We start from the raw sequence: 141,277 nt of genomic DNA on the forward strand, positions 1-141,277 counted from the left end.
AAGTTGCCAATTCCTTGTAAATCTACTGCAAACCTGTGAAGATATTTAAGATGGGACATAAGTTCACACAGCAGCTCAAATAAACCCCGCAGTAAACACACAATGAATTGATCACATAAAATAGAACACTCGAACCATAAAAACAATGGATCAAAAGGATTTCAAATGCATGCCATTGAGACGATAAACAACAATTGATGATGCAAATCATGCCATTGAGATAATAAGCAATGATTGATGATGCCAACATAAAAATCATAATGTGATGAAATAGCTTTTAATTGGATCTCCCATTTTCTAACCAAGGATAATATCCATTTGTCCACTGATCAACAGTTGGGGGTGGGGATCTACCTAACAACTAGAGAGGCTCTTTCCATGAAGTAAACTTGATCACTGCAGAATCTCGCTCTCTTTGCAATGCCATACAAAGTTTCAGGTTTATAAAGTGGGGAAGGAATGGGATCTTTCACTAATAAAATCATTGTACAACATTTGCTACAAATTTCATTGTTGCGGACCAGCCACCTTTAGTCTCTGTTTTGCTATCTACAAAACCAGTACTACAGTCATTTTTCCATAGATCAAGCTTCAGTGTCTGCATTCTCATTACATTCAATGTCATCCATAACACCATCACCACCACCATCATCATCAGTATCTTTCTCAGTTGAAACATGAGCATTGTCTTTGCCACCATTGTTCTCAATATCACTGCCATCATTCTCACCTTTATTACGTTCTTCAATTTGATCACCCTCACTTCCACCATCATCGTTGCCTCCTTCACCTTCACTAACTTCCTGTATAATTCTACCATCCTCACATTCACCATCGTTCTCTTTCTCCATATTTCCATTATCCTCATTCTCGCTGTCTTCATCACTGCCTTCTGCCAACACGGCTATCTCAGCCTGTATTAGAGCTTTGACATGTGCCTTATTGCTGAAAACTTCAAGCCCAAATTTTTTACCTGCAAAGAGAATATTAGATTTTTTCCATGTTTAAGGTATGGTTTTTAACAGAGGATCAACTTATCAAGGTGGAATAACATACCAAGCTGCTTCAGAATGTCAGAAAATGTCACCTACAAGGCCATCAAAGCCTCCGTTAGGACATAAACAGCATTGAAAACATACAAAGCTCTAGAAAGACTGCTTATAATTCATACCTTAGTAAAGTCTGCATTCTTCAGAAGTTCCCGTATCACCACTTGCAATTCCTCATCACTGGGTTCAGCCTCCACATTTGGTACCTTACCTGATGGAAGGAGATTATATCATCAATTAGATCATTACATTTTCAAACTATCAAATAGGGAAATATGGGAAATACCCCATTATTCACTATCTGCCAAGAAAAGGCTCATAAAGCTAAATAATAAACAACAGTTCGCCATGATTGGCTTTTGAAGTCGCATCCCTTTTTTTGGATGCAACTTTCATTGTACCTTCATCATCATTTGGGTGCTTTAACTTCCTTGTAGAGCTCTTAGCAGAATTCCTTCTCTTTTTGGAACCTTTAGATTCAATATCATAATCATCATCCTCACTGTTATCTTCAGACTCGACATCTGCTTCTATATTATCCTTGTTATCAGTACTACTATCAGCATCCACTTCTTCATCCGAACTATTATTATCACTTTCTGCTTTAGAGTCCTTCTTTTGTCTCTGTACACAATCATTTTTCCCACAACAATATGAATACATACTTTGATCAAAGTAAGTCCTCTTGGATAATGGGAAGATAAAGACGTACTTTTTGTGGAGTTTTTCGTGATGTTTTCTTCTTTTCTTTTGCAAGCTTTCTCTTAATCTTCTTCATCTTGGAGTCCTAAGAGATAAGCCAATTCAATAAGTCAAAAACAGCTCCTTTATATCTTCAGACTGTTTCTTATTAGAAAAATATAGGTTAAGCAAACCTTGACTTTCTCTTCGATAAGCTTGTCAGTTGTCTGGTGAGGAGACTCTAAAAAATCTAGCAGTTTGACAACCGCATCCTCCTGAGAAATCAAACAACGGTGTCATAAACTGTTCATATGGAAAAGTGAAGACAATTTACAAAGCACCTCACCTTCTTGCTTGACTTGGAAATATTCATATCTAAAAGTTCACTCATTTGTATAAGGTTTTCTTTCACACACTTCTCTAGCTTTTCCTTGACCTTCGCCTTCTCCTTTTCCTAAATAACATTATCAAAGGGGTGTATCTTCTGATTAGGAGAATAAACCCAAAGTTATATGATGGAATTTGCAATACTAAACCCTCTACATACCTCATTTGCACACCACACATAGCCAGAAAATTGCAGAATGTTGCCTTTCGCAACATGAGACTGCAAAAAAAAGTGAGCTGTGACCACAGTGTAGACATATAAAAACTAAAATTCACAATGTACATGACTGAGAGATAAGCAATTGATCACATCATATAATGATAGCAGTTACAAAATCTATGTTTATAATCACTTAATTTAAGAATGATATCCAGCTGCAGTATGCAATTTCCCTATATGAAAACACAACAGAAGCACATTGCACTATCATACCTTCAGACATCACACTATTATAAGATTTATAAGATCCCACTAACAAAATGTATGTTATGATTGATGAGCAAGTATATTAAGTGTGAATAACTACTACTTGTCACGCTAGAAAGTTGGTAAAAGCAATTGCATCTCCAACACAGAGATTTCAATGCTTTTGTAACAAAAATTCTAGATGTGAATAACTACTGCTTATCAGGCAATAAAGTTGATAAAACCAACTGCACCCCTAAAACAATGATTTTGATGTTTCTGTAACAAAAATTCCAACTATTACATGTCAGGCAAGAAAATTGGTAAAACCAATTGCATCCCTAATACAGAGATTCAATGCTTTTGTAACAAATATTCTAGCTCCTTTCACATCTCAGTTCAGAATCAATCAGTGAATCATGCGAAAAAAATAGTATACCTTCGCGGGTTTTGCAAACAGAACCCTGTGAAGTAACTGCACGACTTCATCGCTTCCCTTCCGCTTCGAAAGTTTATACACCACTGCGAGATGGCAAGAAACTCTTGTAGTGTGCACAAGGATAGAAACTATACTTAAAAAGTAGAGAAGTAATGCCACAAATCTCATATATTAATAAAAAGATGGGCATTCTCACAACAATTGAAGGGATTCATAGGTGTGTTCTTACAGCAATAACATCTTACCATTAGGGATATCCTTAAGGGGTGTACCAGAACCCTGCAGAAAACATGGGAAAATGTGGAATTTTAGCCGAAATAAAATGAATCCTACAGCTCTCCATCTTCTCTATATACCTCAAATTAATAGGAATACATTATGCATCGTGTAACTTTGATGAAGTGACCTATATTACATACTGAAATGAAACCTACATATACCTTTGAGAGATAGAATACCATCACATAATTAGGATCCATGTCTTTAATAAATAACCTATTACATACTGAAGTGAAACCTACATATACCTTTGAGAGATAAATGTTCCGCGCATACCTTCTCTATCTTAAATTCTTTGACTTCCTTCTCTGCAGAAGCAACAAAACGGTCAACGGATCTGCGCTCTCTGGAAGGCCTGTCGAGTGTGGGGGTGGACGGCTCTTTCCGTTGCCGTTTCCTCCCGTTCCTAGAAGCCATTTCGGTTGCCCCTTCATCGAGACCCATCTCCATCTCCATCGCCTGTATCACAACGCCGTTCTCTTCCATATTTCCTCGCACCCCTACACGGAGCTCCTTCTTAAAGTAGCGCGCCGGCAATTGAACAGAAATTCGTAGCAGGAGGGAACAAAAAAAGAAAAAAGAAAAAAAAAGAGCGGGGGAGGTCAGGAGAGAGGAAGATTTCTTTTCCTTTTTCTTTTTCTTCTGCGTTTTCTTTCTTCCGTCTGCGTAATCTCGTTCTTCTGTCGAAATTCTCTGCGTTATCTGCTTCTTCTTCTTCTTTGTATTCTTTCTGCTTTCTGCTGTCGGCGTTGCTCGCTCGCTCGCTCTGCCCTGTCTTCTTCTTCCTCTCTCTCTCTCTGTGTTTTCCCTCTCTTTTTGTTTCGCTCTCTCTGAAAACAAAAATGCTTCCTTCCCTCCGTATGTCTATCTACATATACGTACAATATATGTATACATATAATATACGTAGACGTACGAACGTACGTATTATGTATATGTATTCATATGCATACGTACAATAGGGTTAGGGTATGCATGTGTTTACATGTGTTGAGCTGACAACCTCGATTGGATCCGGATGAGCAAAATAAGCCAGAGCCGGATTGGTAACCGGAACGGAGAACCGGATAGGTATCAAGATCGGTACCCGGAACTAGAAGCCTGATCGGAGAGACAGATCAGATTGTAACCAGTATACCCTAAGAGGCGTACAATGCGCCTAATACGAAGGCATATCCCTCGAAGTTAGTGTCATTCGCTCATATGAGCATTGAAGTACTTGTCTATATTTCTGTCAGTCCTTTTATGGACTTGTATAAAAAGTGTTTTGTAGGACATTTGTATTTAAAGAGTGTAACTATTTTGAATAGAGTTTATGTTATTATGCTCTTTCTGTCTCTCCCGTGTACTCTGTATTCTTAAGCTCCCATTAAACCTTCATTCTTGTTTTACTGTTGTTATCTGGTTGAGCCAGTTTATCTTAGCTTCCGCATATTAACTTTTACATGGTATCAGAGCGCGAGGGTTGAGAATCCTCTATTGCCAATGAGTGACACTCACAAACAAACCCTAAAACCCAATAAAGAACAAGAAGGAAGATATGGAGAGAAGCACGACGAGCTCGCTTCCAACAAAAAAGCTCGATCGGAGCAACTATGCGTCTTGGTCGTATAAAATGTACCAGTACTTGTTGGGGCATGGATACTAGAGCTACGTGGAAGGAGCAAATGAAGGAGCGCCGGATTCAACACACAAGGACTTCCCGGCATGGGAGCAAGGAGTGAGCAAAGTGTTGTATTGTCTCACGTGTTGTGTGCATGACCAGATGCTTGGCTACATTAGGGATGCAAAAACGTCAAAAGAGGCCTGGGAAAATCTCTAGAATAATTTCGTCACAAGTACCATAGCTCAAAAGTTATAGCTCCGACAAGAGTTGAATAGTATATGGCAACAGGACATGTCGGTCACTTACTACACCAACATGATAGGGAGATCTGCAACGCACTCAGTTCCATCAATGTGACAGTGGACGAAGGCGAGATGGTCCATATTTGCCTTGGTGGTCTAGCACAACGGTACGAACCAATCCGAACGGCAATTTGCACCTGGGAGAAACCATTGTCCTTCTTTGACCTACAATCTAAGAAAACCACGTGAGTGGGTCGAGGACCACTCAATCAAACAACTAAATGTTGTAGACCAATCAAACAACTAAATGTTGTAGACGGAGGTGGATCAGCCCCATGGGCGTGGAGGACGAGGTGGGTCAGCACGCAATAGTGGCGATCGGTAGGAGCAAAACCGAAGACACGAAGATAGTGCCAACAACAATTCCTGTCATGATGACACTAACATACAATTTGGGTTTACAAGGAATCGAACCCACAACCTTGTTATATTTGTGTCGAGTTCTTAACCATTGTAATGATATATTTATATGTAAAGAATTTATAAACTATATAGAATATCATAAAGTATTCTAGAGTACTCTATGTTCTAGAATGTTCAAGAATATTCGAGAGTGCTCTATTATCTAGAACATTCTAGAATATTCTAGCATAATCTTTATTCTAAGATTTTCTATGCTTCTTGCCATGATATAACCAAGTGTTGAACACATGTAGAGCACGAAATCCTAAGTGAAATACATCCATTCAGTAATTGCCACCATGAAGCCTTAATCGTTGTCCTCCCATGTGTTAAACCCTTGTTCTCTACGAAATATTGAACAATAGATATCCATGGTTGTGAGTTTGAACACATGTCTTGTAATAATGAAAATCTACGAGCCATCATATGCTTGGATAAGTTCAATATTCCAGTTCCCCCAAGCGCTTAAGGGTTGCCAGATGATTCCACACAACCCAAGTGCTTCCCATCTTATCCCTCTTCTTCCACAACAAATATCGAAGAGGTTGCAAAATAGAATGCAAAGCCTTCTTTGTCCATGGCAACAATGGCAAGTAATATAATATCATGGGTTCCATAATACATTGCACAACCTTTAAGCGTACATGAAATGGCCAAGATTGTGACTTCCAATACATGAACTTATCCCTCAACTTATTAGACATCCATTCAATCAATTGACCATTTGTAACATTCGTTCCTAATGGATAACCCAAGTGTCGAAAAATAGAGCCTTTCTTCACCACGGATCCTTGCCATCCTAAACATTCCAAATCCCTTTTAGTACATGATATGAGACTAGACTTCCTCCAATTAATATGTAATCCGGAAGCCAATGCAAATTGGTTCCATACAATTATTGATGAGTGTTTCGAGCATAAGCCATGGTCATTTGCACATTCAACACATTATGCAATATATTCCTATTTGCAATAAAACCATATTGGGCGGGATGTATCAACTTTGGCAAATACTTTTGTAATCTATTTGCCAAGACCTTTGTAAATATCTTATACAACCCCCCCATCAAAGAAATAGGTCTCCATTGATGAAATGACTCAGGAGATGCCATCTTTGGAACTAATTTAATTAGACCAACCTTCCAAGCTTGAGGCATACGACTAGAATCCCAAGAATGTTGAAACATCAAAGTTAAGGGCCCCTTTAAAATGTTCGAATACCGCTTAAAAACTTCATTTGTGAAGTCATCCCAACCAGGGCTCTTACCACTAGGACGATGCATTAAAACTTTGTCCACCTCATCCTCAGTGAAATCCGAATCCAATTCATGACTAATGAGGTCATGCACAATACATCCAACCACATCATAAAACTCATGACGTGCTCTACTCACCTCATTTGTCATTAACAATTGTGGGCTAGCAATCAACTCCTTAAAGAAATGAACACATATGTCAATTATTGTAGTAGGATCCTCTATCCATTAATCCCCTTTATTCACATGTACCACATTAAATCGAGCATAAGTAGGATGTAACGCTTGGAAAAACAAATGAGATTGACATTGATTATCTATGAGCCCATCCCTCAGTTGTCGCATCTTCACATAACGATAACTTTGGCATTGCAACTGAGAAATAATAACATGCAATTGACTTTGGATATCCAAAAGCTCCTCATCTAATGGTGCATGTATCAATAATGCATTACACCTGGAGAGAACTTGTGAGAATTTTCGAAGAAGACCTCTTATTCGTTGAGCATTAGTTACTCCATACATACGATGAATGATCTTAATGTTTCGTAACGTGATATCCCATGCTTTAACTCCTTTAAGATTCACTTTTTGTGAAAAATTTACCAAAATTTGCTCCATGAGAGAATCAAAGTGAGGTTGAAGCAAAAGAGAAGAGTTAAAGTGTAATGGAGGCTTTCCAAGTAAGGATTTATACATGTCAATTGCATGATTACAAATCTCCAAACAAATAGGAAAGTGATATGAAGTTCCTACATCTTGTAGAACTTTCATACAAAGTGATGTTGTTAAAAAAGAATCATTGTGCATCACATGCATTCTATCTAACCGACTCCATGTTTGTCTATGTTGAGCGGATTGGAAAGTAAAACTTGGATCATTCCCATGCAACCATGTCCAAACATCCAACTTCAAAACCTCCATAGCCAATGAATCCCAAGCAAGTTGCTCAGGATCATCCATGATTAAATGTTCAGACGTAGATTGAGATGCATCAACACACATGTTAAAATCACCCATAAGTAATCCTGGACGACCCACACATAGGGTGTGAAGGAGTGAGCCCCATAATGCAATATGTTGAGTGGCTTGGTTAGGAGCATAAATCCTAACCACCCACACAACCTCGCCAAAAAAGTGATTTCTAGAACCAAAGCCGACCATATGGAACATTATGCACCACTTGAGGATAATATTTATCCCGCATGATTAATACCACACATAAATAATGATTATTAATATGTCCTGGATAGAATGATGAATATCCACGTAAATGAATTGTGGATCCTGCTAACTAATGACACTTATGCTCAACTGCATATAATACATCCCATTCTTTACTTAACAAAGTTTCCCATAATATATACTTCTTATGAGGAGAACATGTCCCTCTCACATTCCATGTTACCACTTTCATTCAATCAACAATGTTATGGGTGCACTTGCTCCTTTAGAGCAACCGATGTCATGAAACTAGTCAAAGCATGCTCCAAAGCTGCATATGGATTTTCATGCACTACATCCTTAGGGTTGTCTATCAAAATCTTTTGTTTAGGTTCTCTCATTTGATGAAAACCTCGAGAATTCGATGAATTTACAACCCGTCCCAATGAATCAAATTGAAGATGAAGGGGCCATCCCTTATCCCTAAATTGTCTTTGCCAAGGAACTTTTCGAGGAGCCTCCCTAGTTCCTGAATTTCCTTTCCAAGTAGTATCACGAGTAGTGGGCCAATTATTACGTTTCATATTCATTGATTTCCCCTTTGACTTGCCCTTAACCTGATGCCAATCCTTTTCAACAACAACATCACTACTAGTTCTATCCAACGGTTTTTCCCCCTTATCTATAACCACCAAACTTTGTTTTTCCATATCCATAGATTGAGTTCCCTTATTCTTAGGGTCCAAACCTTGAACTGAACCCTCTTTATAACCTGCTCTAGATGATGTTCCTTTATTCATAACAACCACAGTATCTGACCCACCAACATCTCTCCCAACTCCTTCCTTACCATTCCCTTCATTAGGAACCTCTATAGTTGAAGGACAACTATGATGGCATTCTACCATAAAGTGACCCCATTCACCACATCCAAAACAAAGACCTGCAAATGTCTCCCACTTCAATTTTAAACAAAGTCTTTTCATACCAAGTGTGTTCATACGCACCCATCTTGGCCTCTTACGACTTGTATCCCATAACACACAAAATTTGCACTTATTTGTAGCATTTGCATGTGGAGATACCAACACTTTACCCATTTGACTCATCAACTTTGGTAAAAGTGGCCATAAAAAAGCATGCTTACAATGGCATTCTTGTTTTAACAAAGCATGATAGTCCACAGTGGGGGATCACTGCATTACATGCACCAACCGTTTATCAAAAAACGTAGGAACTTTAGCCAACAATGCACTTCGATGTTCCGGTGAACGAAAGACTACATCATAAAATCCTCGTGGTCTTGCATATATATTTTGAACACAATTTGGTGACACAATTGTGTTCAACCATTGTTTAATCCAATTAATGTATGGGAGTTTCTCGGTAAAAACTAATATAACCGCACGATCATAGAATACATCAAAAGATTGCAACACTGCCTTAGCATCAACTTCTACATCATGCACATCTTCATCAATGCATTCTTTTGCTTCATTTTCATTTTCTTCCACAATATCAGACAACAAGGTATTAGCAATTCCCCATAATTTATCCCAATTACAATGATCCTTGTCAACCTCATCTACATGTATTACTTTCGCATATGTCAATTTTTTCTCATTAATTTCTTCAATACGCTTAAACCTCTTAGAGCTTCCAATGTCTTCCCTTTCACAATTACATTCAATCATCACATTACTCTTTTTTGGATCAATTGTTTCCATATCGATGTCCCCCACAATTTGTGAGGAATTCATGTTTATATCTATTATTCTTGAGGTGATATCGATCCGAGATAAAAACAATTTTCCATGAACAAGAGATACAACCAGAACTCACTCGATTGAAGAGGTCGAAGATGATGAAGGCAATAGAAGATCTGCAATGTGTGTTAAGTATGTGGATGCCGAAACCACAAGATTCCTTATTTCTATCGTTGTTTCTTGTACAGACCACCAAATTTAACTTGCTATACCTCGTTACGAAGCTCTAATCGAGGGCTTTCTAACGCTGCCGATAGAGAGCGTAGCAACAAAAACAAATTCGGTTCTTCTTCTTCCCCTCTCCACTCTTGCTTTCTCTCTCTCTCTCTCTCTCTCACTCTCTCTCACACACACACTCACTCACTCACTCACTCACTCACTCACTGCAGTCCACTGAGTGAAATGTGAAAGAAAGCTAGGGTTTCTCTGTTCTGCTGCCTAGGGTTTGGCAAGGTAAGTCTCTTCTGTCTCTGTAACCTCTCCTCTTTTCCTGTCTATCCCTTTCCTTTTTTTTAGGGTTTGTATCTACACGCAGGTTGTTCTTTTGAGCTGTCTTATTCTCGGAACATAGAAGAAGAAGAAGGATTTCTTCTGCTCTGTTCTGTCCTCCGTGCAAATAATAAAGATATGAGTTCATATGGTGGGGGTCAGACTCAGTTTAGGTATACTCAGACACCATCAAAGGTGTTGCATCTTCGTAATTTGCCATGGGAATGCAGTGAAGAAGAACTCATCGAGCTTTGCAAGCCTTTTGGTCGAATCATCAACACTAAATGCTGCGTGGGAACCAATCGCAATCAAGCCTTTGTGGAATTCGTATGTACATATCAGTATTTGTTTGTGTGTATTCATTATTGACTTCCTCTTGGGTTATTTCATGTTTAGTCATCAAGCCTTTTGGAGTTCAATTCTATATTTGTACCACTTGTATATATATATATATATATGTTGAATTGTGGAATTAAATGTGTACATCCTCATGTATATGTAAATATAGGCACACACACACACCCAGTGTTTTTGCAATGCAACTTGTTTACAATGTGTAAATGTAGATACATACACACACCCAGTGTTTTTGCAATTAATCTTGTTACAACCTGAATTGTGTAATAAGTGTGTGCATCCTCGTGTATATGTTTAAATATAGATACATACACACACCAATGTAAATTGGCAATGCAACTTGTTTACAATGTATTGTTAATTGATGCTTGCATATAACCTCAAAATTGGACCTTTTTGTCCACTCTTTTCTTCTGGTTTCAAGCAATTGATTCGTTTGGAGTTCTTCTTAATATGAATGATTGCTTCGTTTTGTTGTCACATGCATTTGCTTTGATTATGCCAATGGCTTCTAAGCATCAATTGGTTCTAGTCATGTTGCTGCAGAGAAGCTTAAGGTTTTAAAGTGTTTCACGCATAGATTGGTTTTATATTATATTTTTGGATTATTTAAGGTTGAATGGCATATCGTTTTCTTTATGATTTATGTATTTCTGCCAAATAATGTGTTGTATTTCTGTGTCCAGTGTGATCAAAATCAAGCCATAGCGATGGTTTCTTATTATGCATCATCATCGGAGCCAGCCCAGGTACGAGGAAAGACTGTCTATATTCAGTACTCGAACAGGCAAGAAATTGTGAACAATAAGAGCATGGGGGACATTGCGAGTAATGTTCTTTTGGTCACTATTGAGGGTGTAGAGGCTGGTGATGTCAGCATTGATGTCTTGCACTTGGTGAGTTTCAGATTTTATAACTTTTTGTCCTGGTCTTATCCATCAATCTATTAATCAAATCAAAACAGGGCAATTTGAGCCCAGAAGACCAACAATGCAGATTTGTTTAGAGCTGTGTAATATATGATCGCCTGGAAGTGGTAAATTGTTTGCAAGCCCACCCATCCTCATCCATGGCATATATATTAAAAATGAGAAGGCTTGGAATTTTTTTTTGATCTGGATTGTGTTGTGAATTTCAGCTTTATGCACAAAAATGATGTTATACTTGAGAATATGGATCAACAGATTCATTCTAAAGGCGAGATTGGCAGACTACTACTATGTGGGAGAAAGCGCACATGTGTTTGTTTCATCCCCCCTTTCTTAACCATACTCTTCCATTGATAAGCTTGAGGGCTGAGATTGTTGTTTATTAATGTCAATATTCACTACACTTAAATATAAGACTATAGATTATCTAGCTAAGTGTGTTTCTTTTTTAGTTTTGGCTGGTTTTAACCCCTTTCGTTCATGTCCACATTTTGTGTCACATGCGTATACTCCATGCATGTTTATTTAAACCTAACCTTTTTTAGTAAAACCAAGTTTCCAAACCCTCAGTTTTTCTTCTTCAGGTCTTTTCAGCATTTGGCTTCGTACACAAAATCGCAACTTTTGAGAAGACTGCAGGATTTCAGGTGGCATTTTCTTCATGCATTTGGTGTGTTATGGTGCCAGTCTATGTAAAGTAATCAGGTTAAATATTCTTCATTAACAAGTAGAGAGATTAGAGACCAACACTCAACCCCAACAAGAAAACCATAAGATGAAGTAAAAGTAATCATAATACTCCACACGTAGACCTATTGAACATAGATGCATCTTTTTCTGCACCTAGGAGTGTCTTGCACTGTGCTTTTGGTTGGTTAAGGATGTGCACATATGTATCTCAAGTAAATGTTAATATTAGAATGGATATGACGGTTTGATTTCTGATATTAATGTATTGTGCAGGCGCTTGTTCAATTTTCTGATGCAGATACAGCTTCAGGGGCAAGGTCAGCGTTGGATGGCAGAAGTATACCGAGGTAACTACAATCCGATGCTTATTATGTTAACTAGCTATATTTGAATGGGCAATTAAGTAAATATTGTGTATCTGGTTTCAGGTATTTATTACCAGATCATGTTGGGTCTTGCAGCCTTCGAATTTCGTTCTCTGCACATACTGATCTAAATGTAAAATTCCAAAGCCACAGAAGCAGGTATGGGATTGCAATGCTATAGTATTATGTGTATCCCAATGCTCAATTTACCTTCATGTTATAATTATTGAAATTTAATCTATGCAGAGATTACACAAATCCCCTTTTACCCTTGACACCTTCAGCTATAGATGGAAGCCAGGTAGTGATTGAGAAGTTAGTTTGCTATTGGTTGTAATTACAATAATTATCATTCATTTATATTTCCATTTCAGAGTCATACTGATTGTAGGTATGAATATTTTGGGTAGCCCATATGATGGCATTTGTGGCATTACAATGAATGCAATAGATGTGCATAGTACATTGTAATATATTGAGTGGCTCATATTATGGCATGCATAGCATTAGTAAGTAATGCAATATATTATGCATAAATAGATCTGAAATCATGATGATGATTTTCTACTTAAATCTGAAGCATGCAAATTTCCTGATGAATTGATATCATGTTTTCTTCTTCCTTCTATTGAATGTTATGTTATTGTTTGGCTTCTGTAGTTTGTTGTAGGGCCAGATGGAAAGAAGAAAGAGGCAGAAAGTAATGTGCTTCTTGCATCTATAGAGAACATGCAATATGATGTGACAATCGAAGTATTGCAAACGGTTGGTTGAGAGATATGGTTTGGTTTCCTTTTTATCATGCACTCAACTTGGTACATTTTTTTTTCTAACAACTGTGGTAGCAGATTTTCGCTGCATTTGGAACTGTGCAGAAAATTGCAATGTTCGAGAAGAATGCTGGGCTGCAAGCTTTGGTTCAATATGATGGTAGGTTTCAGACCCTGTGTTTCTTGTTGGTTATGAAGCTTTTGATGTATTTTGACATAGCATAATGTATTCTGTGGTGCCCTGGAAAGATATTGCGACTGCAGTTGCAGCAAAAGAAGCATTAGAAGGCCATTGCATATATGAAGGTGGCTACTGCAAGCTCCATATATCATACTCACGCCATACAGATCTAAATGTGAAGGTGACTGTTTTTTTTTCATTTCTGATACTTTCACCACGATGGTCATAAATATTTTAACACCTTATCTAGCTCTGAATAGAATAGGTGTTAAAATAGGCAAAATATAAATTTGAAGCAGGCACAGTAGTTTTGTCCATTTTAGCACTTAGTTATTGCGTTTCAGGTTTTGTTGAAATCCTCTTTAATTCGTGGGCTTTTTTTTATTCTCCAGGGAAATACCGACAGGAGTAGAGATTACACACTACCAAGTGTACCATCTCTCCTTGGGCAGCAACCATATACAAGCACTGGTGTCAATCAATCCTATGAGAATGTTCCTCTGTATGAACCACCTGAAAGATTATCAGGTCATTAGAGAGCTAAAAAGGGTATACTCGCCTCAGCCTCAAGCAATACCTTGCCTTGCCAATATTTTTGTGGGTCGGAATCATAATTTTTTAGTCTAGAGAATGAATATGTGTGTTTTTTACGAAGAGGCAAGCGTTAGCTTTGTATCTATCCATCTGCAAACAGACTGGAGAAATTCCAAGTGTTCTATGAAAATAAGGAAAATTATATCTTAAGAGTTTCATTCAAATGCAGTGGATGTGTATCTCTATGATTTTTAGTGTTTTTCACAGATGTCTGAATAATGTCGGCTTGTTGCAATGGGTGATAAAAAAAGGTGTTACAGGAGAGATTCGTCTCTGCCCGTGGCAGAGGGTGTAGATACCTATGACTCGGTATATTTTGTGAAGGCGACAAACACCTATGCTCAAGTAAATAGAATGCATGTGTCCCTAAGACAGATAGTGGTTTAACTAAACAATGTTGGAGTTAATTATGGTTGAATCATGAAGTCACTGGTTTTATACATGGATGTGAGTGCATTATGTAAAAGAAATTGAATAATTGAATGAACTTTTTCACATCCCATGCTGTATAGCCCTCAACTGTGGGCATGAATATATGTAGGTGTACACTTGGGATACAAATTGAAGATAGAAATGAACAATTCAAATTACTCTGAAATATGTAGGTTCTTGATACAAGCATGGCATGAAATACAAGGTGCAAACTCTTAATGAAATTTGGTTCCTTTGGCCTGTTTCCAATATGAAATTGTCTACTAGATTCCTTATTCTAGAATGTGTGTTAGATCATGAGAGAGAGAGAGAGAGAGAAGAAAGAAGAAATATATATTAACGTCTTTTAAGAGGCCAAAATGGCCTATAAGACCAAACAAGAGATTACATCTTAAGTGTTGTCTTGTCTTTGAGAACAACAAATCAAATTAAAATAAGTATTACTCTGGAAATATAAGAGTATATAAGATAAACAATAAATAGACAAGGGAATTTGGTTTTTTGCACATGTGAGATTTTTAAGTTAGATATATTGCAATTTTTGCCTTCGAAAGATCTCTAGCATAGGTCGATCCAAAATGGAGAGGTCTTTGAAGCGAGAGAAGCACTTGCGATGGTGGGAGATAATGGCCTTTATCTTTCGATGACAAGGGTGTTGAGGAGGCCGTCCATGGGGTTGGGGCCTACTTGCATGACAAATTGCTATTGCCCGATCAATTGTAATCCCTTTGTTATGTTCTGGTTGGGAGCCCATTCGTGTATCCCTTGATTGACTTGTAGCATTAGCAGGAGTAATGGGGCTAAAGAAAGTTGTGATTGTTCTTTGTGGATGAGCTTGTGTGGCTGTATTCTTCAACAACTTTTCCTGATGTCTCTTTCAGCTCTAGCAAGAAAAGTCCTAGGCACCGTTGGTCCTCATATATCCATTACCTTACGTAGCGGGCCAAAGCCTTGTTTAAAGAGGCAATGGTATCTGCCTCCAATTTCATAAAAGACACTACAGTGACAAACATAGTAGTTCTTCGGATTCCACTCCTTGATGACACAATTGGCAGATTCTTTCGTCTAGAGGTATTCGTGTGTATAGATATTTGCCCGACTCAATCTATAACTGATGTGACGAAGTTCGCAACTGCCCTATCACACACACGGCGCAACGCATAGGATAGATGGTATGTCCATATAGAAGGTGGCTTGATGATGAATCCATCCTCCAATGTGTGTAGAAGTGGTCTTATAGCGGGCCATCTTCGTAGCAAGCGATATTATTGGGGCTGATCCATGTTATATATTGTTTCCCAAAATATGAAACATGGCAAAAGGGCAGTTTGTTGGTATTGTAATGTATTGTATTATTGTTATGAGGAAAGAAAGAGAATGGGTATGGATGTATGCATTCGCGAATGTTTTCAATCATTCTCGTAAGAAAAGCACCCTCGAAGAATGATAAATACCATACTTTTGGATTAACTATTTATTATGTGGTAAATAAGCCTAAAAATGGAGAAAAAAAAACAAGAAAAAACATTTAAAAAATGGGAAAAAAAAACACAAGAATGTTTCTAACGTATGAAAACGAATGTTATGCTAGACGAACACGAATTTTAGAGAGAGAGAGAGAGACCATTGGAGCTTTTTATATGACCACCCCTACCTCTGTGTAATTTAAAAAAGAGAGAGAGAGACAGAGCAGCAGCACCATAGCCGATCTGGCTCTCAGCCCCTGCTTCGCAAACCTTATTGCGACCTGCACTCAAAGTATAAGTAGACGAAGGAGAAAAAGAACACAAGCCTGCTACTGATGGACAGCCGGGCAATCAATGTAACTCGGATACTGACGGGAGAGAGAACCATGCTTAACACAGGGGCCTCCATTCCATTGCTAGGTATGGGAACAAGCAAAAGAAGCTCTGATTCTTCTGCAACTTACCAAGACAAGAAAGAAGCCATCCTCACAGCCATCAAGGCGAGTCATTTCATTCACTCGCTCATTCTCTTTCTTCATCATCATCTCACTCCATCACCCGCCATCACCATGACAGCATGACCATCATCATCATCATTGCTCACCATCACCATCACCAGAACTATCCATGTGAACGCTTGGGTTTTCATTCATTTATTTATTTTGTTTGTTAATTTTGTAAAAACAGGTTGGTTACAGACACTTTGATTGTGCCCCAGTTTATGAGAGCGAGGAGTTTGTTGGGGCAGCTGTGCAGGAGGCAATCTGTTCAGGACTAGTGGAGAGAGAGGAGCTGTTTATCACCACTAAGCTTCACTTCACCGACTCATGGCCTGAGGGAGTCCTTCCAGCCATCCACACATCCCTAAGGTATATATATATATATATATATAGATATGAAGTTTAGTTCATTCGCAGAAAGTTCTAGAGCTGATGTCAAGGAATGCATATATAAGTATATAATTCAGTGGGTGTTTCTTGCAAGTATGTATATATGTATATTTGTATATGTACACATTTTTAATGGAAATCCTCTGCCAGATTTCTCGCGATTCTTAATGCCAAGAATTCTTGTCCGAACAGAAATTGGATTCGATTCCTCATCAATCAAAAGAAATTGATTGAGTAGATATATTAAATCATTCCTCATTTGTGAGTAAATTTGTAGGATGTGGAACTTGCTTCATTGTGTATTTATATATAGGTATGAATTTACGTAAGCTTGGTTTTGCTTGGTTTTGTTGACCATGACTTTAGCACATTCACGTTGATTGGTCATATTTTTGCAGGAAGTTGAAATTAGATTATGTAGACCTTTACCTGATCCATTTTCCAGCTAGACTGAAGAAAGGAGACGCTCGCCTTCTAACGGCTGAGGAAGTATTACCTCTTGATCTCCAGGGAACGTGGACAGCCCTGGAAGGCTGTGTGGAGCAAGGCCTTACCAAGGCCATCGGTGTCTGCAACTTCTCATCGAAGAAGATTGCAGATTTGCTCACCATTGCTAAGATACCACCAGCTGTAAACCAGGTAAACCAAGCACGATGAAATAATTTTTTTAATTCATCTTTAGTTTTCTATGTTTGTATTACGGGAAGAAACTCTGAAAATACCCTGATTTATCTGGTCCTTACTAATGGAGAGCACTTAGGAGTTTGCGAAACTCTCCACAACACCTCTATGTAGTAGTAAAGTTTGTATTACAGAGGGTATTCTGGTAAACAGTGGAAATTTTATGAGTATTCTAGTAAATTCCCAGAGAGTTCATTCTATTTTGGTACTTTCTCCTTCTCCTAGTTCTGTTAGAGAACCACCATTTTGAGCATTATACCAGTTTTTCATTTTTGTATAGCATCTTATCACCAGTCACCGTTATTTCTCCTTTGGTCTCATTGTTTCTGAGTAATTGAAAACGGTATTCAGATCATTTGAAGAAATCCCATTGATTTGGGGAATGGACTGATGCCCTTTTTAACAGATCCCGTCTATAAATTCATGGAAATGGGTCTGCGAGGACATATTTTAGGTGTGCTATGCAATAATGTGATAGTTCCTAAACAAAATTTGGTGCATTTTTACATGTATTCATTTCTCAAATTGTGGTGTTATTGTGTTAAAATCAGGTGGAAATGCATACAAAATGGCAACAAAAAAGATTGAGGGAGGTCTGCAAAAAAGCTAATGTTCAGATTACTGCATTTTCTCCATTAGGGTCCCCTCTGAGGCGCAATGGCTCTATTTTGGTATTGGAAGATCCAATCATCACAGACATAGCAACCAAATATGGCAAGACTACAGCTCAGGTACCCATGATTCTCTGTAATTTTTCAATGGCGCGAAATGTACCTCTTTTCCTGGTATTCATTTTGTGTGTTCAACTGACCCTGCCTGCTGGCCTTGTTTGTTAGAAAGGGAAATCTGGAGTTAAATCCGGAGATGAACTTAATTAGGGGTGAGGGGAAACTATGAGTATATATATATATATATATATATATATATATATATGTAGATGCAGCATTTATAACATATATACACACACGGTGGATCAGAGTGACAGTGGATTAAATAGAGATAATCTAGACCTTATCATCTCAGTGCAATTCGTGAAAGCTATGATGATATAGTAAGAGGGGGTGACGACTTGAGTATCATACTAAAGATAACACTTAGAAGGTTGAGCTCATATGTGTATGCCTTATTCGCACACCGAGACTTGGTGCTTCAAAGTATGAATATCCCTTCTTAGGAAGGAGGCAGGGTCCTAGCTCTCTCTATTGACAAATAGATAGTTTGGCACCTCTTCTATGAGGTTTTCTATCTTAATCCTCCCTACGTGGGCCCACATTTCTGTGGTCACATACAAATCTTCTATCTTGATCCAAATATAAGACAAAGAAAAACATAGTATTCAAAAGGGAAATCAACTGCAAGTTACAAATCTTCTATGTACTGAGAAGCCATTGTGGAAATCAACTGCAAGTTGTGATGGTTGTGATTGGGTTTCCAATGAGGGTTGGAAACATGGTTGTAACAAACAAAAACATAGTTCTATTAATTCATTAGAGGCACATTAGCTGATTAATCGATTCAATAGTGATACATCTCTTCGATTAATTGATGCATTAATGGATATTGTGCTATTAGTCGTTCCATTAAGGTCACATTACATAATTGATCAATGCCTATTTCATAGTTACCATCCAAATGCTGATATTTACTTACAGAGAAGACTTCTTAAATTGACTCTTGACATTAATCAAGAAAAAAGTGTGGCATTTTGGCCCATACAACAATAAACAGTTAGTAGTATATTGGCTAATGCATAAAACAGTCAGTGGCATTTCTGGCAAAGCAGCGAAAAGACTGGCATTTTGAACAATTTTCTTTAAATATACAAATAAAATACACATGTGCACACTCCACAACTTTATATTGCAAGTGTTCCATGTTCTATTTCTTACATTAAGAGCACTGCCAATATAAAGTTGCATAAAGTGTATGTGTGTATATATATTACATACATTCACTCTCTGTCTCTGTCTCTCACTGCCTGTCTGTCTGTCTGTCTCTTCATGGGCCAATTTTGGTCTTAGAAAACATTAATCTCTCTCTCTCTTTCTCCCTCTCTCTCTGCAACTTTATATTGCAAGTGCTCCATATTATATTTGTTCCATTAACTTTGAAAAGTTGCATGAAATTAGGTATTTTAATAATTCATTTATGTTTCTCAGATTGTGTTAAGATGGGCGTTAGATAAAGGAGTGTGTGTCATCCCGAAGAGTTACAATGAAGAAAGGATGATCGAGAACATGCAAGTGTTTGGTTGGAGCCTTACCAAGAAAGATCATGAGAGGATTGAACAAATTGAGCAAAAGAAGAACATGAGTGCTAGTTTCTTTTGCACTACAAATGGCCCATTCAAGACGGTTGAAGAGTTTTGGGATGGAGAGATCTAGACAGAGGCCTCAAACTCACTGATGTAATGAGGATTTTGTCTTTGAGTCATGATAAACGCTTGCAAATTCTTGGTCTCAAACAGCACAATAATTTGAGACATTCATATTTCACATTTTCGGTGTGACCTTTGATTGAGAAAATTGTCAAATTTGCAAGTAAGAGACCTTTGTGTTTCCTTCTAAATGTAAATAAGAGACATTTGTCAAAGAAAGTAACCTTCTGGACAAACAGATCCAAGAAAGGAATTCTTTGTTGATCTGAAGGCCATTCCTAGCATATAAAAGGAATTTGGAACTTGTCCAAAGGGTTTAGTTGCCCTTATAATGATGCATGACAACATAATTGGGTTGCATCATACTTAATTATTTTGAAGGAACCTTTCTGTAATTATCAATAATATAAAATATACCAAAGGCACAATGAAAATGTTCCTGATCTTTTTTTATCAGAATATGGTACTTCTTTCTGGTTATATCTAAAGAGCACAAAAAGAGATACAACGTATATTAAGAGACGTTGTTATATCTACTATCTAACAAATTAGAATAGCACTTATTTTTCCAATATATTAGGTGTCCATGTCAAGATATTCTTGAGGAATGGAAGAACGCACTCTATAGAATTTGTAGGAATCTTTTGATTTAAATGTATAGCAACTCCTAATTGCTTACTCTTCCATTTACATAACAATTTTCTTATAGCATAATTACTACACAAAACTCAGTCCATTTTTATTGGTTTGCATATATTAATAACCATTCTCAAAATTGCCTGACTTTCGAGTTTCTCCAACAAAAACATAATAGCAAAGTACAGTTTGTTGGGATCGAACAAGAACAATGCTCAACACGAGTATGAAGTCTTGTTAATCAAGTTACCGTAACATGGTTCTTGTTTGATAGACATTTATTTGTCAATTTACTGTAGTATATAGAGAAGATAATACGATTATGTTGTAAATTCATCAAATAGCTTGGTTTATGTACAAATTTAACATATAAAGAGAATTAAATTTACGTCTTGCCATAATGAGATGCGTGGGATAGATGCACTAATATTTACAGCTAGAAAAAAGAAATAACTTGAATATCAGGATGAGATGAATTGCATATGATTTACCACGTTTTTTTTCTGACATGGTAACATGCAAAATGTTCGCAAGGGTAAGTTAGTCGAAATCTTCAATCAATTGGTTTTTTATCTGTTGTGAGTGATGGTGGAAACGAACGACGAGACAACTGATGTTATCAGCACTTCCCCTATTGAATGCCGTCTCTGTCAAGCTCTTGGCTGCATCCATGGCATCTGAAATAGATTCTACTATTGACACAGCATCCTGAATCACATACATTAATATATATATACACGTCATATAAATAACAAACAGATAAATAATAATAATATATGCATACAAAATATAAATACAAATATGAACAGAAATAGAAATTATTACATAAAAGAACACATCTTTAGCCGATTAGGCTGGATAGTTTATCTAAGGGTTTATTGATATATAACAGGTTTAATCAATCCTACTTGCATTTTCCTTTCATATTTTTAGTCTTCCTACACTCTCTAACATATGCATTTCCCCTTTCTTGGGAAGAAAACAAGTTTTTTTCTACATGCGCAAATGAATGAAATACTAACCTCATTTGTAACAACATCCCAAACACCATCACTAGCAATGACCAGAAATTCAACCTGCTCGGTTATTTGTCGTTCCTGGCAACACACAATGGAAACTCTAAAAATCCACACGTGCAGAATTACTGCCTCTTTACGTCACTTAAATTTTCATAACATTCCCAAGAGCTACTGAATGATGCTACTTAACTTCAGCATATCAAAAGCCTAAATACTACTAGAATATAAGTTTGGGCCAAGATTCTAACTCAGATTGTCATAATAGGTTTACCAAATATTTTTAAACAGGATGAGAGACATGTTTATAATGGCTAATTATTAACTTTATATTCTTTGAGGTGAATGATATCACAATGAGCAAGCTAGATTGAAAAGTGATAGATCACCTGAATCTCAGGGTCAGCTACAACAAACTGCTTTAATAATCTATCACCAAAGGCTCTTGACAATGCAAGTACGCCACCCACTCGCCAAGTACCTAGAGTAAGATATAAGACATCAACCTGCACGTAAAATCATATTGTAGAAATGAAACTGCAGAAGGTCCATACGCTAACCTCCCCATAATATTATGCCTCCAGCATCTTCAATACGCTTGCGCTCATCTCGCCTGTCTGGCTTGTGGTCATTTGACAGAGGGACCGCTGCAACAGTAGTGCAGGATGTTGTAGTATACTTAAATTGCTTCTGATAGTTATATATGATAACAAAACAGATGAAATACCAACCAAATTTAAATAATGATCGTTTCAGCTACTTCAATATTCAAGATCCACATATACACACACAAATGCTAGAGACATCAATTAACAATACTACTTTTCTTTCAAGACGATCACAATATAAACAGGTTTTAACACGATAATGTCAAACTTAGGAATCTCACTGATAAGCTGGTTGAGGAATGGAAACATGACAAACACAATGAGAGGGAAGCTGACAGGGGAAATGAGGGAGGAGAGCAGAGCATGTCGTGACAGGAGCTAAGCCACCAATCCATGGGCGTACTTTTGACTGTGTCTCTAAAATACAGTTCAATGTAGATACTGAACATGAGGAAGAAATTATGGAAATTATGGAAAAGAAAAAGATTAATATTTCTTGTTAAATTCAGGTTGGAATATGTTCCACTGCTTGTGCAGGCCCCTGTCAATTCCCTTGAGTTTCGGACTTGCTACTGTACTCTCCAGGCGGACTCTTTAACGCTCTTATGGATTGAGTTCAATTCTTCACATATGTTCTACTTATTTATTGAAGATTTAGTATCAGGCTCTTCCATTGAGATTTCCATGCCATTCCATGCATACATGGGCAAAAGTTCCTAAATGTGTAGTTTCACATGTACATCCTACCCCTATACCTCAAAATACAGGCACTTGTATCCCCATCCTGCAAACCAAATACAGGAAAACCAATGATGTGTCACAAACTTCCAAACACTAGACATTGAGCAGAGGTTTATCCTCTGGTACAATCAACATGTATCTGTATATGTACATACATATACATGAGTTGTGCAAATGTATCTATGCCCACCTGCTCCACCCAGTGATATTACAGCTCTAGAGTCTCCAACATTAGCTACAAGTAGACGATCTCCTACAATGATTGCTGTTGAAGCAGTTGAACCAGCATCATGACTCTGAGTTGTAGAGGCTTGCAAATACTCCAAGTCTGTCTTCTTAAAAGTCTCCTCTGTCAATACAAAGTTTAACATCAATAATTACATAAAAATGCAAATTTAACAATGTCAAGACAAAAATGAATAAAAGATGATCAAACCTATTGCAATGTGGGTGTCAGTAACAAACTTGGGATGCTTGATTAAGTTTTCAAAGAGTTTATGCTTCACATATTTTGCTGCATCTGCTCCAGCATGACCTGGTTACCAAAATAGAATTCTTTGCCACATCCTTAATTAAGACAGGTAAAAACACATGCATATGAATAGTTATTTACCATCAAACACACCAAACAATCCAATCACTTGGCCATCAACTTCCGAAATCTTGGCATAGACGAAATCCTCCATTGAATTTCTTAAGCCTTTCAGACTGGAGTATCCAAAGCTAACTTTCCCGTCATTACTAGAGCACACAAACCCCACAAACAGAGATACATGAGTAGGAGAAATATAGCCACTAGTGACCTGGTATTCCAGATATTATACATGATTTTTGTAGTTCCTAAACAAGATGAAAAAATTTACCTTTGTACTGCAGAAAGCTATATAGAAGGATAAAAGAGGATATTACTGGTAATGAGACGGTACCTAAAACCACCACCATGACTGTCAAATGTTTCTTGCATGATCCTTTTATGCATTTCTTCTGTAATATTCCAGTTTATTATGTTAAGTACAATTTCAGTGAATTGAATCTCTCCCTTACATTCATCATGTCAATAAAAAATATCTGACAGCTTGCTCTGACAATATGATTTGGATAACTAAAACTGGACTACCTATGCATTTTCATTATTCCTAAACCTGAAACTCATAATGCCCACATTCTCTATATACATGGTTCGAGAAATACTTTATATTTTGCACACAGAACAGCAGGTGAGCTTATGTTAGGAATGCATCTGCATGACTCCAATAATTTACAGGGATGGGGAAATAAATTATTAGGTTGCAACAGGACAATGGATATCAACCAGGAAAGTGGATGATTTGCTATGGATGATAGTTTTATAAAAAAATTATTATATGATATTGGGATAAATATATATTATGCCTTTCTATGTACAAGAAAATTATGGTTTCATAATCATTTACAAGGAAAAAAAATAATGATATCATTTACCTCAGAAGCATGGACATGCATCTTTGAGAGTTGTACACCTTCTAAGATGTTGTTTGTTAACAGCAAGACAATGAACCATACAAATATATGCTTACAGCATACAAAACTAAAGATTTTAAATATATTAACCTTCATGTACGTGTGTATAATGTTTTAGATATCTAAGAAGCTCTAATATCATAAGACAGATTGTAGTAAATGCAAAGAAGAAAAAACATAGAGTGAACCTCAACTATAGTCTAGGGGTCAAACATATGTAAAAGAACAAGATATAAGCTTGTGTGGAGGCTGACAAGTATCTCCACTAGGTATTATGGCAGTAATAAAATTTGGTTTACCTTCATTATCATTACAGAAATAACTATTAAATTAATTTACAAAAACTCTGAAATATACAACAACTTGTTCATATGTTTGCTTCCATTAAGTCAACGAAGATGTGGCAGATACAATAGGGCATTATCAAGATAATTGTGCATCCTTCCATGGTTTTATATACCAACTACAATCCGTTGAAATATTTTGTTTTCTAATCATGGTCCTCCCATATTTTGACATTTCATGTCCATTTGATTCTTACCAAGATTCAAGAGAAAATACATTTTGGGATAGGATTTCATGTTGTGTGCAAAAGCTTTGTGGCCAGGCCGCTGACCATATAGGGCATGTGGTAAACAGAAATTGCCTACCATAGGTTTCTAAATAATCCCAACAATAATTAAATAATTAGCTATAAATATAAAGTGTTGTTTTCACCTTAGGCAAGTAAACCTGTTCAAGACATCTACCAAAATACCAATGTCATAGTAATCACATGTCTATTCTGTTACTCTCTACATCATAATTCAAATAGCCAGATGGTGGGATATCTTGATTGATTTCTTGAATATTAGGTTATGATCTAGGCTCATAGGGCATGGGCATTGGGATTTTTTTTTTCAACAATCTTGAGCTTTAGAAAATTCTCCATTGTCTTTAAGCAATGTGCCACAATATGGACTTCGAAGAACTGATGTTAGAAAAAATGGCGAACTCAAAGATTTGTTTTCAAAATGCTGCAAACGAAAAGCCCTTCACAAAGATATTTATAAATATTATGGATATTTTTGAGAATCAGAAAAAAAACAATTCAGGGTCCTTCTCCAAATGTGAAACTTCATAATGAATTGCAAAGCTTCATGAGGGACACTACCTTGGTGGATTCAAAGTCTAAGAAGTCCATATATGTACACACAATACACATACATATATCAACACACAAACACACACATATATACATGCATACACATACATCTACACATATAAATACATGAATACGCATGCATCCATACAGGCATAAATACATGCATACACATTTTTGCATATAAATATCCAATATGCATAAGGAGATAGCAAAGTACAGATCTTATATGAAAAGAAAAGGAAATCTTTATTGAGAGACAGAAAGACAGACAGAGTTCAGTGAGTAACCCGGAGAGAACCTGAGAAGATTAAGGCCGCCCTCTCTTCCTGAATCTACCAAACCACAAAATCTCTTTCCTTCAAGGAGGTCGTTGAAAGACAAGCTCCCTCTCTCTCTCTCTCTTTCTCTCTATCTCTCTCTCTCTCTCTCCCTCTCTCAAAAGAGCTTCATAAAATGGGTCGTCGTAACTTTGATTTCAATCTTTTTTTCTGAGTGTTTGTTTGGTTGCTGAAAGGATGATGATTGACTCCCATTTCACCCATCACCATCACCATCACCATCACCATCATGACCCCCAACTCCATTCCAATCCCTAGCTATGGCTATGGTAGGGTAGGATTGGGGGCACAGGTTCGATTCACACTCACCGCATCACAATACAAATGCTCGCCTACACCATTTACCGACTCGACAATGGACGACAGACATACCCATTCTATATCGTGGGGGACACACCACTTGCCTCATGCCCTCCTTCCTACCTACCTCTCCAGCCGATACGGGCATCCTCAGAGGGGGTCATTTATGTACTTGACCGCCACCCCTGCCACGTACCACGCGAAGAAACGCTCGTGAGAGCCTCGAGGGGGGGACCCCGGATCTCTACTCGAATGTCACGGAATGCACGGGGACTCGTAAATTAGGTAATATTGTATGTACGCCACGAATATTGATTGAGTTATACTAAATCTGGCATCGATGGGCCAATAGCTTAACGTTTGTCTCATGTTATGCATAGTCGATAACGCATAATAAGAACATGCCTTTGGTGCTTGTTGTTGGTTGTTGGACACTTGACTTGTGATTACGGCCGACAAGGCTAATTTTGTAAATAAACTATAAAGAGTGCATCAATACTTACATCACTTATGGTAGTATATCAATACACTTACATTAGAAAGGGAACAACAATGACTAAGAAGTGAATGTATGTGCTAGCGCGCGCAAACACACTTGACTATACTTCAAATTATATTTTTACAAACCATATTAAAAAACCTCTTAAAGGGAAGAGAGAAACATAAGTAAGATAACAAGTTGATACCATTAAAAATTGTTGCATTCTTTATCCTACCTATAAGTGACCTCGTCTTGCAATGCGTGACTAGTCAGATGGTTTCAGCTTGATGGGAGTGTCTCACTCGGATTCGTAGACAATGTCATTTCTATCTCCACTGTTTGTTCCTACTATGAATGTATATACATACCTTCATATTTCATTGTTATTCAAGAGTCATTAATGCATTAAGTGTGGTGCCCTAGAGCATCCATTAATATGTTAATGTTGGCATTATAGTGTTGTTTTCTCGAGTAAGTAAGAGTCTTGAGTTAATCGCCTGTGATAGACAATAACAATAGGAATTAGAAAATATAATACCAACATATGATGTTAAATATAATATGTAAAATATGATAGTTCACAATTGGGAGGAAGTAACATATGTGTGAATTTTTTTGTAGAGGTATTACAATTACTATGAGATATCCCTTTAATTCTTGGTGACTATGTAACTTTATGGCATCAACCTTAATGGTGACTTTATAATATATATTATGGTGATACAAATGTGACATGCCATGACTGAATGCCTTACATGAATTGTGGCAGATGTCATGATGGTAACATGATGGCAATCAACTTGATTACCATGAAAATGGTGGGTCTGGTGTTTCACAAATTAATGAAAAAAATACAGAGATACAAAATGAAAGAGAGAAAGATGAACAAATATATCGGTGACCAACAATTTATTGTGAATGATTATGGAAAATTCGAGGAATGCACATACAGTTACTTTGACTAGAGCAGAGCATGAATCAAGGTGATTGAAACAAGGATTAGGTAGAGGCCTCTGTTGCAACTCATGTGCTCCTTATAGAGTGAGGTCTAACCCTAGAATATATCCTAAGGTTGCTTTATATCATAGGTTGTTTGTTCCAATGTCTAATCCATCTACCATATGCAATGCACCTCCCTTTCCATTGCCCACATATGTGAGGGTTGTTGGTGCTTGTTCCCAACCCCAGATTGTCCCTCCCATGCATTTTATTCACATCAATTGCAACATCCATCTCCGTCTTTGGTATAAAGAACTTTCCTCTTTCATCTTTGCGTGAACACATCGTGGAGCCTTTAGTCTTCCCATGGGTGATGTTTATTCTCGAGGATTCAATTGCAATTGCTTAATATGCAATTCTTTTTAGGGATAAAATCTCATTACACGTTTTATATTTTCGTGTAAGAACTATCGTATTTGTTAATGCTTGATTTTGTCCCACACCACTTGGCTAGCTAATAGTGTCTAGGAATCTCTCATTAATCTTTCCACATTTATATTGTTTCGTTTAAATCAAAATTACCTTAATATTGTTGTCCATGTTTATATTCTCCTTCAACAACTAATGCACTAGGGTGACAATGCCCTTCCAAAGTTTAGAGACAAGGTAAGGTCCATATATTGTTGGGCATTGGTGGATAGAAAGACCTTTGTGCGTCTCAAATGTCCTAAAGCCTCTAAGATTCAATATGATCCATATGGAAAGGCACCAAAATGGAAATGAAAATCGACAATTTGTGTGTGATCCGTGCACCTCACGTAAGAAACCTCTATATATCGATGAAGTTATTCCTTCCCTTGATGTTGTTTGCAGAATCTGAACAGACGTATTCCCTCTTGGTGGAGAACCGCGCTAGGGTAGTTGTCAAATACCCTCGAGCCTCACACTCGCTTAACGATTACATGTGATTAATGCTTATGTCTCTCTCACACTCACTCTCTTAGACAAGTAAAAATCAAGAATATTTTATTAAACCCTTTTCCTAAGAGGTCTAGCATCAACAAGGAAGAGAGATTAGTGTTGATCTACTTAACACTATCAGTAATCTCTCTTAAGCTTATGATTACAAGAAAGAAGAAAGGAAGCTTCGAGCTCTAATCACTTAAGAGAACTTACAAAATGAGGAACCCTTACAAAGACATCCTTGTGTGGTTTATGTAGGTTTTACATAGTGGGTGTGACCATTTCACACTTGGCTGCCCATTGGCTTATCTTTCCTTTGTTGGTTCTTACTACATCCCCTTCATGTGTTCATTTAGTTGCTCGGTAACCTTGTTGATGCGCTATTCTTCATGACCAAGACTTGATGCCTTCCAATTGCTTAACAAACAACTCAAACAAGGTATCCTCTCTCCACACACTATAACATAAGTTAACAGAATGGACTCCCTCATCAACACAAACAACATGTGAAGCAACTTCCATATTATCACAAAAGAACCCCCCAAATTCTTCTAAGTTGAGTTTTGATTTTTTGCTTCTTTTTGTACACCTATTTGTGAGCATTTGCATTGTCACACCAAGGAAGTGTAAATGCAACAAAAAAACACAATTGATGAGACCCTACATACATTTTGAGATTGAGCACATGGCAAATGTATATCGATCCATATGAATGCCGATAGCAATCGTTGCAAGATTCATCATCACCATTAAGTGTTGCCGTCTATCTTGTGGGCATTGTCTTTTAAAGGAAAACCCTATTATTTTCACTCTTTATATATCACGAAAACATGACAATGTCAATGTCGCAAAAGTTTATTTCTTATAGACATCCAATTGCATACCATCAAAACGTTTTTTTTATTACTCTAATGATCACAACATCGAGCCCCCCATTGTTTGAGACTGGGGCCCATAACCTTAAGGGCAAAAGCACAAGCTTTACATCTACACAAAGCTTTACATCAGCTCTCGTTCTCTCGTGTACCCGAAAAGGCTGGACAAAGAGGCGTTCTAAAGGGCATCCTCCCTGTCCGTCTTGCTCTCCGTCTCTTCCTCTCGCTCTCATGCATTCCATGATCATCTTTGCTCAATTTTCTTCTTACATTCTTATAATGTCGCCAATGATGAAAACTCCCTATACACATGCGGTCCTTCTATTATGTTTATGTTATGGCCGCTCTCTCAGCGCTCGGGTCAGGGCTTTTTGTCCGGCCGCCGGGTGCATGCAGACCAAACATTATGTCTGTCCGTACACGCAGATATGGCCAAGTGGATCCTACAATTTCTTCCTCTTCCTCTTCTTGCTTGGTATTGCTTATGACTGTAGTATGTACAAATATGAATGGACTGAGATCTAGAAATTGATCCAATCGAGATACTACCCCCCCTTCCATCCCTCCCCACCAACATCACTCACTCTTCTGGTAAACAAAAGGTAAGCCACCGCCAAACCCTGAACCAGATTGGAATCCTATTTAATGCTTCTCTGCCAGTTCATCATTGCTCTGCTTTGATTTGAGTTTTCTAGGGCCAAGAAATGTATGTTAATTCTTTACACATGCAAATAATATGTATTTTGCAATTACTTCATATCATTGCATGTCTATAACAACATTATGTCAGCATTCACTGTAGACTTGCCGAAAGATACTAAATGTTTCTTTGGGCAGCTTAGTCATATTTTCCGTAATCTGTAATTGGATCACATGGATTCAATACTGGGTTGAAAATGCTGAATAAAATACGTTCACACAGAAAAAAAAATGGAGATCCTTTGGCAATTTTGTGTTTCTTATTTCTTGAACTATTTTAAGGTCCAAAGTTTTGAAATGCTCTTTGGTATCAGGTCCCACAAATCCAGTTTAGCAAGAAAATGTGATTGCTTTGAATGAAATCTATTCACACTGAATAAATTTTAGTTTTTTCTCATGGATTTGTTAGGCCCACCCTGGAGTGGGTTTGTTTTCTTTCAACGAACATTTTGACTATCTTTGAATGATCATCAAAGGTTGTTTAGAAGTTCTTTTAGTTTATTTAATTGAATGAAATTTTGGGGATTGTGGACTATCTGGATAGCATGATTTAGTTTTATTCCTCTAGCTACTTTTTAATAAAAATTTCTCAGATGGGTGACATTTTGGGCATTGTGGCCTTTATCTTGATATCTCAAATCAGTCCCATATAAATAAAATTTGAATTGAATTCATGTTCTTCAAATGATTAATGAATGGATTTGTAAGGCTTGTTAGGAAAAAAAAATCTGACTTTTTGGCTTTTGCGGTATAAATAATATCTCTCAAAGGCCATGTGATCAAGATGTTTTCAACCAATCATGTCTGAATGAGTTCATGTTTTTTAGACAATCTCATACACTCTGAATGATCTCTTTTATGATTTTCTACAGTTATATGACCTTACAGTAGACAATCTTCAAATTACCTTTGACAGCTTTTTGAGCACCATATTGTTCACCAGGTACTGTGTAGAGTAATAATCTGTGTGGATTTTCGCACCATATTGAGGTTTCCCACCATGCCAAACTGTGAAGAAGAAACAAAACCCATCTGGAATGTACAATCCACATATGATTTAGTGCTTTAAACAGATTTTACTGGTGACAAAGAAGAAACAAAACTCAGCTGTAATGTACAGTCCACTTATGAATTAGTGCTTCAAACAGATTTTAATGGTGAAAAGAAGAAACGAAACCCTTCTGTTATGTACAATCTGCATATAATTAGTGCTTCAAACAGATTTTAGTGTTTTCATGTTTACACAAACAGTTGTGAATATTGGAAGATTTTGCATGACATGAAAATTATATGCAAATTCAACTCTAGTTTCAAGACCTATCATATTCATATGATTTTGAAGGTGCTATTTAAAGATCTGATCAGATGTAATACACGTGTTAGTTACCATGTTTATCTTCAATGTTTTTTTAATCAAATATGATGGAACATTTGTCCAAGATATCTTCATTGACTTGAACAAATATTCATGATTAGGGCTAATTAATTTGATGAAGAAAACTGGTTCATAATTACATGCACAATATTATTTTTAACGATCATTTGATCAAGGAACTGAGAAAGGGTGACATTAGAGTACATGACATTAGATGTAGGAGAATTGACAAAAGTAAATGCTTGGTTGTGGGCGGAGAGAGAGGAGAAAGAAAGATATATTAACGGCCAAAATTGGCCCATGAGACAATTGGTGTACAACAAAATGGGGTATTTATCCAATCATCAAAACTAAAAAAATAAAATAAAAATAGAACTTAAGCTAAAAGAGTTCTAGTATTGTACAAAACATGGTATGGTGTAACACATTCGATAAAGGAAATGACTTTGCACTAATCCTAATTTCATTTCCACCCAAGCCTCTCGAAAAGAAGTGGGAGGTCAAAAGGGTTTCGGTGTGGGTGTGACTCGTGGTGTTGGTGTAGAGAGTGCCCCAGCCATGGCTTCTAGGTGGAATAGCTCACGTTCCCTTATTTTCTTAATTGCTTCTACACCACGTCAAGTTGCTTTGAAACCCGACATCCGAGGGCGTTTGGTTCTTCTTTGGTTTTTTGCTTCATCAAGGAAGAGGCCAAGTGGTGCAGGTGTTTCGACATTCGTTGTCTCCCCCTGTCCTTGAAAAACTTCATTTGTTACATGTTGGTGAATATTAGAAACATTATTGTCAACATTTTGTAGTTTATTCTCTTTGTGTTGTTTTAGCTCTAGGATATATCTGCCTAATTTCTTTATATCTAGAGTATCTAATAGTTTGGGGAGGGTGGGAGAGGAACCGAGTATGTCTTAGTATTTTGCCCTTATCTTGGCGTAAGTTGGACACTTGCATGTAAAGTGGTACTCATCCTCTATCTCTATGTGCATAGTCTACATATCCTTTCCTCCCTAGGGACTCCATTAGTACGATCATTGTCAATCTCAAGTTGGTGAGATGATATTCTAAGTTGTCCAATGGCAACCCTTAGTGCATTTGGTAAGAATGCATCTAGATATTTTTGCCGTGTAATAAAACGTAACTTAGAGAAGTGCATGAAGTGTTCCTTATAGTACAACATTTTAGATGGGAGTGGCTCTAGTGGGGTGATCCATTTATACCGAGTGTAAATTTGCCATATTTCTTGGCGTATTACTTTATTACTTTATTATCAATCACGTGGTTGTACCTAAGGGGAGGTAGGTTATTAATGTCTAGACCGTTCGCAAGAAGCCAACTCACCATCATGCCATACTATGAGCTAGTATAGCCGGACTCATACAGTGATCGAGAGGCCTCAAAGGCTTGATGAGATATCCTATCATGTGGTTGGCTATGTATCCCATGAATAAAGACTACAAGTTGAAAAAGTACCTCTACTAACATCAGGGGTAAAGTGAACCCCGCTCTAATAATGTCATGTGGTATTGTCGATTTGCTTCGGAGTTGGCGTGATAACATCATCACCAATGGTCTATCTAATTGCGTCCACATGAAAGATGGTAGCCCTGGAGCCCAAACTACTGATGCATACATGAGGGAGGGGGTCACTAATAAGTCAAAGAGCCACCCCTTAGTCTGTGGCTCTTGAAAGTATGCTTGGTGGCATTGTCTCTCTAGGAGTTAGAGGGATGCATGTCCTCTCGTAAGTCTATCCTTCGTTGCTTGTGTCATCGAAAATTTACCTGAGCGGGCACTGAAAGTGACTCCGAGATAGACATATGATCCAACTACCTACATAGAGAGAGATTAACATCTTTTAGGAGGCCAAAATGGGCTATAAGTCCAAACATGCGGTCACATCTTAAGTGTTGTCTCGTCTTTGAGAACAACAAGTTAAAATAAAATAAATATTACCAAGTAAATATAAAAGTAAATAAGATAAAAAGAGACTAAAGAATCCGGCTTTTAGCTCAAGTTAGATATATTATAGCTCTTGTCTTTGAATGATCTCTAGCATATTTCAATCCAGAATGGAGAGGTCTCTGAAGCGAAGGAAGCACTTGCATTGGCGGGAGATAATGACCTTTATCTGTCGATGACAAGGGTGGTGAGGTCATGGTCTGTGGAGCTGGGGCCTACGTGCACAACAATTGCTATTGCCCTATCTATTGTAACCCCTTCGTTTTGTCCTGGTCAGGAGCCCATTTGTGTAGCCCTAGATTGATTTGTATAAATAGATAGATTTTATTATTGTCTTCGGAGATCGACTATGATCTATGAGACCAAAAAGATTACATTTCACATAATACATGTGAAAGTGAGTAATGACTCTCGATTTTCAAGAACTTTACCAATGAATGTTGCAATTGAGAGTCACATTGTAAATAAATTTGTGCAAGGATTGGTCTTGGTTGAAGATGTGTGGAAAGCATGGTCGAATATGATCAAAGGTAGATCATTGTATCAAAGTGTGATACTTAGATTCTTGAACTTTTTTAGGGCAAAGTATGCATATTTGACCACTTTCATCACTTGTGCCCCAACGCCCTGTCTCACATTGCAATGCATGTGAGCTAAGTCACATGGAAGCAATGGTTTGAATGCCTGACAACGAGATGGGCTCTAACATGTATTGATGTGTACGGTTTCCTTGTTCGGTGAAGAATATGGTTTTGTAGTTAGGTGCAACATGTGTAGTATAATGTGTGAAGCGTAAAATACGTTAATTTTATTTATGGCAATGCAAGAAGAATGTATGATAGTTCAAAGATCTGCATGGTTCAAAATGTTTTTGTGCTGTCCCGTTTTCTCAAATTCTAAATGTTTTGTTCTTATTTAAGAGCATCACAGAAATATAAGTAGCTAATATTTATGATTGCAGGGATCTTCTGTATTTTCTGAAACTTACATTGTTTTCAGATAGACCACGGCACGATGCCAGGGGAGATGGGAGAGTTGCCCAACTTGGCTCTGATTGGAGCTGGCTTATTTGTTCGGGGTCAGTATATTCCAAGGCTGCGTCAGGCTGTACACTTACTAACCTTAAAGATCATTTGGAGCCGAACTGAGGTTATCATATAAAAAGTTCATATCATTGTTTTATTATTAATTTTTATTGTCTTGAACTTTAGACTTACAATTTGACGTAAAGATTGATTATGTGATTGGTATCAATGCCTAATTGACTGTTCCAATTACCAAATGAGCTGTAGACATGTCCAGTTTCCATTGCTGAACAACAATTTAATGTTTGGCAACCACACAATAGAAAAATTTTGCCATTTTACAGGGAAGACAGTCTAAAACAATGTATAAGTTGAAGATATTTAATTCAATATATCGATTCACTTATCCAGAGGGGTGAATATGCAGTATTGAAAAGAGAAAATGCATTGTATGTTTTTTGAATCCAATGAGTCATTTTGCCTACTATGGACATTAACACTTCATTAAGATTCTTACATTATATTTTTATTTACCTATTTATCCATTTATGTATTGTGTGTATGCATGTTCTGTGTTCTCTTTGTTGAATCTAACTCAATATATCACAAAAAATATGTAATTCAAGGTGTTTTTGCAGTTCAGTCTGCCATCAGAATATGTGATTCTGATGAACTCTTTACATACGATTAATATAAATCTGCCTTTTTGTGAAAAAAGAACAACTGTGATGTACAATACATACATGAATATTCATGTTCTCTGCAAACACTTATTAAAAATTCAAAACATTTAATATATCTCGAGTCTTATATGGAGGAGCAACAACATGTTCCTTCTGAAATTGATTTGCTTTTACTCAAAGGAGAATTGTTTTGAAAGGTAATCTTAGAACTGCCACACATGTGGATGTAAATATCTGCATAATTTCCATGTGAAGTCTATGAAGGAATTTGAATGGAATTATTTAGTGGCAATGGTCAGTTTTCTCTTTTGTCTTTGCTCAACTGGATGTGTTTGTATGAACTTTCTATCACATGAACAATTTGCAAGAATCAGGAACCTTTGAAAAATTTACAAAGAAAAGATGATAAGATATGGTAGACATGACCTTTCATTTAAGTATTATCTTTTCATTCTCCTATGTCAAGTGTGAGTTATCTTATATTGATGTAGCAAGCTGCAAAATCAGCTGTAGAGCTTGTGAAGGACTTCGCACCAAGTGCCGAAGCCAAGTGGGGTGTTGATGGTTTGAATGATATCTTTGAGGATAAGTCAATACATGGTGTTGCTGTAGTGGTTGCTGCACAAGCACAGGTTATTTTCTATGTAACTGCTGGTCAATGTCTTTTACCATATTCTTCCGCTTCCAATAGTTGCTGATAAGATTATGTATTTAACCTATTCAACAATGGTTCATATATTTGTATATACATACTCATTTCCATGATCCTTGTAGCTTTATTAAAGATCATGCTTTGTCCCTAGGTTGAAATCACACTACAGGCGTTGAGATCAGGAAAACATGTTTTACAAGGTAAAGTTTCTGAAATCCATTACATACTTCCCTAAAGGTATTTAAGATTTGCTTTTCATTGTGAATCACTAAACAATGATGTACTTTACTTGGCACATGTGTGTTCATGTTCATGCTTTTGCACCTGAAGAAAAGCCAGCAAGTTCAAGTAAGTCATTTCCATTTCAGTGAGGTTTTTTTCATACAATGTAATTGTTATCGTGCTTTGATTATCACACAAACAGAAAGCATGTATGTTATTCTCAAAAATAACACAATGCTAATACATTGGTATCCCATAGGATGGAAAATCTTCAAAATACCCCAAACAGGTGCTAGTATATATGGATACTAGCACAATGTAATTGTCATCATGCTTTAATTATCATACAAACAGAAAGCATTTATGTTATTCTCAAAAATAATACAATGCTAATACATTGGTATCCTGTAGGATGGAAAATCTTCAAAATGCCCCAAACAAGTGTTAATGGCAACATTGTAAAACCCATACTGTGTCCAAGGGAGTGCGAGACAATGTCCATAGGAAAACAGATTGATAACACTAAAAACAAATACTGTGTCCAAGGGAAAATCATTATATTGATAATAGATCTACCAAGCAGATCACAGGGATAGCCTAGGGAAATCACAAAATAGGCCTACCAACATAACACAAAACCAAGGGTAGATGCATGTATACTATGAGCACAGGAAATGTACAACTTTGTTTGCTTGACATACCATTTGCTTATTTCGCCATAAGAACCATCTGTATCTATTTCACATGATATTCATGCTACGTGTATATATTTGTTATCTGGCAATTGGGTGGCCTATGTATGACACAACTTATCTTTTTCATAGTTACATATTATTGAGTTGCTATTGCTAGAAAAAGATTGATGAAACCATGTACATGGTGTTTGCAATGCATCTTGTCAACAGGTCAAGTAAAATCTTAGTGATGGTAGTGATAGTTTGATTAGGAGCCATTCCCATTCTTTCTCATGCCACAATAATTATTGTGCAACTGCAAGGGAAGATGGATGTTTTCAGAAATGGGTTTGAAGTTTCTCAAAATTGAGTAATTTTAGTACACAAACACAAAGGATTCCAATATTACAATCACTAGTGTTTTCTATACATCTTTTTAATGCATGAGTAATACAGTCAGAACTGGTAAAGGGTTTTGGATGAAATTGAGATGTGAATGAAAGAGTCATAAAACCATTAACAGTTTTTATTTTTATCTTCATTCACACCCCTTTTTTCTGCAAAATCCAGGTGTTTCAGAAGCATTGGAAGCTCTATCACTGTACAACGCTCTTCATTCCACCAATGTATCTGCTCCCATATGGGCCGTTGCTGAGAATTATCGATTTGAACCTGGGCTCACTGAGGTTATAGAGTTCTCAATGTATCAGATTCAATACATGAAGGAGGTTTCATTATGAATGTTATGTTCGCAGGCAGCTAGGTTTGTAAAAGAAGAGATTGGAAAGATGGTGATGGTTGAGATGATTGCTGAAGCACCCATGAATAGTGCAAATCCCTACTTTTCCACTGCATGGAGACAATCCTTCTCCGTATGTATAATCAAATCCATTATTTACTTATTTGCGCCAGTCTAAAATTATAACATAAGCATACAAACACCAATTAAACAAGCACAATGTTATGCGTCAATGATCTAGAAGGGTTAATTATGGAACTGAAGCAAAACCCAATTTTCCTTCAGCAATTATTTTGATACTGATTCACATGGATGTTAGTGATCTCAAGATGTTCCCAGTTAGCAAGACTAAGGGCTTTTATCACATCATTTTAATCCATAGGTATGAAGACAGTGGTGAAGATGCCCATCACCGCTGGCCAAAATTTTTATCATGAAATCCTCATCATAAAGAAGTTTGAAAACATCAGTTTTTAATGGAAATTCTAAATCCTAGAACTTACATGACAATTCAGGGGGGTTTTACATTGGATATGGGGGTTCATTTTGTTGCAGCATTACGAATGGTATGCTATCCTCAACCCCTTGTTTTCTAAAGTGATTACAAGTTAATCATCAATTTTTATTCAACATACTTTGTTTGAATGGATTAAAACAAAAATAAAAAGTACGTCTGTATCTAACAGGTGACAGGAACTGAAGTCAGTTCAGTTTCAGCATTAGCACGGCATGCTGATACATCATTGCCACCACCCGATAACATCTCGGCTTTATTGTAATAACTTGAGCAAAAAAAATGAATTTTTCATTTTAATTTCGTTTCTGTCTAGTAGGAAAACAATATTATTAAGTTTATGAGATATGAACTGTATAGGAAATTTGCCAACAATTGTATCGGAGTTTTTGTCATATCTGTGTCAGCAACCTCTAGAAAGGTAAAGTATCATGAACACTCATTGTTGTCAGGTATTTGATTCTATGTGAAGGAAAGAATAAACTTTTTTCCTTAATTTTGCATAAAACATGTGGTAGATGACGTGGCGAGTAGTAGGATCAAAAGGAACGGTAGAAGCTGAACGTAGTAGTCAAGGGGGTCAACATGGATATTTGGTAAAAATGTAATTTAATCATTAGAGAAGGATTGTAATGTATAATCCATGCTATATATAAAATTGCCTGTGTTTATTTTGTTTGTTGAATTATTTATTACAGGTAACATTCTATCCATCAGGTGGGAATTCCTGTTCGTCTTTTTATGCTTTTTCGGGTTTTCAAGAAGACTTGGAAAGCTTCGCTAAAGACATGTCAACATCAATATCTAAGGTGACAAGAAATCCTTGCAAAAAAGGAAGCATCTGCTAATATTTCAGTATGAATGTTTTGAAGTAATTATGGTAGAGAAAATGACAAAAAATTAATTATGAGGAAACTTTTTAGGCCCCATATTAGGTAAAGAAAGGGATACTCTAATTTTGAGTTTCTTACTTTCATACTGTTGATTGATTTGTTTTCTTGACTCCCATATATGACTTCCATTGAATTTGTCATTCGTTATCTCCTTATTTTACATGTAAAGCACGTCTCACTCACCGTGTTATATAAAATCAATTCTAGTCTTATCACATGTATAGAAAATTGTGTCTCTTTGTTATATATGGAATCAATTCAAGTCTATCATATGTCCAGGGATTGTTTACCTTAGTATATACATAATGGATTGAAGATCATGTCACATTGTTATTCAAGTAACCAATGAATTCTTATTATGTAGGGACTGGACGCAAATAAGGCAGATGTACGAAGTTCTCCGGTTGAGGGAGCTCGTGATGTTGCTGTGATTGAAGCTATATTAAAATCAAGCTCCAAGGATGGAGAGTGGATGACCGTGGACCCCATCCTTTTATAGTATTCTCTAATTCTTCTAGGATAACCATGCCATTGATATAAGGTTGTGAACACTTTTTGGAATTTATCCATTGGTTATTTTACATAACTTTGTTGAAATTGATTCTCTTTGTATTTTGTGCTTTGGATAAGTCTTATTATCAATCCATTGTGTACTTCAATGTTGACAATTTCAGATCACAGTGATTACTGGGAGAAGAGGTGTTCATCTGGATTAATGGATCAAAGTATTAAAATACAATGTTTCAATTGTCATGATCTTATAGACATGAATATATGTCATTTGGGATACATAGTATAAGTATTAAAGTATAATGTTTCAATTCTCATCATTTTATAGACATGAACATGTCATTTGGGAGACATTGAACATTATAGGCCTAATTATAATTTTCATAAGGTTGGTCCTTGTGTTTCTTCTCCTTGGCCCTTGGTTTCCTTTATGTTTGTTTTCCTGTTTTCCAGGCGAAGTCTAGTCTGATCTTATGACTTTCTAGGCATTGCATTAGATTTTACTAGCCTATGTTGGGTCTATCTTTTGCATTTAGAATGGGTATATACTACTTTGCTGATTATTTTTTGATGTATTTGAGATCTCCTCTAGAAGCAAGCCTGTTATATAAAAAAACATTGGATTTGCAATAAATGTGATTCTATACATTGAATGTTCCATGTGTCTAAAATTTCTACATGCAAAACATGATCCAACAAAATTTCCCTACATTGAACTTAAATGGATGTTTTAGAACATTTGGATACTATGCACACTCTTGAAGGGTTGGAATTTATGTGTGGCATGATATGCATGAACAAGTTATTACCATAGCAAAGTTTGATACTTCTGAAAAATGTCATAAATGTTGATTGCATTATAATGAAGATTTCAAGAGTTGAACATAAATTTGATGTTAGAATAATTGTGGAGTATTTTCTTTTTAAGACAGTTTTAAATAATTTGGAGTGCCTTAGCAGTATATGTTCAATCATGACTTTATTTCATGACAAACAATGTCTAATGTTCACAACTATACTTTCATTATTCATATTCTATAATTGACAGGGGGAGACAATGGCCTATGATAGCCAATGACTAATTTGGCAGCTCAAAATAGAAAGATGGTGTTGGTTCATGGGATACTAATCTTCCTTGTAATTTCAAGAATGTGCAAATTCTTTGTGGCTCTTCTTGAAATCACAAAGCAAATGGTATTCCTATTGAGATGCTTGTTATGTGTGCTACACATGGAGTTGAATCTTCAGAAGAGAGAGCTAGCTTCACACATTGTGCATAATGTGGTAGCAACTCACTCTTCAGAGCATCTAAAAAAAGTATCCTGTATAAATTTCCAAACACTCTACTTCAATCTTTGAAGTTCTCACACTAGGTTTCCCACAAGTGGAAAAAACAGATGCTGAATTTTACAAAGTAGGATTTATGCAATGTACCTATTCTGATTTAATCAAAACTTCCATGCTCCTAATCTATCTCTAATCCCACATTCTAGTACCTTAAGCATAAATATCCACTAAAAAGGGTTATAAGATTTTAGTTTTGGCATTTCCATAATTTTCATTTCAACTATACATTAATTTCGTCAGCCCTGCATTTCTGTAGCTTCATCAAATCTTTTTTGTGTTTTTGTTCCAGTGATACAATGAAATAACCCATATTATCAACAATCATTCGTAAACATTTGTGAAAAATCTCTTTACCTTTTCAGATTGGCCCAATGCCCATCAAGAAAGCAGGCATGCAAGCAAATCATAGAATGTACATTCACAAAAGATTTGATCCATGAAGTTATGACCATACACAAGAATGGCTTCATATAGCCACATATACAATCACTACTCCATTCATATACCAAGTGGCAGAAACAAAATGAATAAACAGTGAAACAACGGGCTTCTAGAAAGATCCACTACTAACTCAAAAACTGTTTTCTCATTGATGTCAATTTGGTAGACAAGCTTTTCCTCTTTTCCTCAGACGATAGAAGGCTCGACTGCCATTGGCTTCTCCATCAAGCTAACAGTTGTTGCAAGACCTGGTTTTGAGTCTACAATATGTGATGATGATAGATCACTCAATGGCTTTCCACTAAGCCGATATTCTGTTTCTGGTCTTCTACAAACTTTCCTTAAAGGAACTATTTCCTGGTCACACAACCAAAAACAATTAGAATCATTTTGTAGAAATCTTGAGACACAGAAGCATTTGTGAAAATCCAATATTTGTCAATAAGACTCAAATGTGAGTATAAGTATCAAATAATAACTTCATAGGAGCAGACGGATATATGTTCTCATATAGTCAGCACTATGCATCTTCAAACTTTAATTTGTGCATCTTGGTCTTCTATATTGCAAATATAGCATGAACAAAACAGAAATAGTGCACATAATTTGAAAACCCGAAACAAAAATAGAATAAGCTGTTGTGTAGCACATAGTCTCACCACAAACCAAAATTAATTCTGACAAATTTTCTGCAAATTTCACTTAAGGTGAAACTAGTGGCTACCTCTACTCCATCATGGTCATATTGGACTAGAAACCGACATCGGCATCCTCTAGCATCATGCCTTCGTCTCTCAACCTCCTTGATGCGAGCATCATAATAGAGAGCTTGTTCAGAACCTTCCTAAATTTTGACAAAAAAAACTAGTTTATATACATGAATTGATTCAGAAGTAAGACACCATAATTATCAAAAACACATCAACAGTACCTGGAAACAAAGAATAAGGTCACCAGGAATCACAGCTACACATTCTGTTGCTTCACATGGCAATGACCGCAGCCGAACACCAGTCCTCACATTGACCCATTCATCCTCCTCTTCCCCAAATCCAGCAAAACGCACTCTTACTTCCTGCAACTACAAGCTCATCACACTTCAACTATACACACACACATAATCAGTGTAACTGCTGTATCAAGAGCACAGAACTGTTGCCTATAACTTTGTTAATGAGAACTTTGTATCCCTGACATTAACCAAACTGACAAAAAATTTAACTGCAAAATCTACATTAGGACCAAGTGTATTCTGAGATGAACATAAAATTCAACGATGGTTGGACCAAACCATGTGTTCTCAAATGACATAAATGAAAAGATAATACTTAAGGGACTTTACTATCACAGACCGGATCACCAGTATCGAGTTTTCTGTGGCCTGAAAAAGAATCAACATCATACCTGCAAAGGAAAAAAAGAAGCGTATGGCGAGCTTGATATTCATTTTATTATGATCAGATGAATTTGAAACTCTTCATTTCATGCAGCCACAGGAGCAGAGGTAATGAACATGAATGTGACAAGAGGGATCTGTTTCCTAAAGAGTCCAGGGATCTTGTGGATGGTATTTCCCACACAAATACCAACAAACAAATATCACACACTTTGCAGTCAAATACACCAGCAAAGCTCTATTAAACTGACATGGTTAACACCACCTTGTTGCTTCAGTAAATAACCATGCGGCAAATAATCAACTTTCCTTTTCTCACAAAAATGAACTTATTGTAACTGTAAATTTAAGTCCAACAGAAAATTGAGATAATCAGTGTCATAGGAAACTGTTATTGCAGACAATTTTTGAAGTACTAGTAATACTATATTGGACATGTCTAGACTCATAGCCTATAGGAACTGCTCTTGGAGACAGAATTAGTTTTGTAGTATTGTCCTAAAATATGGAATTAAGACAATGATACAAAAGACGAGGCAATTTGTATAAGAACTTTTTAAATGTTAGAGAATTCATAGGCAATTGAAGGACCCATCAATGTTCTATTTGTAGGACACATAAATGTTCTTTTGTATCAATTTTCCATAAGTAGAATGGAAATAGTAAACAAGTTAGCACATTACTACTTAGAACATGCAGTTAGCTTTAGACATTCTTCATTTGAGATCTTACAATTAAATGAACTACACATAGGAACTACATCAATATTACCATGCAGCATCTCGAGCTGATTTTGCTTCAAATTCCATTTTCTGCTGCTCGGTACCCTTCCCAATAGGACCTAGGATATAAATAAAACTCTGCTCAAGTAAAAAGTAGGAATGCTATAATCACACCATCAAACGCTATAATCACACCATCAAATGCAAACTCACCTGAAGGCACTGCTGCTGAAGTGGCCGCAGTCCGCTTTGCAGCACCAGACATATCAAGCGGTGTTGGTTGTGCAGTTGTCACTGGTCTCTCTGAATGTTTCACACCTTTCTTCACAGCATGTCGCCGATTTTGAAACCAATTCCATACCTGCCAAACAAGAAGAAATTCCTATTTCTGTATCTTTATAGACATATATACATGTGGAGATGAAAATATAAAAACTCCTTTTCTGTCATCCCTCATTTATGCCACCTCTTCATTGAACCCAAGCAAAGATTCAGTAATCCATGTCTCTTCCTTAAGTAACGTCTATATCTCCTTCACTTTTGCCTGTTTCACATTCTAGAGGCCTTTCTCACTTTCGTTTCCCTTTGCGAGATGTTAGACAACTGTCTTGAATAGTTACCTTCTTTAATGTTTAGAGTTTTGGTTCACATTCATCCATCAAGTGGCAAGCCCGTGTTAAATGTCTATGGTGTATATCAGAATAAAATGAAATAGGTGATAATTTCAATCTCTTTATCCAGATTCCCTAATATGACAGCAAAATCATGAAACGGAATACAACACATGGTTGATTTATCATTCCATCAAGTATAACATTGTTACATATAAAATCAATGTCGCTATGTTGCAAGTTTGCCACTGTCAAGGTTTCATTTCGATAAATATATACAAAATGGGTTCCAGGTTCACAAAATATAAATATCTTTTGCTTTTCCAAATTTCAACTTTTCAATAAAAACTGCACAGTAAAAAGGGGAGATCTACATGAACATCCATCACACAGACTTAAGATACCTGCTTATATTGAACAGTGCTCTTCCCTGCTCGATCAGCACTAGCACTGTAAACAAGAATCACACAAAACAAAGTAAACTTCAACTCAGTTCAGAAGACAAAAAAGTTTCTTGAAACAAGGTAAAAAACATACCTAAACGTATCAGCAAGCGCTATCATAGATTCACGGGAGGGTGCAGCACCCTTAGCATCCTCAAGTGCTTTCTCCATGATGGCCACCTACATGGAGCATCTCTCTCTCCCTCCCTCTCTCTCTCTCCCTTTCTCTCTCGCCCTCTCTCTCTCACGCCACAAGACAGCACATCGTGACAAAGTAAATCAAGACAAAGTACATCGTGAGGATCAGGAGAGATCGGAGTAATCTTCCGACAAGATATCCATGAGTACGAGTAGCTGAACAGAATACAGATGAGGATCCAATATAAGGCTCCTGTAGACATGAATCTTATTAAGATATCCCTTGTCAGATATCAAGATATGCTGATGCGAACGACAAGTGGCAGAGAAACTGCATCATCCTACAACCTCCAATCTGACGTATTCCATGTGACTATAGTCTAGTTGAGCATTTACCACAGGAGATTTCAATTCCAAGTTCCAAAATAGATAAAGTGATACCTATTACTCAGGAGACCCAGAGATGATGCACTTGATATGTTTAGTGAGCTGTGGAATTAGCAAGCTCAAACAAAGCCAGACCAAGCAACGCGCTTAGAACATCTTGTAGAACTAGCTGTAGGAAGTGGCATGATAGGAGGATCATGGTAATTGTAGGTGACAAGTGGTTAAACAATAATGGCCTCAACATCCAAACCATATCGCCCTAGCAATACCCTAAATTTCTTCAAGATTATGAAAGCAAAAAAATACCAAGGCAAGATCTCTGGCAAACTCTATTATTAAAAGACTTTGATCGCAACAAAAGGGTTTCTCCCCACAAAGATGACCTACTACAAGCATCAAATAGTGAGCTTCTCAAAGGAAGCTCAAAGGATGGATTCATACATAGACCATGGCACATGGATGTGCACATGCCCAATAGTGCCCTACATGAGTATTTGATCTACATGACTTCAATGTATTAGAAACAGATACGTGTGTCACTTTCAAAGGCCTCACGCACCAGGACACCATAAATGAATTTCAGGAACTCCTACAGGATTGTACTAGCTTTGCAGACTTCAAATGAAGACAGAACCATTCCTGTAAACAGTAACCATGCTAGTTGGTTGTCTACTCAAACGCATAAACCAACCTAATTGACGGTAAAAAAAAGGATTTTGGCATCTTGCTTTTACAATTTTAGTTAAATAATTGAGAAATCCCCCACCTAAATGGTCCGATCATATCCTTTTAAGTGACTGTTCCATCAATTCTCTCTCTCCCTCCCTCCCCTCCCATATAGCCACTCTTTATGACCCCCCCTCCCCCATCAACGGCATTGACGCACCACCATTATCAACGACGACTGTCTCTCTGTCTCTCACATACATCTAGCAAGGAACACTAGAAAATGAAATTGTCAGCAGTACCTCAGGTCCAAGAAAACGGAAAACAGGGCCGCCATTTGCAGGAGGTCGTCCCATCTTCTGTAGCAGAAGAAGAAGAAGCAAAGACAGAGCGCGAACGAACGAAAGAAGCAAAGACAGGAAGAAGAATACGAAAACGAAAGGAATTTATAGATTGATAGATAAATTAGGGCTATTTATATAAATAGCCCTTTCTCTTCTCCATATTACAAAAACAGAACTCATGCAATTTTTATGATCTCCATTTCACCGAAGAAGAATTTGTTCGGCCTTCTTACATACTAACCAAATTATGACTGATTCAGTCACATACATCTCTTTAACCCCGTCTGAATAAACCTTTTCCCTTGAAGTTGATTAACAAAAACCATATTTTAATTTCGTGAAGTTAATCGTGTTAACTTCATGAATGCGCGACTAAGAGCATCAACAACTACGTCCATTGACGCTTTCCAGATAACCAACGGACAAATCGAACTCGTAACCCTATATGACCAACATGATCATGTTGATCGCAAGAATGGTTAAAATGCTCGTGGTTTGTTGTGACAAACAAAAAGATTTCTATAATAATAACATCTCCAAGTTTTGAGTGCATGAAACATTCCAAGATTTCTATAATAATAAGTAGATTGAATAAGAATTGGTCAGCTTTTTTTATAAAAGAAATTTTGATGCTTTAAGGGGTGGAGGTGGAGTCATTAGGCTCACGACCTCGGAATTTGATATCAACCAAAAACAATGGAAAGGCTTCCAACGCAACAAAGTGAGTTATGGATGTGAATGTGGATTACAATGATAAACAAACTATTGATTCGATGTATTATTGAAAATTTTGTTAGTAGTTTTTACAATAAATCGTTCATAGCTTATTGATAAAAACTACAACTATAGTTGTTAAGTCTTGGGTTCAAGCAATGTTCGGTGGTACCAATATGATACGACTAAACCCCATTCATTAACATCTCTCTCTAAACATGTAAACATTTGGAGTTGAACTAGATGGACAAACATTGAGATTCATTATCACATTTGAGATGCAATAAACTTGTTGCCAATGTCATTATGTATTTGAATAGCATGCATTCTTAGACCTCATTAGTCTCAACTAAGATGAATATCTCTAATCAAGGGTCTTCACTTTCCAACAATTTGGGAATTAGTTCAAGTTGACATTGATAGCCTCAACACCCTACATTCGTCAAATACATTTAAAGCAAGGGAAGGTGTAATTCTATTAAAAAGATATCGAAAGGTTAAGTACCTTGCATATGATATTATGAAACACCCTTAAAGAGCCTAGCTACATAGGGTCCTTGCCATTGCCAAGGGATTTATCAAACACTAGTATAGCATCCTCACAACCTAGTTCAACATACAAAGAACATATCACTATAGTCACTAAATGTTATTGTAGTAACCTTGAAAAAGCCTTAAAGAGTGGTAACGGATGCATACTAGGCCACAAGACATTTCATGCCAACCCAACATAACATTGCATCAACGATGTCGTTCAGAATAATCACCCTCTCAATGAAGTGAAGAGTGAAACTACAACATCTTTGAGCTTCTCAATACCTTGAATTGATATTCTGAAACTGGATTGAAGAAAAAATACAAATAATAGAAACTAATACTTCTTTAGTTTGACAAAATAGACAAACAGCCCAATAAACCTGTCAAACTAGAACGCCAATAACTAAGAAAACAGATCAGATGAACATACATGAACAAGTGAGACAGCACCCACAACCCTCTGGTGACACAACACGATCCCCACACAACTGAAAAACAAATCAAATTCTGAAACAGTTGCTATTCAACACTAACCAGACTCAGAATGAGTCATTCAGCACAAAAATTTGAAAAACAAATCAAATTTCTGAAAATGTTTATCATTCAACACTAGCAAGACAGAATGACAGTTATTCACGCACGAAAAGAAAACTGAAAAACATATCAAATTTCTGAAAATGTTTATCATTCAACACTAACAAGACAGAATGACAGTTATTCACCTCAAAAATGAAAATGAAGAACATATCAAATATCAGAAAAAGTTTACCATTCGACACTAACAAGAACAGCATGACAGTCAGTCAGCTGAATAAAATATGCGACTTCCAATTTAAACAATCAAAAGAATATGCAGAAGCTGCAGAAGACTTTAGGAGAGTAAGATCATCAGAGCCAATTTAAAATTCTGGAGCAGAGGAAAATAACAGATTTTGTTGGTATGCGTTCGCACAATACTAGATTAACGCAAAACATTAAACAATAATTAGAACGCAAATGAACAGGTTTTCAGCCAGAAGAGTAAACATATTGATCTAAACATAGAGAAGGCATGTGGAACCTACTAGAAACCAAACCCTAGGACAGGGATAATATATTTAATTCAACAGTGAATAAAACTACGCAACCAAATTGAACAAACTACTCACAATAACATCTTATTAAGTGAAACAAACACATTGAACTGTTAAGGAGAGCAGGATTAGTAAAAACACTCTTCAATAAACTTTGGTGGATGTGTTTAATTTTCATGTCAATAAATTGCAGGTTCCATGCAATTCCTGTTTATTCTCTTACACAATTTGTAGCTTCAACTCTTCTACATATATCAAATAAGTCATCATGGTACCACCAGAAAACAGTTGAAGCAACCTGGATAAACAAGGCCGCACAAAGAGCTTTGTTCATTGATACAGGCAGATTAACCGACGCTTGAATGTTTTAAACAGAGATCCTAACACCTGCACAATTTACCATATTACGCCAACACTGGCATTCTCCCCCAATGCCATAACATTTACTATGTTCCAAATGATCCCCCTGTTGCCTCCAAACCACCAAAAGGATACGGTGTTTCTTCCAAAACAAAGCATGACATTATACCTATCGATATTCCAGTACCACCATCTGGCATATCCAATTGGAATATTAACTTTCTCAGAAAGCATTTGCCCGTCTATATCCACCTTGCGTATAGACATCTCTAGGAACAGGTGTGAGAGACTCAGTCAGACGAGAAAAAGGCACATCTCTAGGAGACGACTTGTATTTTCCAGGTGACTCTAACCCAAGGCTAGGTCCAGGAGGCCGTGGCATCGGTGACCTCTGAATGGGGCGTCCTGATGATGAGGTATTAATAGTACTGGTTGTAGTGCTGGTACCAGAAAATGATGCTGACCGAGAGAATACTTGTGCAAGCTCTGCAGCAGACGGTATTCCAACACGTACAGACCCTCCTCCGTCTACTCCAATTAGGCTACTTTGAGGCCCAATTTGTGGGCTAGAGATATCACTGGATCTCCTCCAGCTCTCTTGCTTATTTATATCTGCCCTTTCAGGCTCCCTTTTCTCTTGAGAATAACGAGAATCAGATCCTCTCCTGTCATCCCTTCTATCCACATCTATACGATCTTTCCTACCACGGTTCTCATTGCGTTCCAAGCGGCCACTATCATTTCTGCCCAATTGCTTCACATTCCCAAGCTCAGTTTGTTCTGATCGAATTCCTTCATACTTCTCCTCAAATTTATCTTGTTTTTCGCCATTATATTCAGTTCCACCACTTCGATTCTGTTCTGTGCGAGGTCCACTGCTGACAATGATAATTTAGGCACATCTTCCATAACTAACTGATAGCTTTTCTTAATAATTTAAATCATTTCTTACCTCATTGATAATACTGGACTGAGAATAGGATCCACACCCACAATCACAGACTCATCAACACCTCGCTCCTTCAAAACCTGCAAGAAACATAGCATATCATATATACAAAGAGCAAAGTTTACTGTAGCAGGCTGTAAAACTAAAACACATAAGAGAGAATTTGTACCAGCTCTCTAGGTCGAGCACCCCCAAAAACAGACATCCTATTTAGAAACAAACATACATACTTTAGATAGTGTCTCAAATCAAAACATAAGAATGTTTGTTAGTGTCATAAAGCTACAGATACCAAGCTCTGAATCATCACGTCTCAATACAGGCCCACATATTAGTTAAAGGTTATACTACTGGCAAACAGTTTTAAGAAATGTGCAAGCAAACAAAAATGATACAACTAAAATGAAATTCTTGCACTTAACATACCTTTCCTTCACAGAGCCACTAGCTGGCATAACATAGACAGGCTGGGAACGAGGTTTCAAGCTAAGTTTTGGTCTCTGAACACCTACAGCGGGTTGATCAGATTTTGCGCCTCCACCCTCAGGTAAAGCAGTAGTTGAAGACATGCTTGGAGGTGATATTCCAAAAGATTGAACTAACTCGGTGTCTTCATATACCTTTTCCTGCTGGAAGAAAATATAGGTTATGTACAGAGCCAACTTTTTTCAATAAAAAAACTCTAAAATACCCTTGCTTTTTTCTTTATTTCCTGAAATGTTTCAACGTTTTTATTAATTGCACAAACGCCCTTCCTCAAGACCAGAAAGAGAGAAAATGAGATGAATCATCATATCATTGCTTGAAAGGGAGTGGAGCAAGGGTATTCAGGATAATAACAGAAAGGCAAACAAATTAAAGAAACACTCAGTGGTATTTCAAAGTTTTTCAACAGAACAAATGTTGGTATGCCAAACCTGTTGAGGTTCTTCATTAAAATCCACCTCAAGAGGCTTTGTTCGTGGCAATAGTTTCAATTTGGGCCTTTCAGGTGCTGAATTCTTCGATTCAAGTTCCAAAGTCATACTTGCAGACCCACTGGATATGCTCATCACAGTACAGCCATTTTCTTCAGGAGATTGTACCTTTACAGCCTGACCTTGCTCATGATCAGAAAAAACTGGTGCTCTACTCCTATCATTGCCTTGACTTGTCTTTGACACATCAGAAATTTCATGAGACAAATGCTCTCTACCTTTGATATTCATAGACGAACCCTTCAAACTCTCTTGTTTGTTGTAGATCTGGTGGGTACCTTCAGAATGGGAACTGATACCAAAGCTGTTGCCAATACCACTGCCATCCCTAATATTAAAACCTCGTCTCTCATAATCAAATGCAACATCTCTGTTTACATTCATGACCCTTGTATCCTCGTACTCTCTTCTTGGGGAAGGCTCCGGCCTCATTCTTCCAGAAGTCATCTGCGAACTACTCCTTGACTCAGCATACAGAGCAGGTTCATTACCAATAACTCGTGCAGAATCTCGATGCCCTCTCGTATCCCCCAGTTCATTGTAAGAAGTGCCCTCAATCCCTACGTACATAGCACTCTCTCTTTGAGCACCGTAACCCTTTCGACTGCTCTCATCATACACGGAACTATGATCAATGTATTTTACAGATCCGGGAATGATGCCCCTCCCATCCACAGACCTGTCCATATCAAACCTTGAATCTCGAGATGGAGGTATATCAATGCCCCTTCCAGATTCAAGATAAGCAGATCGAGAGAGTTCGTTCCTTGTGGTTTCATTATAAACTGCTTGATCACCAGCTGAATATCTTTCTCCATCAAATTGTGTTTGACCATAATCACTTAATGAATGGAGCTCATTTGAAGGACTAAGAATACGGGAATTCCACCTACCAGAGGACACCTTCTCTAATGCACTCGTTTGTGTACTAATTCTCGATCCAGGCGTCAGAACTCTCCCATCTCCACTGGATTCATTATATGCAGGTGGAGAAAATCTGTTGGATTCAACATTCCTAGCAGTCCAAACATTTTGTACACCTGTGCCAGAGCTCAACGATTGTTCCTGGCCACCATATGTAGAAGGAGATTGAGTTCTTTTCTGAACCTCCTCAAATTGTGTCCTTGGAGGAGCTACAGGTGCCGAATTGATGCCTTCATTCGGATATCTATCAGCTTTTTGATCTGCTATGTACTTTGATGATGTGTAGCTTGATCTATTTTCCAAATTGAACCTTTCAGAAGGCCTCTCAAATGGAAGTTGTTTGTGTTCATACATCATATCTTCAAAGGAGTCTACACCTTGACCTCGACGGTTGTGTCCTTCTACTGGCTTCCGTTCATCCTCATCATAATTTCTTCCAATGTTTGCAGGATTAGGAAAGTAAGAGACTCTTTCATCGACAGACCGACTAAAATTCCCAGATGTCTGTCTTGAAAATCCAGCTCTCTCACCACCATACCCTCTATGCCAACCACCTGATCCAGGTCTATCATTTTTCCTCTCAACAACCCTGAAAAACATGAACTCCACTATAAGATATGCCATACTTGTTTTACTTCTAGGTTTCCAGCAATAATCAGGTTTAGAACTTTTTTTAAGTCATGTACAGTTACATAGTCGCATTGCATGGCAAAGTTTCCTTCAGAATGTAGAGAACAAAAGTCTTACATTCCAGGAGCAGAAGGAAGAGGTAAATCTGACGGTATGGAGCCACCATGAAAATCTCTCAAGGTCATCGTAGAGGTCTTCTTCTTCGACATGATGATCTTGACTATGAAACAAATAATTGTCAGAAAACAGTCAGGAAGGCAAACCAGCAAATATATTACAAATTGTTCTACACGGAGTCAGAGTACGTTGTTGAAAAGTAGCTACGTATCCTTGGCAAAGCAGAAATGATGTTGAGCTTCACGCCTGCAATAGTGACTTTAGGTTACATTCCAGAGCTAAAACAACTTACTTCGAATGTACATAAAATCAGTATTGGATTTAGCATAGGTTTAACTAACATATTGCAATGAGCAGAGTGTTCAAGAAAAAACATAGGAATTGCAACTACTGGGGCAGAATGCACCATTTGTAGGGAAATGAGAAGTCAAGAAGGTCAAACTGGAAGAAAGAGTAATAATGCATTATAAGCTTCAAAAAAATGCGCAAAACTGGTGACGGTGAAGCCCAGAAGTGAAATAAGAAAGTCAAAATACTGTACAATTTCACGACATGTAAAAATGATACACGAGGGCAGTAAATACAAGGACGTTGTAATGCTACTCATGATATATGCAATAAATCATATGCAAAATTTGCATACATAATAAGCACAAAACTGAAACAAAGAGATGCAAAGGCGCTTCAACAAATGAGCAATAAGCATACAAAAATATCAAAATGCTCATACACTTGTACGAATGTACAAAACATGCAAATTTATGTGCGGTCAATATATGCAAAGTGTTTCATAAAACCAATGTTCAATAGACATACAAATGACACATGGGATTAGAGCAACACAAGCACATAGCTGAAATAAAGGATTAAAAAAACTTCACTAAGTTCAAAAAGAGTGCACTATGCAGTGCGATTAGTACTCAATAAAAACATATAACTGAAAAAACTAATAATAAGTGAAAATGGTTTATGAGAAACATACAGCGAACGTAAACAAAACAAAGAGCGTTCCAAGGATCAATTTTTCAAAGAAATGATTATTTGTGATTCATTGTGCAAAACTAATCATTTTTATCAAAATAAATGACAATCAAATATGTAAACAGTGGGAGAATACGAAGAACCACAAGATGAAGCTGCATCTAGTGCATTCGACAACAGTGAGATAGACGTCATACCTGATATGAATCGCACCGTATCAAAATAAGAATGAAAACAAGGAAGCACGAGAATTAAAAACGCTGAAGGTCTATTGATTCCACGTAGAATTCCTGGTCAAATAGAAAAAACAGCCGCAAAAAATAAAACGTTAGATTTTGGAATGAAAAGTAAAAGAAAATCAAGTCCGATTTCAACAGTAGATGCAGGAAAAAAAGGCAAGATTCCGACAGTACACGACGAAGAAAACAGTTGAATCAATAGAAAGGAAAATGTTAGATTTAACCGGTAAAAGCAGACAAGAAAAACGCTCCCGGTTAGATAGCTACGTATTTCGAGGACAAGAGAGGAAAACGATAGAAAGGGGAAAGCTTACACCAGGAGTTGCAGGCAGGTTACAGTCGGGGGTAAGATTCTGAAGATGTTGAAGAAGTTGGAGAGGGATGTGGGGGAGAGAGTTCTCGTGGCGATGGCGATGGCGATGGCGATGGCGATATCGATCTTTAAACCCTCAAAAACTCGAGGAGGTCGTGACAGGAGCGGGAAAGAGAGAGAGAGAGAGTTCTCGAGGAGATGGCGATGGCGATGGCGATGGCGATCTTCAAACCCTAAAAACTCGAAGAGGTCGTGACAGGATGGGGCGGGAGACAGAGAGAGAGAGAGAGAGAGAGAGAGAGATCCCTAAAAGAGAAGAGAATCGTAGGGCAATCAAAACAATTAGAAACAATTACAGAAGTAGGCCCCCACGTTTTTACAATCTCCACACTTGTCCCCCCCCCCCAAATTAGGCCAATTTTGGCCTTAGAAGACATTAATATATCTTTCTTTCTTTCTCTAATCAAAGTATGTATGTATGTATGTATGTATGCATAGCTTATGTTGGCTGCCTCGAGACATCTCTCCGCCCACAAAACCCTAACCTATAAAAACTTGGCACACTTGTTTCTTTTTCTTTTTCTTTTTCTTTTTCCAAAAACCACTACTTCGCATTAGTTAGCAAATAGAATACAACAAAGTTTGTCCAAGACTTGGCACACTTGTTGCTTACTTACACCCCCACCCCTCGAAAGAGCGTGCGCGCATGAGTGTACATTTTTTAACTGCAAGGCCCGTATGCTTCTGGGTTTCTCTCCTTTTTTTCTTTCTTTCTTCTTGAAAATGGGGCCTTAACACACCCGAAACCGAATGCTTGCCATATCGAAGCTCGTATTTTACCCTGTCCCGGGGACATGCCTTGGTGCTTTCGAAGGGCTCCCCACTCATGGTTAGACATTGTCGTCCCCAAAAACTCTTTTCTCTGACTATTGTAGTAGATTAACCTTCCTGGTCTCATGCATGCAAGTGACATGTTGAGGCTTAATTTTCAGGTGATTAGGTTCCCATACTCTGACCAAGCATCGATAAGCATTCTTTGAATGCCTGATCCAACATTTTTTCCTCTTAACTATTGTAGTAGATTAAGCTTCCTAGTGTCACACATGCAACTAACATGTCAAGGGTTAAAATTCACGTGATTAGGTTCCCATACTTTGACCAAGCATTGATAGGCATGCTTTGAAAGCCTCATCCGACATGCTTTTTCAAAACTTATGCATGTAAAAAAAAGCACGCTCTAGTAATTTCCTCGGTAATATATCAACGTTGTAGCCCGATATTTTTATCAAGTTTATTTTATATGGATGTCTTTATCATTGGGGGGAGGGTGCCACTAATATCATGCACATTCTCCATACCTTGCACAATACATAGATTAATTAATCCTTTTCTCTCATAAACATCGAAATGACATTGATGTGGTCCAAATGAGAATCAACATGTTGAGGTGTTTATATCCCACATACGAGGACATGTTGCGTCAATCGTTGATTGTGCCAATTGAAATACGCTCTTCTTTGTGTGTTGGCTAGATTGTGTAAGGCATTAATTGTTCTATTTAAAACATTGATCACGTCAACTAAAGCACTGATTGTGTAAATAGAAACGACGTTGATTATGCTCACCACAACATTGATTGCGATATTCAAGGCATTGATTATACATTCATTAGGTTGATCGTGGTTGTAAGGTGTTGATCGTGCTACTTATAATCTCGATCATTGTAAAAACACAAATATATATCTCCTAGTTCTATCAAGGGCATTAAAGGGTTAGAGAATGACACGAAAGGAGAAGAAGCTCTCTATGTCTATTTAAGTTGTCCTTAACTTGACATTGCAACAAAAACTCTAAATAAAACTTGAAGATTGTCCTAAAATCTAACATGTGATGATGGTAGCCATACACACATGAACAAATAATTGAATCTAATATACTTCTTTAGAAGTATTATACCTTTCTTGAACAATCTATTTGGTCTACTCTATGTCAAATTGTATACTCGTACAAATGTATTTGTTATGGTGTAAAATAACGTATAATGAATATATCAAGCTAAACACGACAATGTCTCGTGTTCTTATAACATTAAAAACAAACGACAAGATTGACATGTTCACCTTGTTTTCACAACTTTTGTGTAACTCCTTTGATTTAGGTTTTAGACATAACTCTTCAATTGAGGGTTGTCAAAATAATATATCATTTCTTTAAGAGCAATCACTGGTAAGCTAGATTGATGGTTGGACTTATAAGAAGATCAATGCCATTACAAAACTTCTTTTTACCATCGTCACTTAAGGCAAAAATATATTCCATATTTTAGGTGTTTCATTTCTTGAAGACCTTCCAACATGTTTCTAGATTTACTTAATAATTGAATTTGATAGCAAGTGGTCCATATGATTTGGGAGTTTCATCATACAACTACATAGTATAACCGAGTTCGCATAAGTTTTGAGATAGAGCGAACATAACTCCAAAGTAGTAGGCTTTGTTAAAACTCATCAACTCATAGGTCAATCCTTATAAAAAGCAATGTGAATATGAACAAAGGTTTGAGTGAAGTATTAAGAATAAAGATTAGTTTGTTACACAAGCTCGCAACTTTCATGCGCTTTTGAAAAGATTGGACTAGCGATAGTTAAACTTTTTGCAATAAAATGTCGTTGAGGAATAATAAATGTAAAGAGTATAACAAATACTATTATTCGAGGTATTAATCACACGAGAGACAAAATACCAAGTAACTTTATGGTTTCTTTGAATAGGTCGCATGTGGACTTTAGAAGTTTAGAGGTTAAGGTTCTTTGTGCAATGTGTTATTGATTCATAAGGAGTCATTACTGTTACGTGCTTGCATGTATATATATGTACTTTGTGTATCAGTGTTCCATAAATATTGCTGCAATGATTTCAAAGTTCAAATAACTAGTAGTCTTATAAAAAACACGAGGAAAAAATTATGGTTGGTACATTATGGCATGCTATCTACACATACAAATGGTATACCTTTATGATGTCATGACAAAAGATTGCAAAAATCGTTGCATATAATGTATACACTTTCTAAAGGTACCAAACTCCCATTCAACGTAGCTAAGACCAAAGTCATAGTGGTTTGTACTTTAGGATAAATAATTCAACAAGCAATGGCGTACCTTGGAGAGCATGTTATTGAATTTCAAATTCCTTGGATTTTAAAGTATAATCCATAAAATTAGACCATGTGAAAAACCAACAATTGGGTATTTCATGCTACTACATGATTAACATATATAATTTAAGGTGTGAAATGTGGACTTCCACATCTTTCCCAAGCTATGATACCTTGGTGCTGCAAAAAGATCTCATCCAAGAATAGCCAAGTCATGCACCATGAAACAAGTGTAATGTGCCCCATCTTCCAAACATTTCGTTCACCATATAATGTGTCTTCAAAACTTAATGGATTGGGAAAAGAGTGATGGTAGTTCAAGTGACCAAGAGAGAAATGAGCATGATAGAGTTAGAGTTAGAGATGGTAGTTTGAAAGGGAGAAATAGTGTTGTGAGATCATGAAAGAGTTAGTTATGCTTTGAAACTCGTGAGACCTTATTCTATGCAAGTCCTGAATCTGCCCAACACTAACGAGGAGAGCTTTAGACATAATCAAACCCATCCCCATCAAATAAACGGATATTAGTTGTTTGCTAAAATAATTTAATGCTTTTACATTTCATAATATTTCTATTAAAAGCAGAAACCTCTTAAAATTGACTAAAGAAAACATTTTGTCATAAACCAGAAATCCTATCATAATATCCATTTCTCAATTATACAAGGTAATAATATTACATTATTCCCATGTAACAATTCTATACAGGTCCTCTGAATAGATGGAAAGGGTAAGAAAGAGCTTAACATGTTAAAGAGTATGACTTTGGTGTTTCTATACAGTAAATCTATGATTTGTGAATGTGTATATTGCCTCTGATTCAAGAGGAAGAATCCAATGGTAACCAGAATAGCCATCTGCAGCCATATCCACAAATTATCATATCTATATTTGGGGTTATCCACGGTCTCAATGAGTAGGCATGCTTACTACTCACTAAAAATTTAATGTTCAATGAACTTTGAATCCCATAGATGAACGTGATGAAGAAATCCACTGGACTCATATCACCTCTTTGCACTTAAACCAAACAGCCTGTGCGGTTTGGAGGCCAATACCGTAACACAGATCTTCCTAATATGTTCTTCACAGGTAAAGGTCCCCTAATATGGTAGCAAACATAAACCCATTAGTTCCAAGCATTATCAAATTACCATATAATTAACAAGAACTATTATCACATTACCATATATGAGAATCATTGCTGTTGTTGCGGTTGTCACCCATGACAAACACACAACCTTTTGGAACGAGCTGCAACAGAAAAATATAGTTTAATCTTCTAATCAAGCCAAACCAATTCATGGGGTTGTTTTTTGGGGGAAAAAACATTATATTCCCACTTTTTGCATATTTTCACCATACCTTTCAGTTTTTAAAAAATAACCAAAATGAAAATATCACTCTGTTTTATAATATTACTGAAATATTCTGCAGTTTTGAATAGGCTTAATCCACACTTAGATGTATGTAGAAATCTAATCGTTTCATCGACACTAATTAGTTAACAATTAATAGCCAGATTATTAAATTTACCCCTAGTTAGGGATTAATACGATGATTGTCATGAATTGATAAATTTACTAAAAAAATTAGCTGCTTCAGGCACTAGCACTATAAGCCATAGGTTTAACCACCAAGTGAGAGAACCAATAAACTCATAGAACACCACAAACAAGGTATCTATAACAAAGCATTTGTTCAAGATCTATTTGACACAGTCCCCATTTTTCAGTTTCCCTTCCATTGCCTCCTTACCTTTCACAGTCCCTATTCCCTTTCCTTGTTTACGTTCCCTCTCATGGTAACTATGAATTACCATTTTTCGTCTTGTCCCCCCGGTGACTAAGCAACATAAATCTGTTCTATTTAAGTGCCTGAGATGTAGAAAGAACACACAATAGCACTCATTTTATAACTTGCTGGCTCTGCAATGAACTGTTCTTCCCTCACAATACCGTTTACAACCAGCTTCCCGTTCTTTACCTGAAAGACAAAAAAACACAAAAACATACAGGTACAATCAAAACTAAATAATCCTAAGACATTGCAGCATTTCACAATTAGGGAAAAAAGCTCATGTGAAAATTACTAAATGCTACATGGGTCATTCACAAACTTGTTGGCAATCTCAGATGGCTATGACTACATTTTTACAGACCAAATAGATTCTCGGATTAAATATTAAGAACATGATTATAGCACAACCAATAGATAAGGCCTTCCAATACTAACACAAACCAAGAATCCATAAAATTGGAACATGTCTTCATACCATCGTTAGCTCCTAAAAGTATTACTCTGTAGTATCTTTGAAATAAATATGTGTTGAGATGAGATATTTAACTTCCACTTCCTACAGGTATTATTTTAATGTCCTCTTGATTATCTCTATGGGACAAATATGGTATTATTGGACAGTTCACAAGGACTGAAGGATAATTCATGGAAACAGACATTATGGGAAGTATAACAAGCTATATCCTCCTTAAAATGATTTGCCTTGGACGTATGTGAAAGATTTGAACATCAAAACAAGAATATTTTGAAAAAATCAGAGATATTGTGGCCAAGACATCTAATGGGAAGTTGAAGGTTCAAATATCCAATTACATAATTCTCTTCACCCAAATAATGTATAAGGCAGCTGTAGATCACTTGTAGAGAATACTTCACATTCTGGCAGGTAGCTAACTCCTGCCTAGATATGAAGCAGAAATTAATATTATCAAATAAGGAGATCAAAATAAAGATAGAAGATTCCTATCATCATTAGGCAACGCAGCTGTTGCATAAATAAACTGTTTGTGTTTCAAACAACAGTAAAAGCAGACACTTACAAAACCTTAAACTGGAATTTTGCCATGAATAAGATTCTGACATTACCTCTACATAGTCATTGGCCATAGCAACAATTCGTTTCACAAAAACAGCTTCAAATCTACCTCCATCTTTCTGCAATCAATTACATATTCCAGTTTGTGCAAATCATCCATTACACACACTTACATAGGCCTTACATCTCCTCATTAAAATGCATGAAAACGAGAACTAAAACACACCTATCTATCTTATTTATAAAAGGGAAGCCAGTTGTGCTCAGGAAGACATGACAAAGTATGCTACCTGTAACACTGGAACTTTGAAAATCACAATGTCATTCACATGAGGCTGTTTGAAATAATAAGACACCTGTTTAAGCACACGATTTTTTTGTCAGTTAGGCAAGATCCTATCAGACAATTATGTTCCCTAACAATTTGACAACTTTCACCTTTTCAGCAATGATGCGATCACCGACTTCTAAGGTGGGATACATAGAACGTGTAGAAATGAGCCGGGGCTCGGCAACAAACCATCTAAACATAAGGGATACCAGGGAAACTGAAAATGGAGGTTTTTCCTGCCCATGAGGAGCCTTGAAAGTGGAATGTTCCTTGACCAATTCTAGCAGGTCATTTCTATCCTTATCTAATTCTTGCCATTTAATGTTTCTCTCTTTATGCTGTATACCGTTTCTCTTCTCAGGAAATCCTTGCCAATTATCATTTCTCTCCTTATACAATCCTTGCAAAATATCATCCCTTTTCATGTGTAATACTTGCATATTGTGTCTATCTTTATGCGACTCTTGCATTTTATCTCTATTCTTAGGCAAACCTTGCAAGATATTACATTTATCCTTATGCAAGCCTTGCATATCACCTCTCCTGTTTGCCAATCCTGGCTTGTCATCTATCTCCTTCAGCATATAAATTCTCTTCTTAGCCAATCCTTGTATATCGTCTCTCTTCTTTGGCACCGGTGCAAAATGCGTGTCATGAACATCGCCATCCATGAGGTGATCTCCAAGGAACGTATCAGCATGAGATACAGATAAGACCTGAGGGCTACTCATGATGTCTTCATCAGACAATCTACTAGTCTTCTCAAAAGCATTGAAAGCAGAACCAAAGAATTCATTGCAAGGGAGCCATCTCATACCTTGAAACAGAGAAATGTTAAAAAATCCGCACATGCCATGATGCATATGGCTTCCAAATCCACCTCCACAGTAAGAACCTCCATAGAACCTCCGACCAGAAGAGTACAAAGAAGGACATTGTCTCTGTTGTTGATAGAACTGCCATACCTGATGATGATGGTTGTGGAAGAAATAGGGTCCTCTGCTCTGAAAAAGAAGCGGTCTTGTAGCAGAGAAGAAACTCGTCTGATTCGAGTGAGGGGAGGATGAAGAGGTGTTTTTGGGTTCCTTTTTCTGAGACTTCATCATCATCGTGATCTTCTTCTTCTTCTTCTTCTTTTTGTGCATGCTCTTCATCGTGAGGGGTTGCCATGGTGGGAGTGTTCTGTTCGTGAGGGTGGGAGGATCAATGGATCCTCGAAGCTCTGGGGCGAGGATCCGACGAATGCAGAAGCTGTGGAAAGCACAGGAGAGGTAGGAGGAAGCCATCGCTGGAGAGAGAGAGAGAGAGAGAGAGAGAGAGAGAATCTCTGGCTCTCTGTCTCTGTGCGAAATCCTAAAACCCTCACAAAAACCTGACACCATCAAGAATTTTGATTGTTGTGAAATGGGGCATCATTATTATGTTTCCATTTTGCTTTTGCTTTTGATTTTGCCTTGAATGAGGGAGATGTGAGGGGGTATGTATTTGTAATTTCCAGAAAACGGAGGAGGGCATTTAGGTGAATAAATTTTTTGCTCTGTTTCTCCCCCCTTTTTTCTGCATATACATAATTTGTTAAAACATGATAATGATGATGATGATGATGTCCTTTGGCTACCTGCTATAGCAAATTGGCTATGGCTATGGCTATGGCGATGGCTGTGCCGTCTTCAATGACATTGACTGTCGCTTCTTCCCTCAAGGTCTCTCTTCCTCTTCCTCTTTCCCCTCCTCCGCCTTTTCCTCATCTTCTCCACGTTAAGCGTACATACCCTCTTCTCAGCACTCGCAGAGCGTCTTTTCCTCTCACAGAGGCCAAGATTTATCGAGAGTCCAAGCATTATTTGGTGGTAAGTAAACCTTACTCTACTACCTCTCTCTGCCATTCGTGTGTGTAAGAATTTCTCTCTCTCTCTCTCTCTCTCTGTGCCCCCGCCCCCCCCCCGCCCAATAATCGTTATTTTTAATTTTCAAGCGGTAATTCAAGCATTGTCTGGTGGCAATGAAACCCTAATTTCTTGTGCACGGCTTGCTTATTGATTATCAAGAATCAAAACTTTGTTTTGGTAGTAATGAACCTATTGAAACCCTAATTTTCTTCAGTGCAGCTGTTCACCTGTTCTTACCCGCCCCTTCTTTTAATATTTGTTACTGAAGAATCAAAGCATTGTATGGTGATAATGAACTGTCAAAAAAATCCATAATATTCTTATATGTAGGATTGTTTTTGCTTCAGTTTGCAGAACAAAGTTTCTTTTGATTTGTTTCTGTTTGCAGAACAAAGTTTCACGGACTGAACTTGAGAAGCTCTTGGACTCTAGCCGAACCAAGTCGGTCATCGTGGATTTCTTCGCGACATGGTGTGGACCTTGCATTATCCTTGCACAAGAACTTGAAAAGGTAAATTATGCTGTCTACTTCCACACAAAATTAGGCTCTACTAAAACCAAACTTAAGAAATTCTAAATTTCAATGGTATACAATGTAATGACCTCCCCCCTTCCACTATGGAAGCATCTTTAACCCAGGTCCCTCTGAGAAAAACATAACATTTCGTACCTACAATGTCATAAGCCGTGCCCACCTCAATGGAGGTACTTAAGCTTTGATATTGCAGCTCCTCTTGTCGGTTCTCCATTGGTTCTTCTTGCTTTTGTGTTACTACTTGCCAGTCCAGTCCTCCACTTCTCCCCGTTTGATTCCCATGGCTTCTTCTTAATGTGGCCTTTTCTTGCTGTTGTGTATGATGCCGTGATGCGCCACCTTGTGTGTTTTTGAGCAGGTTATTGTCTCTACCTTCAGCCTTTTTCATGGTATTGTTTACTGGTAAAGGTGCACTGTCCCCCGGATATGGTTGCTGAGGAGTTCTGAGACTTGCAAACAGGAAATTTTAGGACCATTGTTTGTTGAAGCTCCTAACCATTATCCTGGTGTGGTGCTGGTCTTCTTTTTCTCTATGCATTCCGAGAGTGGAATGCCCTGTTACATGGACTCTCTCCCACCATGGACAAAGTAGATCACTGATTTAGCATTCCTTTAATCAATGTAATTACATGTCTCTATTGCAAAGTTATGATTCAAGATTATCCTTATCAGGATATGCTCAGCGCTGTATTCCTCCATTTGAGTCCTCAATGTGCTTGATGTGCCTTGAATGCCCACTCTGCCTGCATATTTCTCCGGCTCGATCTCCCCATCCGAATATATGGGAATAAGGAATGCTTATTAAGTGGCCTGCCCTATGGCCAGATTTGTCAGTTCTGACTAAGTGCCCATTGGATTATGGCCACCTTTCTTGCTCAGGTTCGATGAGGTCGATTCTTGCAGTTAAACACCTGGCACACAGGATAAACAAGGGAAGATAGGTTAGAACTTGAGATTAGATTTAGGGATGATACAGAGATCTTCTTGAGTGCTAAACTCTGATGCCTCAATTGTTTTGTTATATAAACTATTGCTAGTTGACAGCAATGGAATACTTGAAGGCAAAAACATCTGTGTAGGCAGAATCATTCGCAACAGTTAATGTTAACAGCTTAAGATAACGAAAAGGTCTCGTTTTTAGATTTTCTGATAATCTTTTCGGCCTCTCTGTTCTCCAAATTTATCGAGTCACTTTCTTGCAAAGTGCTTCCCGTTTTTGCCATCTTCCAATCAGCCAACTTCTCATTGATCTTTTTGGGAATCTCTAAAAGCTATCAGATAAGCTGTTTTTTCTGATTAACTTCTAGATTTTAACACATCTACCCAATTTCATGAATATTAAGATTTATACTGATACATGCTTATAAACGCGTCGGTCCAACATGTGGAACATTTTAGGGCTGAAATGTTTCAGTGGTGATATCATTCTGTTGACGTTGGTGGAAAGTGCTCTGAAAGCTCCATACGTTGGTTTCAATTGTGAACATTGACCTAAACGAGCATTTTGGCATTAACTCTGTTTTAAGGGCGTGAGTGTAGCTAATTAAATTCTCTGTTGGTTATCAATAAAGAAATAACGAAAGATGAACCCATCTTTGAGGGCCAAAATGTGTCAATTCCTTGCTGGTAGCAACATAGCTTCCAGAATGTAAAAGTAAGTCTTAAATGAGTCTAAAGACTCTGCTGGGAGATGAAATTTTACCTAAGCAGTTTGATTGGTGTTTTACTGGGCCACTTTCAGAAGCCATTGCAATGGAGTTGAATTTGAAATTACAGAAGGAAGGAGATCATACAGAATATATGTATCTCAAAGTTGATTGTTATTGGTATCTGGTTGGATGACTTTTTGTTTTGCTAGTTTCATTTAATTCCACTGGTTTTCGAGTTTCCTGAAGCACAAAATAAATTTTCTGCACACTGCATCTGCCCACTACTTGTAAAAGAATTTATATGAAATTGGGTATGATATGAAAAATATTCTCAGGTGAAATGGATATTCTGTGCTAGACTTTGAATTTTGTTTTGACATTTGTCCTTTTTTATGTAAAGATTTAGTGATTCATTTTTATATGAGAATTTACTGAAAAAAAGGCTCAAAGAAGGATTACAAAATACAACTATCTATACTCATGTCAGTGATGCAAAGCATATTTTTTGTAGCTTTTATTCCATAATGGTAGCAACTCATTTTCTCCTATGCATTTATGTAGTTAGCAGTTGAGTTCGGGCATGAAGTGGAATTTGTGAAGATTGATACGGATGAAGAGTACGAACTTGCCCAAAAGATGGAGGTTATATTACCACTACTTCCTTGACCCAGTGAGTGTTTGAGTTATGTTTTCCATGTTTATGGCTCTGAATATATCGTCTTTATTGGCAGGTCCGTGGTTTGCCTACTGTTATTTTTGTGAGCAAAGATGTAGAGAAGAATGCTATTCGTACTGAGGGCGTTTTTCCGAGAGATATTTATCGGGATATTATAAAAGATCATCTCTTGTAACTTCACATCTTGTTTAGGTCACGGATCTTCAAATCACTGTCACAAAATGCATATTTGAGAGTAATACACTTAACGACTCGTTATTCATGGATGTCTTATATGTAAAATTCTATATGCATAACCATAATATCTAACGTAGTGCAGATGTTTTTACAGAGGAGATCACAGGATTGTACAGAGGCTCAAGGTTATAGATGAACCTTTAACTGCAATATGCACCTAGGCTTTAGTGTTTAGATAAATGTTATTTTATCCATGGATGTGTAAATCTACTTTTTTATATTCAGGAGTTTATACTGTTTCTTACTTTAATGAATAGTTCCATTTGGTGACAAGTAACCTAAAAGCTAAGATGGGTGATTTATTATTATATCTTGCATTTGATTGTTGGTTAACTTTATCGTATATTGTTTCCTAATCTTGTCGGTAATGTATAATCAAAATAAGATACTCTTTGAACTTTTATTTTGCAAGGCTTAAAAGGGAGACCACTTATGATTTAGAAACATTGTTATGTTGGTAAGTGGTTGAGGTGAGCTTTGTTGTTTAAGGCTGTGCAATAGAATGATTTGTGAAAATTGAGAAAGCTGTAATTGCGAATTTGTGGCTGATCAGCATTAAAAGCATGAAAAGTGGTTTGAGAGTACTTCCTCTTCTTTTGCGTTGAGTTGTCTATTGCCAATTATGTCCACAATATGTTTATAATACATATTGGACATTTGGATTAGGCATGTTGATTGGGTTCAATTACAATCGACAAAAAGTGTAGTAAGAGATGTCATGCATGTCAATCTCTTTGAAGGGATTACTTCGTGCATGAGATTGGAGATTAGACGGATGTTTGAGAAGATTGTGTCCCATTGATAATGGAGGTCTTTCAAAAACTAGTATTGTTCAAGTATATCGTGTCTTAAACTCTTGCCTACATGGATGTTAGAGATGAGTTGCACAAGTTGATACTAATAATGGGAAAGTGATATACTCGCCATTATGTTAAGTCCAAAGTAGAAATTTGTGCAAGCATCAAGAGTATCTTACGTGAGTGCATCTAAGAAAAAGGATACCAATGTGTGATCAATGAACTCAACATCGCATCACATTTGAGATTACATACTTTTGTCGGAGATTGTGCAACTCAAGATTTACAAGGGGCAATCATGGAGTGCAACACAGAAAGGCCCCAAAATGGGAGGCTTGAGCTTTAAATTTACGTTTGAGAGGTTAGGTGCCTTTTCATGGGTGTCACGATGGTCGGGTTTGATCGAGTGTGCACAAAAATTGGAGATGGCTAGTGTACATATGCGAGTGGTTTGTGTCTCTTGGTGATGTACTAGGAAGGCGGTCTTGGTGTTTAGTATCTATACACACATTACATGTGTGGGTGTGAACCAAAAAGAAACAACAAAGTAGTAGTAAGAAGACAAGAAGACAGATGGATTGGGGTTTTTTCAAGATTGGAAGTACTCTTGGCTGTTAAAAGGTATTCCGATGTTAAGACATACCAGTTTTTTGAGGTGGATGAAACAAAACAACTGTCTCAATCGGGGGAAATGGTGATCGATTATCCCTATGCTATTGAACACAAGATAAGGATCATAGGATATGCCGACCGTAAATGGTATATTGATCCAATGATAGAGGAAATAAGACCACATTGGAAGTTGTGGGTATTAGCTAAAACCCCGTTATTGAGATTAGATTGGGACCCAATTGATTATTAGTGGACATATCCTTACACGGGTAACAGGTTCAATTTCTTCCAATATTCTGTACAGTTGGGAAGACATGTACTTTCGGACACACATGAGGTGTTGCCGACTACATCTCAATATTGGAATCAACAAGGTATTACTCCTCAATTCCTTGCAAAATTATGGGATATCTTATGGGCAAGAAAACAACCATAGAAAATATTGCATGTACACCGGGCCTTGTCGGTTGGCACATGGTTGCATAGGATGGGAGTATCTTTTGGTTGTACTTGATGTCATTTACAAATGGAAACTCAAAAACATTGTTTATGGGAATGCATTTAGTCTCAACCGATATGGAAACATCTCCTTAGAATTTTTGCTAGTTATTTTCCCCCATTGGTTTTCACTTGCGGCATGGTGGTTTGGACATCTCTTGTCAGTGATGCGTTCCATTATGACACAGAATCTATGGACCATGGGTTTTTCACTAAATATGGAAGTGTTCATACATTACCATTGCTATCATTACAGTTTTTAGGAGTACGAAAGGAAATCCAACAAGTATGGGAGATACTGAGTAGTACCATTGTATATCACATCGGGAAGATTCGGTGCGCTCTCGTTTTCCATCAACTTAAAACACCACCAACTGTGAAGTGGTTTCAAATATTTGGTTAGACATAGTTCATACTTTGAAGGGTCAATGGGATGGTATAGTTGGAGATTCTGAGGCTAAAATTGCTCAATGACATGAGTTTCTTATTATCTGGACAACTACTCCATTCATGACATTCAATTACGGCAATCCTTATTGCCCCCCCCCCCCCCCCCCCCCCCCCCCATCACATAGAGGTTTAAAATCTTGTAAAATGTTTTATACTAATGAGAGGATATCATTTAAAAAAAGAAGAAGAAGAAGACAAGAAGACATGGAGATGGATGATGCATTAGCGGTAGAGCATCACACGACTCAATGAGAGACACATACACACACACACGCACACGCACACATACATAAATATATACATAGATGCATACATGGGTACATACATACATACATGACATACATGATGCATGCATACATAGATGCATGCATACATAGATGCATACATGTAAATACATATATACATACATACATTATTTCATGCATACATATGTAACATATGTACATGACACACACACATATATACATACATGTAAATACATATATACATACATACATTATTTCATGCATACATATGTAAAATATGTACATGACACACACATATATATGTATACATACATGACATACATAGATATACATACATACATACATTCAAAGAGCGAAGTAAATAATAAGACCACAACAATAATATGTAATGCAAACGGAGACGCAGAGGCGGAGAAACAAACAGAGGAACAGAAACAAAGAGCTCCACTCGACTTGACCTCTGCTCCTTTGGAACACACGATTAGATACCGATCCTCCCCCTTCCACTCGCTACCTCCCCTTGTGAGTGCTCTCAAATCTGTCTTCTTATTCTCCTCCTCTGCCTGTCTTCTTTTCTCTTTCTAACCCCATTTTCACACATATAGATTACGCTTCTGATGCATACCCCCCCCCATCCTTTTTTTTTTATATTTTTATATATTTTTATATTATGGATTTCATATCTCATGTGCAGTGCCGTTTTGTCTCTATTTTCTTTGAAAAATGTTGTTTTTTGGTTTCAATAGGAATCCGACACAGTTGGGTAGTGATTGTAAAACCAAGGATTAAGGATAGGATTGTATGACCATTTCTAGTTTCGTTTCCGTGGAGAGAAATAAACACTGGAATAGGTTTTTATGGATATCTGGAAAGAAGAGTAGTGATGATCTATCTGATGTTGACATTTCTTACGCATATCTAATAGTATCATGGAAGGTAGTCTGGTAAAGTGTATGTATATATGTGCTTACGTAATTACACACACATATTCACACTTAAACTGCATTCGGATACATATGGATATATGTTGAACATGTACATATACATATACACATATGCATATTTGTACAGGTACAAGTACACACATTATGTACATGTACTCTTGATGGTTCTCCATTTTTGTAGTTAACTATCTTGCTTCATGATTGGCAGTACTTCTCAATTTGTTGTACCATTTGTTTCAATGGTACTCAAACTTTGCCTCTCGATTGTTTTCTTGTCATGGAAAACCTCTAGGAGGTTATTCAAGTATTGTGAGGGTATTTAAGTGTTCAAAAGAGGTGTTTATAGGTTGGCCACAGTAATATGACACTGCTTCTTCCGTATGTAGAGTTTATCTTATTCTTTGTATCCCATGCGTGGCTGTTATAGAAACGTTAAACAAATGGAAAATGAAAAAAGTATAGGTTTTCCATTTAGACATAAACCTTAGCTACCAGAAGCTGTTACCACTAAGCTTGGACACTGGTGATATGTTGAACCTCAATGCTGCATTTTCACTATGATCGTTTCGATATCGATCCCTGATTGTTGTGAGCTTAGATCCTTGGTTGGGTATCTCTTTTATTTTATGAGAGGATCTACCTCATCATATAGGCACTCTGGACTTGCTGCCTCATGATGAGCGGAATGATCATCATCAGGATATTCCGTTCATATAGGTACTGATATGATCTTTTGATGTATTGGGAAGAGCCATTATGCTCACATGCTTGGTATGGCATGAGGAGGTTCATACCCTATACCCGTTGTTTTCATCGCTAAAGTGTGATCATTACTATTCAATTAATTGATTTGGTATCACGCAAGTTCGCTGGTTTAAAATAAATAAACTCCATTTTCTTGTTTTATGAAGTCTTCGATTTATTTGTATATATCTTTTTATTTATGTTTGAATGGTGGTTGCAATCTCGTTCTTGAAACTCTCAAATGGACATGTAGGTCACCTAGTGAAGAAAGAGAACAATAATCCACAAAGCAACTAAGAAGATCCATTAAATGCAAGAATAAGAACCAGACACAGTTCATGCTGCTTCACAACATCAATTCAAATAAATGCAAGAGCCTTTGTGTCTACACACAAAGGTGATTCACCCTTTGCCACTAAAATGCAAATGCCAGAGTGCCCAGTATGTTGGGATGTCTTCAATGATAATGTACGCATGCCCCGAATACTTAGGTGTGGCCACACAGTATGCCAATCATGCATCGAATACCTTCCGGTTGATTCAAGTATGGGTCAAGAGTGCTTATTATGTCCAGAATGCCGAAGTCCATGTCTATGGAGAGGTGTGAGAGAGCTTCCAAAGAATTTCATTTTGCTAAGAGCAATGAATTTAGCATCATCCCAAAGGTCAGAGTCAGACACTGTGTCTGGCACTGGCACTGGCTCTGGGAGTCGTATTGATGAGCTCTACATCTCGAGTATGCTTTTTGATCTCCCCTTGCTCTTCTCTTTGTTGCACTTCATCTCGATGGAGACTCGGTGGCTCCAGAGAATGGTCAAAAGGAAGCTCTGGGAAGTCATGAGATTGTTTGGCCTTGCAGTGTTGTTGCTTATGTTGGTACCTTTATCTCTTGTTCATATGCTTTTGGCATGGTGGGTTGCCTCTTTGGGCTTCATTTTGCTTCTTTGGTTCACTGTGGGTGGTTTCGGCTTCGGTGCCTTTATTCTTTTCGTGTGGGTTTCATATAATATTGTATATACATTCATGCGGCTCAATAGATCGCTACATCGGAAGCCAACAGAATGATATGAATAGGTGATTGATGTCTTTGAGCAACCTTTGTGGGGTCTCCTTGATTGAAAAAGTATATTCAACAGACATGATTGATTCTTATAGAAGTATATTTATACACATTTATAAATGTCAATAGACATGCATTCTTTTTGAAAGGTTGTAAGCTTATGTTGGCTCTTTTATGGGCATTATATCCATTCATTATGGTTGAGAATTTTTGGGGGATCTTATATATAAGCTCTCTTTGAACTGACAATAGCACACAGTTTGCATAATGCTTACGGCATACTATTATTGATAGCATTGAAGAATTAAGTGGTTCCCTTGTTTCTCTTGTTGATCCCAAATTTGTGAGTGAAAATATTAAATAGTTTCTATGATGATATAGTTGAGTACCATGAATGTCTGAGAACTTCAGCTTTTAGCAACTAAATGACTCGTCTATTTAGACAATCTTTTGAGCCATATGTAACAATGTTTCTTTCACATGTTCAGATTACGAACCCACGACTTATTAATATGCGGGATTGATTGCTCAAGCCTCCCACAACCTTAAGTGTATGGATTAATTGCTTGAGTCTGGACGTCCATGCCCTGATCTTATCATATTGATCTAAATCTCCACTGAAACTTGCCTATAACAATAATAGAATATAGAAGCCAAAGAATTACCCAATAGATTGCTTATTATTTTGGACATGTAAATATATGAATGTGTTAGGTTTGTCTTTTGTGTGTTCTTATGTTAACTTTGTGTACAACTATTTTATGATTGCTTTTATGTAATTGTATGTTTTGCATAAGAGTGGAGCAAACAAATGTCAATCTAATAACAGGCTAAAACAAGGAGATATATAAACTCTACCTAATGTTTTATCCTTTAATTTCTATAAAAAGCTGAGGCTCACAAGTTATTAATTATGTGATTGCCAATGAATGGTCTATTGCAATTATGGCAAGATGTTTATCTCTTCATTGTATTTGTATGTTTCTGGAGAATGCAAGTTTACATCACTGAAATGAATAGGAGTGTAGTGATACATTTTATGTATTTTTTGTATTGAGACTATCAAAATGCTTGGGTAGATTGTAAGTGGTGACATAATGGACGATTATTGCCTACTTGAAATTATTTAGAGTATGTATAAATTGGACATGTATTCTACATATCATCATCAATATTGTATCAATTCTATTCCTTGTCATTTGAGTACGTAATAATATAATAACATGTACATATTAAGGAAATGCTTTCATAGTTTGGTTTCGCATGTAAACTTCTGTTTTCAAATTGAATTGTTTGCTGATTAATCAATTTTGCATACACATGTGGACAACTACACTACAACCATACACAAACAAAACTCACCAAACTATTTGTACAAGAGAATGGTTGTTACCACACAATTTAAACGTTAAGAAAAGTAGCTTGTTGATTACTCTTTCCAAGCTCCAATATAACCTCAAGCTATGCATTGGCCATAAATGATGGTTATAACAAACCTCTAGCTGACACAGACAACGTTGATACTCTGATAACTAAACCTTACACTGAAACATGCTTTTCCAACCAAGAGAAAAAAATTGCCCTTCTTTTATGTTCGAGTTTTTCTACAAACTTCCAAATAGCTACCAATCACTCTATTCATATATATTTTTGCATTTGCAGTGCAAAAGATTTGAACCATACACTGATGTTTTAAACCATATATTAAGAAGGCATACTTATATCCCATATTAAGACAGATCCTAATAGAACATCATCTTCCTTCAAATGCATGCTTCAATCCAGTGTTGATAACACAACTCAAAAGGTCAAGGGTACTATCTTCCTTCAAATGCATGCTTCAATCCAGTGTTGATAACACAACTCAGAAGGTCAAGGGTGGATCATGATAACGAATTACAACAAAGCTTTTTGTATACACGCAGCAATTTGTATTTGAAGAGCCAACTTCAAAGATGCTACAATGTTATACAGTTAAATGTTGATGGACTTCCTTGTACAAACCCAATGCGTCAATAACACCTCAAATTTTAGATCTTGCATGGGCCATCAGTAAGAATCCCAACTGAGCTTTTCAAATGTATTAAGATGCACACACACAACACTCAGAAATTTTCCTACTACTTTCAAAGACCCATTTTCTGAAGCAGGAAAGTTACATGCAGCTTCTCTGGTATTATCTGCAGATTTTTAATAAAGCCACCCTCATACTGCTCTGAATTGTCAATAAAAACCAGCAATTAACAGACAAAAATTGCAATCTTCGACTGAATGTTTTTGTAATACTGATACAAGAAACCATACCCTCTTAATCTAAACCTTCAATTGTGACATCCTGATATTAACATCTCTCTATCATTATCTCTAGGTGGAATCCCGGTTAAACACAGCATTGTGCTGCTTTGCTGAGAGAACCCAATATCTTGCTTACTGTGACAATCCGCAGGACATTGATGTGAGGACACAAACTCCACTACTTTCTATCTCCACTCCTTATCTTGTAAATTGAAGCTGAAGTTGTACCTCCAATTCACATTTCAGTGATGGAATTCTTTCCATTTCACCTGTGAGCCTCATGTTGCGTGATGATATGAGGAGAGACACAAACGTCATTTTGGTTTTATTACAGTGAAATTTTTGGACCCTTGTATGGAGAACTCTTTACAACAAAGTCATTTGGAGGGTGGAACTCGTCCAACCATGCCAAATCTTGCTCCAATTGATCACTTTTACTATCCTCTGAAACTGACCCTGTGCCATGCCATCAGAACAAGTAGAAACTTAACTTTATTCACATGCTTTAGTCAGAGAGATGAGCAAGTCAATAAACGATAGAAACCATTACATGGGAGAAGTGAGATTAGTAAAACTTACATTTAACCAACTATAGAAGTTATTGCACCCAAGAGATACAGGAGAAAAGAAGCAAAAATCATTATATGGTAGATACAGAATGAACAAATCAATAAATTATTGAAATTATAGCATATAACATTAATGTTTTCAGGGGAGAGGGGAGAGAAGCAAATCAATAAATGATAGAAATCATTCCATGGGATTAGTAAGAGCTAGAAAGAAAGAAAGAAGTATTTACATCTCTTAAATGTTAAAGCCACGAGAACTGAGATTACATTTGAAAATGTTGTGTGATCTTGCAGAACCATCACCTAAATAAATATAAATTTGCAAAACTGTGTAAGCACAGTTTTTCTAAGTTATGGACATATGCCCATAACATTGTGAGCATAAATGGACTGAAACTTTGACCTTCATAATATGTACAATGTGGATCATTCCCAGATGAAGAGGTTTCTGAAGTGAGGACAGCACATTTACTGTTGGGTGAATTGGCTGCTGCATCATCTTTTGGGCGGCCTTCTTTGCTCAATTTTCCATGTGGAGGCAAAGGTACACTTCCCATTTTAATATCAATTATGTTGAACCTTTCAAGCATTTTTTCAATGTACTTTTCTTATGATAAATAGCGCAACCATTACTTCCTTTCTCTCTTTATCCTCGTGATCAAGGCCTGTTCAGCTGAGCTTAAATCTTTCATGAAAATGATTGATTTAGCTGGAGTTTTAAGGCTTTAAGCGTACATCTATTTTTACCAGAGATAAGCATACCATTTACATATAGCACCAAAATGGTGGGGCTGCCATCTACATCCCTTTTTGTGTACACAGCCTTTTGCAACCACCTTGCCTTATACTTGATTTTTCATTCAGAGCCTTGATTTTATACACCCACCTATGAGGAAAGGTCCCCAGTATCATTAACATGCAAAGCTTTTATTTCTTATGACATTCTAAGATCTCACTTACCCTTTTCCCACATGACGTATCCTCTTTTAACGTAAGTAACTCTCCCTCATCAGTCAACATATTTCCATGAAAGCCTCCTTTGAGTCCAGTAGACCTTATTACCAAATTACTAGGATATACATAAGTTGGAACCACAAAATCTTGAATACTAGACTGTCATCCATCATTTATAGCCTTTTTTCAGCATTATCATTAGCTGCTCATGATCTGCAAGTGCATTTAATGGCTGTCCATCATCCTTTGAAAACATTACCTTGGGCTCATCATGATTTCAGCCCTTTGTAGTTCCACCTAAGCCGCATTATCATCACTGATGGCTGGCTGGTTATGCTCCAATCTAGCTTTCTTGTTATATTTCTCAAAGGCATTACAAGATTTGAGACGCTTGCCCTAACTAAAGACAACATCCCAGCTGCATACAAGTGTTTTAAGCTAGGGTAGCCATATCCGATGGCCCATTTTACTTTCCTCACCATATCCAAGGAAGACGCCTTAATGGACATTGCATCAAGTTTATTCCTACACTCATGTCTAGTGAGCATGAATGCATCACAGCCAAAGATTTGTAGATTGGTCATGTGAGGCTAGTTTGCCAAACCAAACCTCCTTAGGTATGCCATCTTTCAACATCATGTGGAAAATCTAATGCATATGCATACTGCAGCCTTAATAGCTTCCCAAAAAGTGATGAGAGAGATGAGATGTGGAGAGCATGAATCTCACTCTCTCACATAGTGTTGTCCTATCATTCTTTCTAGCCAAGCTATTAGAAGAATGGATGTCTAGTGTTGTTAACTCCGTCTTTATACCATGTATCTCACAAAATCTTCTAAATTCAATAGTTGTGGGCTCGCCTACATAGTTTATTCATGGGCATTTTAGTTTCTTATCTCTTTGGGTGGTCACAATTGCAGAAAAGGCTTCATCTTTGCTTTTAGCAAATGAGCCCAAATTGTCCTCAACAAAAGAAATGAAATCCAAAGCACCTCCAATAGATGTCGCAGCCATGTTAAGAATATCAGAATGCACAAGATCCACACATTGAGAATAATAGGATTTTCAAACTTTCCATATTGGCAGTGATTACAAAATTGAGTTTAAAACCTTGGCATAAATTTTTTGCAAATTGGGCTCATATGGCCTGAAGTGAGAATTTGCCTCTGCAGTAGCGGTACATTTGCCGGTTAAGTGTGGGGAAATTTAGAACTTACCTCACGTTGTTCTAGCTAGCTTACCTAACTAACCTAGAACCAAGGTCTACGGGGCTCAGATCAAGTTCTACCCTATTGTTGGTGGGATGAGTAGGAGTAAATTCAAGCCACTCCTAAACCTGCTTCTGAATTCTAAGGAATGACCAATGCAAGCTCTAAACCAGACATCTAAATGATAACTATAGAAAAGATATAAACAGCAAACCAGCACTACTTGCTCAAGAATAATTTTGCCTTGTCCCTACTGCCACAATGTCAACAACAACTGTCGCCTGTTGTCTGATGGAATGGTGAAATTTGATGGACACAGATTGAAATGACCTCTCATAATTTTTCCTTGAAATCAATTAAGAGGCAAGAGCACGAATATCAGGAACAAACACGAGAAAATGTCCAGGAGTGAATGAAACAAATGCAGAAAGAAAACAGCTACTAGTTTTTCCACAATGTATTGGTAGCAAAGAATGTATTGTACTTTAGAATTTTAAACCGTTGGGGTGCATTCACATGTACAAACAGAAAATATGGAAGGTGAAAAAATGGCCTTTACACACAACCAATGTTTCCACAAACATGCATGAACCGGCGTTTCATCTGCTTCATTCAGGAAATCTATCAAAATCACATTCATTAGAGTGGCCCCTTTCATGCGCACTGCAAAACTGTCCAAGCTTAACTTTGTGATGTGACCAACTAATTCCTAAAGATCCATTTATCCATCAAGCTCCCATGAAGTACAAGGATTTTGCCAATCTGTTCAGGAGTTCCATTTCTGTAACCCACATAAACCTGCTCCTCCTGGAAGTCAGCACTACATGAGATTTCGTCATGGATCCTTATCATCTCGACCATCCTCTCATACTACTACTCATTCACTTACTCATCTACTCACTGAACCTCTTACTCGTCTGAACATCTACATATCTTCTTGTCCAATCTTCCAACACCCATGACAATTTGATCTAATTGTCACATGTGTTGGAAGATCAGACAAGAAGATATATGGATGTGTGGATGAGGGGATTACCCAATGAGCAGAAGATTGGCGAAACAATGAGAAGAAGGCAGCTGATATGGTGGACCAAGGGAATCGTACATCACTGGAACATTGGGTGAGGATGGGTGGATTAGAGTGGGAGGATTAAGGTAGGAGGAATAGGACCAGTGGAATCATATGAGTGAAATAGTATTTGAGAGCTTCTCCAACAGGATTGCAAACACAATAATGTTTGCTTCCTCTGCTATCCTAACTACACTTGACAGCTAAATGTGCAGGAGTCCTCTTGCATGATCCAGAACCAACCTGAGAAACTTGGTTTTTGGCCTTGTTATCCTTCACTACGTGTTCATGTTTACACAATTGTGGCATTCTCAACCCCCCCCCCCAACCACATTTAATGCCCACCTACCCTCCTCCGTTCATCAAAAATTAATGATAAAAAAAGATAGTGTACCAGTTAGGATTTGAACCCTCCCCTTTTCCCCACAATGAATAGCCTTAACCACTTGGCTATTTACTGTTTTATTATTGTATTATCATTTTCATATATACATATTTACATCTTTGTGGCTGTCCACTTTTTTCACCTTTTTCTCTAACAATGGAGACAGAAAGTACCTTTGTGGCTGTCACGATGGAGAATCCTATAATATGTACAATGTCTACCATCTTCTGAAGAGTATGGTGGCGCAAGAACATCGAGGACAGCACAAGATGTAACCGCAGTGAATGCATGTATGTTTCCTCCACTAGTAGGATACAGCACTGCTGATTCGCATGGCGCACTCATAACCCGGTCTACAGCCACCTTTGCCAACCTGGCTGTTCGTATCATTACAATGTTATGACTTCACCTTCAGTCCTTACCCAATCAGCAATTTGGCACAAAATAACTTACGATTGGATATATCTGAATGGTCAACCCAATCATAGGCTTTCACATGCATTTTCCCATAAAGAAGTTTGCTCAATACAGTCATACCAGGATGATTGTGAAGTGGTATGACTGCTGACGGTGGCAAGCAGAAGATACCCATCTGCAAAACACACAAAAAAACATTTTTAATCAGGTCAGAAAATTTGCTTTACGAGCTGCATGAAACAATTTTCAGCATCTACAAGTCTTCACTTACAGAGAAGTCTTCACATTCGTATATGTGAAGGTAAGATATTGGAGGAGAAACTTTGTCTTTTTTTCCATTGATTTTCCCAAGAAATCCCGCATTTGTTATACGTTGCAAAGTTGAGACATCATCCAATCCAACATCAGCTGGCTTGATATTATCTGGCATGTAAACAAAATTTCATAAAATGTTTTATTGTTGACACCAGCCTGAGGAGCTTACAGAGTGTAGTAAATCTCCAGTTGTACCAGAAATTTAGCTTACTTTCACCATTAACTCTTCACAAATTATTAACATACAAATTGATATGTCAGAAATAAATATGATGGCAAATCAATATGATTTCTAACTACCAGACAAACATATTGAATTATGTGTGGTCTATTAAGTTTCTTTAGATCAATGAATCCACACTCCATCAATTATGCATCGATGGCAAATATTAGTCTTATAAAATGTCATAATGGCTAACTTGTGCCAAACGCATTGAGGTGCAATACCATTATGTTGTGGCAAGTTATGGCTGGAAATAACAGCTTCGGTCTTGTCAATCTACAGGAATTTTCTCCCAAGGTGTTGAGACTAACTTTGGCCATTATGGTCTGATGGATGCCTTCATCAAATGTCTTGGGATAAAGATTTGGATATCAATTCTCTGTTGGACACATCCTATTGGTATAAGGGGAAATTACACTCCATTAGTTAATTGCAACAACTAGCTGACTAGGGAATTAGGTAGAGGACATACCCCATATAGCATAGTCACATGTAAAGGGGTACAATTCCATGGACTGGTCTTTGTCAAGGCACAGAAATGAGAGTGGGGTGGGGAATAGAATGCATAGAATAGAAAAAACATAATCTTAAGATACATATATGTATGAGGCGAAGGTCTAAAAATGGCCAAGAAACAGCAAAGATAATTCATGAGGTGATCATACCCTTTGCAGGACACGAAAGAGGGTTGGGTGGGGTGGGAGAGGAACATATATAGAATGGAATCAAGAAATGGTTGCAAACAGTTCAGACCAGGACATCCTCATTGGACAGTACACATTACCACCGGCAGATGAGAGACTTTTTGGGATGCTTCCGGAGATTGTTGAAGACTATGACTACTGTAATTAAGCAATATATTCCATCATGTCATCTACATGATAGTTCTCCTCCAATCAGTATAAGTGGCATTGTTTCTAAAATAACGTATGCAAATTATGCAAGTGGCATTGTTTTTTCCATGCCATAGTTGCTAAGTTTTTTCAAATGGATATGTCTTGTGAGAGATCATAGTGTTGTCTTTAGTAGGTTGTCTGGTTTTGAACCGCCATCATATAGTACAAGTGCATATAGTCCAAGCCAATATCAAAATCCAAAACTAGAGAAATTTTACAATAACCATCAAGTAATTCATACTAACTTGTGTTGTCAAAAACCTCGTGGTGTTCATAGAGATAAGAGATTTACTGATCTTTCCAGAAATACTACAGAATTGTGTTCTTTTGATGCCCATTCTAGCAGATGATCTAAAGAAAAAAATGTCAATTGATGAAGTCCTTCAATGTAATCAGAGTAACAAAAACGTATACATACTTTTGATCTCACCAGTATGAAATCGATAGTATTCAACAAATATTGGAAAAAAAAAAACAATATAAGGACAATCAAAAGATACAGCAGTGCTTGCTGACCATAAAATATAATTCTCACATAATTTTGTGCAACGTCTCATAAATCCCCTTCTGCAGATACTTTATCTTGTTGAGTAAGTATATAAACACAGGAGTACTCAACATGTGACTTTCGTATTCCTTGATGTTAGTTCTCATCATCTATGAAATCCAATCCTAGTAGTGCAACATTTTTTAATCTTGTGTGAAGAGAGTTATCATGCTGAAAGATTTCTCATGTTGACAGCTGCTTATAGTTTCATGAAGCTTCAAATAGTAAAACTCTACATAAAAATGATTCAATACAGAATTCTATTAGTCAGTAAAACCATGAAATTGCACTCAGGAAAAAATCTACATCAATCAATTGAATTCCGAGAAGCATTATGCATTGAAACTATCAATTTAGATATAAGACATGTTTGTTTTACCAGATTACAAATTCAGACAAAAAATCAATCAAACTATAACACATATCAATCCATTGAATCCCAATAGCCAAAAATCTATTGAAATTTGAAAACTTACATATTTAACACATTTCATAATTGATATAAAAATCCAGGAAAGAGAGGACAAATGCTCCCAACGCTGATACTAATCCAAGAAATCTACTAAAGAAAATGTTGCCGACATTGACAGAAACCCAAATATAGCCACAAATCATACAAATTCCAGAACAAAATACAAATGTTACCACGATTCATACAAATCAAACAAATTTCACCATCAATTATAGTACAGAAACAGAATACTGCAAAGATTTATCCAAATTCACACCAGAAAACAAATGCATAGTTTTGAGATGTAGAGAGAAATACCTAACAAAGAGCGAACTCTGACCAGACCTTGGGCAGAGAAGGGACCTCTGATGTTCTGTGTAAATGTCGCCTTGCAAGCATCGTATAGCCTCTGCACAGCCATGCTGCATTCGGACATATCATCCACAGTAAAGCATCTGTCTGTCATAAATAGATATTCTACACACATAAGCAGAAGAAGAAGAAGAAGAAGAAGAAGAAAGCTCCCCCAATATGTGAGGTTCCGTTTTACCTATTGTGAGGCGCTAGTGAGATGTATAGGACCGATTCGTCGATGGCGATGGAGGATGATGATAATCAGTGTCTGGAGGTCCGATTAGGGTTTCTGCGGGCGAATCGGGCCTCCGGGAGCGGAAGAGAAATCTTCTTCTTCTGTAAATTATTATACATTTAGTTTTTTTGTCGATTTTTGTTCTTCCATTTTGTGTCTGTGTGGTTTCTTTCTTTCTTTCTTTCTTTCTTTCTTTCTCTTTTTATTTCCATTGATAATAGTGTTGTTCTTTTTCATGTATATATATGTATATATGTACATAATAATACATGTGGTGTTTGTTAAACATGTAGATATATATACATATGTATGTATGTTATGTTCCATAAGATTCCATAAATAGGAGGAGGAGGAGGATATGCTCGCTCACTACGAGCACCTTTCGTGGAGGCCTTGCCCCAGCCGGACGATAATCCGTTTCACACTAACCCTATATGTGGGACACAATCGAACCTTCTATTCCTCTCAATCTTAGGACTTTGATGATGTTACGTAAACCAACGAAATGCCCCAACTCCCCCCCCCCCCCCTAAAGATAAAAGATTGTTGTTGATACGCTTTTATGTTTTTTGCCCCTTCACTATGCAATTGGTAGTTGATCCTTCGTGTGTATACCATGTTAGGTGCCATTCTTCCTACGAGTTGAATAGGACAAAAGTCTCACCCAATCAAAGATTACTCTCAATCAATTGATTAAAATACATGTGTATTGTTGTTGGGTATGACACATACAAGTTGAATAGGGCAAAAGCCTTGACAAAATAAAGATTGATATAAACCTATTGATTAAATACGAGTGTATTGTTGGGTATGATATGTGTGAGTTGAATAGGGCATAGCCTCAACCCATTGGGGCAATGCTAGTGGATAAATATATATATATATATATATATATATTGTGTTGTGCATGTATTCCTTTGAGCCACCCTTTTTAGCCAAGCCAACCCAAATGGGTTTCGTTGTATCAACTATAAATTGATTAAGAAGTAAGAAGCTAAGTAGACTGGTTTTGATCTCTTATGTGCATTTCACGTATTGGTGGAGATGCGAGATACCAGTCCCCCCACATCCAAGCATCCGCCTCTTCCGCTTCGTAGGTAGCATCGCCCTCGCCACCATCACCAACATTCTTGTTAGTCTCTTGTAGTATTATCTCTTCTATTAGCACCGCCTTAGTTCACTAGTTAGGCCTCCCAATATCCACCGTGACCTCCATCCAAGTCCTTTTTTGCAATCACCATCTATACCTCTCTAGCACGCAAGCCCACTACACCTTCACCCGAGGCACTCTCACCTTCTTACACCACTTTTATGTCTTGCCCCACCAACTCTTCCCCCTCACCTTAGGTTGCCCACTAACTTCTTGTCCCACGAGTTTCTCCGATCTCCCTCCTACACGATAGCACTCCTGTCCCCCACCTCAGCCAAGTCCAGGTGGCCCTTAGTCCACGTGAGTGATTGATCTTTCTCTGCAAAATGATCTTTTCCCCGATCCCCCTTCGACACGATAGCCCTCCCGTCCCCCACCTCAGCCAAGTCTAGGTGGCTCTCGGTCCACAAGAGCGATTGAACTTTCGCCGCCATATGATATTTCCTCGATCCCCCTCCGACACGATAGCCCTCCTGTCCCCCACCTCAACAAAGTCTAGGTGGCCCTCAGTCCGATGGGTTCAACCCCTACATTCCATAGTGGCATCTAGTGAAATAGAGATATATATGGTGTATATAATTGAGAGGTGAGGAAATTGGGTTTTGAACCCAAGATGCAGTGCTTGTAGTGCTATCAACTTACCAAAAGGGTGAGCTAAAAGGGTGGCACGAAGGAACACATGCACACCACAATATATATATATATATATATATACATGTTTAGCGTCCACCATTTACATTGATGCAATCTACGATGAAGGGCCTAGCCCATGGCGATGATTGGACTTGGGTTTTCTCAAATTTATGACTTCAATGCTACGATACAAACCATCAAGCCTACAACTACACATATTTGGGAGAAAGGGGGGAGAGATTATCATGACTATACGTTCATGGGGTATGCTAGTATTTAGATCAATTTAATCAATTCTCAAATTGAACCAAGGAATTGTGGAACAACAAGACCGAAGTTGGAGCAAGAAAAGAGTGAGGTTGGACATATTTTGGGGAAGGCATGATTAGTGTTAATGACAAGAAAAAACCTTCTCAAATGTAAGGAAGAAAATTTAGATCAATTTCATCAATTCTCAAATTGAACCAAGGAATTGTGGAACAACAAAACCGAAGTTGGAGCAAGAAAAGAGCAAGGTTGGACATATTTTGGGGAAGGCATGATTAGTGCCCAAAATGTAGCAGGTTTGTAGAGGCACTCAGGCCTTCTCCAAGAACATGGGGGCACATTCATTGAAGGATACCCTTATTCCTTTACTATTTGACATTGACTTCGAGTATTAGGATGTGCATGCATGTATGGACATTCAAAGGTTTGCCAAACTCGTTCATGTGTAAAATGACACAGGAGAAACATCACGTATCTCCCCAAATGCCCATGATCAACATTGTCTCAAAAAATTATATGTTCCACTTGTCTCCATTTTCAACTCAATTACTTGTGCTCTATAAGAGAACTATATGAACAATAATCATCCCCTTTAATATCTCTTTTGGACGGGCATGAAACAACACCCAAAAGAGGAAAAGGCTTGGTATGGGAACAAACATTTACACACCAACACCAACACAAGCTACTCATATCATTACATGCATGCATGCATACATACATACACTGAGCACGACATGTCTAACTGAGAGAGCAAGCGAGGGAATCGTGGGCATAGATAACGCAAGTCCCTTAGTTGAGGGTGTGTGCGATCTACATTGTCCAATGTGGATAAAAAAAAAGCACAAAAGTAAAAAAGTTGTCACCAGACACCCGACCTGTCAGTATTCAGACACACTACTCATAATTGTCAAACACCTTGTTCATAGATGTCACACACCCTTCTCATAAATGTTAGATAGCTGACTTAGAAGGGTTTAGGGTATAAAAGCAAGTGCTTGTCGATTTTTCCTCAATTTTCAAATCAATGATTGAGATATTTGGAGGTATTTTCAAATCATAGATTTTTCGACATTACGTTTAGCTTCGCCACCTACATTACAATCAATAACACCACTGGAAAAGGTATGTATTTTATTGTGGCCTAATTGTTTTTTCTATTTTTAGATGTGTGTTTTCCAACTCAGGTTTTTGTGTTTTTGGAATGGTGAAATGGGTTAGGTTCAATATTAAAATGTTGAAATGGATTGTTTAACTTTATTAAACTTGTTTAAATCTTAAAATGAAATGTTAAAATGGGTGTAGGGTTTTTAGAATGAAAAGATGGGATGACAAAGTAAAAATGAATCAAGGTCATGTAAAGATTTGTATATGTCTCAAAGTTTTATGTTTTCATGATATGTAGTATCTTAATAACGTTAATATGGCTTTGTTAAAATGGGTTAAGGGTTTACATATTTCATTATATATTGCTTGTCAAGATGGTTGCGAAGTCCAAACACTTCGAAATGGAATATGTTGACTGGGGTGATGCATATCACTCTGAAGGGATGTATGTCACTTCCTCGTACTTACTTTTGTATACCAATTATGCATGTGTGGTAACCCTTATTTTGTTTCTACATGGTTTTTGTTGGAAGGGGTCATAGAAAGGACACAATCGCGAAGATGAAGGCTCAAAATTGCATGGATACAACAATGTTGGACCCATGACAGTTTTCCGATTTTGGGATTTGTGATTATATAGCCACGACAGTTTTTGTAGATGGCACATATTGTAGTTGCTTCACTATTTATATGAATCAACCAATTTGTAGAGACCACATTTTGTATATGCCTTGGATTGTATATGATGGCCTCATTTTGTATACTCTTGATTATGTATACGAATACAATCTTCTGCACATTCTATATATGAAAATACTCTTTGGCACATTTTCTATGTCATAAATATTTGGTGTGTATAGTAAACATGTATTGAAAGTTTTTATGTTGAGGTATTGGACTAGGAATTTAGATTAAATTTTTTTGTACATGAATATACTCTTTGGCACATGTTGTATATCATAAAGTTTTGTAGTGTATATGAATGGATGACTGAGTTTTACCTAATGAAGATATTAATCATATGGTTGATTGAGTTTTACCCAATGTTTGTATCATATGGTATTAAAATACTACTTATGGATTTATTCTTGTTTCATGTATTGGCCAATTGATGGTATCATATTGTATTGAAATACACACTCAAATCCGATTCATATGATTGTTGCATATGGAGAGATTGAAGACAGTAAAAGCACTTTCCGTCTATGTGCACAAAAGGATCTAAGCATTTCGTCAACATGTACTGCATGACTCACACAGTCAGTGGTTGAAAATATACAATGGTGTTTTTCATAGCCAACACATAAAACAAGGTAGCACAGAACAACAAATGCATCTTATAAAGAGTGTTACACAATATGAAAAAGCCAAGAATTTTTTTCTTATCACGACAATTCATCTATACTGTTAAGTATTTCTTCTATAATTCATCCCATTTGTTGATGGACATCATAAAGAACGTTACACGATATGTGCAAACAACCATGGATTTACTTCTTATCATGATAATTCATCTATATTGTTAAGTATTCTTTCTTATCCCGAAAATTCATCCCATTTGTTGATGGACCTTATAAAGAATGTTACACAATATGTGCAAAAAGCCAAGGATTTACTTCTTATCATGAAAATTCATCTATAGTATTAAGCGTAGATCAAACTCACCTATATGTATATAATACCTACAAGCCCAAGGATAGAGCAAACTTATGAAATAGTTAAAAGTACAACTTTAGTATAATAAATTTCATAATGAAGATGGAATTTGGAAATTCTACAACATTAGATGGAGAAACTCATTGCAACATTACTCCTTAACTATGGAATGCATAACTGATTTATTTATGGTCAATATGGGGTTGGGGGGGGGGGGGGTCCCATTTTGTCGATTCACTTTGTAAAAGCTTGTTACACGACATGTTCAAAATGTATATATATGGTACGGTACATGTTCAAACATCATCAATGTATGTATATGTATTAAGTGTTAGAAGGTTAGATATTAAACATAGTGTGATTATATAGTTAGTTTGTAATTCGAAGATTTTAAGTATTAAGTATTAAGTGTAATTAGAGAGGCGCCATGGATATGTACATAACACATAGTGAGAGGTATATGTAATATGAGAGAGCTTATATAACTAACAAAATCAGAGACAGAGACAGAGACAGAGACAGTGACAGAGACAGAGACAGAGACTGGGCGATGGGAGGAGGAGCAGGGGAGCTCCCTGTGACTTTATTTGCAGGTGAGATCGTGGCTCAGGTGAGGGAACACCCTGTCGTGGTGATTATTGGCGAGACAGGATCCGGAAAGACCACTCAAATCTCCCAAATCCTTTACCGTGCCCACTTCGCACAGGCCGGTAGCATCGCCATCACTCAGCCTCGCCGTGTTGCTGCTGTCACTGTCGCCCGGTCAGCTACTTTCCTCATCTCTCTTTTTTAGTTATGATGACCGGATAAATACTCCTTTTTTTCTAAAACCATTTGTCTCATGGGCCAATTTTGGCCTTAGAAGACGTTAATATATCTTTCTTTCTTTTATTGTTTGGCCCCCTCACCCCCTTTTTTCCCTTTATTCATCTCTTGTTTATTTTTTGTTCCTTCTTTGCTTCTGTGCCTCCACATGTGCATTGTGTCTGCCCTACCTTCATATGTCCGTCTTTAACGGCAAAAGGGGAAACATTTTCTTCTTTGTTAAGAGAAGCAACAAATGCGGATTTTTAGACACTCTTGGGCGTAAATTGTAATCTTGTAGGGTAATATTAGTCTAATGAGAGCCATTGATGTCTCCTTAGAAAGCTAGAAATGGGAACTCGGCGAACAAGGTTTCCTTATAAAGTTTAAAATTTAACTTTCGATCAAGTTTTATTTGTATATTAGATGTTTCATGCATTCATTTGTATTTTTTATTAACTCAGAAAACAAATATTCATTCCCATTTCCAAGTCTGGAGCTCAATTCCTCAAAAACCCTTATTTACCAAGAGCCAGTGTATCCTATTGTACCTTACACATGATGGCTAATTCCATTCTTGTTTTATGGTAAAAGAGCTAGGAACAGTAGGGAATTGACCTTTAATTTCTAGATGGTGGGATTGTACATAAATCATTGTTCTTTTGAAAAGTTCCTCAAAATCTTTCAATATTCGTGTAGACTATAGAATAGAGGCTGTAAAGGGTGACAGAAGAATGTAGCCTTGTTTTATGGTCACAGAGGTAGAACTGGAACAGTAGGGGTTTGTTCCTTGATGCTTGGATAGTTGTATTGTACATACGGACTAATAATCATAACTTTTTTCATTCCTCAAAATCTTTCAATGCTCACGTAGATTCTAGAGGTCATAAAGGGTGGCGGGAATATTTTCCTGCATCTTTTTCTTGACTGAGATTCTCTTTCCTGGTGTTTGTGCAATTTCTTTGTTTCTAGTTTGTCTACTTCCGTGCTGTCTTGCCAATTATGACCTTCTCATAATGGTGTTCGTTTGTGTGAAGAATGTTAACAGTTGTTTTTGCAGAAGAGTAGCATCAGAGTTGAATGTGAAGCTAGGAGAGGAGGTTGGTTATGCAATTAGATTTGAAGATCGCACTTCAGATAAGACTCGTATCAAGTAATTTTCTACCCCATCCAATTTATAGTTTGTTAAATGAAAGCTCATCAACTTCCTTTCTCCTAGAATTATGTGTATGTCCTATTTTGGGTCAGAGTACATATCTATCTATATTATTATCAGTGCTACTTAAGGGACCCATCCCAAGACTATATAAAGTAATCTAACCCTTGTCAATGACGAAAGGCACGATTTTCCTAGCCATATTATTTGTTTCAAATCTCTGAGAGTTCCCAATGGTTACTGTCTAGGTATCTGACAGATGGTTGTCTCCTTCGGGAATGCCTATCTGATGCAGAGCTTAAACAATATTCTGTAATCATTCTGGATGAAGCACATGAAAGAAGCCTTAATACGTAAGTTCTCTCCGTAACTGAAATATTAAATGGTAGAGAGTGCAGATCATATGCATACACAATTGTTATCAATTCATTCAAATTATAAAAACTCATCATGCAAAAAGCACTCTGTGTAACATATAAATGGTAATATATATATATAAATTTGGTTATTGAATGGTATACATAAATTTGGTTTCTTAATAGGGACATATTACTTGGTTTGCTCAAACGCTTAGCAGGGAGAAAATCTCCTAGCTTGAAAATTATCATCACATCTGCAACATTGGATGGAGAAAAATTCTCGCAGTTCTTTTCTGGATGTCCAGTAATGAACATTCCAGGGAAGTTATTTCCTGTCGAGATTCTGTATAGCACAGAACAGCCCATCAATTATCTTGAATCCGCCGTTCAAACAGTTCTTGGTAATAATCTGACAAACCAGATTCATATTTTTCTGCGGTAAGTTGCATCAGACTTTTAACAATTGCTTTCGAGCATACAGAAGTACATACGCGGGAGGGACCTGGTGATATTTTGCTGTTTTTGACAGGACAGGTACTGTTAGAATCCATTGAGTGCTGCATGATCAATGATTCCTCTTGCTGCAATTTGTGCATAAATATCTTTCATAAAAAGATGCAAGTGTTTTTTGGTTAAGAAAGAATATTCTTTAAAGGATACTCCAAAATATAGACGTGGATAGATTCTAGATATAGCAAGCATACCTTGGACGAGTATTATTAAATCGTCTCGTTTCCAATTAACCATTATGAAATGCTCGTAATGTGAAAACTATATGGTGGATGAGCCAGTGTTAAATAGATTAGTTTGTTTAATCTTTTGAAGATTTACAACTAAATTTATAATATATATAGTGGACACACATTCAGATGATTTTTGGAATATCAAGGCTTTTTTGTCTGTTCTGTTTGTTTTTGTTTCATTGTTTCTTTTTCCTGTGTGCTGCTATCTTCCTTGTAAAATAGCTGCTGATCTGTATGTTCTAAAAAGCAAATATTTTCACAGGAAGAGATTGAAAAAGCAATCTCAAGAATTGAAGAGAGAATAAAGCTTCTCGAGGAGGGTTCTTGTATGGATGCTATCATACTGCCACTCCATGCATCCCTTCCACCTGAATTACAGGTAACCAGTTTGATATGATCTTTTTCTTTTGGGTTTGCACTATATTCCCACATAACATGGTCATGGTTTCTTTCTCTTTGTGTGTGACCGAGTTTGTAGAAATGCTTTAACCTAATCCATCATTTTCCAAATTTTAACCTCATAAAATCGGTGAACTTTATTCATTTTATAATAAACTATTGACATGTTCAAGACACCCATGATTGGTAACCTATAGATCAAGTAGGAGTGATTGTGTGTTGGATTAATTGTTGTCTTATATTCATCATATCGACTTTTTTAAATCTTTACAACAGGTTCGTGTCTTCGCACCAAGTGATCCCTCTTGTAGGCGCATTATTGTTGCAACCAATATTGCAGAAACATCACTGACAGTAGATGGAGTCGTGTAAGCAATTTTCTTTGAAGTGATTGGCGTTTTCTAATCCGTGATTTATCAATTAACAATTCGATAACTTAGTTACGTTCAAAATGAATTCAAATAATATTTCATGAGAAAAAGTTATGAACAAACAGGTGTGCTCCCTCATTTCTTTTTTTCCTGTCCCCAAGATTAAGCTTTGAGAATCCTGTCCCCAAGGTCAGGCTCTGAGAATCTGATTCTTTTGCAGATATGTTATTGATCCAGGTGTTGTAAAACAACGACAATACTCTCCTTCTACAGGCATGTACTCCCTTGTCGTCGTGCAAATTAGCAGGTTTGATAATGTGTGACATTCATGCTTGTCTGCTGTTTGTTTCCAATTTTGTTAAGAGTGATTTATATACACATAAATAGTAGGCTCATGGACTCATTTCTTGTGTGATAGGGTACAAGCTATACAAAGAGCTGGTCGAGCTGGACGTACACGGCCTGGGAAATGTTTTAGGCTATACACTGAAGATGTCTATCGAAATGAATTTCCTGCAATAACTGTCCCAGAAATTCAACGGTCATCATTAACTGGCGCTGTTCTTCATTTGAAATCTTTGGATCTTGCTGTGAATGTGCTTGATTTTGAATTTCTTGACCAACCATCACGTAGGGTGATATAATCTGTATCAAGGAATGTTGGCTTTGCCATTATTTGTGGCGATCATTTCATATATTTTTCTGCATATTTTCCCTTTTGCATTAGGTGACTGCTTGGAGGATGCATTGCAGCAGCTGTACATTCTAGATGCGATAGATGAAGATGGATCCATCACCTCATTGGGAAAAAGGATGTCTGGTACACATGCCTTAGCTTGTTTTACTATTATTACACTTGGGCTAATGAATTGTTTATTTTCTTGCAATACTGTTAAGAAAATCCTGAACAAACAGTATCTGCTTTTCTCAGAGTTTCCCCTTGATCCCTCTCTCGCAAGAGTTCTCCTTGCAGCAGAAGATGCCGGCTGCTTGGATCAAGCTTTAACAATAGCATCTATGCTGTCATGTGAATCCATCTTTTCTTCCTTTATAAAGTAAGTCTTATTCTTTGAATTCATGGAAATGTCTTTTCAGTTTTCTTCCTTTACAAGGTAAGTCTTACTCATTTGCTTCGCAACATGTAGTCATCAACAGATACCTTGGTACTTCACCAAGTGCAATAAATTACACCTCGACTTCTTTATAGCAGTACATTAAAAGGTGCTTGCCTGATTTACTTTCATGTGTTTGGGTATCAAAGCCTTTTTGGGTTTGCTATTTTTATGGTGAAATTTATAGCATAAGAAGATATAAACGCAAACTTTGGCACCTGTGAAACCTCTGATGAGGCTGTGCATGATGTCATTAACCTTTCATCCCTTTGTACTGTTCAACAGAGGTGCAGATTGCGCAAATAGCTCTCTGTTTGTATCCATGCTTTCATAGTTTTCGACAAACAACCACAAGCATTTTTTTTTGTCTCTATCGGCCATCTGTGCTCAAAACTATTGGTTTGGTCTCATGAAGTTAAGGGTCTGTCAATTTGGTGCGCATGCAAATTTTTGTAGCAAAGTGATACTTTTGCTAATGAGCCGGTGGAACTTCGTACTTATATCCTTAGAAATTATACCCCATAACCACATCCAATCGTTTTTTGGTATGCATTACTGTAGTTGTTTATGGAATCTTATTTTTAATGGGTAGTCATTTATATTCATGTCTATTTATTTGTTTGTTTGTTTTTGCTAAAATGAGTTCTGTTTTCCTTATATAGCATGATCCATTTACTTGCCCCCAGAACCAAGTATTTTATAGCTTAAATGACTTGATTGTTTCACGAATAGAATGAAATATATTCTAATTGCGTATAGTTTTACAATGTATGTGATGATGAAATAATTAGACTTAATTGTGGGTTTTGTTGTATGAAACCTACAAGAAGTTAACTTAATTTTGTTGACAGTAACAAGAATACATCCAAGAAAAGAGAGCTTGAGTATAAGAATTTGCCAGATGGCAAGGGCCTAGGTGATCACATTCAACTGCTCCAAATTTATGAACAATGGTGTCATGTCGGATATGATTTTGAATGGTGTGAACAACATGGCTTGCAGGTACTAATCTAGCCAGACCTCGACTCTTTATAAATGGTTCATCTACTTCTTGTAAAATAAACCATTTCTATATCTCATGGTTGAAAGCTTGGATCAGGCAAGGTCAATGATATTTGCAAAGGAAGTTAGAAAGCAACTTAGTGCAATTATGCAGGACAAACTTAAAGGTAAGCTAAACAAAGCGTTAATAACATTTCATGAAGAATACATGACATGGTTAAGGAGAAAGAAAGAAAATAACATATATCAAAGGGATAACATCCGAAAATCTTGTCTCATCACGGAAAAGAACAAAGGAAACGAGCAGAAACTGTCTAAGACACATTTCAAACTGAAAGAGAGACCATTCAGAATCCCTAGCAGTTTGGTTCCACCTTGGTTTTCTCTCACCTCTTCTTTAAAGCCTAAAACCATTTCAAATGAAGCTGAAACTTCAAAAAGTTATCAAATTCAGCATTGAGTTGAGCCTGATATTTGTTTCAGAAGTCTCTGCAAATTACTCAAGAAGCTCCACTTGCATATCACATATATGTAATTTATCTAGTGCTTATATTTTGGCCTATTTTAGGAAACAATTCCGAAACGAAACTATAAAACTTGCAAAAGCAGGAAACGTTTCCTGTGACACTGGTACTATGGATGCTTTCAAGAATCTAATTAAGTGGAGAGGCCATGGTTAAGTGAATGCCTGTGCGCAGAACAAATTGCTATTGTCCGAGAGTCAATCCATGGCAATCTGGTTGGATTTTTATGATCAGCTCCCTACTGTTGCTGTGCTTGGCTACATTGTCATATGAATTGCACTAAGAGGCTGTAGACCTTGGTGCTGAAAAAAGCTACGAGTCCTTTGCTGATGTGCATGTGTGGTGGCTCTAATTTTTTTCAATACTTCCTCTCACTTGCCTCCGAAATTATTGGGACTGCTTTGCTCTTAATGCAAACTATCTCATGAGACATTGATGGTTTCTCTGTATCATATTCAAATATTGGAAAATATGTCCATTTTCAAATAAAGCTTTGATCGGGATATTATGTTTTTGGATCTGAGTCAGCCTCTATAGTTTGCTGAAATTGGTAGGTTGTGTTATACGCCTATGATCTCACTATTTCAAGGCCAAGAATTTCCGATTCTTTCTCCATGCTTGGTTGCGTCATTCATATCCCTTTTGTGTCAGGTATAGAATAAGTGCATCACCATACTCACTGGCCAGAGTAGTTTTGCAACACTTTTCCCTCTTGTTTCAAGCATCTTAACTTAGCTGTTGAAGATTGAAGACAATTGTGTCTTCTTCTATTCAGGATACAATGTGCCTGATTTTTAAACCTTGAACCAGTAAAAAATTGCTTGGCTTTCTATGATTTTGGATAATGTAGATTACCAATCAAGGATCCGCTCACACTATCCATTTTAGATTCTTAGATGCTACTAGAATTTAAGTTCATTGGAAACTCTCAGTTTATCTGGTGGGAAGTGAGCATTCTTGGAGCTCTACTCTACTAGGGATAACTCAATATGTTATTGATAAAGCTCTTCCATCCAACTCAGATTATTTACTTGCATGCTGTGATGTTGGCTCTCTTTGTGAGGTCAAGGTTTTTAGTCTGGTTAATGGTCTTTTGCCTATAGACATTTCAGTTGTATAATCCAACTTTGACAAATGTCCCGACAATAGTCTTGTACATATTATGGTGGATATCTTGGCTAGTCTTGACATCTAAAATTTAGAATTAACATCAAATAATTTAGACTTGATGTTAAATAATTTAGAATTAGCATAAAATAATTTACACATATGATAAAGCTATGCAGACACCTTTTATAGAAGATTCAGCTATGGTGCAACACTATTTGTAATTAAGACTAAATGAATGATGCGATGTTTCTGTGTGGTTGCTAGTTAATAAATTATGTTGTCCTTTCAGGGTCCAAGCAATCTAGATCAAAAGATCCTAATATGCTTGCACTAAGAAAAAGCATCTGCATAGGGTTTGCAAACCGCTTAGCACAACGCATGCCAAGACATAATGGTTACAGAACAATAGGGATGAAATCACAGTTGGTCCAGGTTAGTAACATTATGAAAAGCTTAGGACGTTTATTTTCTAATAGAATCATGGACAATAGGAAGAGTAACGCCATTTGTTTCATTTGGCACATTTTTCTGTTTTATAAATTGAATCGGATAAATTACAAATGTTGCTTGGGAAAATTTATCAGGTACATCCTTCTGCAAGCTCAATGGAGGCAGATGATGATGGGCTTTTACCAGAATGGGTAGTCTACAATGAACTCGTGAACACAGGGCGACCTTATATCAAACATGTGTGTGCCGTTGAAGGTGTATGGTGTCAACCTGCTTTAGTTAAATTCAACAAAATCTCTCTTGAAAAGCTGAGGTATATTTCACGTAGGCTTGTTTCTGAAAAAAGAAAAGAAAAAGAAAAATGAAACTATATATAGTGTGTGTTCGTCTTCAGAGAGAGAGAGAGACTGTTTGTGATATTGAATAAAAGAGTTTTGACTTCATTTCTTTTGAAACAGTGGATGTAAATCAGGTGCAGCCCTGTTATCTGAGAATACAGTTAGTGAAAAGAAAGTTAATCTTTCTGAATCTAAGACTGTGAGTGTTCAGAATGACATAGTTGCAGCTGCCCGAGAGCGGTTTCTCCTTAGGAAACAGTCTAAGGTTCACAAATGACTTCATTATGAAAACATCAAACATATTCATCATGTTGTCAAGATGCCATTTGCATGTATCTTATTGCAGAGATATCAGTCTTTTTTACCTGGAGATTAGAACTTCACAACATTTGACCATTCTCTGTAAACATTAAAACAAAGTGTGGCTATAAACATTTTTTGTATAGAGAGTCAGAAGAGGTGTGGTGTCAGTGTATATGCCCACCTCAAAAGATGTATGGAACCAAAACCGATGCACCCAATGAGGAAAGAGCTAAACTTGTATAGATAAACCCATACACTCATAACGAGAAGTTGCACTGTTTATAGAATGATTACAATTAGTTGCACTATGTTAAATCAGATGAGCATTAGTTTCTTTGATCAATATTTATTATTTACCTCTTTGTAATCTTGGTTCCGGTTCCGGTACATGTTATGTAAAATGTGTAGCTATTATAAATGAGTGTTTGTGTATGAATGATCATCCCTGTAACAGCCAATATTATAAAGATTCAAGTAAAAGATTACATGGAGCACAAAATTCAATCGAGCCCCCCTTTTATGGACTATCATAAGCATACTTTGTCATTAGGTAGTGCTCTTCAAATAGGTCAATTAGGTTGTACTTTTCAAATTGGTGGACATATTTGGGCATCATTGAGTGTTTCTTTTCAAATAGGTGGATGGAGAGTCTTAGGCACTGTTTATTCCATGTGTGTAGCTTGTATTGATGTGAGAATTTTGAACAATGATATGTACATGTTAAACTACACAACCACAAGGCTTTTATTAGCTTGCTAACAATGTTTCGATCACAAGTATATCTGGCAAAAATTAAGGTACACGAAACTTGAAAATATTACAACAGCGTTTAAATCTGAGCAGTAAGCAGCTATATTTTTGTATACATTGAGGTACAAAAACATGATGCTCAACATGTTGCATCATCTGTATTGTAGTTAAACACCCATCTAAGTTGTGAAGACAAGATTGAAAAATATTGCAACTTGGAAGGGCTGATGCTATAGAAGCACTCGTGTTTTTCAAATGAAACGTTCAAATTCACAAATGTGTAAAGCAAAAAAAATCAAATTCATAAATGTACCCCCAATTCGTGTATCAAGTTGGTTTGGTCTATAAAATAAAATGCATTCATGCACCATGAAATAATGAAAAGAAAGAATCACATCTCCTAGAGCATCAAAATTAAATTGATTAATTAATGAGCTAACGTGAAGATGAATGTGCTACATGTTAAAGAGCGCCCCAAAATCATATTTTCACTAAATCATTGTTTTTGATAAGTATTTAAAAGTAATGCAAATATATAAAAATGCCACTTCACCACCATACGTTTCACCTGGAAGTACAGCAATTGCCAACATCATGCAAGATGCCACATTCTTGTCCATAAATACTTGTTGCTTCTTTTGAGTAAAACATTTTCTCCATGGATGAAAATATCAATCTGGCAAATTCTGTCATCTCACAATCTGGAAGTTTCTGCCATCTCATCAATAATTTGCACTGACAAAATCACATCCTTTCGAAGTGATATTCAAAATGTTGATTAATGATTCAGACTGAAGATGAATAGGCAACATTCGACAAGAGCTGTTCCAAGATTAAAATTTCACTTAATCATATCATTTTTTTCAAGTATTTAACAAGTTGTGCCGATGAGTTCACTTCACCACCACAAGTTTCACCAAAACGCTGGAAGTACAGCAACTGCAAGTATCATGCAAGATGCCACTGTCTTGTTCATAATGCTTGTTACTTCTGAATATAATGTTCTTTCTATAGATGAAAATATCGAACTCATCATCACAAAATCATACCATTTGGAAGGGATATTCATAATGTTGATTAATGAGTCAGCCTCAAGATGAATATGCTACGTTTGACTAGAGCTGTTCCAAAATTAAAATTTCATTTAATCATTGTTTTTTTCACAAATATTTACAAGTTGTGACGCAGCCATATACAAAAATTGTTTGGTTCACTTCACAACACGTTTCACTAACACTACTAGAAGTACAGCAACTGCAAGCATCATGCAAGATGCCACTGTCTTGTCCATAGTGCTTGTTGCCTCTTTTGAGTAGAATGTTGTTTCTATGAATGAAAATACCGAACTGGCAATCTCTGCCACCTTGTTGATAATGTGGATTACCCTTTCACTGACAAAATCACACACTCTCGAAGTGATATTCATAATGTTGATCTCACCCAGGTCATCCTTCGATGGAACAGATTCCTTTTGGCCATCCACATCTACATGAAAATCCCAAAATATGAAACACAATATAATCTCCTTGTAAATAATAGCATATATTCGCTGCACTTTATATTTAACCCCCTTGTTCACATATGTTTGCTTTATATCTGAAATAATCCTCAAAATCCTAGAATGGGTTTAGGGTTTAGGGCTAAACCCTAAACCCATTGTCTTGCAAACCATAGGTTGAGATTTGATTCTTCAATTCTCACAAATGGCACTAGATAAAACGTAAGTAAAAAGGAATTGAATCATACCATCTCCATCTTGTAGGCTTTGCGTGAGTTCCATGACTTTCTCATTGCTCAAAACAGCTTTCCAGACGGTTGGATCACGTGCCAATGACTTCACTGCATCCTGTGGCAATAAATTCTTTACTTAGACAGAGGTAACTAATGCAAAAATTCTCCATAAGTTGAAATTTGTAAGACTTAATCAGGTGTTTTCTTTGCAAGAGCAATTAATGGATGGCTAAATTCGTGAGTTACTCATCAATCAATAAAATTGAGTAACAAAAATTCAATAATGTGAGCTCAAAAAACTCCATAAAGTACTCAGGAAAATATTTCCAAGGATGGTTGATAAACACAATTGGAACAAAGAACTTCAGAACTCTTCCATAATTAGATATTGTAAAATAAATTATAAAAAACGTATTTGTTGAAAAACGTTATCAATGGATATATTGGATAGGCAATGATGGATCCAATAATACAGATTTAGAACTCTATAGAGATTTTTGATGGTACAACATTTATTAGGAAAAACAATGTTTGAAAGGATGATGGATGGGGAATGGAATCAAACCTGAACCTTTGGATTAGTTTGCAAAAGATGGAATGCCTGGTAAACAGAGTTGCTACTGCCAGTAAGCAATCCAAGGCAGATTGGTAACGAAGAAGAAAGAGATGCATCTACTACCTTCTTTTCTTCAATAACCATTGGAACTGGGCAAGGAACCAATTCTCTCTTTTCTTCTTCACTTTCAATAAGTCTCAGTGTATGGTTGCCTTCAACAAGTGAAGAAGGTGCAGGTATAGAACTGCATCAAAACAGAGTAGTATTTTATCCTGGGTTTTCAGTGTCATCCTAACCTACCATTCATAATGTATATGTATATGCATGTGTATGTATGCGTGTATGTATACATTTGCGTGCACACACACACACACACACACATGCACACATGTAACTTGTGTTTGTGTGTATTTGCCTTATAACATTGTTCAAGGATAGATACTCACACATGAAGTGCAACACAGAGGTCTTTTGTGGCTTCTTCAACCTCCTCCTCGGACGGTGGGCGCACAAATTCAAATTGGTTATTATTATTATTATTCAATGGTCCATTCCAATCCTCCTCAACTGGATACTCCCAATCCTCCATCTCGAAACATTGCGCATGGTCACTAGAAGGCTTCTTAGAGGAGCTGATTTCCAACACATCTTTAAGAGGCAAATTCAAAGAAGGTTTTGCTTCTGGAAGGTCTATTGAAGGGGCATGGCAAAACCCGACTGATGCCTTTGTTATTGTTGATTGCCCCACCATCGCTGCTGTTGCTGCTCCCATCAGTCTTGTCATGCCTCCAATCACACCTCCTCCCATTACCACCTTACAAAAATGTAAACTAGATTAATGTTAGGACTCTAGCCTCCTAAATAAATCAATTAACACAATGACCATATATTGATATACAAAATCTCTCCTTTTACAGTTTTTTTGTTAGGATCCTACTCCCTAATCACATTGTAACCTAATGAACACGATTCATTAAAAACCTCCCATGTAAAATGGCTAGAGATTAGCTCACTATCCAACCATAAGGCGTTGAAGCTCTAACATTAGGATTACACCTCTTAATCAATTAGTTAATCTAATTGATATGATTAATTAACAAATTGCATTATTGATAAAAGGCTAAAGTTTAGCTCACCACTGTGATAAAACATTAGAAAGCACCCAGGGAACTAATAACTTATTGGGCGAGTGAAATTCATGGCATGCAAAACCTTGAAAACATGATGATGCATTGGGATAAAATTTGAAATATCTAACTATTTTTGGATAGTATTAATAGTAAGTTCAGACAAAGTTTCAAAAAATTTAATGAATCTATAGAAATCTCCATTGTCAAAGATACACAAAACTTCCTCCAAAACCTTTAAAAACTGATTTTGGCGAACTGTTAACGTTTATCATTAATTCCTACTATAGTCTTCAATGATTTCTAAGTATATGATGAGCAAGAATGATCAATGACATAATTTAATGTGAATAAGTGATATCAACATGGCAGAAAGACATCCCTGATTAGCGAGAATGAAGAGTTTAGGGTTAATACTCAAGAGACAGAATTTACAAATCCTATGCAATTCCGTGCATATTCTCTTTGGTTAATACCACCAGAGATTGTGTTAAGAATATAAAAATTACAGTTCCCAATAAGTGTTTTATGGTTTTTAAACAAAGTAGGGCTTTAAATAAGTCAGAGAAATAACAAAACTAGGGTTTCAATACCGAACCAGACGGTAAAGCAAAAATCAAGGTTCGCAAGTTGTAAACTAGGGTTTATTCCATAAAACTGAATTTTAGAGTCCCAAATTCAAAGTAGGGCTTATATCAGGGAGAAAGAAAACATGGTTTCAAGATCCAAATGAGGGCTTACGTTAGAGACAACAAAACCATGGTCTCAATCAGGGAATCAAGATCCAAATAAGGATTTTCAAGAATAAAGCAAAGGGTTTATGTCACATATTAATGGAAAAAGAGAAAATAGGGACATGCGAGACTTAGAAAAAGAAAAAGAAAAAAGGAAGTAGAAAAATTAGGGTGGTAAACACACATATATGCACACACATGACAGGGCAAGAAAGAAGAGGCCAAAGAAACATGAATCAGATCAAGACATGGAAGTCTAATTCAACGCAATTTCTGTGATCGATGGAGAGTGACATACCTGTAGGATTCTACAGGAAGCTCGATCGGTAGTCGAAAACGAATGAAATGGGAAGGGAGGAGGAAGAGAAAGATGGAAACCTCCTCACTCCTATGTACATATATAGATAGTATTTTCATGATGTATGTGTATGTATGTATGTATGTATGTATGTATATGGAAATCCCTGAATATACCCCTAACTAGGTTTACATGTAATTCCTAAAATACCCTTTTTCTTCGTTAGGGCTTACCAATGGTTGGTTATCGAGTCAAGGTCATGTGTTCAAATCCTTGTGCGTTCACACATCTGTGTCACATTGTGTATCGCTTCTCTTGAACTAACTACAATGGAGACGACCATCCCAACCGAAACACTTAAAACACAACTATTTATAACTTAAATTTGGTTTATCGAACGAGAACAGTTGCCGCATAACCATCTCAACAATGGCTTCGTTTGGTGTATAGAACAATAACCATTGACATGACCATCTCAACAACTATGGCCCTTTCAATTTCATTGTCCCCCTTGTCCCAAGTGTCGTCCTTTGGTCTCCACTAGATAATAATAACTTTTTTAGTTTTCTAATGGATGCAAGATGTAAATGATAGATGCATGGAGCAAAATTGGATGAGAGAGGTGAAGAGGGAGTGAGGAGCTGCACATAGACTAGAGTAGAGTGCACTAGTTTGGTATTGAAACCCTAGTTTTGAGCAAGTAGTTGAGTGGATGAGTAGATAGACATAGCCCATAGTGCACAAGAGAACTTTGTACCAACCCACGAAATGATGATGTGAAGGAGATTGAAAGGTTCTCATCAATTATGCATTGGATTTCGAAAACACCAACACATGTTTGTGTTGAACTTGATGGTGCATCGGTTGGTATGACTTATGGGATGTCTTTAGTAAGTCCTTTCCAAACAAAACAAGAAAAATCGTGAAATTATAATAAATGATATCTATAATTTAACTAAAGTAAGGAAATACAAACCTTGCATAATCATCGTCCTCTCAAGACCGTAAATGAAAATTAAGGGGCCAACAAAATTGATTCTCTTCAGATGGCTATTAGTGCATATGACATTACTAGTTGGTCATTCATTGAAAGGGAATGTAGGACCCAATCTTCGGCAATGTGGCTTTTGCCATGAAGCTCAGGAGACTGCCAAGCATGTCCTCTGGTCTTGTCCCTTGGCTCAACAAGTATGGAATAAAGTCCTTTTGTTATTCTTAACAATCAACGTCGACTGCTTATTTTCATGGGGATTAGTGATGTGGGGAGTGTTACATTCCAACTTGTTGTTGTTTGAGGCAAACGATGTTCAGGAGGCAATGACTGTACATAATAGAAGATTTATATTAGTTAGCCCCTTTCAACAACCTCGAAATCAGGTGCGATTTGTTGAAGTTTGGAAAACAGTGACTATGGTAACGTTATGGGTATTATGGAAATGTCGATGTGACCGACTTTATGATGCGGCAGATCTGTGTCTCTTAAATGTCTTGCTTGAGATATGGGAGAACTTGTTGGTAGTAGTTCGTGGCCAGTATGACAATATGCATGGTTCCCTAGAGACTATGAACAAGAGAAGGAAGAAGCTTCTTCACTTATGGAAAAAGTTGCCATTGTTTACAAAGTCAACTCAAGGGCCTCAATGGCACTATTGACTTCCATGGACCCTTCCTTGAATATCAGTAAATCATGGCAGTGTACATCATTGTACATAAAAAGTTGTAAGCTTTTGGGCAGACAAATTCAAGTTGTAGCCTTCGGGCGTTTTTTCTTAATACTATTGAAGAAAATATTTGAAGAAAAAAAAAACACTGTAAATGAAAATGTAAGTATTATTCAGGTAAGACATAAATTTAGTCTCCTTGTTTGGAAAGTCATCCTATCGAATGAAAATGACACTCTATGAGAAAGGAGGAACTTCAATCCTACTTAGAATTTTAAGATTGTAGCTCATGTAGCCGTCGATTGTAGACTTGATACTCTAGAACTCTAGCATCCCCTCCTGACACTCTTTCGATCTCTTCCCATTCGACGCATGTTTAATAATTTATTCATTTTTTGAGAAATCTTAATATCTCATACCCAATGTATCAGAGTTAATATCTCTTGTGAGAAAAACAACTATATCTTCAAATCAAGCCATTTAAGAATTATTGTGTTACAGTAGATTGTTTTAAAATTCATATTATATCTTGATCCTAAGCCTTGGGAAATTGATTGTATGAAGTGGGGCACTTTTCCTTAATTTATGTATCTAGAATTCATATATTTTGGAAAAAGTAAATGTTTTGTAAACTTGGGCTCATACAATTCGTGATGGAACAAGGAACACAATGGAAATTTCAACTTCATGTTGTGAGCACAAAGCATGAATCTACGTAATAAATTCCCTTAATTTTGGTGTGAGATGGATTTTGGGTTTGTACATTGAAGTGTTCAACACATCAACGTTTTGATACTTCATGAGGTTTGTGGCAAAATTTCCAATTTGCCAATCAGAATTCCCAAAGAGAAGTTATGAGTGAAAGAAAATTGACAGATGAGAGGCGTTCTACTAGTGACAACGAATCCTGAGGAACCTGGTGCTTAGCCAATGGGTCATTGTTCGTGTTTTTCAAGAACATGGCCAAAGTCATTACCCAAAGACCAAGGATAATTCATCACGCAAATGCTCGTGTGTTTCACCACCTGAATTCTCGTGTGACACAATGCAGGAGGACTCATGAAGGTGTGAAACCTTTGTGGGATTAAAACCACAAATGTCTCTTGGGGGGAATAGCATTAATAGAAATTTCCAATAATGGAAAAGAGGAGGTGCACTATTGTTTGTGCACTCATATGCTACAACCTACAAGAGGAAAGAAGAGGCACAAATGATTGTGCGCGCTACAAAGTTAGAAGTTGGAACGAGACAAAGCCCAAGAGCACTCAAAAAATTATATGAATAACCCAATACACATACACAATTATGTACACTTACACTTACACTTACACTTACACACACACACACACACACACACACACACTCTCTCTCTCTCTCTCTCTCTTTCTCTCTCTCTCTCTCTCTTATATACTTGCATAGGTATTCATTTACATAAACATACTTGAACACATATGTAAACATACATTTATGCATAAACAAACACAATCACACATGCATGCATGCATGATGCCCGCACATACTTGTATATGTGAGTATACTCATACTCAAACACAAACACATTCATACCTTCATACATCACAAACTTATATGATACAATATATAAAGACACTCACATAAACGTTTCCCTAAAAATAATTATATATATTGTGAAATGCATATAAAGAGATCAAAACCAACCTACTTAGCTTCTTATAACTTGCTCAATTTATAGTCAATACAAAGGTACCCATTTGGGTTGGCTTAATTACATGCGTACTAAAAAAGGTGTGTTAAAAGGGTGGGTTGCTTAACTACATGCATGCTAAAAAGGGTGTGCTAAAAGGGTGGCACAAAGGAACACATGCACACCACAATATACTCCCACGTGGCATAAATTCACACAAACCCACGAATTATCTTACAAAATGTGTGACCTTTGGGGAACTTTTATACAATACTTGAGATATAGTTATCCCATTGTTTACCTTTAATTCCTTGTTATTCTCACTATCCTTCTAAATTGGTCCTATGGCTTTTTAAAGAATATTTACTTTTCCTATTTTGTACGTTACTTAAGGTCTTATTGTCACATTTGCCAAACAATTAACAATATGACATGTTGTAGGATAGTGGTTTTCATGCAACTAGGATGAATCAACAAGCTCCATAAGAGGGATTGAGGTTGGCAATTGGGGGATTGGTGTGGTAGTGTTTGGAGGTACCCTAATAGTAGCACTTTGTGGTGTTGGTAGTTGTGGGTGGAGTAGGCCCAAATGGTCTCAATAGGGGAACTTGTGTGGTGGGGAAGTCTTACTCCCACTTAGACACAAGACTACAAACCTCATTGGTCATTTCCACTGCTTGTTCGTGATATATTTGGTCTATACACTCTTGCATTTGTGTTACTTTCTTCACATCCATGAAGTAGGTTTCCAAACCTTGTTGAAGCCCACATCCTCAATCTCTCCACAATAGGTTAAGCTTGGACATTTTGCCACCTTTAAACCAAAACCATTCAAACCAAACTGTTTGAGGGATTTTCCAACTCAAAAAAAATCAAGAGGTCTTCGAGTTGTCAAGTTGTGTTTTCCGGTTAGGCACTAGCTCAAACCAAATTATTAGTGAAATGTACAGTGAAAATTTCAAAATATCCAGAAAGGCTTATTTTCTTAACACTAAAAAGAAAACTAAATTTAAAAGAATTTTACAAGATTGTTCCCCCAAAGTGTTAAACCATTTAAAGTGAGGTTTGAAGTTAGACAAACCATTAAGTTGATAAAACCTCAAACCAAACCAAACTGAATATTTTGCACAAGATGGAATGGGTCTTCTACCACATGTAAAAAGATTTAAATCTCATTTATTGTATCAAGCAAGTGACTTTGTGCCAAAAGCTATAAACCTTCAAATATCTATGGGATTTATGTATCATATTATAATCAAAGTTGAGTTGGTGTATTTGTTACAATTTTCAGTTATAAATGACGAGATACATTGCATAGAATATTATATGTAAATCCCACCCATACTCAAAGGTTTAGACATGTTATAGTATGGTGTTCAATATGGAAAGAAATTCATTTCGTCTAATGTAAGCAAGATTTTGACAAGTTCATCCAATATATATGCTTGAAAATTTGTTTCGAGAAAGTGCATCCAATATTTGCCTATAGGCTTGTAAATGAGAAGTTGATACCTAATATTAAAAGGTCATTTTTTGACAGTCTTAAAATAAGAAATTCATATCAAGTTTGGAAACAAAGATGTGATTAAAAACTCATAGTAGTACAAAGTTTACTAATTTAAAAGAAAAACATTTTATTTCTCTAGGTAAGAAATCCATTTCGTCTAATTTAAGCAAGATTTTGACAAGTTCATCCAATATTTATATGCTTGAAAATTTGTTTCGAGAAAGTGCATTCCAATATTTGCCCATTTAAATGAGAAGTTGATACCTAATATTAAACAGTCATTTTTTTACACTCTTGAAACAAGAAATTCATATCGAGTTTGGAAACAAGAATGTGATTAAAAACTCATGGTACAAGAATGTGATTAAAAGAAAAACGCTTTATTTCTCTAGGTTTTTTCAAATTTAAGTTTTTTATGAGATTTATCCTTCTCAAAATGCATTATTTCATAAGATGTTTTGGCAGCACAAAAGATCTTCATCGCATAGTCTTTAGCATTTCATATAGAGACCATGTTAAGCAATACATTGTGCAATTTGAATTGAGTGATTTTATCTTTTGAAAGGTTCTCAAACATGAAGAATGTTTATTACATGGAAAAGGCAAACCAAAATGAAACCCCAACTTTTCTTAGAGCATTCAAGATCAAGGGGAAAAAGTGTGGAGTTTCTTTTGAGTTTTATTCTAGGTAAGGAAGCTATGACAAATGATTGAGGATGAACTACCATTGTGGATGTGGATGCTCATGGTATGTCATGAGCCCAAAATATTCATTTTGTTATTCGCCAAGCTTTGATATATAATCAAAAGAATGTATCATAAGTGCCTTCAGAAGTAGTAGAGCTTGTGGATGAACACGCTAGTGTGAATACCACCACCATAACTACTAAACAATAAAAGAACAAAAGCAATAAAATAAATAAAAGAAACGGAAATGACCTAAACATGCTTACATTTCTCCCATATGCAAAGAGTATTATGCTATACATCTATCAAAATGACTTTTATATGCTGAATCAAAACGGGCTTGGGATCTCAATTGAGATATAGACTTTGAGAAGCCATGCGACAAAAAGGCAAAACCAAAAATCTAAATATGGAGACATAAAGCCATGCAATAATTTATGATTCCTACATTACCATGGTCAAGATTCAAGAAGGGGGTTTATCCTAGACTAAGTCTTAGTCGCAAACACAATGTATTCCCCTTCCGGATACTCTCCAAAGGTGTGGTTGGAGAGATGGAATTATATGCGCATACGATTATAAGGTATCTGTCTACGTTCTCTGGTACATATACACAATATCCGGTACACATACCTCCTTTTTTATTGCATAGCTTGTAGATTGTGCTCCATTTGTTCCTTATATGATATCATCTGTTCCATCAGATGTTGGTAGTAGCTTTTGTATTATAATAGAGGTGAGATGAAATGTCTCCTTCTGTTTTCTATATGTACATTTCTCAAGTAATATACTAAGGTGTATCTTTCTTGAAAAATAAATAAATCCGGTACACAACACAGATATGAATTAACACGCGCAAGATTAGAACATAAAAGTGCAAAAGTACACAATATATAACAACAATACACTATATTACTTGTTGTTCAATCATTACAATCTCTTATACAAAACGGTGTTTATCCGGATCGGTACATCTTTCTGTATTCGGCACCTCATAATATCTTTTCTTTTTAATCTATTTTATTACAACGTTTCACTTTTTCTTTATTTCCTATAATATCTTTCCAGTTTCTCCTTTACCCGGTTCACACTGCTTCCATATTCCGGTTCTCCCTCCTTTCGCTCCGGTCACAGCTTCACTGGGTAACATCTAGCACGCCTATGGGATAGTGCCTTGCACGTCGAATCCACGCGCCCTCAGCTCTCTTCCAAAAATCTCCAGTATGCTCTGTTGATTGGCAGTTGGTTGGTCTGGTGGCGTACTCCTTTGTTGTGATGGTTCCTCCTCTTCCGTTTGTGGTTGCGGATGTGCTTGATTCTTCGGCGGTTATTGTTCCTCTGCAGTTTGCGGTGCATTCCTCTGCTACAGTTTGTGGTGCATCCTCCTCATCCGTCCTCTGCTGCATCGGCTCTTGCTCCCTCGGTTGCTCCAACAATTTCTCCGACTGCTTCCCCTCCAGTTGGGTCTACTCCATTTCTTCCTTCGGTCGCTCTTCATCACTAAGGTTTGTGCGATAAGCTTGGTTGTCCCCAAGTAGTTGTTGCTTCCGTTGAACTCTTTCTCACTCATAATCTTCCAAATCCAATGTTAGTTGTGGCTAGTTATCTTTAAACGCTTCTAGAATTTTCCGGATCTCATTAGTTTGCACTTGAGCCATAGCCTGGAAATCGTCGGCTAATTCTTCATGGATGGTGATAATACTTTCCTCATCCATCTTATAAAAATTATCACCCGCTTTTGCCCAGTTTTCCACATTCGCACGAAGCACTTGTAGTTCGGCTGCCTGTGATGACCATTCCTTCCATATTGCAGCCAAGCATTCTTCAAGTTTTTCTTGCATCCGCTACCGCCAATTATCTACAATTATCCAGATCCATTGTATTCCCATCTTCGTTTTCTTCTCTAGGGCCTGTTTTTCTTGTTTGAGCGGCTTAATTTGTTGTATTGCCGCTTTTGATTGAACCTCGTATGTTGTTAGCTAAGTTTGATATGTCGTTTGGACCTTTGTCAGTACTTCTGTGGAGCGTTCAACCATCCGGTGCCGATTTTCTAGTAGCTTCGTCTTTTCCATTGTGGTTGTTAAGAATTAGGTAATTAAGCAAGGGTTAATTAGTACCTAATTATGTGATTAAGTTAAGCATGGAAGATTATGTGATATGTGTGTGTATATGTAGGAGAGGAAGAGAGAGAGGAAGATACACTTATGAACAACACAAGATGGGGGATGATTGACTCTATATTAAATTATCATTATCATCATCAAATACAAAAATACCCACAATGAGGTATATATACATCTCATGTGCAAAGGTGCACATGTGTGAGTAGAATATAGGTACTAAGGTGTAAGTCCTATATTAAATGTACTTAGGAGTGGAGGATCTAGAATATCCCACTTAAGTACAAGGTCCTATTTAAGGCGTTATAGTCAACACTCCTAACTAGATTGACAAAATAACTAAACTAAGTTGAGCTTGATCCCTCAACACGCCCCCTCGAGCTCAAGTGTGAGGCGTCTAACATCCGGTTCTGCTTTCAGCGTTGTCCGGCTTTCGATGTTGGCTTCTGTGCGGCTTCCATATGGCCTTCGGCTTTCTTCGCCGTGGCAATCTCGGGTCCTCCCCCCTCAAGCTGGTGATGAAGGCTTGTAGTGTGTGGGCGAAGGTCGACTACTTCCACCCATCGTGGGTTACGAGCCGCTTCATTGGAGCTCTTGGGATCTTGTTCGGCCGCTACCTGTTAGGAAACAAGTCCCTCCGGATGGGAAATGAGAAGAACAGTCGGATTTGGAGTACCCGGCTACGGAAGACCCGGTGAGAACCGGATGACAAGTACCCGGCAACGGAAGACCCGGTGAGAACCGGATGTGGTGTACCCGGCAAGTGCCGGATGAGGAGTACCCGGCATGAGCCGGATGGTGAAGGCCCGGTGAGAAGTGCTCACCGGATGAAGGGACATATTTGTAAATATGTTTTCTGAGAGTCCATCGGGGCTATATTTGTAAATAGCCGGAAAGTCATATTAGTATAAATATGACTTAGGGCAAACAGAGAATTGTGTTGTTGTCATTCTTGTTGGCGCAAGATTAGAGCGTGTAATAGTGCACAGAGAGAGAGAGAGAGAGAGAGAGAGAGAGAGAGAGAGGAAGAGGTCGTTGCCTCTGTTGTAACCGCCACTTGTGGCGAAGATCGTGAGCACGAGGTCGTCGCCTCCGTGAACTCACTGTTGTAACCATTGTGATATAGTGATAGTTTGGAGTCTGTGGACTCCCGTGGTTTTTCCCTCTTAGGGTTTTCCACGTTAAACATCCTGTGTTCTCTTCTCTCCTTTGTGTCGTGTGTATTCATTCCCGTTTTCTGTGTTTGATCTTAGACTCGGTTGTGGCCGAGCGGTGTTCATCGGAGCGTGTAGTTCCTGTCAACTGGTATCAGAGCGAAACGACACAGAAAATGGACGATTCGTTGGGAGGCATGTTCAAGCTCACCGGCTCCAACTATTCGGTGTGGAAGTTGAAGATGAGGGACATGCTCGTGGTTAAAGACCTCTGGCTGCCGGTTCAGTTCGGGGACAAGAGACCGGACAAAATCGACGCCGCGATATGGGAGGTAATGCACATGAAGACAACGGCGTACATACGGTGCTTCATCGACATGAGCCTATACAACAACTTCAATGAAGAGAGCAAGGCTCATGAGCTGTGGGAGAAGATCGACATTATGTTTTAAAACAAAAATGTTGTTAATCAGGTTTCGGTATTCCGGAAGCTAGTAAGACTCCGATACCAAGATGGCTCCAGCATGGCGGAGCACATGAATGCTTTCCAGGGGCTAATCCACCAGGCAACATCATTGGAAGTACCTCTTGCCGATGAGGTACTAGCACTACTCCTGCTCGGTTCCCTCCCAGATAGCTGGGAGATGTTGGTTGTCACCTTGGGCAACACCGGGCCGGAAGGGAAATGGTTATCCCTAACAAGAGTGAAGTCGAGCTTGCTAGATGAGGAGGCGCGTCGGAAAGATAAGGATACGAGCTCCGACCCCAAAGCGCTCCTCACCGAATCAGAACGCGGAAGACAAAGAAACCGTAGCCCCTAGAACCGGGAAAAGTCGGGGACACGATCAAAGTCAAGGGGGAGGCCTACTTGCTTCTATTGTGGCAAGCTGAGACACTTCCAGAAGAACTGTCGACATTTCTGAAAAGACAAGGAAACCGATGGCACCGATTCGAAGCGGACACCGTTCCGGAACGGTAAAGACAGGAGGGGGCCGAACCGGAAGGGAACGACGGCAATCGCGGCAAGTGAAGAAGAGTTGATGCTCATCACCGAGGAGAGTGAGCTAAACCTTGCCGGCGACGAGATGACCTGGGTGGTCGACTCCGAAGCGTCGTTCCACCTTACCCCGGACCGGAAATGCTTCTCATCCTACTCAACCGGTGATCACGGCTGTGTCCGGATGGGGAATGAAGGTACATGCCGATTTGTCGGCATAGGAGACGTGTGGCTGGCAACACCAACCGGATGCAAGCTGCTGTTGAAGGATGTCCGACACGTTCCAGAGGTTCGTCTGAACCTGATATCAGCCGGTCGGCTAGATGATGAAGGCTACACGGGTAGCATTCGGAACGGTGTTATGAAGTTCAGCAAAGGGAGCCTGATTGTGGCTCAGGCTTGGAAGGTAAATACATTGTACCTGATGAATGCCCGGTTATGTCTGGAGGAAGTGAACGTGGCATCCGACACTGCCGGTGAGCTGTGGCACAAAAGGCTATGTCACATGAGTGAGAAGGGGATGAAGAGGCTTGCAGACGACAACCTCATTCTAGTGAAGAACGTGCACTTGGAGAAGTGCACTGATTGTCTGGCCGATAAGCAAAACCGGACCTCCTTCCGAACAAGGCCACCGATGAGACGTAATGCACCACTGGAGTTGGTGCAGTGGACACGAAGTCACATGCAGGATCGCAGTACTTCATAGATGACCACAACCGGAAGCTGTGGGCCACACCGTTGAACACGAAGGATCAGGTGCTATCTGTCTTCAAAGAACTCCACGCGAGAGTGGAAAGAGAAACCGGCTGGAAGCTGAAGGCGGTTCGAGCAGATAACGGAGGCGAATACCGGGGGCAGTTCGAGGAGTACTGTCGCTCGAAGGGAATCCGGCTCGAATTTACCGTGCCGAAGACGCCGGAACTAAACGGGCTGGCCGAGAGGATGAACCAGACCATAATGGAGAGGGTCCGGAGTATGCTGGCGCATGCAAAACTACCCAAGAAGTTTTGGGCTGAGGCATTGTCGACGGCGGGCGACATATGTGATAAACAGATCACCCTCAGTACCCTTGGATGGAGACACACCACAGAGAGTATGGACTGGTAAGGAAGTATCCTACCGGCATCTGAAGGTATTCGGGTGTCTTGCGTATGTGCATGTAGCTAAGGACCAGAGAGGAAAACTAGATCCGAAGATCCGACCATGCATATTCCTCGGTTACGACGACGATGAGTTCGGCTACTGAGTGTGGGACCTGGTCGACAAGAAGGTATTCCGGAGTCGAGATATTATCTTCATGGAGGACAAGACGCTCGCCGACTGGGAGTCGGAGAAGAAGATAATGAACTCTGAGTCGACCGGTAAGGATGTTTCTACGGTGAGCAGTCCCAACCGGCAAGAGATCGGTTAGCACTTGAGGAACCATCCGGTTATGGTGAGGATACCGAACCGGCAGAAGAAGAAGTAGAGGAAACTGAAACCGGAACTGGCCAAGACCCCGAATCGGATTCGGATGAAGAGCAAATGGAGGAGCCGGTTACCGAAGCCCAGAGACGGAGATATCCTCTCAGAGAGAGAAGGCCCCCCCGGAGATTTTCGGATGCAGAGCATGTGCTGTTGACCGATGAGGGGGAGCCAGAAAGCTTCGAGGAAGCTAATAGTGACACCCACAACCGCAAATGGTTAAGTGCCATGCAGGATGAGATGGATTCCTTGCATGAGAACCATACGTACGAATTGGTGGAGTTGTCGAAAGGAAAGCGGGCACTCCGAAACAAGTGGGTGTACAAGTTGAAACCGGGAGATGCCGACAACCCCCCGAGATACAAAGCCAAGATCGTGGTGAAGGGGTTCCAGCAGAAGAAGGGCGTGGACTTCGACGAGATATTTGTCCCGGTAGTAAAGATGACCTCCATCCGGACGGTGCTGAGTATAGCGGCAAGCATGGACCTCGAGGTAGAGCAGCTGGACATGAAGACGACATTCCTTCACGGTGACCTCGAAGAGGAGATCTACATGCAACAATCGGAAGGATTCGTGGAGAAGGAGAAGGAGCACCTAGTATGCCGGTTGAAGAAGAGCCTGTACGGATTGAAGCAGGCTCCCTGACAATGGTACCGGAAGTTCGACTCCTTTATGACCGATCAAGGGTACCACAAGACGCATGCCGATCACTACGTGTTTGTGAAGAAGTTCGAAGGAGGCGACTTCCTAATACTCCTTCTGTACGTGGACGAAATGTTGATCGTCGGACGGGACCAAGCCAAAATACGGATGCTGAAGAAGGCTCTCAACCGAACCTTCGCAATGAAAGACTTGGGTTCAACAAGACAGATGTTGGGGATGCATATCATCCGGAACCGGCCAACGAAGCAACTGTGGCTGTCACAGGAGAAATACGTGACAAAGGTGCTTCGGCGGTTCAACATGTCAGATGCGAAACCGGTCGGATCGACACTTCCGGCAAACTGTAGGTTATCCGGTAAGCAAAGCCCGAAGACGAAAGCAGAGAAGGCGGATATGATGAAGGTTCCATATGCCTCTGCCGTCGGGAGCTTAATGTACGCAATGGTGTGTACCCGACCGGATATAGGATACGCAATCGGAGTGGTGAGCCGGTTTATGATCAATCTCGGCAAGGAGCACTGGAACGTGGTCAAATGGATACTCTGGTACTTGAAGGGCACTTCAAATATGTGTCTCTGATTTGGCTCCGGTAAACCTCAACTTGACGGTTTTACCGATTCAGACATGTTGGTTGATGTGGATACCAGTCGGTCTACATCCAGGTATGTAATGACATATGCAGGGGGAGATGTTTCGTGGCAGTCGAGGCTGCGGAAGACGGTTGCGTTGTCAACCACGGAGGCGGAGTACATGGCGGTTGTGGAAGCCGGCAAGGAAATATTATGGATGAAGGACTTAATCGGAGAGCTCGGTATTCGACAAGATGAATACCGGCTCTATTGCGACAGTCAAAGTGCCATCCACCTTGCTAAGAATGCGGCCTACCATTCCCGGACGAAGCATATCCAGCGAAGGTATCACTGGATCCAAGAAAGCGTAGATGACCAGGAGTTTGCGTTGACGAAGATCCACACAGCCGAGAACGGGTCAGATATGCTGACCAAAGTACTGATACCCGACAAGCTGGATGCATGCCGGAAACGGATCGGTCTAGTAAGACATCCCATGCCAGAGTGAAGGGGGAGTTTGTTAGGAAACAAGTCCCTCCGGATGGGAAATGAGAAGAACAGTCAGATTTGGAGTACCCGGCTACGGAAGACCCGATGAGAACCAGATGTGGTGTACCCGGCAAGCGCCGGATGAGGAGTACCCGACTACGGAAGACCCAGTGAGAACCGGATGAGGAGTACCCGGCATGAGCCGGTTGGTGAAGGCCCGGTGAGAAGTGCTCACCGGAGGAAGGGACATATTTGTAAATATGTTTTCTGAGAGTCCATCGGGGCTATATTTGTAAATAGCCGGAAAGTCATATTAGTATAAATATGACTTAGGGCAAACAGAGAATTGTGTTGTTGTCGTTCTTGTTGGCGCAAGATTAGAGCGCGTAATAGTGTACAGAGAGAGAGAGAGAGAGAGAGGAAGAGGTTGTTGTCTCTGTTGTAACTGTTGGGATTACGGTCCCTTCGGATGGGATGGTCGGATGTCGGAGATGAATGCCGACAAGCCCGATTGCGGTTTCGGAACCGGATGATGAAGACCCCGGCTTCGGAGCCGGATGACGAATGTACCCGGAGAGAGATCCGGATGCGGGGACATATCTGTGAATATGTTTGCCAAGGGCCCTTGAGGCTATAGTTGTAAATAGCCCCAAAGTCATATGTGTATAAATATGACTTAGGGCAAACAGCTTTAATGTTGCTACTCATTTTTCTGTTTTGCCACTCAAGAGGAGTGAAGAGAGAGCAGCCGTGAGAGAGATAGAGCGTGAGAGAGGAAGAGGTAGACGCCTCTGTGTATTTCCGCCGCCTGTGGCGAGGACAGCGAGCTCAAGGTCGTCGCCTTGCAGCTCGCCATTGTATACTTCTCTGTGCATAGTTTTGGTTCGGAGTCTTGCACTCCCGTGGTTTTTCCCGTACAGGGTTTTCCACGTTAAATCGTGTGTCCACTTATTTACTTCTGCATTTCCCATTTTCTGCAACAACGATTCGTGTGTTTCCTTGGTTGTGGCCGAGAGGTGAAGATTGGAAAGTGTCGATTAATTTTCCATCAATTTGGTATCAGAGCGGGCTGCTGCAGAAAATGGAAGGCGGCGGCAGCGGGCAGCCGGGGATGATGGTGCTGAATGCGCAGAATTACGCCGACTGGAAGATCAAGATGGAGGATCTTCTGATTGTTCGGGACCTGTACGAACCGATTGACAGGTCGGAAATACCGAAGGGAGTACTTGAGTCGGAATGGAGGCTTCTGAACCGGAAAGCCGTTGCAACCATTCGGCAATACGTAGACGTGAGCGTTCTACAACATGTGGCGAACGACATCAACGCATATGAGATGTGGCGGAAGCTGTCGGGCCTCTACGAGAGGAAGAATGCGTTGAACCGGACCTCCCTGATGAGGAAGATAGTGAACCTCAAGTACCGGGACGGCGAGAGTATGGTGGAACACGTAAGCACGTTCATGGGATTCGTGAACCAGCTTGCGGCGATCAAGTTCCCGCTGGAGGATGCAATGCAAGCCATCATTCTGATGTGTACATTGCCGGAAAGCTGGGAGAACTTGGTGGTGACTCTCAGCACCTCCTGCACGGAAGATAACTTGTCCCTACAAACGGTAAAGACAAGTATTTTGAACGAAGAAGCGCGTCGGAGAGATAAAGAACCGGCCTCCGACTCGAAGGCGCTGCTTACCGAATCGGAACGGGGAAGACAATGGAACCGGAGTCCGCAAAGACGGGAGAAGTCGGGGACCCGGTCGCAGTCAAGAGGAAGACCCACATGCTTCCACTGTGGGAAGCCGGGGCACTTCCGGAAGAATTGTCGGCATTACCGAAAGGACAACGGAGCCGACGACACCGATTCGAAGAAGTCACCGGAGAGAAACGGTGCATACCGGGGAGCCACGGACCGGAGAGGTCCGGATCGGCGAGGGCAGGACCGGAAAGGAACGACGGCACTCGCGGCAAGTGAGGAAGAAATCATGCTCATCACCGAAGAAGGTGAACTAAACATTGCCGGCGATGAGACGACCTGGGTGGTCGATTCCGGAGCATCGTTCCACCTGACTCCGGTGAGAAGATACTTCTCATCCTACACAGCCGGTGAGCATGGCTGTGTTCGGATGGGAAATGAAGGTACGTGCCGGATTGCCGGCATAGGAGACGTGTGGTTGACAACCCCGACCGGATGCAAAATGCTGCTGAAGGATGTCCGACACGTTCCGGAGGTTCGATTGAACCTGATTTCGGCCGGGAGGCTAGACGATGAAGGCTACACAGGCAGCATCCGGAACGGCGTAATGAAGTTCAGCAAGGGGAGCCTGATAGTGGCTCGGGCCCGGAAAGTCAACACACTGTACCTTATGAATGCCTGGTTGTGTCCGGAAGAGTTGAACGTGGCAGCCGACACTGCCGGTGAGCTGTGGCACAAGAGACTGTGCCACATGAGTGAGAAGGGGATGAAGAGGCTTGCAGAAGACAACCTTATTCCAGTGAAGCATGTGCACCTGGAGAAGTGCACCGATTGCCTGGCCGGTAAGCAGAACCGAACCTCCTTCCATTCAAGGCCACCGACGAGACGTAGCGCACCATTGGAGTTGGTGCACACTGATGTGTGTCAGGTAGAAACGAAGTCACATGGCGGAGCCCAGTACTTCGTAACATTCATTGATGATCACAGCCGGAAGCTGTGGACGGCACCGTTGAAGACAAAGGACCAAGTGTTGTGCGTCTTCAAAGAACTCCACGCGAGAGTGGAAAGGGAATCCGGCAAGAAGCTGAAAGCGATACGAGCGGATAACGGAGGGGAATACCGGGGGCAGTTCCAGGAGTACTGTCGCTCGAAGGGAATCCGGCTCGAGTTTACTGTGCCGAAGACGCCGGAACTAAACGGGCTGGCCGAGAGGATGAACCGGACCATAATGGAGAGGGTCCGGAGTATGCTGGCGCATGCGAAATTACCCAAGGGGTTTTGGGCTGAGGCAATGTCGACGGCGACATACGTGATAAACAGATCACCCTCAGTACCTTTGGACGGAGACACGCCGCAGAAAGTGTGGACCGGTAAGGAAGTGTCCTACCGGCATCTGAAGGTGTTCGGGTGTCTCGCATACGTGCATGTGGCAAAGGACCGGAGAGGAAAGCTAGATCCAAAGACCCGGCCATGCATATTCCTCGGTTACGGCGACGATGAGTTCGGCTACCGAGTATGGGACCCGGTCGACAAGAAGATATTCAGGAGTCGAGACATCATCTTCATGGAGGACAGGACACTCGCCGACTGGGAGTCGGAGAAGAAGATGAAGAGCTCCAAGTCGACTTGTGAGGATCAACTCTACGAGGAGCAGTCCCGATCGGCAAGGGACCGGTTAGCACTCGAGGATCCGGCCGAAGACGGTGAAGAAACAGAACCGGCCGAAGAAGATGAAAATGATACCGGAACCGGCCCCGATCCCGAAATGGATTCGGATGAAGAAGAATCGGAAGAACCGGTTACCGAAGCTCCGGAACGGAGATATCCTCTAAGAGAGAGAAGGCCCCCCCGGAGATTTCCGGAACCAGAGCACGTGCTGCTAACCGACGAGGGGGAGCCGGAGAGCTTTGAAGAAGCAAAGCATGACACCCAGAGCCGCAGGTGGTTGAGTGCCATGCAGGACGAGATGGATTCCCTGCATGAGAACCACACATATGAACTTGTGGAGTTGCCGAAAGGAAAGCGGGCACTTCGAAACAAGTGGGTGTTCAAGCTGAAACCGGGAGATGCCGGAAACCCCCCGAGATACAAAGCCAGGATCGTGGTGAAGGGGTTTTAGCAGAAGAAGGGCGTCGACTTCGACGAGATATTTGCCCCGGTAGTGAAGATGACCTCCATCCGGACGGTGCTGAGCATAGCGGCAAGCATGGACCTCGAGGTAGAACAGATGGACGTGAAGACGACATTCCTTCACGGTGACCTCGAAGAAGAGATCTACATGCAGCAACCGGAAGGATTCGAGAAGAAAGGGAAGGAGCACCTGGTATGCCGGTTGAAGAAGAGCCTTTACGGACTGAAGCAGGCTCCCCGGCAATGGTACCGGAAGTTCGACTCCTTCATGACCGACGAAGGGTACCTCAAAATGCAGTCCGACCATTGCGTGTTTGTGAAGAAGTTCGAAGGAGGAGACTTTCTAATACTCCTCCTATACGTGGACGACATGTTGATCGTCGGACGGGACCAGGTCAAGATACGGATGCTGAAGAAGGCTCTTCACCGAACCTTCTCAATGAAGGACTTGGGTCCGGCGAGACAAATACTAGGGATGCACATCATCCGGGACCGGAGCAAGAAGCAGTTGTGGCTGTCACAGGAGAAGTACGTGACAAAGGTGCTTAAACGGTTCAACATGTCGGAAGCAAGACCGGTCGGATCGACCCTCCCGGCAAACTGCAAGCTGTCCAGCAAGCAAAGCCCCAAGACAAAGGCTGAGAAGGAGGACATGATGAAAGTGCCATATGCCTCTGCCGTCGGAAGCTTGATGTACGCAATGGTGTGTACAAGACCGGACATTGGATACGCAGTCGGAGTGGTGAGCCGGTACATGAGCAATCCCGGCAAAGAGCATTGGAACACGGCCAAGTGGATACTCCGATACCTGAAGGGCACGGCAAACGTGTGCCTCCGATTCGGCTCCAGTAAGCCCGAACTCGACGGCTTCACCGATTCGGATATGTCGGCTGATGCAGATACCAGCCGGTCCACATCAGGGTATGTGATGACGTATGCAGGGGGAGCTGTTTCATGGCAGTCGAGGCTGCAGAAGACGGTTGCGTTGTCAACCACGGAGGCGGAGTACATGGCGGCTGTTGAAGCCGGCAAGGAAATAATATGGATGAAGGACTTCATTAGAGAGCTCGGTATCCGGCAGGAGGAGTACCGACTCTACTGCGACAGTCAGAGTGCAATCCACCTTGCGAAGAACGCGGCCTATCACTCCCGGACGAAGCACATCCAGCGAAGATATCACTGGATCCGGGAAAGGATAGAAGACAAGGAGTTCGTGCTGACGAAGGTCCACACGGACGAGAACGGGTCGGATATGCTGACCAAGGTGCTCACACCCGACAAGCTGGAAGCATGCCGGAAGAGGATCAGATTGGAGAGACATCCCATGCCGAAGTGAAGGGGGAGTTTGTTGGGATTACGGTCCCTTCGGATGGGATGGTCGGATGTCGGAGATGAATGCCGACAAGCCCGGTTGCGGTTTCGGAACCGGATGATGAAGACCCCGGCTTCGAGGCCGGATGACGAATGTACCCGGAGAGAGATCCGGATGCGGGGACATATCTGTGAATATGTTTGCCAAGGGCCCTTGAGGCTATAGTTGTAAATAGCCCCAAAGTCATATGTGTATAAATATGACTTAGGGCAAACAGCTTTAATGTTGCTACTCATTTTTCTGTTTTGCCACTCAAGAGGAGTGAAGAGAGAGCAGCCGTGAGAGAGATAGAGCGTGAGAGAGGAAGAGGTAGACGCCTCTGTGTATTTCCGCCGCCTGTGGCGAGGACAGCGAGCTCAAGGTCGTCGCCTTGCAGCTCGCCATTGTATACTTCTCTGTGCATAGTTTTGGTTCGGAGTCTTGCACTCCCGTGGTTTTTCCCGTACAGGGTTTTCCACGTTAAATCGTGTGTCCACTTATTTACTTCTGCATTTCCCATTTTCTGCAACAACGATTCGTGTGTTTCCTTGGTTGTGGCCGAGAGGTGAAGATTGGAAAGTGTCGATTAATTTTCCATCAGTAACCGCCGCCTGTGGCGAAGATCGTGAGCACGAGGTCGTCGCCTACATGAACTCACTGTTGTAACCATTGTGATATAGTGATAGTTTGGAGTCTGTGGACTCCCGTGGTTTTTCCCTCTCAGGGTTTTCCACGTTAAACATCCTGTGTTCTCTTCTCTCCTTTGTGTCGTGTGTATTCATTCCCGTTTTCTGTGTTTGATCTTAGACTTGGTTGTGGCCGAGCGGTGTTCATCGGAGCGTGTAGTTCCTGTCACTACCTTCATCGTGAAGGCATAGTGATGGGCCATGTACTCGTTGTAGCCGAGCTTAGTTACAAGGTTCTTAGCTCTAGACGAGCTTTGAAGTTTTTCGCTCGCCGATGTGAGCGCCTTCTTTACTCCGGGTGTCGCATGATGGGTACACCAAACTCACTATCTAGCGAGTGAGCTGACGCATCCGAATCACTGTTGTCGGGGTGGTCGACTTCGTATTCGGGCATCTTACCTTTGCCTTTGTCCAAGGTCATACTTGTAGCCAAGCTTAGTGAAAGGGTTCTTAGCTCTAGACGAGCTTTGAAGTTTTTCGCTCGCCGATGTGAGCGCCTTCTTTACTCCTGGTGTCGCATGATGGGTACACCAAACTCACTGTCTAGTGAGTGAGCTGACGCATCCGAATCACTGTTGTCGGGGTGGTCGACTTTGTATTCGGGCATCTTACCTTTGCCTTTGTCCAAGGTCATACTTGGTCGCGACGTGCGTGGGTCGTGCGAGGGCTCTTGTGGCCCACTTAGCTTTGTCGTAATTTGACTTTCTTTGAACATGTGTTTGAAGTGATCTCCATCTTCTACCTCTTGTTCGGCGGATTCTGGGTCGAGTGGAGTCGGAGTTGAAGTTGTCTCTGGCGCGTACCAGGATGCGGACTCGTCGAAGACCAAGTCTCGACTTACCCGAACCGCTCGGGTAGAAGGGTTGTAGCACTTGTATGCCTTCTTCTCGGATGAGTATCCTATGAGGATACATTCCTCCGACTTCGCGTTGGGCTTCTGTCGTTGTTCGTTCGGGATGCGTATATTCGCAATGCTTCCGAACACCTTGAGGTGCGACAGGATTGGCTTCCTTCCGACGAGGAGCTCGTATGGAGTTAGCTCATGCACTCCATTAGTGGTGCACCGGTTCATGAGATAGACAGCCGTGGATGCCGCTTCGGCCCAATAGAAGTTCGGCATGTGCTTATCATGCATCATGGCGCATGCTACCTCAAATATTTACCGATTCTTCCTTTCGGCTACGCCATTTTGTTGGGGTGTGTGTTGGCACGAGAATTCTCTCCGAATGCCTTCACTTTGGAGGTAGGGGGTGAATTGATCGGAGAAGTACTCCTTGCCTCCATCCGATCGTAGGCATCGAATGTGCAGACCGGTTTCTTTTTCGACTTGGCCCTTGAGCTTTTGGAAGTGGGAGAACACTTCGCTCTTCTTCTTCATTGGGAAGATCCACGCGCAACGCGATTAGTCGTCGATGAAGGTGACATAGAATCGGCATTCGCCGATCGTCGGCGTTTGAACCGGTTCCTATACATCCGAGTGTATGATGTCGAGGAGGCCTTTGCTCGCATGGCTCTCCTTCGGGAATGGGAGTCGATGTTGTTTGCCAAGTTGACATGCTTCGCATACTCGGTCGACTTGTTTTGACTCGAATGTCAGAAGTCCGATGAGGACTCCCTTTGTTTGCATTGCTCGTAGCCGTTGGAGGTTTATGTAGCCGATTCTTTTGTGCCACAACTCGATGCTTGTCTTAGTTTTGAGACCTTTGGCATACATGGCCGATTTCACCTCGTTAGAATCGAGAATGAACATGCGACCATCTCTCTGTCCCTTGGCTATGAGTCGGCCATCTTTCTCGATGAAACAACCTTCGTTGTTGAAGCAGACTTGCATGCCTTGCTCCACGATTTGGCCAACGGAGACCAAATTCTTCGTTATTGTGGGCACATGCAAGACATATTTTCTCACCCCAACTTGTGAACCAAAAGTGAAGGCATTCCTTATATTCGAATTGAACCATAGCCCCTAATACCCCAAGTACTCAAAAATAATTTGGAAATGGGGCATAGTTTCATTGTTCTCCATATGTGCAAAAACCCAATTGAATGAAGATAGTCTTATTCTAAAAATTTAAAGACATCCACACTAAATTGATATACCTCCAAACCATTCTAGCCATCGGGCATGAAAGAAATTGATGCCTACTATGTTCCAATTCCATTGAACAAGAGAAATGCATCCCTCTAGCAATGCCTCTTTTGTTTAGTGCATCCCCAAATGGTAAAGCTACAACCATAGCTCTCCAAATGAATATCTTAGCTCATAACATCAATCAAGAACACTAACTTACCTTGATCATATGAAACCACTAGGTAATGCGCTTACGAAAACTCTATATCTTTATAGCCCTTTCTTCCACCTACTTATGTTTGCCAATCAAGTTTTGATAAGCATCATTTGTTGAGATCATAGTCAATCTCCTATTTCCAACAAATGTCCAATTAAGCTCTTGAGATCCCCCATCTTAATCAGGATTGGTTCATACCATTATAATGATCCTTTATCCCAAATAAAGGTATAACCTTTTGGAATACGAAATGTTGATCTTGATGTTTAAAAGGCCATTAATATTCTTTGTGACATCAACATAACATCCTTGACTGTTACCAAACCCAATCCAACCATCCGATTAAATTGAAGGTTAAGAAATGGTTTATCTTCCCACCTCAACAACCTTAATGTCACCAAAACCTCTGTTTTGGCACATTCCTTTTCTTGTGGAGGATGCCATTGCATAAAATCTAACATACTTTGTCAAAATGTCAACCAATGATTAACTATCAAAGACCCTACACACTTGACATCCCTTTCAAAATTAAAGACATTCCACCAATTAACATCAATCGTCATGTTTCCAAGCTTAATTCCTATCTTCTCTATGAAGTATGCCACCATTTCCGTTGAACATAAATCGAATGAAAGTAAATCAATGAGCCACCATAAGCTCATATAAATTCAATATTGATGTCCCACCAAGATGATTCAGAGTACAAACATGACCCCATGCCAATCATGACATGGAACTTTACTCTTTTATCTTCCATAACAACATCCGTTTTGAGTATGACACCATTTCAAGAGAGCTTTCTTTGACCATGGTAACAAGGGAAGATAATAAGACACCATAGAAACCGTAATTGATTGGACAACCTTAAGCCGTACATGAAAAGGCCAGAGTTGAGACCTCCAATACATAAACTTATACTCCAATTTATTGTTGGGATTTCGGTCCCTTTCGGATGGGATGGTCGGATATCGGAGATGAATGCCGACAAGCCCGGTTTCGGTTTCGGATCCGGATGACGAAGACCCCGGCTTCGGTGCCGGATGACGAATGTACCCGGAGAGCGATCCGGATGCAGGGACATATCCGTGAATATGTTCGCTACGAGCCCCCTGAGGCTATAGTTGTAAATAGCCCAAAGTCATATAAGTATAAATATGACTTAGGGCAAACAGTTTTTCTGTTGCTTCTCATTTTTCTGTTTTTCCACTTTAGAGGAGTGAAGAGAGAGCAGCCGTGAGAGAGAGAAAGAGAGAGAGCGCGAGAGAGAGAAAGAGGTAGACGCCTCTGTGTATTTCCGCCGCCTGTGGCGAGGACAGCGAGCTCAAGGTCGTCGCCTTGGAGCTCGCCATTGTATATTTCTCTGTGCATAGTTTGGTTCGGAGTCTCGCACTCCCGTGGTTTTTCCCGTATAGGGTTTTCCACGTTAATCCCTGTGTATCGCGTCTTTCTCTGTATTTCCTATTTTCTGCTACATTGATCCGCGATTAATCGGTTGTGGCCGAGTTGAGAAGGTGAATCCAAGCGTTGATTCCCAACAAACTGGTATCAGAGCGACTGTTGCAGAAAATGGAAGGCGGCGGCAGCGGGCAGCCGATGATGATGGTGCTGAATGCACAGAATTACGCCGACTGGAAGATCAAGATGGAGGATCTTCTGATTGTTCGGGACCTGTACGAACCGATTGACAGGTCGGAAATACCGAAAGGGGTACTTGAGTCGGAGTGGAAGCTCCTGAACCGGAAAGCCGTAGCGACGATCCGACAATACGTCGATGTAAGCGTCCTACAACATGTGGCGAACGACACCAACGCATACGAGATGTGGAAGAAGCTGTCGGGCCTCTATGAGAGGAAGAATGCGTTGAACCGGACCTCCCTGATGAGGAAGATAGTGAATCTCAAGTACCGGGACGGCGAGAGCATGGTGGAACACGTAAGCACGTTCATGGGATTCGTGAATCAGCTTGCGGCGATCAAGTTCCCGTTGGAGGATGCAATGCAAGCCATCATCCTGATGTGTACATTGCCGGAAAGCTGGGAGAACTTGGTGGTGACTCTCAGCACCTCGTGCACCGAAGATAACTTGTCCTTACAAACGGTAAAGACAAGTATTCTGAATGAAGAAGCGCGTCGGAGAGATAAGGAACCGGCCTCCGACCCGAAGATGCTGTTTACCGAATCGGATCGGGGAAGACAGTGGAACCGGAGTCCGCAAAGACGGGAGAAGTCGGGGACCCGGTCGCAGTCAAGAGGAAGGCCAACATGCTTCCACTGTGGGAAGCCGGGGCACTTCCGGAAGAACTGTCGGCATTACCGAAAAGACAATGGAGCCGACGACACCGACTCGAAGAAGTCACCGGAGAGAAACGGTGCATACCGGGGAGCCACGGACCGGAGAGGTTCGGATCGGCGAGGGCAAGACCGGAAAGGAACAACGGCACTCGCGGCAAGTGAGGAAGAAATCATGCTCATCACCGAAGAAGGTGAGCTAAACGTTGCCGGCGATGAGACGACCTGGGTGGTCGATTCCGGAGCATCGTTCCACCTGACCCCGGAGAGAAGATACTTCTCATCCTACACAGCCGGCGAGCATGGCTGTGTTCGGATGGGAAATGAAGGTACGTGCCGGATTGCCGGCATAGGAGACGTGTGGTTGACAACCCCGACCGGATGCAAAATGCTGCTGAAAGATGTCCGACACGTTCCGGAGGTCCGATTGAACCTGATTTCGGCCGGGAGGCTAGATGATGAAGGCTACACGGGTAGCATCCGGAACGGTGTCATGAAGTTCAGCAAGGGGAGCTTGATAGTGGTTCGGGCCCGGAAGGTCAACACACTGTACCTGATGAATGCCCGGTTATGTCCGGAAGAGCTGAATGTGGCAGCCGACACTGCCGGTGAGCTGTGGCACAAAAGACTGTGCCACATGAGTGAGAAGGGGATGAAGAGGCTTGCAGAAGACAACCTCATCCCAGTGAAGCACGTGCACCTGGAGAAGTGCACCGATTGCCTGGCCGGTAAGCAGAACCGAACCTCCTTCCACTCAAGGCCACCGACGAGACGTAGCGCACCATTGGAGTTGGTGCACACTGATGTGTGTCAGGTAGAAACGAAGTCACATGGCGGAGCCCAGTACTTCGTGACATTCATTGATGATCACAGCCGGAAGCTGTGGACGGCACCGTTGAAGACAAAGGACCAAGTGTTGTCCGTCTTCAAAGAACTCCACGCGAGAGTGGAAAGGGAATCCGGCAAGAAGCTGAAAGCGATACGAGCGGATAACGGAGGGGAATACCGGGGGCAGTTCCAGGAGTACTGTCGCTCGAAGGGAATCCGACTCGAGTTTACTGTGCCGAAGACGCCGGAACTGAACGGGCTGGCCGAGAGGATGAACCGGACCATAATGGAGCGGGTCCGGAGTATGCTGGCGCATGCGAAATTACCCAACGGGTTTTGGGCTGAGGCAATGTCGACGGCGACATACGTGATAAACCGATCACCCTCAGTACCTTTGGACGGAGACACGCCGCAGAGAGTGTGGACCGGTAAGGAAGTGTCCTACCGGCATCTGAAGGTGTTCGGGTGTCTCGCATACGTGCATGTGGCAAAGGACCGGAGAGGAAAGCTAGATCCGAAGACCCGGCCATGCATATTCCTCGGTTACGGCGACGACGAGTTCGGCTACCGAGTATGGGACCCGGTCGACAAGAAGATATTCCGGAGTCGTGATATCATCTTCATGGAGGACAAGACACTCGCCGACTGGGAGTCGGAGAAGAAGATGAAGAGCTCCAAGTCGATCGGTGAGGATCAACTCTACGAGGAGCAGTCCCGACCGGCAAGGGACCGGTTAGCACTCGAGGATCCGGCCGAAGACAGTGAAGAAACAGAACCGGCCGAAGAAGATGAAAATGATACCGGAACCGGCCCCGATCCCGAAATGGATTCGGATGAAGAAGAAGAATCGGAAGAACCGGTTACCGAAGCTCCGGAACGGAGATACCCTCTAAGAGAGAGAAGGGCCCCCCGGAGATTTCCGGAACCAGAGCACGTGTTGCTAACCGACGAGGGGGAGCCGGAGAGCTTTGAAGAAGCGAAGAATGACACCCAGAGCCGCAGGTGGTTGAGTGCCATGCAGGACGAGATGGATTCCCTGCATGAGAACCACACATATGAACTTGTGGAGTTGCCGAAGGGAAAGCGGGCACTTCGAAACAAGTGGGTGTTCAAGCTGAAACCGGGAGATGCCGGAAACCCCCCGAGATACAAAGCCAGGATCGTGGTGAAGGGGTTTCAGCAAAAGAAGGGCGTCGACTTCGACGAGATATTTGCCCCGGTAGTGAAGATGACCTCCATCCGGACGGTGCTGAGCATAGCGGCAAGCATGGACCTCGAGGTAGAACAGATGGACGTGAAGACAGCATTCCTTCACGGTGACCTCGAAGAAGAAATCTACATGCAGCAACCGGAAGGATTCGAGAAGAAAGGGAAGGAGCACCTGGTATGCCGGTTGAAGAAGAGCCTTTACGGACTGAAGCAGGCTCCCCGGCAATGGTACCGGAAGTTCGACTCCTTCATGACCGACGAAGGGTACCTCAAAACGCAGTCCGACCACTGCGTGTTTGTGAAGAAGTTTGAAGGAGGAGACTTCCTAATACTCCTCCTGTACGTGGACGACATGTTGATCGTCGGACGGGACCAGGTCAAGATACGGATGCTGAAGAAGGCTCTTCACCGAACCTTCTCAATGAAGGACCTGGGTCCGGCGAGGCAAATACTAGGGATGCACATCATCCGGGACCGGAAGAAGAAGCAGTTGTGGCTGTCACAGGAGAAGTACGTGACAAAGGTGCTTCAACGGTTCAACATGTCGGAAGCAAGACCGGTCGGATCGACCCTCCCGGCAAACTGCAATCTGTCCAGCAAGCAAAGTCCCAAGACAAAGGCTGAAAAGGAGGATATGATGAAAGTGCCGTATGCCTCAGCCGTCGGGAGCTTGATGTACGCCATGGTGTGTACGAGACCGGACATCGGATATGCAGTCGGAGTGGTGAGCCGGTACATGAGCAATCCCGGCAAAGAGCATTGGAACGCAGCCAAGTGGATACTCCGATACCTGAAGGGCACGGCAAACGTGTGCCTCCGATTCGGCTCCGGTAAGCCCGAACTCGAAGGCTTTACTGATTCTGATATGTCGGCTGATGCAGATACCAGCCGGTCCACATCAGGGTATGTGATGACGTATGCAGGGGGAGCTGTTTCGTGGCAGTCGAGGCTGCAGAAGACGGTTGCGTTGTCAACCACGGAGGCGGAGTACATGGCGGCTGTTGAAGCCGGCAAGGAAATAATATGGATGAAGGACTTCATTAGAGAGCTCGGTATCCGGCAAGAGGAGTACCGACTCTACTGCGACAGTCAGAGTGCCATCCACCTTGCGAAGAACGCAGCCTATCACTCCCGGACGAAGCACATCCAGCGAAGATATCACTGGATCCGGGAAAGGATAGAAGACAAGGAGTTCGTGCTGACGAAGATCCACACCGACGAGAACGGGTCGGATATGCTGACCAAGGTGCTCACACCCGACAAGCTGGAAGCATGCCGGAAGAGGATCGGATTGGAAAGACATCCCATGCCGAAGTGAAGGGGGAGTTTGTTGGGATTTCGGTCCCTTTCGGATGGGATGGTCGGATATCGGAGATGAATGCCGACAAGCCCGGTTTCGGTTTCGGATCCGGATGACGAAGACCCCGGCTTCGGTGCCGGATGACGAATGTACCCGGAGAGCGATCCGGATGCAGGGACATATCCGTGAATATGTTCGCTACGAGCCCCCTGAGGCTATAGTTGTAAATAGCCCAAAGTCATATAAGTATAAATATGACTTAGGGCAAACAGTTTTTCTGTTGCTTCTCATTTTTCTGTTTTTCCACTTTAGAGGAGTGAAGAGAGAGCAGCCGTGAGAGAGAGAAAGAGAGAGAGCGCGAGAGAGAGAAAGAGGTAGACGCCTCTGTGTATTTCCGCCGCCTGTGGCGAGGACAGCGAGCTCAAGGTCGTCGCCTTGGAGCTCGCCATTGTATATTTCTCTGTGCATAGTTTGGTTCGGAGTCTCGCACTCCCGTGGTTTTTCCCGTATAGGGTTTTCCACGTTAATCCCTGTGTATCGCGTCTTTCTCTGTATTTCCTATTTTCTGCTACATTGATCCGCGATTAATCGGTTGTGGCCGAGTTGAGAAGGTGAATCCAAGCGTTGATTCCCAACATTTATTAGATACCCACTCAATGAATTTCACATGAGAAACTTCTACCCGAATTGGATACCCAAGGTGACGACAAATCATACCATGATGTACTATCCTTCCTGACCACCCCAAGCCTAACACATCTTGTTCTACACATAAAATGAGGGGAAAATTATGCATATTAATCTTTGATTTTGAAAACAATTTGTCACACATATCTTGTCGTACTAATATTCTTGCGATTAGGTGCCAAAAACATGATATGGTCATCTGCGAGAGCTTGAACAATACATGGTTTTCTTGATAGCAACCTTAGTCCAACCAAATCTCCCTCCATAACCATGTTGTGTAATTTAACAAGAATAGGATGTGTAACAATAGTGAATAATAAAGGACTGACCTCTTAGAGTCTAATTTTCAGGAATACTAAGGCACATTTTGGGACATGATTTTGGGCTCCTAGAACCATTTGGAATATCCCAAGTTGATATACTCTCTCAAACAACAAAAAAATTTATAACTCTTGCACTGCAAGTCCAAATGGATCGATCTTTAGTTCACTGCATTTCTCTCACTTAGATTTTTTGAGTGACATTAGAGCTTTGATAACATTCTCTTGAACCTAAAGTCATCCATAAACATAAGTATTTTCTCATGACATGGTCTTTCTTACTAGGCACAAGAATTTGTCCAAATTTTATATATTGGGTTTTCATTCAATAATGTGTAATATACTAATTTCAGCATATTCTTTTTCGCAAATGTATATGCGTTCTGGCACTATGGTCCAAATTTGTTTGCATTATTAGTTGATAGTACATCCACTTTCAAAAGTAAATATACTAACTATAAATGCTTGAATCCACAAGCACAAATCCTACACCAATAAATTACGTGTGTACTTCCCTAGCTTCGGAAATTCAAAGTTGCCACTTCAATGGTTGAGTCTTTGCATTACGGTGTCGTGAGGATTTTCGGCCATGGTGAGAAAACCAAGTGGGATGGATAAAATGGGGATGTGCAACATTGCACATGCACTTGGAAGATTTATAAAAGAAACAAATGTAAAAAATGAAGGGTAAATGTAAGGTGTTAAAAGTGCACTTGGAAGAAGTGTAAATGTGATGTGCACTTATGTGCACATGCACATGTAGACTAAAGGGAGAGCACATGAAGTACAAGTGTAGTGAGTAGTGGGGATAGTGTGTGCGTGAGGAGAGGGAGTTAAGGCTCCATCAATCTCTCATTCTAAGATCAAGGCCAAATATTCCCCCATTGAAAGAAGAGGGCGTTGACCTCTTCTTTATGTAATGTGCCTCACCCCTTACTACTATAAAAGGGAGTGAGGGGCCATTTTTGAGGGGCTTCCACTTTTTGGGTTTTCTTTGGGGAGTCGCCATTTTGTCGTTAGAGGTAGACCGTTAGGATTTTCTTTATCATCTTTTCCCTGATTTCGTTTTAGGGTTTCGGTTTTAGGTTCCCCTTTCATATCATTTCCCTTCTCTCGATTAGGGTTTAGTTCTTCTTCCTATTCGCTTGGGTTTTCTTCTATTTGTGCTTGAGTCCGGCTTATGGCCGCGGTTATAATCATATCATGGCTTTCATTTGCTTGTTTAACCTTGTCTTGATCTATTTCTCTATCGTTTTAATCTCTTCTTCTTTCTCCTCCCCTTTTGAGCTCGAAGGCCGTAAGGGATAAGCTCCCATTTCCCGTCTATTCCCTAGTCCAAGACCCCCATGGTCCCGCCATGAATAAAGTAATAGACGAGATTTATGAATATTAGAACACCATTTGTTTTGAATCTCTCTCTCTCTCTCTCTCTCTCTCTCTCTCACCATGACTCACCATAATATCCTATCCAATCAACTTGATTATTTTGCTTGCTCTTTCCAACATGCCTACTCCATCAAAAATTATGGAACGTGCGCACATGGTGTATTACTGAAAACATTGCTACATTTTACAAAAATTTCTACAATATTTCAAGACATCGATTAAGCTTTTTAGATCTATACAAACGTGCGCACATGGTGTATTACTAAAAACATTTCTACATTTTACAAAAATTTCTACAATATTTCAAGACATCGATTAAGCTTTTTAGATCTATACAAGTTGGATGTGAGTTGTGACACATATTTCTAACTCGGAGCCACATGGATGTTGTTGACATGTCAATTTGAAGTTGAAGCTTTGTTATGATTATCCTATTATCTAGATTTGCTTTTCAACCACACTGAAAATTTCCAGATGGTATTTATTAGCATCCCCCTCCATATGTTCATCATTACTCTTAGCTTCATACCACTACAATGGGTACTACAAGCAAGACCTGGTTGAAACATTGGATCCTAATATTAGCAACAATCTTATATTGTGTACCGATTGCCTCTTCACAACCCTTATACAAGAACCCAAATGCAAGCGTGGATGAGAGAGTGAAGGATCTCATTAATCGAATGACTTTAGAAGAAAAAGTTGGGCAAATGACACAAATTGAGCGCTCAATTGCAAATACCTCCACCATCCAATCTTACTTCATAGGCAAGTATATGTATATATCTATGGAAATGTATAGTGTGTATTATATATATATATATATACCTCCATCCAATCTTTTATATCATAGGAATGCATTTAGTAGAAATGTGTATGCAATATTTGTCTATACACATATAATGTGTATAGTATATATACACATACACAATAAGTATTATATATTGCATGGTTTGAAATTTTTTTACATCACATTTGCGCTTCTCTTTTCATTGTTTTTTCCTCTAGGAAGTATCCTAAGTGGGGGTGGAAGTGTTCCAAAACCGGAGGCATCTGCAAAGGAATGGATGGACATGGTTGATGAATATCAAAGGGCAGCACTTAGTACCCGATTAGGGATACCACTCATTTATGGTATTGATGCAGTGCATGGGCATAACACTTTGTACGGAGCCACCATATTTCCACACAATATAGGCATAGGTTGCACTAGGTAAGCCCATATTTCGTCTTGCACAATGTTTTTTTTATGACTTTGGAGTAACTGTGAGCTTTTTTGAAGTTTAATTCATCCACTCAATATTATTCATTGGGCTTTTTCCCTTGTTTAAACTTGTCTTAGGGATCCTGATCTAGCAAGGAGGATTGGCACCGCAACGGCTCTAGAAGTTCGAGCCACAGGAATACCTTATGTATTTGCACCATGCCTCGCTGTAATAAGTCTTACCCCTTTCATCTAAGAACCATGTTTTATTGACATTATTAGTATGTAAATGCAATCTACAGATATAGATATCTATATCCTTTCCCATGTATCTAAGAACTATGTGTCAATCATATCAATACATTAATAAAGATGTGGATTGAAGCAATCAATATCTACAATGCTCCCAAGACCATTGCTTTTATAATTTGTCTAGAGTCTCTTTACAAAGGTAGGAACAATGTTTCGAAGGCATTATCATAGAGTAGATGTGCATAAAATAAACTATGCATCGAAACCACTACAATGCTATTTCCTTATTGATTTTATCACTAATCTAGAGCCTCTTTATAAAATATATCATAGAAGTTGTTTCCTTTCTACATAAGTTGATCCACAACACTTAGTATGTAGTTTAGAATAGCTCACAACCCCTATATATTAGTTAACCCTATGTCTATAGCCACACCAAAAGCTATCCAAGACAATAGCCAACGAAATGTCCCTTTACGCGCTAATGGGTATATAGGTCTAGCCTAATTGAAACCCAATAATGTGTCAAGGACATTTACTGAAGATTTCCTTTTCTCGAAGCAAATATCTGACACTCATAATCTTATTAACCAATGAACCCCATAGGTGTGCCGTCATCCAAGTTGGGGTCGATGTTACGAAAGCTACAGTGAAGACCCTAACCTCGTCAAGTCGATGACGGAAATCATAACCGGCTTACAAGGGCAAGCTCCTGAGGCAGGCCAACCTTACATTGCAGGACAGTAAGCTTCCTTTGCTTGTTGTCTTATAGGAATCGGCAATTTGGCTCAACTCAAGTCTGAACCAAACCATTAAACCGTTTTAAATGGTTTGTCGGTTTGGCATTTCGGTTCAGTTTGGTTTAGGCTTGAGCTTTCTTAACCGGTTTGAGCTCAGTTAGGGATGGCTCAAGCTGAACTGAACTGATTTGGGCCAAACCAGTTAGCCTTAATCAATTTAGGAACCGGTTTGGATCAAGTTTTGGAAACTCCCAAACAAGGCTTAATCGGTTTGGTTTGGTTTGGGCAAGGCCAAACTAGTTAAGCCGAAACCAAACCGTTGCCCATTCTTACTGCCTTGGTTTTTCTATACACATGTTGTTGATCAACAATTTGGAGTATGAGACCTGATGCCTACTGGTCTTGTATGGTTTACCAGGCGCAATGTCGCCGCAACTGCAAAGCATTACCTCGGAGATGGTGGCACTGTCGGGGGCATCGACGAAAACAACACCATAACAAGCTACAAGAGCCTAGTGAATGTCCACATGGCCCCATACTTCAATGCGGTCGCAAAGGGCGTGTCGACTGTGATGATCTCTTTCAGCAGCTGGAATGGAGTGAAAATGCACGCAAACCGCAAGCTCATCTCAAATGTTCTCAAGAAACAACTCAAATTCAAGGTGGAGTTAAAATGTTTAAGAAAATCCTAATTGGAGACATATATCCCACTCTTAAGTGAAGGCCTCTACTCTGGCCATAAAACATTAATTCTTTTAAGGTTTTGCACTTTTGATGTACTAAGGTTTTGTTGCACTTTTGATGTACTAAGGTTTTATTGCACTTTTGATGTACTAAGGTTTTATTGCACTTCCTTGATGTCTTCAGGGATTTGTAATTTCCGATTGGATGGGGATTGATAGAATCACAACACCATGGGGTGTTAATTACACATATTCGGTTCTCACCGGTATCAATGCGGGAATCGACATGGTGAGATTTCATAAATTCCTTAAACTTAACCCGGAAAACATCATGGATAGTCCTGATCCGAAAAATCATCGTGTATGCATGCATATGTTATAGGTTATGGTGCCTTTCAATTACACCAGTTTCCAATCCGAGACGATTTCTCTAGTGAAGGCAGGGTTTATCTCCCGAAACCGAATCGACGATGCGGTGACGAGGATTCTGCGAGTGAAGTTCATGATGGGCTTGTTTGAGCACCCATTTGGAGATAGGTCACTAATAAGCAATGTGGGGACCAAGGAGCACAAAGCCTTGGCACAAGAAGCGGTTCGGAAGTCTCTTGTTCTCTTGAAGAATGGGAAGCCTGGGAATAAGCCCTTACTACCGTTGGACAAGAACGCACGCAAAATCTTGGTTGCCGGTACTCATGCCAACGATATCGGCAATCAATGTGGAGGATGGACAATGACCTGGCAAGGGTCTAGTGGTAACATCACCACAGGTAATCAATAAATCATAACCCAATTTTAACAATGAATTTTGTTTCTAGTAGTGTGTAAACCCAATCAAATCTCTTGTGGAAGGAACTTGGAAGCTCACAAAACATTGTAACTGCCCCTAAAAACCCCAGGGACCATTTTATTATGCAATATTCAAACATATGACCCACAATTCCATTTCTAGTAGACTTGTCAACTCTATCAAATCTCTTGTGGAAGGAACTTGGAAGCTCACAAAACATGGTTGCCCTTAAATTAACCCTGACCATTATTATTATGAAATATTCAATCATATGACCAACAATTCCACAATTCCACAATTCTACAACAAATGAGAATTCAAATGGCATGACTTGTTTTGTTTTTTGGCATGTTTGTTTTTCTTATTTCTCCCTATCTGGGGCCGAATCAGGAACCACGATCCTCGAAGGCATTCGTGGGATAGTGAGCGAATCGACACAGGTTGTATACAAGAAATCGCCCAAGAAGAGCTCGGTGGAGGGCCATGGTTATGCCTACGCGATAGTAGCCGTGGGGGAGAAGCCATACTCCGAGTACGAAGGAGACGACCCGAACCTCCGGATCCCTGAAGAAGGCCTCGAGACGATCAAGACCGTGTGCGGTCACGTGAAATGTGTGGTTGTGATCATCTCCGGGAGACCTTTGGTGGTGGAACCCTACTTGGGTCTTATGGACGCCTTGGTGGCCGCATGGCTACCTGGCTCAGAGGGAGGTGTCGGCGTGAGTGAGGTCTTATTTGGAGATTTCCCATTCACCGGAAAGCTCTCCAGGACATGGTTTCGGAATGTAACGCAGCTGCCGATGAATGTGGGCGATCGTCACTATAATCCCCTCTTCCCTTATGGATTTGGGCTCTCTTCATGATTGAACTTGGAATAGAAAAAATCAATCTTTGCATACATAGCCCTAATCCTGGCAAACCTGAATCCACGGACACCGGCAATGCATTCGAGCCTTCAGGCAAATGTCTAATTCGCCTTACGATGACCACAAATGTGGCGATCGAAGAAGCAATAAAGCAAAGTGAAGAATTGCCTTGCCTTGATTTTATTAACATTTTGTTTTGGCTATATTTTGTGACCAAATCCTTTATGAACATTTTGTTTCTGGTTGATTCGTGACCTAATCCTTGCGAACCTTGGGCAAATTAAAGCATATATAGTCCTTTGAGTCTTATCAACCAAAATGTCATTCAATCGATCCCAATGAGAGAGACTGAGCACGACCTAAATACAATATACTGCACTTACATTTGGCATGGATGGTGCTGAAATAAGCATTTCCCTCTAACCTAACTACAATAATTCGAAACCAAATAAACCGTAATATTTATAAACCCTAAACCAGAAACCACAGAACATGAACTACAATCCTGAGCCTAAAGGAACCCTAAAACTATAAAACCTAATTCATAGGACATAAATTATAAACTATAAACTAATACATCCTACGGTCTAAAACCTTAAACCCAAACCTAAACCTGGAAACAACAAGAAATCAAACACACAATCGTATGAATATAAAAGCAACAAGATGGACCATCTCTTATCTATTGCACCATTGTGCTTTGAGGAGTCAAAAAGCTTTGATGCTTCAGAATAAGGGTGTGTTCTTGGAGAGGGTATCCAATCCTTCTCTCACATGTAATCTTGGGCCATCGTCTCCTAGTTCTACTTTTGCCCAACTCTCTCTAAATTTATCCATTTTGGTGAGAAGCTCATATGCCTCTTGTGCACCCTGACTTGGGGCCTAAAGAAAGTTGCGCGGACATGCCGAATGTAGGGCAAGGCAAGGCAAAGTTTGTAAATGCCGATGACCCCTTGCATTCTTTCAATGGGTGCAAGAATTGCTCATGATCAACCTACAAGAAAACGAGGAAAACATGTGTACATGCACAAGAAGCATGCGAAAACTCCGCACCGAGATGTGATTGATGTCTAATCAAGCATACGATAGCTCAAAGGCAAAGGCGCACGTGCAACAAACACAAGATAGATGCTAAAATGTCTCAAGAATATTCGGTCTCCACTTTCTAGACCAACAATTAGGATCACTCTACCCAAAAGGATGAGATCATGCCAAGCGTCGCACGTGTACATAAGTTCTGTCGTATTCCGAAACCTAAATGGAAATTGCTATGAATATGAATATGAAGCAATGGGATGTCTACTTCTTGCAACGACCTTTTGCTTCAATGTGACGACAATCTTTGTATCCATATGGTGTCACACCATTTGAGTATAACCCTTGATGGTCATCATAGGAGAGCACCTCTAAAAGTTCCAATGATGACATAAAAACTGAAAACACTTTTGGATCTTGAATTTCATTGTGCTTCATATACCATTGTATATGCTACATCTACAAACATAGTATTACTCAAACGCTATGTTCCTCTCTCATAGCAAGCATAACCCACTATAAGTATTCCTTTTATCCCATCCACAAATCTCTTTTGTGACTATATTTGTCCAATGGTAGCATGTAGGCTATGCATCATTGAGATGATCTAGAGCAAATGATGAAGGATCACATGAGAATTAGAGAAACTGTGCAAGGTAATGTGTCATTCTCGTCCCATAGGAAGTTGATAGTTGGCCAATGTCCCTCAATTTTACATTTGACAATGCCAATGTTTGTCCCAAATTCTCTTTTGATATGTTAATACCTAAATCAAGGAAATTGAAACAATAACCAAATTGGGGGTAGGTTATCTATATGCATACCATTGTCTTGATCTTCAACCACCCCCCTTGGTGGACTGTTGTCCTAGCTAATGGAGTTGTGAGTCTAGTGTACGGGGTGCTCGACCTCGGAACTGCTGCCGTTGGTTGCATTGTAGTAATTTGAGTACAACATTGTCTATGTCCGGCTTATCTCTATGCATTCATTTATTTTGTAGTTTGTTGGTTATATTTGGCATTATGTAACACGTAGTTTTATACTTCAGCATGCAAATTCACATATTCTTGCTTACCAGTTCTCCACTTTGAACATTGATAATCTTAACCATTTGATTTTGGGTAAACAAAACATTGCCAAGGATACTCCTATTCTTACAAAAGGAAACATTGTTATCGACGCACGTGGAACAAGAGACAAAACCAAATCTTGGCAAGGAAAGAAAGTTGGGCTTTGTAGTATCTATTATATTATGGTCAAAACGAATTGTCAATTTATGAGGCATTTGAGAAGAAGAAAGGTGAAAGAAAGCCCTTGAAAGAAGTAAGAGCATTGCTACCAGGCCTACCTTCTACGCGTTCAAATATATACACTTGGTCAATGCCAAGTGGCAACTAGCAAGGATGAACCTTATGTGTTTGTCATGTTAAAAGTTTGAAACATAATTTCTGTGTTAATTGGTATATGTTGGACTCTCCATTTGTAACACCTTTTCTAGTGATACCAACCTTGGTACAAGGGGGGGGGGGGGGGGGGGGAGGGAGAGAGAGAGAGAGAGAGAGAGAGAAAGCTTGTAAGTACTAGGATAATGGCTTCGTGTCCTAAGACGTAAGCAACAATGTTACGTACTTAGGGTTGACTTGTCTTGAGCAGGGTTTAGCTTGATTAATTAATGTAGTAGTTGTGTTCAATATGTGTGCATCATGCATGGTTTTGCTTTAGCTTGATTAAAGTAGCATGCTTGAGTTAAGTCATGGGTAAGTTCCTTAGCTTTGTATTCATTGTTATGATGTCAAATCAACTATGTTGCCTATCGATGTGGTTGAGATTTAACCCTTAAGTAAACTCAATGACTCATAGAGTCATAGCTAAAATCATTGTAACTATTTTAGTAGTTAGTGCCTTTGGATAAGTCAATTCCATAAGTGCTCAATGAATGAGATTTTGTACTAGCTCATTTAATGTAGAAGCTTTTTATCATTACATTTGTACTACATATGGTTGTAGGTTGTAGGTTGTAACTTGTATATAAACTCCTCATGGTCCATGGAGATCTTTTGTGGATGAAGGAAGAAGGGGAGGAGTATGTTGCATGGTGAAGGAAGAAGGCCCACGAGTTGTAAACTATATTGGTTAACTCTCCCAACAACCTTGCTCTCGACTATTAATCATCCCCCATTTTTTTATGTTTATTGTTAAGTTATCTCTCTCTTAATCGATATTCTCCTCTTTGTCTCTCTATGGGTGTCTCTCTCTCACATACATCTCATTATTGTTACCAATTGTCTCATGGGCCAAATTTGGTCCTAGAAGATGATAATCTCTCTCTCTCTCTCTCTCTCTCTCTCTCTCTCTCTCATGCATGCACACACATTAACACATATTGTTTCTACTCATTAACCTCATATGTGATTAAGAATCACTCAAATAATTATTACATAATTACACATGTAAGTATCTACATTAAGTAAGTTAGAGATTTAGAGAGGGTAGGAAATAGGGAATTCATCAAGTAAAATCTTTACTTGATTGCGATGTGCTCAAAGACATTTCACACCTATCTTTACTCCTCTCACCAACATTAAAGTATCGAAACCCTTAGCAATGAACCAACGACAAGGTAATTGTTAGAATAATTCAGTAAGACCACACTTAACATAATACAACCACAATTCACATTGTTTCATTGGATGTGAGATAAACTACATAAACATTGTTATGCGGTCTCCTTCATTTTAACGATAAGGCTCAATGAACTTCTCACGATGTCATTGATGGGGGAAAATTAACATTATTGTGATCCAAGAACTTCACCAAACAATTCAATGTCAACTTAGATGTAGAAGGGGCAAGGACATAGTCAATGCAAGTCCATGGCTCGTGCTTATTAGGAATCATTCACTCATGAATATCAATAATTGTAATGATGTGTACCCATCACAATGAATTTCAAAGGATTACCAAGGCTTATTGGTTTAGGTGTAAAAGCATTTTGCCACATATGTGGTGGGAAGATGCTCAATCTTTTGAACTTTCAAGACTTAGACATTATAGTTCCTCAACTAAGTTGACCCCATCAAGATGATCTACTTAAATACTTACCATGTTGAGGTCTCGATAGGATTGGTGGAATGAGCACAAATAAAATCCTTTTAAGAAGACTACTTGGAAGGAAAGTCGCAATTGTATCATAGGGGATATTGAGTGATTCACCTCTTTAGTGTGTTTTCGATCAAAGACCTTACTATTGCAGGCTGTCTAGATGGTCCAAAGTGCCCAAAATCTTGTCCAAAGGAGAAAATAGGCATTGCTGGATAGGGCACACAAAATCTGCCAAATAGTGAAAAGTGCTTCCCAAACCTTCGGCCAGGAAATTTGTGTGAGAGAGATGCAGTTAGTCTTCATATGAATGTTGTAGTGAATGAGCAAGTCCATAATAAGTGTGGGACTGTTTTCGTTCGTCAACTACATTGTGCACAATGCGGCGAGGCTATTGATCACTTTTGATCGAAACCACAAAGTTCTTGACTTACTCTTAGATATGTAAGGATCGTTTCTTCAAGGGGGAATAACATAAAGCAAAGATAGTCCCAACCTTATATTCATATGTTGTATAAAATCTTCGGGGTTAACATATCTAGCCCCCATAAATGAGAACTAGGAATAAGTTAGGGCATGGGGGGAAATCACCATATGTGATGATTGGGAGAAGAGTTAGATCATGTGTGTGTTCTTTTCAATGTTTGCATTAAAATTTGTAAAGCTGATTTTATTGCAGAAATCTTTCAAAGTGTTAGTTTGCATCATACCAAACTTAAATATGAAGCCTATTGCTAAAGACTTGCGCCCACTCACTAAAGGCATCAAAGTGCATGCTTGACAATCACACCCTCGTGTTATGTATTTTAGGGAAAATGTAAAAAAATGTTACTAATATTGAAGAAAGTATCCATTCATGCCACTGATAACATTCATGATATTCAATATTATCCATGCTAAAGAAAGCAAAGTAGTTACTCATAATCCATTCTATGTCTCTCATAATGTTCATTTTCAACTCACATGCTAAAAAGGTGTGATTTCAATTGTATGGGAGCACTTTTCTTACAGTATTCTATGCCCCAAATTTGAAGGTTTAAAAATACATTTGGTGTGAGCTTTGATACATGATTCCAAAAGTATACTTACTTTTTCACCACCATTTTATGCTTTTTCCTAACCATTATTTTTTAACCCAACGAAATAGCATCTTATGACCAATAATTGATCTCACATCAATAATGATTAGTATTAGTGAGTTTGCACCAATGGTATCAAGGTGATCTCTTAGGATATGACATACATACAAGCAATTGTACTCTACAAATGAAGCAATAATGAATCATCCCCTTTACTATGCATACGGAATCAATAATGAAGTGGGTTTATATGCATAAGGAATCACATTTTGTATGGTGGGCTAAACTTTTTTAAGTTTCCACTTCTTAATAAACTAAAGATATGGACGGCATGGGTGGGGGGTGCTTTTTGCATGGTCTTATGTGTTGTGCATGATCACTAGAATAGGTATTGCTACACACACATATCGCAGAAAATTGTTTTTCCTAGAGCGTTTTGTAGTGAATCATGGATAAGATCTTTTAGCAAAGTGGGGCAATATTCAACATTTATAATTATGACAAGGAAAGGTGTTTTGAAGGATATTCAATGCAAAAGAGGGTATGGTATGGAATGTTCATTGTGTGTGTGTGTGTGTGTGTGTATGTATTTATATATGTATACAGTATGTATGTATGTATGGATGGATGGATGTGTGTGCGCGCGTGCGCGCGTTGAGTAAAATATATAATTTTTAATATAACACTCACAGACAATGACTAGATAATGCTCATGGCTTGTGACTTCTTGTTGGTGCCCAATATAAATGTTTACATTTACACCATTAATACTTCTTACAAAACTAAATAATAACTCAAACTATGCATTTGTTGCCATTCATATTAGCAATAAAACGGTTAATGAAGATTCAAGGAATGTGTTGTGCAAATTATTGAGGCCTAAGCTATTTCTATAATTTTGTATTTTTTTGTATTTTTATAAAAGACATCCACTCATTAGTGTAAGCAAATTATATAGTTTTGATGCTTAAGTGATCAGCAGAGGGAACGACCATCTTGGTGGCTGAAAGTGCCAAAAAGGATTGCCATTCTTCGAGGACATACGTGGAGTAGGTTTCCACAGAGTAAGAAACTGATGATGTTGAGAAGCTTTATCTTCAGAATCTCCAATAATACAATCCCATTATCCTTTAAAAGTATGAACCATGTCCAACAAAGTATTACTTGCCAATTCAACTAGTTAGGCTCTAACTTGATGAAAAACTAGAGAGGAACAAACCTTCCACATGTAGCATGGACACTAATGGAAGTACTCCATTCTATAGTTCTCTTTCCTAATGAGATATATCATATAGACCTATTTGTGATTTCATTTACAAATGTTACTTTTTCACTTTGTCTTGAAGATGTTATATCAAGCACTAAATGTTCCATGAAAGTTCTCATCTAAAAAGAAATAGGACATTTGTTCCTCCACTCTATCGAGTGTCACCTCGATTATCTACCATCTCATTTACACCTAATTCTAACAAGGGATTCCATCCACTAGCACTACAAGACACTTCCCATGGCCTAGGTTATATAGGTTCTACATCATTAGAACTCTTGTTAGATCTATACCTTTCCCATCACACAATGCTTTGCACTTGCTAATCATTGCCCTTAAGTGCTCGATTCACAAGTTTGATTGTTGACATGGACTATGTGATTCCATCAATGTGATCATTCTATACATATGCAATGGACATTGACATGGTAAACTAACAATCAATGTTATGTCTATGTTTGAAGGCTTGTTGGCTTTATCAACATGTTGTATTTTACATCTCTTCTCAAGGATACTCATGAGTCACTCTAGGCTCCACTTTGTCGTTAAGGGGCAGAGTAGTGGCACCTGGCAGCCGATCCATGTGGTGGCACAGGATGACAATAGTTGGAAGATGCACCTTGACAATGTTAAGGTGGAACCCCACTCGAACTTGTGGGTCTATGGTAATTGCCCCCTTGCAGAACTAGAATGGGACCCAGGGGATTTCAAGTGGAAACACAACAATAGGTTGCACCACTTCTTCAATTACAACACTAAATTAGGCCAAGCTATACAATTACAGTTGGAAGGTCCCCTACACAATGGTTGGAAGACATTGGCATCCCTAACGAGGTGCTTTGTACATTCTAGAAGGGTCTCTAACGTCTCCACATGTCTGAGAAGATCAATCTATTTTGGTTTTCTCATATTCTGAAATTGGCCATGGGGTGATTCCCCGATATATATATAAGCCACCTTGTATAGCATTTCTATAAAAATCTCTCCTAACTAATGGGAAAGTATCTCCTTTTTTGGAAAAGAAAAGAAAAGAAAAAAGGATACTCGTGAGTCATGACTACCATTTTAGGATGCAAACACAATACCTTGGGTTCGTGGGTCATCAAACCTAACTAATTAGGCTACAAGTTATGTCATTGGGGGCTGGGGCCACTCTGATTGATTCTTAGGGCAACATTTTGAAGGTTTATTTCACTTTTCTTGAAGTACGATAATAAAACACATAATGATTATTGATGGTTCATTCATACTGTACCTTTTTCCACATAGTGCAATATCGATGGCATTATACATTACAAACTTGCAACTAACAACAAGTAAAAAAGTGAACCCACAACTTCTAAAATTTCCATAACTAATGGAATAGCAGAAATTAGCTTTTCATGCCTTATAGTGGAAATATATCTCTTAATGGGGGACGACATTTGGTGCATGAACCTGGGCAGGAATTCAATGTTTTATCTTGATATTCAAAGATGATATTGTTTCAACTTTCAAGATATCAAACCCACGCATTCTCATAAACGTTAACCTTTTATGTTAACAAATCCAATAAAATTAGCAATAAAATGAGGAAAATATTGTCAACAATATGACCAAAATGTTTAAAAATGCATTATTTTAGGCAATTCATGTTGAGACTCGAAAGATCTACGATTGTGTATCTTAGTTTTTGTAAACATTGGTAAGAATCACAAAGGTTTCTAAAATGATTGCAATAAAAAAATGAACATTATGTGAATCTATTTGATTGTGTAACATGCTCTATTCTAAATTTTTTAAACTCTAAAGATTTATCATCAAGGAACATACATACTTTAATGGTTTCGCTTGGAATCCAATATGATTATTTATGATACAATAATGCATGTATATAAGACATCAATAACACACATTAAATATGATATATGGAGATATGATACTAACTTGTAATTCAACTATCATAAAGCAATTGGTAACATATGTAAGCTAAATAATGTGGCACATACAATGCCTTTAAAGGATGTCACTAACATTGTTTAAGGAATAACTAGATTTACTCGCATCATTGTTGTTTTGTCATGGTTTCCTAGTAGAAGGGAAATGATCAATGTTTCTTAACAATGAACTCGCCGTAACTCTATAATCT

The 141,277-nt window shown here is 39.1% G+C and overlaps 14 protein-coding genes across 23 annotated transcripts; 7 read left to right on the top strand and 7 right to left on the bottom strand.

Moving 5' to 3' along the window:
- Positions 1-263: 263 nt before the first annotated feature.
- On the bottom strand, positions 264-3,786 carry LOC147858110 (uncharacterized). The gene is made up of 11 exons (XM_087327917.1): positions 3,518-3,786; positions 3,208-3,241; positions 2,963-3,045; positions 2,278-2,337; positions 2,077-2,184; positions 1,925-2,005; positions 1,762-1,836; positions 1,451-1,673; positions 1,172-1,260; positions 1,057-1,087; positions 264-973 (listed from the first exon to the last, which is right to left on the bottom strand). Exons 1-11 carry the CDS (start codon positions 3,725-3,727, stop codon positions 585-587), a joined length of 1,383 nt encoding a protein of 460 aa, XP_087184043.1. The 5' UTR covers positions 3,728-3,786; the 3' UTR covers positions 264-584.
- A 6,279-nt stretch (positions 3,787-10,065) lies between these two features.
- Positions 10,066-14,226, top strand: LOC147858111 (polypyrimidine tract-binding protein homolog 1-like). Of its 2 annotated transcripts, none has more exons than XM_087327170.1 (11): positions 10,066-10,189; positions 10,272-10,552; positions 11,269-11,478; positions 12,096-12,158; positions 12,475-12,548; positions 12,630-12,725; positions 12,813-12,867; positions 13,227-13,331; positions 13,415-13,496; positions 13,586-13,698; positions 13,910-14,224. In XM_087327170.1, exons 2-11 carry the CDS (start codon positions 10,364-10,366, stop codon positions 14,051-14,053), a joined length of 1,131 nt encoding a protein of 376 aa, XP_087183296.1. In that variant the 5' UTR covers positions 10,066-10,189; positions 10,272-10,363; the 3' UTR covers positions 14,054-14,224. The 2 variants fall into 2 exon arrangements, with proteins under 2 accessions (XP_087183296.1, XP_087183297.1); XM_087327171.1 differs by lacking the exons at positions 10,066-10,189; positions 10,272-10,552 and adding exons at positions 11,547-11,618; positions 11,721-11,823 and having other exon boundaries at positions 11,339-11,478; positions 13,910-14,226.
- Positions 14,227-16,357: 2,131 nt separating this feature from the next.
- On the top strand, positions 16,358-20,221 carry LOC147858112 (non-functional NADPH-dependent codeinone reductase 2-like). The gene is made up of 5 exons (XM_087326817.1): positions 16,358-16,509; positions 16,697-16,878; positions 17,298-17,538; positions 18,132-18,311; positions 19,740-20,221. Exons 1-5 carry the CDS (start codon positions 16,396-16,398, stop codon positions 19,962-19,964), a joined length of 942 nt encoding a protein of 313 aa, XP_087182943.1. The 5' UTR covers positions 16,358-16,395; the 3' UTR covers positions 19,965-20,221.
- A 778-nt stretch (positions 20,222-20,999) lies between these two features.
- Positions 21,000-26,034, bottom strand: LOC147858113 (putative protein phosphatase 2C 59). 2 transcript variants are annotated; one of them, XM_087326819.1, is made up of 9 exons: positions 25,901-26,034; positions 23,885-23,942; positions 23,584-23,699; positions 23,395-23,493; positions 23,149-23,307; positions 22,170-22,256; positions 21,999-22,090; positions 21,616-21,690; positions 21,000-21,301 (listed from the first exon to the last, which is right to left on the bottom strand). In XM_087326819.1, exons 2-9 carry the CDS (start codon positions 23,935-23,937, stop codon positions 21,134-21,136), a joined length of 849 nt encoding a protein of 282 aa, XP_087182945.1. In that variant the 5' UTR covers positions 23,938-23,942; positions 25,901-26,034; the 3' UTR covers positions 21,000-21,133. The 2 variants fall into 2 exon arrangements, with proteins under 2 accessions (XP_087182945.1, XP_087182944.1); XM_087326818.1 differs by having other exon boundaries at positions 23,572-23,699.
- A 3,966-nt stretch (positions 26,035-30,000) lies between these two features.
- On the top strand, positions 30,001-39,587 carry LOC147858114 (NAD(P)-binding Rossmann-fold superfamily protein). Of its 2 annotated transcripts, none has more exons than XM_087327509.1 (13): positions 30,001-30,100; positions 34,487-34,674; positions 35,725-35,865; positions 36,037-36,085; positions 36,216-36,233; positions 37,352-37,467; positions 37,537-37,653; positions 38,036-38,086; positions 38,207-38,295; positions 38,395-38,455; positions 38,553-38,630; positions 38,733-38,843; positions 39,292-39,587. In XM_087327509.1, exons 2-13 carry the CDS (start codon positions 34,540-34,542, stop codon positions 39,424-39,426), a joined length of 1,101 nt encoding a protein of 366 aa, XP_087183635.1. In that variant the 5' UTR covers positions 30,001-30,100; positions 34,487-34,539; the 3' UTR covers positions 39,427-39,587. The 2 variants fall into 2 exon arrangements, with proteins under 2 accessions (XP_087183635.1, XP_087183636.1); XM_087327510.1 differs by having other exon boundaries at positions 30,082-30,099; positions 34,523-34,674.
- Positions 39,588-41,179: 1,592 nt separating this feature from the next.
- SHH2 (DNA-BINDING TRANSCRIPTION FACTOR 2) lies at positions 41,180-46,010 on the bottom strand. Of its 2 annotated transcripts, none has more exons than XM_087327777.1 (9): positions 45,891-46,010; positions 44,492-44,577; positions 44,359-44,404; positions 43,557-43,704; positions 43,393-43,462; positions 42,578-42,629; positions 42,157-42,300; positions 41,950-42,069; positions 41,180-41,582 (listed from the first exon to the last, which is right to left on the bottom strand). In XM_087327777.1, the coding sequence occupies exons 1-9, from the start codon at positions 45,942-45,944 to the stop codon at positions 41,412-41,414; spliced, it is 891 nt and encodes a 296-aa protein (XP_087183903.1). In that variant the 5' UTR covers positions 45,945-46,010; the 3' UTR covers positions 41,180-41,411. The 2 variants fall into 2 exon arrangements, with proteins under 2 accessions (XP_087183903.1, XP_087183902.1); XM_087327776.1 differs by having other exon boundaries at positions 42,157-42,306.
- A 2,389-nt stretch (positions 46,011-48,399) lies between these two features.
- On the bottom strand, positions 48,400-53,965 carry LOC147858116 (eukaryotic translation initiation factor-like protein). Of its 3 annotated transcripts, XM_087326701.1 has the most exons (9): positions 53,748-53,965; positions 53,392-53,484; positions 52,387-52,459; positions 52,214-52,316; positions 50,483-52,055; positions 49,992-50,194; positions 49,735-49,771; positions 49,569-49,645; positions 48,400-49,491 (listed from the first exon to the last, which is right to left on the bottom strand). In XM_087326701.1, the coding sequence occupies exons 4-9, from the start codon at positions 52,303-52,305 to the stop codon at positions 48,840-48,842; spliced, it is 2,634 nt and encodes an 877-aa protein (XP_087182827.1). In that variant the 5' UTR covers positions 52,306-52,316; positions 52,387-52,459; positions 53,392-53,484; positions 53,748-53,965; the 3' UTR covers positions 48,400-48,839. The 3 variants fall into 3 exon arrangements, with proteins under 3 accessions (XP_087182827.1, XP_087182826.1, XP_087182828.1); XM_087326700.1 differs by having other exon boundaries at positions 52,214-52,459; XM_087326702.1 differs by having other exon boundaries at positions 49,992-50,191; positions 52,214-52,459; positions 53,748-53,964.
- A 3,552-nt stretch (positions 53,966-57,517) lies between these two features.
- Positions 57,518-61,412, bottom strand: LOC147858117 (uncharacterized). Of its 3 annotated transcripts, none has more exons than XM_087327930.1 (6): positions 60,178-61,412; positions 60,030-60,074; positions 59,790-59,858; positions 58,803-58,889; positions 58,090-58,157; positions 57,518-58,006 (listed from the first exon to the last, which is right to left on the bottom strand). In XM_087327930.1, the coding sequence occupies exons 1-6, from the start codon at positions 61,354-61,356 to the stop codon at positions 57,925-57,927; spliced, it is 1,530 nt and encodes a 509-aa protein (XP_087184056.1). In that variant the 5' UTR covers positions 61,357-61,412; the 3' UTR covers positions 57,518-57,924. The 3 variants fall into 3 exon arrangements, with proteins under 3 accessions (XP_087184056.1, XP_087184055.1, XP_087184057.1); XM_087327929.1 differs by having other exon boundaries at positions 60,030-60,095; XM_087327931.1 differs by lacking the exon at positions 58,803-58,889 and having other exon boundaries at positions 60,030-60,095.
- Positions 61,413-61,658: 246 nt separating this feature from the next.
- Positions 61,659-65,149, top strand: LOC147858118 (thioredoxin-like protein CITRX, chloroplastic). The gene is made up of 4 exons (XM_087326650.1): positions 61,659-61,920; positions 62,348-62,470; positions 64,705-64,785; positions 64,875-65,149. The coding sequence occupies exons 1-4, from the start codon at positions 61,708-61,710 to the stop codon at positions 64,992-64,994; spliced, it is 537 nt and encodes a 178-aa protein (XP_087182776.1). The 5' UTR covers positions 61,659-61,707; the 3' UTR covers positions 64,995-65,149.
- A 2,919-nt stretch (positions 65,150-68,068) lies between these two features.
- LOC147858119 (uncharacterized) lies at positions 68,069-70,634 on the top strand. The gene is made up of 2 exons (XM_087326676.1): positions 68,069-68,180; positions 69,600-70,634. The coding sequence occupies exon 2, from the start codon at positions 69,767-69,769 to the stop codon at positions 70,409-70,411; it is 645 nt and encodes a 214-aa protein (XP_087182802.1). The 5' UTR covers positions 68,069-68,180; positions 69,600-69,766; the 3' UTR covers positions 70,412-70,634.
- Positions 70,635-72,302: 1,668 nt separating this feature from the next.
- On the bottom strand, positions 72,303-80,408 carry LOC147858120 (plant cysteine oxidase 4-like). The gene is made up of 6 exons (XM_087327087.1): positions 80,286-80,408; positions 80,054-80,194; positions 77,575-77,726; positions 77,340-77,478; positions 77,060-77,263; positions 72,303-73,157 (listed from the first exon to the last, which is right to left on the bottom strand). Exons 2-6 carry the CDS (start codon positions 80,169-80,171, stop codon positions 73,030-73,032), a joined length of 741 nt encoding a protein of 246 aa, XP_087183213.1. The 5' UTR covers positions 80,172-80,194; positions 80,286-80,408; the 3' UTR covers positions 72,303-73,029.
- A 5,231-nt stretch (positions 80,409-85,639) lies between these two features.
- Positions 85,640-94,168, top strand: LOC147858121 (RNA helicase family protein). Of its 2 annotated transcripts, none has more exons than XM_087327192.1 (16): positions 85,640-85,899; positions 86,990-87,094; positions 87,346-87,450; positions 87,640-87,857; positions 87,938-87,990; positions 88,462-88,578; positions 88,875-88,966; positions 89,190-89,276; positions 89,388-89,599; positions 89,697-89,789; positions 89,901-90,024; positions 90,933-91,083; positions 91,181-91,250; positions 93,007-93,149; positions 93,302-93,480; positions 93,626-94,168. In XM_087327192.1, the coding sequence occupies exons 1-16, from the start codon at positions 85,688-85,690 to the stop codon at positions 93,780-93,782; spliced, it is 2,118 nt and encodes a 705-aa protein (XP_087183318.1). In that variant the 5' UTR covers positions 85,640-85,687; the 3' UTR covers positions 93,783-94,168. The 2 variants fall into 2 exon arrangements, with proteins under 2 accessions (XP_087183318.1, XP_087183319.1); XM_087327193.1 differs by having other exon boundaries at positions 85,641-85,899; positions 87,002-87,094.
- Positions 94,169-95,682: 1,514 nt separating this feature from the next.
- Positions 95,683-99,076, bottom strand: LOC147858122 (uncharacterized). The gene is made up of 5 exons (XM_087327797.1): positions 99,011-99,076; positions 97,292-97,670; positions 96,855-97,089; positions 96,305-96,404; positions 95,683-96,043 (listed from the first exon to the last, which is right to left on the bottom strand). Exons 2-5 carry the CDS (start codon positions 97,651-97,653, stop codon positions 95,769-95,771), a joined length of 972 nt encoding a protein of 323 aa, XP_087183923.1. The 5' UTR covers positions 97,654-97,670; positions 99,011-99,076; the 3' UTR covers positions 95,683-95,768.
- Positions 99,077-128,628: 29,552 nt separating this feature from the next.
- Positions 128,629-132,841, top strand: LOC147858123 (uncharacterized). The gene is made up of 8 exons (XM_087326795.1): positions 128,629-128,909; positions 129,150-129,350; positions 129,480-129,570; positions 130,200-130,336; positions 130,752-130,995; positions 131,201-131,305; positions 131,399-131,783; positions 132,194-132,841. Exons 1-8 carry the CDS (start codon positions 128,674-128,676, stop codon positions 132,664-132,666), a joined length of 1,872 nt encoding a protein of 623 aa, XP_087182921.1. The 5' UTR covers positions 128,629-128,673; the 3' UTR covers positions 132,667-132,841.
- The last annotated feature ends 8,436 nt before the right edge of the window (positions 132,842-141,277 follow it).

This window comes from Azolla caroliniana, unplaced genomic scaffold (assembly GCF_043228905.1).
Source record: "Azolla caroliniana isolate FFs.n. ecotype wild unplaced genomic scaffold, voAzoCaro1.0.p SCAF_11, whole genome shotgun sequence".
Lineage (NCBI taxonomy): Eukaryota > Viridiplantae > Streptophyta > Polypodiopsida > Salviniales > Salviniaceae > Azolla > Azolla caroliniana.

Bases quoted from the DNA above. Each gene is read 5' to 3' on its own strand.
- LOC147858116 (XM_087326701.1), bottom strand. From the start codon at position 52,305: ATGTCGAAGAAGAAGACCTCTACGATGACCTTGAGAGATTTTCATGGT. The intron at 50,195-50,482 runs GTTTGGCATACC...ATTTTCTTCCAG, and splicing joins TTAATGAAGAACCTCAACAG to CAGGAAAAGGTATATGAAGA. The intron at 49,772-49,991 runs GTATGTTAAGTG...GTTTCTAAATAG, and splicing joins AGTGGCTCTGTGAAGGAAAG to GATGTCTGTTTTTGGGGGTG.
- LOC147858121 (XM_087327192.1), top strand. From the start codon at position 85,688: ATGGGAGGAGGAGCAGGGGAGCTCCCTGTGACTTTATTTGCAGGTGAG. The intron at 87,095-87,345 runs GTAATTTTCTAC...GTTACTGTCTAG, and splicing joins TCAGATAAGACTCGTATCAA to GTATCTGACAGATGGTTGTC. The intron at 93,150-93,301 runs GTTAGTAACATT...AAAATTTATCAG, and splicing joins TGAAATCACAGTTGGTCCAG to GTACATCCTTCTGCAAGCTC.
- LOC147858119 (XM_087326676.1), top strand. From the start codon at position 69,767: ATGCAAATGCCAGAGTGCCCAGTATGTTGGGATGTCTTCAATGATAAT.
- LOC147858118 (XM_087326650.1), top strand. From the start codon at position 61,708: ATGGCTATGGCTATGGCGATGGCTGTGCCGTCTTCAATGACATTGACT. The intron at 62,471-64,704 runs GTAAATTATGCT...GCATTTATGTAG, and splicing joins TTGCACAAGAACTTGAAAAG to TTAGCAGTTGAGTTCGGGCA. The intron at 64,786-64,874 runs GTTATATTACCA...CTTTATTGGCAG, and splicing joins AACTTGCCCAAAAGATGGAG to GTCCGTGGTTTGCCTACTGT.
- LOC147858123 (XM_087326795.1), top strand. From the start codon at position 128,674: ATGGGTACTACAAGCAAGACCTGGTTGAAACATTGGATCCTAATATTA. The intron at 129,351-129,479 runs GTAAGCCCATAT...AACTTGTCTTAG, and splicing joins ATAGGCATAGGTTGCACTAG to GGATCCTGATCTAGCAAGGA. The intron at 131,784-132,193 runs GTAATCAATAAA...GGGCCGAATCAG, and splicing joins TAGTGGTAACATCACCACAG to GAACCACGATCCTCGAAGGC.
- LOC147858122 (XM_087327797.1), bottom strand. From the start codon at position 97,653: ATGGGAGGAGGTGTGATTGGAGGCATGACAAGACTGATGGGAGCAGCA. The intron at 97,090-97,291 runs GTGAGTATCTAT...GTTTTGATGCAG, and splicing joins CTCTGTGTTGCACTTCATGT to TTCTATACCTGCACCTTCTT. The intron at 96,044-96,304 runs GTATGATTCAAT...ATTTTCATGTAG, and splicing joins AAGCCTACAAGATGGAGATG to ATGTGGATGGCCAAAAGGAA.
- SHH2 (XM_087327776.1), bottom strand. From the start codon at position 45,944: ATGGGACGACCTCCTGCAAATGGCGGCCCTGTTTTCCGTTTTCTTGGA. The intron at 42,307-42,577 runs GTCTGTGATAGT...ATGAGCTTGTAG, and splicing joins AACTCGATACTGGTGATCCG to TTGCAGGAAGTAAGAGTGCG. The intron at 41,583-41,949 runs GTAGCCACTAGT...TTGTGTGACCAG, and splicing joins ATGACCATGATGGAGTAGAG to GAAATAGTTCCTTTAAGGAA.
- LOC147858117 (XM_087327929.1), bottom strand. From the start codon at position 61,356: ATGGCTTCCTCCTACCTCTCCTGTGCTTTCCACAGCTTCTGCATTCGT. The intron at 60,096-60,177 runs GTGAAAGTTGTC...GTGCTTAAACAG, and splicing joins ATCGCATCATTGCTGAAAAG to GTGTCTTATTATTTCAAACA. The intron at 58,890-59,789 runs GTAATGTCAGAA...TTTGTCTTTCAG, and splicing joins TGGCCAATGACTATGTAGAG to GTAAAGAACGGGAAGCTGGT.
- LOC147858114 (XM_087327509.1), top strand. From the start codon at position 34,540: ATGCCAGGGGAGATGGGAGAGTTGCCCAACTTGGCTCTGATTGGAGCT. The intron at 35,866-36,036 runs GTTATTTTCTAT...CTTTGTCCCTAG, and splicing joins TGGTTGCTGCACAAGCACAG to GTTGAAATCACACTACAGGC. The intron at 37,468-37,536 runs GTTATAGAGTTC...TTATGTTCGCAG, and splicing joins TTGAACCTGGGCTCACTGAG to GCAGCTAGGTTTGTAAAAGA.
- LOC147858113 (XM_087326818.1), bottom strand. From the start codon at position 23,937: ATGCATAAAAGGATCATGCAAGAAACATTTGACAGTCATGGTGGTGGT. The intron at 22,257-23,148 runs GTGGGCATAGAT...CTACTGTTGCAG, and splicing joins AATATCACTGGGTGGAGCAG to CGGTCCCTCTGTCAAATGAC. The intron at 22,091-22,169 runs GTTAGCGTATGG...ATCTTACTCTAG, and splicing joins AGGCATAATATTATGGGGAG to GTACTTGGCGAGTGGGTGGC.
- LOC147858111 (XM_087327170.1), top strand. From the start codon at position 10,364: ATGAGTTCATATGGTGGGGGTCAGACTCAGTTTAGGTATACTCAGACA. The intron at 10,553-11,268 runs GTATGTACATAT...TTCTGTGTCCAG, and splicing joins ATCAAGCCTTTGTGGAATTC to TGTGATCAAAATCAAGCCAT. The intron at 12,868-13,226 runs GTAGTGATTGAG...TGGCTTCTGTAG, and splicing joins CAGCTATAGATGGAAGCCAG to TTTGTTGTAGGGCCAGATGG.
- LOC147858110 (XM_087327917.1), bottom strand. From the start codon at position 3,727: ATGGAAGAGAACGGCGTTGTGATACAGGCGATGGAGATGGAGATGGGT. The intron at 2,338-2,962 runs GTATACTATTTT...TTTTTTTTGCAG, and splicing joins TGTTTGCAAAACCCGCGAAG to TCTCATGTTGCGAAAGGCAA. The intron at 1,261-1,450 runs GTACAATGAAAG...TCCTTCCATCAG, and splicing joins GCACCCAAATGATGATGAAG to GTAAGGTACCAAATGTGGAG.
- LOC147858120 (XM_087327087.1), bottom strand. From the start codon at position 80,171: ATGTCCGAATGCAGCATGGCTGTGCAGAGGCTATACGATGCTTGCAAG. The intron at 77,264-77,339 runs GTAAGTTATTTT...TGATACGAACAG, and splicing joins CCATTCAGATATATCCAATC to CCAGGTTGGCAAAGGTGGCT. The intron at 73,158-77,059 runs GTACTTTCTGTC...GGCATGGCACAG, and splicing joins CCATCGTGACAGCCACAAAG to GGTCAGTTTCAGAGGATAGT.
- LOC147858112 (XM_087326817.1), top strand. From the start codon at position 16,396: ATGCTTAACACAGGGGCCTCCATTCCATTGCTAGGTATGGGAACAAGC. The intron at 17,539-18,131 runs GTAAACCAAGCA...TGTTAAAATCAG, and splicing joins TACCACCAGCTGTAAACCAG to GTGGAAATGCATACAAAATG. The intron at 18,312-19,739 runs GTACCCATGATT...TATGTTTCTCAG, and splicing joins ATGGCAAGACTACAGCTCAG to ATTGTGTTAAGATGGGCGTT.